The sequence below is a fragment of the Pelobates fuscus genome, chromosome 10 (genome assembly GCF_036172605.1).
Source record: "Pelobates fuscus isolate aPelFus1 chromosome 10, aPelFus1.pri, whole genome shotgun sequence".
NCBI lineage: Eukaryota > Metazoa > Chordata > Amphibia > Anura > Pelobatidae > Pelobates > Pelobates fuscus.
This window is the reverse complement of record NC_086326.1, coordinates 142,009,884-142,146,015: the sequence shown is the minus strand read 5'-3', so window position 1 is coordinate 142,146,015 and position 136,132 is coordinate 142,009,884. Positions and strand designations below refer to the sequence as shown.

At 44.0% G+C, this 136,132-nt stretch overlaps 5 protein-coding genes across 9 annotated transcripts; 4 read left to right on the top strand and 1 right to left on the bottom strand.

Moving 5' to 3' along the window:
* Positions 1-33,117: 33,117 nt before the first annotated feature.
* On the top strand, positions 33,118-40,723 carry LOC134574574 (zinc finger protein 1 homolog). Of its 2 annotated transcripts, XM_063433700.1 has the most exons (5): positions 33,118-33,137; positions 34,489-34,623; positions 38,375-38,563; positions 38,645-38,768; positions 38,904-40,723. In XM_063433700.1, exons 2-5 carry the CDS (start codon positions 34,567-34,569, stop codon positions 40,052-40,054), a joined length of 1,521 nt encoding a protein of 506 aa, XP_063289770.1. In that variant the 5' UTR covers positions 33,118-33,137; positions 34,489-34,566; the 3' UTR covers positions 40,055-40,723. The 2 variants fall into 2 exon arrangements, with proteins under 2 accessions (XP_063289770.1, XP_063289771.1); XM_063433701.1 differs by lacking the exons at positions 33,118-33,137; positions 34,489-34,623 and adding an exon at positions 34,911-35,391.
* A 2,676-nt stretch (positions 40,724-43,399) lies between these two features.
* LOC134574572 (zinc finger protein 1 homolog) lies at positions 43,400-51,005 on the top strand. 3 transcript variants are annotated; one of them, XM_063433697.1, is made up of 5 exons: positions 43,400-43,419; positions 44,771-44,905; positions 48,657-48,845; positions 48,927-49,050; positions 49,186-51,005. In XM_063433697.1, the coding sequence occupies exons 2-5, from the start codon at positions 44,849-44,851 to the stop codon at positions 50,334-50,336; spliced, it is 1,521 nt and encodes a 506-aa protein (XP_063289767.1). In that variant the 5' UTR covers positions 43,400-43,419; positions 44,771-44,848; the 3' UTR covers positions 50,337-51,005. The 3 variants fall into 3 exon arrangements, with proteins under 3 accessions (XP_063289767.1, XP_063289769.1, XP_063289768.1); XM_063433699.1 differs by lacking the exons at positions 43,400-43,419; positions 44,771-44,905 and adding exons at positions 45,193-45,398; positions 45,454-45,673; XM_063433698.1 differs by lacking the exons at positions 43,400-43,419; positions 44,771-44,905 and adding an exon at positions 45,193-45,673.
* A 17,107-nt stretch (positions 51,006-68,112) lies between these two features.
* Positions 68,113-91,797, bottom strand: LOC134574570 (oocyte zinc finger protein XlCOF7.1-like). 2 transcript variants are annotated; one of them, XM_063433694.1, is made up of 5 exons: positions 91,634-91,797; positions 72,118-72,289; positions 71,403-71,591; positions 71,235-71,298; positions 68,113-69,609 (listed from the first exon to the last, which is right to left on the bottom strand). In XM_063433694.1, exons 2-5 carry the CDS (start codon positions 72,196-72,198, stop codon positions 68,330-68,332), a joined length of 1,614 nt encoding a protein of 537 aa, XP_063289764.1. In that variant the 5' UTR covers positions 72,199-72,289; positions 91,634-91,797; the 3' UTR covers positions 68,113-68,329. The 2 variants fall into 2 exon arrangements, with proteins under 2 accessions (XP_063289764.1, XP_063289765.1); XM_063433695.1 differs by having other exon boundaries at positions 68,113-69,603.
* A 17,260-nt stretch (positions 91,798-109,057) lies between these two features.
* On the top strand, positions 109,058-120,330 carry LOC134574829 (gastrula zinc finger protein XlCGF66.1-like). The gene is made up of 6 exons (XM_063433891.1): positions 109,058-109,145; positions 114,844-115,027; positions 115,665-115,802; positions 115,923-115,998; positions 119,965-120,272; positions 120,325-120,330. Exons 2-6 carry the CDS (start codon positions 114,947-114,949, stop codon positions 120,328-120,330), a joined length of 609 nt encoding a protein of 202 aa, XP_063289961.1. The 5' UTR covers positions 109,058-109,145; positions 114,844-114,946.
* LOC134574586 (gastrula zinc finger protein XlCGF17.1-like) lies at positions 120,292-121,586 on the top strand. The gene has a single exon (XM_063433714.1). It carries the CDS (start codon positions 120,339-120,341, stop codon positions 121,263-121,265), a length of 927 nt encoding a protein of 308 aa, XP_063289784.1. The 5' UTR covers positions 120,292-120,338; the 3' UTR covers positions 121,266-121,586.
* Positions 121,587-136,132: the final 14,546 nt, after the last annotated feature.

The following is a 136,132-nucleotide window of genomic DNA, read 5'->3' as shown; positions in this document are numbered from 1 at the left end:
TAAGTAACTTATTTCACCATGGCATTTAGTGCACTTGCATATTTTTAAGGTGTAACAGACAGACAAAGTATGAGGCTGGTCAAACATAGACTATATAGCAGGGGGTCCAGTACAAGATAACAGTATGATTGGTCCTAGGAAGGATTAACAATATATGTGTACCATTAGTGTGGCTGACAGCATTTAGATCGTTCTCTAGACTGTGTAACTAACAGGATATATTTAACGCTGGAACTTGTATTGGTATGTCTGTGGTAACACATCTATTCTTTGTACATTGATGACAGTGCTAGTAATTCGTATGGCTATTGGTACATACGATTTAATTATAGCTTTGGTTAGTATGGTTGAACATGAAAGTAGATTATATGTTGAAGTTAGGTATGTTATGTCTCTGAGGGTATCACCCTGTTTAATCGATGCTTCCGGCGGCTCCACGGCAGGTAAGGGTCAACAGCGTGGTGGTCTCTCGTAAGGGTGCAGTCTGTTGGTTAGCCAGGAGACTAGGGTCCTCCGAGGTGTGGTGCAAGGTGGTGTCTGGGGAGGCTTGTTGCCTCTCTCCATTCTGGGTTCGTCTAGGTCTCCGCGATATCAGCCGGGTATGAGGCGAGTGTAAGGTCGGCTTCATTGCAGGGTTGCCCCGCTTGTCGGCAAGAGTGGTTGTTTCTGGAGGGAATAGTCTCCGTGTTGTGCTCCGTCCCCTCAGTGTAGCTTTTGTCGGTAGTGTGGATGGGGCACACCCCGCCCCCGGTTTGGTCAGCTGCAGGGACCGGTGTGGGTCGCCCCGCTCGTCTTCCTCGTGAGGATGGAGGGCTGTGGGTCCATCGGGCTTGAGCCCGGGAGCTGCATTGGGAGCTGTTGGTGTGGATAGAGAGCAAGATGCTCCTCTGTTTCTTGAGCACATGGCAGCTGCCATTTTAGTTGCTGTGCTCGGGCCACCGACCATTGTGGTGTTGTCGCCGTGCTCTGGTTGTGGCGCTGTGGTCGGGGCTGTCGGGTGAGGACCGGGATAACCCCCACCCGGTCCATGGGGGGGGGGGGGACTGGGTCCGGTCCACTCAAAGCTGGGCCTCAGGCTGGGCGCTGATGGTAGGATAGCGGGGCAGCGGCCGTCCGCCCCACTCACCACCGGAGAAGGCCCCGACTGCCACATTGATGGTTTCTCCTCCAGTGGACTGCAGCTCAGCGAGCCAGCCTCTCCCTGGATCCAGAGGGTCCCCTGCACTGAGGTTCGTCGCTGCTTATTTGCTTTTAGGCTGTGAATCACGTTTTAATGCCTTAATCTTAGAAATTTTGCTGGAGCCGATCTTGCTTGCGGCCATCCAGCTTGGCGGTCCGGACCCGCCCCCCATGTTACTTTTTATTGTTAATTCTAGTTATGTTTCACCATTACTCTTTAAATTTGTTAATGAAGTTTCTTTTCACCACATTTTACTGTTTAGTAAAAGACCCTGTTGGTGTAATTTTAACCATGATAAACCTGGGAAACCGGGTAGAGAAGGCAGCAATATCAGGAGGTAAGATCATTCAGCCCCTTGGGAAGGTGAAGCTGCTGTGAATCGGACATTATAAACAATACGTGGCGAAAAAATTGTTCAACCAAGAAATGTTTGGGATAATGGCCTTGTGGTGCAAAAATGCTACTTCTATCGTATTGAAATGTCATGAACCTCACCAGAATGAGCTTGTCCTATATAAGGAAAGGCCACTTATCTATCATTTCTTCATAGTTCCACTTTAATATTAGCCCCTGATTGCTATTCCCTGATCTGGACCGTATGCACTGCTTAGCCGCACAGGATGTTTGGTTATATACAGACTGGTTCAGGGTTTGCCACCTTAAAATGGTCTATAGAAGCGGTCAGCTGATTTTATATCAGGCCTGTTCCAAAAGGGCTACGAAAAATGGTTCAGTCTTTATAGTATCTACCACCATCAGCCTATCTTGAAACAAGATTAATTAAAGGGCAACTGTCACCTCTATTATTATATATTTTTTAATTCTAATTACATCAAGTTTTGAAAGAAGATTTTTTTTTTGTTTTTTTTAAATGAAGTATATGGGGGGAAAAAAAGAGAAAAACCCTTCGCTCCAATGAGTAGATGACCGGATCCTTCAGCCATATACATGCACTTTGGGTCAGTGTTTGAAACTCAGTCTCTATGGTCTTCTATGTTCCTGTGTAGGGAGTGAAGAACCAAAGAGACTACGTTTTCAAATTACTTTATATACAATAAAACAAAAATCGATTTCCTTTTAAAACTGGATGAAATGATTATTATATTTAAAAAATAGTGTGAGCTTACTGCTGTCTTTTATCTCTGGTCCAGTAATAACCAATATTGTCTGTGTACAATGTGGTACATTTTATGAAAATATTGAACTATTTAACATGACGCATATTCTGTCCTCTTATTTGTTTATTACGCGTCTATCGTGTTTTTTTATTTTTTTTTACTACAAATCACTCCAGGACGAGCCTTGTATAATGACCAGGAATTTGGTAAGTCTCGTGGTACAAAGTCAAACTGTTTCATAATAATAATCTACCACATCAGATTGTTTGTATGAATGCGATACAATATTCCTACTAGCCGTGTGTTGGTTTAATGGCACTCTGTAGGTAGCCTCTCTTAACTCTGCATATTATTGTTATTGGAGAGGTCTGGCTTCGATCATTTGACAAACCAGGAGCCATATCTCTTAGTAACTTGTTACCAGCTAACTTTTGAATATCACATATGAATACACGGTAAGCATATCTTCTTGACCTGTAAATATGTTTGTCATTTGTTAATATATGTATTAGACTTTAATTCCCTTTGATGTGAACTACAGCCTAGGATGTTTTCTAATAAGTGAGTTAGTCAGAATACCTAACCACAACTAAAGTGACTGAAAATTAGAAAAAACCCAATTGAAATGGAACCTTTATCAATGTTCACCTAAAACAGTATATTGACGAAAACAAAATCAAAACTATCCTAATTTTAAAAAAAAAGGTGAGGAATAACACATCATGGGAAGAATGTACTTGACCCTGGTGTTCCTAAACCCCTTAAGGACCAAACTTCTGGAATAAAATGGAATCATGACATGTCACACATGTCATGTGTCTATACGGGGTTAAATATAGTGATGAATTAGATAAAGCTATATTAGTTTATTAAGATAATGCCCCTTGATAGAGAGCATTAAGGGCTTTCACACGATGCGTGCATATCAAGGGTTAACCGTACAAATTTAAAGTGGTATGCTTCAGGGCAATCCAAGACCAATCCCAAAATTTCAGGGCCAAGTACATTCCTCACACAATGTAGGTTAATAACTAGGGTAGGGTGGTTTGGTTTTCGGCAATATGCTGTTTTAGGTGAAAATTTAAAAAAAGGTTACGTTTGAATTTGTTTTTTTTTTCCATTTTCAACCACTTTAGTCTTAGTGAGGTATTCTGACTAACTCTCTTATTAGAAAACAGCTTTGTACCTCAGGCTGTAGTTCATTTGAAAATTTAGAGGTGTCCCCCTCCCCCCCTCCTCCCCCCCTTTCTTTGGTGTTTTCATCCCAGAATATCTATAGCTCAATACGTCTTTTTTTGTTTTTGTATTTTTTAATGGTAACCATTTGGTCCCATTCAGGGGTAAGCGACAATAATCAATATTTCCAGTAATGACAATGGAATAATTATTTGGGGCAGGTAATGTCAGGTTGGGGGCAGCACAAAGCGTTTAATGCATTATCCCCCAACTTGATGCCATTCGGAAAAAATCTGCTCTCAATGGGGTAGGTTACAATGTCTTTAATGTTTGTAGGTAGCACAGTAACAACAGATCGCAGTCCCAAACCTACCAATGTGTGTGTGCCCCATGAACACGTTAGACCTGTAATATAAAAAACGTTATTTTGTAAAGTCTGTATAAAATTAAATATACATTTCTTCACAGATATTGTCTATCAAAATATGCAACATATATGACCAGAAACATGTTTCTTTTCAGCATTCATAAAAATATATAGTTTGCAATTTATAGATGTGCGATGATTCCTGTATTTGTGTATATGTTGTTTCTGCTACAAATTGTCCATATTTTGTGTTTAACACTATATTTTGAATAATACAATGCACTTACATAACCAGTCTTACTTAGCCTTACTGTTACTGCCATTAGCCCCCAGGTTCCTATTCAGAAAAGTCCATTCTGTATATTTTTAAATATGTTTATATATCGTTTTATATTTTGTTTGGGAATTATAATGGACCCCACGTAGTACTGTGCCTTGTAAGCTGGTATTCATTGAAGAATTAAAACATTTTAAAATTGTAAATGCATGGTTATTATTTGGAAAACATTGACACGTTCCACTGTGCCGTACATTACAGTATATTACAAACCGACCGTCTGCATACCTGTCCGGTGATACATTGGGACCCAAATCCATCAGCCTCTCTTCTATACGGTATCACAGAAATCTACAATGTTCAGTCATGCATTTTATACTACAGTAAATATGTATTGATATTATCTTGAATAAATTATTGGTTTTGTCCAATATTAGTTTTGTTTTTTTCCTCCAGTTTCATAATTAGTGTTACATTTTGTGCGATTGCTTGTGTTTTATTGGTTTTTTTTAATTCTTTATTTATTTGTGCTTGGTAGAGCATGGTAACAATGATAACATATGGAAACAGTATAGAAGATTAGTTTCAAGCCGATCAATAACTTTGCGTTAACATACATGTTATCAGATAATAAGCCCATTTTCATTTAGCATACAAGGTGGGTGACATACCCGGGGTTGACATTGTTGTAGCAGGCATGTTGAGGTGAGTTATGTTCCCCTGGGATACTCCAAGTGTGAAAGTGGTGAGTGTGTGTTACAGGCCAGGTCAGGTGTGTGGTTTTGGATGCCTATGTGTACACGCCAGTAATGCTTTTGTGGGTTCCAGGTGAGTTGTTGTAGCAAGTGTGTAGGGTGCTCTTGTTTGCAGTGTACTCTGTGTGGCATCTCCTGTGTCCCCTCTAACCCTGGGGATGGCGGTGGTGGGCGGAGTGGCGTTAAACTTTAGTAAGCGCCTGTTCTCTGGCACTTGAGGGGGGTTGTCTGGTAATTTCGTGAGTGTGTGGATCCCAACTTTGCATTTGCTTTTAAACGAAAAAAAAAAAAGAGAGAGAACTCGTCAAAAGATTTTATATATATATATATATATATATATATATATATATACACACAGTGTGATACGAACAAACGGGAAATCACAATAAGACTATTTTAGAGGGGAGAGTAGGCACGGACCCCTCCCATTATGGCTGTGGTGTTCAATATGGTAGTTACTACTGTGCCCAGAATTTCAGTCCTCGTGTAGGGTCAGGTGGGTAGCGCCGGTAAATCACCTGGTGGCTGTCCGTGAGTGGGGTTGTCCTCCAGCTCCCAGTCCTCCGGTTGGTTTGTGGTCGCGGAGGTGTGTTGTAGACCCAGTGCCCTCAAGAATGGGGGCGCTCCAGTTGGAGATGTGAGATGGTGTGCAGTCCCATTATGATGGACTAGCTGTGCGCCCGTGTTCCCCCATCTGTAGATTATGCCAGCCTTACACAGTGTTGTTGTCACAGGCTCAAAAGTCTTTCTCCATAGCAGGGTGGCTCTGGTAACATCCTGGAAAAAGGAGAGCGGGGCTCCCTCGAAGGTCAGTGGCGTTTTGCCTTTTATGGCATTACTTGTATTTGTCTGATATTGTCATTAGGCGCAGGATGACATCCCTGTGTGTGCTGGGCGGTATGCGTGCGGAGCTCGTTACTCGGTAGATCCCATCCAACGCAATTTTTTTTGGCAGCTGCCTGAGGTAACAGTGTTGTGAGCAGTCGCCGGATATAGTGCGGCAGCTCCTCGGTAGGGACTGTGGCTGGGATGCCCCGGATTTTAAAATGCGTCCGGCGTTGTTTGTCTTCCAGCGACATGATTTGGCCTGCTAGCACATGTTGCTCTTCCTGGAGGCGTTGTACCGAGTCTTTGAGGTTGGCCATTGTATCTTGTACATTGGTGATGTCTGCTTCCACAGTTCCTACCCTTTCTTTTACTGTTTGTATATCCGCTTTGACTGTGGCGACATCGGCGGCTAGCAGCTTTTGTATGTTGGTCCAGAGAACTTTTAGGTCCCCTTTAGTAGTGGGGGCTGTGTCGTCTTAGTGTTCAGCCAGCTGCGGATGTTCCGCCTGAGGAGTTATCGTAGCTGGTTCCTTGTGGTCAGGCTCGGCTGCCTGGCTGATGGGGGGTCGCTGCGTGGTGTGTGCTGTTTCAACTAGGGTAGGTGGGAGCCACGTCTCTCCTATGTCTCTGCCTTGTGTGCTGGAGCCAGCCGTGGGTTTGTGTGAGCGGCGGCCCATGGTGGTAGTGCCCGGGTCTGGGCTGGGTGCGTGTTGTTCGAGGAGGCTTCCACTGAGAAAAGCCTCCAGGCCTTGGATTGGCGTTGCGCGGTAGGCCGCAGGTTTACGCCTTTTCCGGAGCTGCTTAGGTGCCTGGAAAAAAGGCATCAATCGGTGCAATATGTGACACCGATCGTTGTTATGTGCCTGTCGCGGCTCGATGGCGCTTAGGTTGGGGGATTTGCAGCGGATTGTTCCCGGTTTCGCGGGAGCAAGGTTAGATGGCGCTTGTGTTTTATTTTTATTCAGATTTTCCTATATTAGTAAATGGACCCCAATGTTAGGAATATGTGTAGGCATAATCATTGATATATTTTATGCACTATTGGAGTATGCTTGTATGTATGACTGTATGAATCATTTTAAACTGCTGAGGACAAGCAATAAAATGATCAAGTCAGTAAAGTTAATAATAATCAAGTATTTAACCAGGAAAGGTACATTTAGATTGCTCTGGTTTCCAAGTACATCTTGGGGATGTTACCATTACCCAATTTAATAGTCTGCGTTAACCCTGCTGGGATTTGTACCTGCTAGCCCCAAGGTTGAACAGATTCTACTGATGGTACATTAGCCCACTAAGCTATCTCACCGGCCTATTCCCCATGCTACAGGCAAGGATCCAATGATAACATGGATAAAAGCCATTGTAGTACCCCCATAATGTCTGAGAAAGGGAATTCTCCCAACGGCAATCTGTTTATCCAGTCTGGTCGAAGCAATGTTGTAGATAGGGAGAATGTGTACGTACATAGGCCTAATGATCATTTTGTAGGGAACATGGCTTGCTTGGTCTAATATTAAAGGAACACTATAGTGTCAGGAATACAAACTTGTTCCTGGCACGATAGGTCTAAATGCACCATTTAGTCCTCAGCTTCCCCTTATCCCCAGTTAAAAAGATAATTTACTCTTTTTTTCCAGCATCGCGCAGATCTCCATGAGGCTGGCCTTGTCCTTGTCCCGCCATCTTGGCTGAGATCATCACATTTTACATCAAAGTTTACATTAAAAAACCTGCAGGGATAGGAAGTAGACACCAGAATCACTACATTAAACTGTGGCTGTTTTGGTGACCATAGTTTCCCTTTAAATAGAGCATTAAAGGACCACTATAGGCACCCAGATCACTTCAGCTCAATGAAGTGGTCTGGGTGCCAGGTCCATCTAGTTTTAACCCTGCAGCTGAAAACATAGCAGTTTCAGAGAATCTGCTATGTTTACACTGCAGGGTTAATCCAGCCTCTAGTGGCTGTCTCACTGACAGCCGCTTTAGGCGCTACCGCGATTCACACTGAAAATCACAGTGAGAACACGCTGACGTCCATAGGAAAGCATTGAGTAATACTTTCCTATGGGCGTTATTAATGCGCGCACGGCTCTTGCCGCGCATGCACATTCAGCTCCACTCAGGAGCCAATGTCGGAGGGGGAGGAGAAGTCACCAGCGCTGGATAAAGGTAAGTGGCTGAAGGGGTTTTAACCCCTTCAGCCCAGTGGAAGGGGGGCCATGAGGGTGGGGGGACCTAAGGACTACATAGTGCCAGGAAAAAGTTTGTTTTCCTGGCACTATAGTGGTCCTTTAATATAAATAAATAAATAAGATTCACTGCCTAATTTAACAGATGTTCATTTTAAATTGTTGAACAGGTGGTGTCTGACACCAAAGCTCCTGACAAAGATTATATCAGATATCCTCTGCTAAATGTTGGTGGTGTAACTGGGGGACCTGACGTTTAGTACGCATCTGGTAGTGGTGTCAAAAGATAAATAATTACTGGAAGGAAATAATAAAGTTAATGTATCAATTCACAAAAGTTAAACTGAGCCAGGAACAACCTAACCGAACTTTAATTGGCCCAAAATGTAAAATAAAACAATGTCTACCTTACAAATTATAAAAGCAGCCAAATTGTTCAGCGCACATGCAACTGGAAAACGGTTAAGATCTCAAATATCCAAGAGTAATGGGCGCAAGACACATGGGAAGCAAAAATGAAAAAAAATCTATATTATTATTATTATATTAACGACTACAACAATTAGAATTAGTGAGATCGAACACTGGGACAACTGGATCATCATATTAAAGACAATAAAAGAAAATGGTCCTAGATGGCTATTCATTCACCTATGTAAGCAGCACATAGTATGAAGGTACCAAGGATGGAGGGGTCGGGATGGATGCTTGATACTGGAGATCATTTTTTATTTTATTTTTTTTAATCATACACCCCTCACGAAACTAACATGTAACCAACAATAAATCATTTTCAAAATTGGAAAGAAGCCAAAAGGGTTAGAATTAAAAAGTGATGGGTGAGGGGGAAGAAAGGAGAGAAACTTTTTAATCTTTGGGTAAATGGGAAATAGCTCATATTTGATCACTAGAAATAACTGGCACAATATTGCATGCTGGACTGTGGGAGGAGAGGACAGTACCTGCTGTTGCTGGAGTGGAGATTACCCTTCTATGCCTTATCTTACAGCTTCACTGAGCCACCAGACCACCGGGGGATCAAGTACAGGGAAGAGGTAGAGAGGGGGGAATGAACACAAAAAAAACAAAAAAAGTTTACACCCACATTAAAACACACACTCCATGCACTATACATCCACTACACATACTTTACATGCACTACCCACACACTGCACACACTATATGCTTTACAAACACACTGCATACACTATACATACAATGCATTAATTACATGCACTATACACACAATACATTCACTACACACTGCATACAATACATGCACTACACAGACATAATCATTTATCAGGGTTAATCACTAAATTGTGAATTTCGAGGATGTGAACGGTCAATGTCAAATTTTAGGCCAAAATAGACATTCTCCAAGACGGCCAGGTAGGATAGGTTGATCTAAAATATGAAATACCCTAATGAAAGGGACTCTATAGACACCCTTCATCTCAGTGAAGTGGTTTGGGTGCCATGACACTAGTTCTAATCCAGCAAGCGAAAACATTACATTGCAGGGTTTACATGCGCTAAAGTCACATACGACAAAATATGCAAGTAAAACTCTGTAAAATGCTTTCCTATTGGGTTTTGGGTGACGTTGGATGTCTCATACATATACACACTGACATACAAATACACACACATACACACAAATACATATAGTCAGATACACACACTGGCAGATACACACACACTCAGATACGACACACACACACACACACACACACACTCCCTCTTGTCCTAACCTGCCATGCCACATGTGAGGTAGGCCAATAAACCAAACACCTGTAAAATAAAAAGATAATACTTACCATTAGATGTCTTCTTCAAGTTGAGTTGCAACTAATAAAATTAAAAAAAGGACCCATCTGCAGAAAAAATAAAAAAAACATGCTGGGGAAAAAAAAACTGCAGAAAAAATAATCCATCTTAACTCCGCAAGAGCTCCGTGCAGACTGAGTTTGCAGGGCAGAGAAAGCCTTATAAAGCTTCCCCATGCCATGTGGCTTAAGTCAACCAATCAAAGTGCTCTGACAAGTAAGTCTCAAGATTTGCCTGTCAGAGCACTCTGATTGGTTTATTGCTTAGGGCCCACACCCGACGGAAATGGTTTGAGGAGGGGGGTTAGGTCCATCCCCTTGTTATTTTGTTTTTTAGGGCCCCCACCGCTGGGGTGGACACAATGTTTTCCCCATTTATTTTAATAACCTCACTGTGGTGAAAAGGGCTGCAGCGGAGGAATAGGGTACTCTAGTTTAGGGGATAGGAGGCTATACACATATGCGGCCACACACAATGATATGGAAACACAATAACAATAACACACTGACACATACACACAGATGCAAACATATACATTCAGAAACACAAACATACCTACACACACAGATACACAGACCTACACATAGATACACACACTGACACACAGATACACACACATACCTGCACACACACACACACATGCATACTCACAGATACACACTTACACTCACAGATGCACACACTGACACACAAACATACTTACAGATACACACTGACACTCACAGATACCTACACATACACACTGACACTCACAGATACCTACACATACACACTGACACTCACAGATGCACACTGACACTCACAGATGCACATACATACTCACAGATACACACTGACTCACAGATACCTACACATGCACACACGCACATACACTCTGACACTCACAGATGCACACACATAAGCTCAGATACACACTGACACACTGCAATTGCCCCCCTCCACCCCCCACAGATCCGCTAATGAGGGGTATTTTCCTTCAGATACTCACTGTTTAGCAAATATACACACACACTGTACCACTCATACAACCTGCCCACACACACACAGACACACTGTACCCCTCACGCACAAACTGCCACACATACACACACACTGCATCCTTCACAAACACAATGCACCCCCATGCACTCGCTGCACCTCACACACTGCACCCTTCACATGCCCCTCACATGCACACACACACTCCACCACACACACATATTACACTCCTCAGACACACTACAGCCCCTATCCCGGCAGATCCCAAGTAAGTTGTCAACTACTTACTCTGGGATGGCACCATAACCACTACAAAGTGCTGTAGTGGTTATTATCCCTGGATTGTTTCTTTAAATAACAAGATTAGGTTCTGGATCTGCACGTGAACGGCAAGCATTTCTGCCGAACAGGGGCCCAGTATATGCCGCTGCGCTGTACATATATACAACCTAGGAAATTATTTTAACTTGGGGCGCCTTCAACCTAAAAAGTTTGGGAACCACTGTGATAACTAATGAATAAATGCACAAAATTCAATTTGGATGAAACTATTTTTTTTTTTCGTCTTAATGTTTTTAGATTAAACGAAAATTACAGTGGCACACAAATCTAGTCATTTCTAGATTGTAAGCTCACGGGCCAGGTCCTCTTTCCTTTTGTATCTATTTGTGTATGTGACGGACCCTCCGTCAATCGATGCTCCTAGTGCTCAGCGAGGACTCCAAGCACTCCACCAGACACCATCAGCACCGCAGTCCCCACATCCAGCGTTACAGCTTTGCTGGGAACTCGCCGTCCTCTACCTACCCTGGACCTACGACAAGGCTCCAGGTTCCAGTGGGTGAACCTCCCCTCTAAGAGAGACTAGCAGGAACAAGTTCTTAAACGAGCTTAGTGATTATAATCCCTGGGGAGTATAGTGATATAGCAATCCCCAGGGTAGATGCAGCCTTTTCCCTGACACATGAGACGAGGCTCTATGTTGAGGGTAAAACAGGAACTCGGCAGATCTGAGGGTTTATTGTCTTTTATACAGTTTTCCCCACAAGGTTACCACCCACGTTGTACTCCCAGATAATGTACACAAACCCTCCCCTCTGCTTGGGAGATAATTGAGTAAGATACTGTAATTAACTCCATTATCACCAAGCAGAGAAACCAAATTTTTCACAAAACACAACACCACATATTACTACATGATCCCTGGATAGCCCTGATCTGGGTGAACAACATATCCAAAAATCACCCAGATCAGAGCAGGGGTTCAGGAAATTCCTGGAAGTCACATTTGACCGACCGCAAGCACATTTTCATGCCCAAAACAGTTCCACAGAATTAGGCTGTGCGGCCGGTGTATTTCCAATACTAAGTTCCGTTCGAATGCACGAACAGGAGCAGTTCGTGCAAATAGTCAATGTTAAAGTGGCGTTCAAATTGTCGAACTCCCAGAGAAGGTAAAGTTCAGCGTTGTTCGTGCCGTCGCGTGTCCGATTTGAGTTCCATGAGCTCGACGGCAGAAGACCACTGAACACGTTTGTATAAACAAGATAGCCGCCGCAACATTTTCGACTATACGAATGGCGGCCACTTCGACTACTTAGTCACTTCAGCAGTTTCCGAAGTGCCATTTCGAAAGTGCAAATCCTTTCCAATAATAATTAAAGGGGCAGAAACAGTGCTTTAATCCCTTAAGGACACATGACATGTGTGACATGTCATGATTCCCTTTTATTCCAGAAGTTTGGTCCTTAAGGGGTTAAATCCAATATGCACAGAGTTTTTAAACGGCAATACACCCCAGGGGCCATAGTCACAGGGCAAGAGGCTGGCAAGCAGGCCTCTCCAAAACCCAGTGGCGAGGTTACTTTCGCCACAGTGTATACTGTCTGTATAAGTACCATGTTCATTTTTTTATATTTTGTAAAGCCCTGGATCAGAGTGCTAAATAAGAACTGTTAAATATATAAAACATGCTAAAATTCCACATGACTAATACCACTTTATTTCTAACGCACCAACATGTTCTTAAAAGTTCAAATTACAGTTTTTTAAAATTATTATTTATATTATAGTGATCAGCTAAATTACAAGAGAGTTCAGAGCAATTTAAACCCATCCTACAAGTTAACGCAATGTATCATTAGATATAATATTTCATGGATGCGGATACGAGTTCTATTAACCTATATAATTATTATTAGATACACAAACTAGATATTAGTATATGTGAAGATCGCTGTGAGGAGGGGGTATTTTCCCTCATACATTAATTGTTCGTTCTCAAGTTACCAAAACTCCCTGCTTAGCAAATATGTGATGTCATGGAGACTGTGTCATAATGGGATTGGAAAGAACCATTCATGCTATGATGTCACAGTGGATTTGTTGTGATGCAGCTAGATGTAAGAGGCCCATTCAATGGGAAAGCAGTACATTTGGTACTTTTGTGGTGGGGACAATCAGGAACACAATCTCCAAGCAAGAGGATTAGGAGGAGGGAAGGATATGGAAAACGTCTCGTTACTAGATTTTTATATCAAGAACATATAATGAAATCCCGCCAAGGTAGGAAGAGAACAAGGCCAGTGTGGCAGAAATATATTACATTACAAGATCTATTCACTAAACAGCAATTTGTGGTGCCTGGACAGACAAATAGTAAAAAATGGGCCAAAATAGCCAAGTTGGGGGAAAAAAATGGCAACTTTAATCCTGGGTTTATTTTCTTTTAACTTGGATTTTTTGGGGGGTCTAGATTGTGCACGTCTGCTGGCACCTCAGAGTATATAATCAATTAGACTTTATAATTTGTTTGCTTAAAACCTGTTTTATTTCAAAACATAGAAGGACACTCCAGTCTAGCAGTGACCACTATTATTATGCTTTATATGATTATTATATTAAAATAAACACTAATAAAAGTACACAGGGTTATCCATGAATTGTGGGTAATTAAAGGAACACTATAGTATTAGGAATTCATTTATGTACTGCTAACGCTATAGTTTTAATTTTACTGTATCAATGTTACCCCTGTGGTGTGAGCGTTGGAAGGGTACGTTTAAATTACCTTTCAGTCCTCGTTGCGTCAGTCTCTGTGGGGGGGAAGCTCCACCTCTTTGGTTGAGATTATTAATGATCTCAGCCAATCCAATGGTTTCCCATAGACATCTCTATTTCCCACTATGGGTATTTTCTTGTATTCGTCTTTAGTGGCTGTCAGAGTGACAAGAACACGGGGCAATTAATAAACCCTCCAATGTACACGCTGCTATTCCTGTAGAACGACAATGTTTTCGCTTGCGGGGCTAGAACTAGAGTGTCATGGCACCCAGACCACTTCACTGAGATGTAGGGTGTCTATAGAGTCCCTTTAATTAGGGTATTTCATATTTTAGATCAACATATCCTACCTGGGAAAAGCCGTCTTGGAGAATGTTTTCAAATAGTCTGTTTTGGCCTAAAATTTGAAAATGACTGTTTACATCCTGGAAACTGACAATTTAGTGATTAATCCTGATAAATGATTCACCTTCAACATGTTTCCTTCTTACAAGGTGTCCAGCATTTTCAGGGAGCTATCACTGCTCGGGTTGCTGTACAATAAGCCATTAGGAGTATGTCATACAGATATTGGGATGGGCAGAGGATAGGGTTAACACCTTGTTTTGGAAACATACACAGCCATGCTAATTTGCATAATTAGTGATAAACGCATGACATCACAGAACATAATGTCATCTGGTGCTATGTAACATCAGAGGGCGTGTCATAAGAGAAAAAAATAGGAAGGGGGAAATTTACTAAAATAACACAATTTACAATGTGTGTACTATGTCTGACTGCACCTGTAGCATTGTGTACATGTAGAAGTGTGTGTGTGTGTGCGCACATACTGTCTGAGTGTGTGTATAGCAGTGTCTCATTGTGTGTGTGCATATTCCTATCTGAGTGTGTCTATCATTGCGGGAACTTTGTCTAATTGTGCGTATAACTGTGTATTACTGTGTGTCGGTGTGTCTACTGTGTCTGTGTGTATCATTGTTTGTATACAGCAATGTGTGTACTGCCCTGTGCAATAGAAGTAGATATTATGGTTCTATTTCTCTTACCACTCCCAGATTTGGTCAGAGAAAAATACTGGTCATTACATTGCTAGTATTTATGCAATACTTCACCGGCCAGACAGCCTCAATACTGGCCACGTGGGAACCACAGCAGAGGAGGATGTATAGTTTCCACCCTTAAATGAATACACATTTTGTTGCGTTACAGTCTGAATGTAAAATACCGTACATTTGTTTGGGACATTTTCCATTTGATTTATACACCATACTTAAGGCTTTAAGGGCGCAATTAGAGATCACCTATTATATTATTCATCAAGTGCTGATACCGATTGGTACCAATTTTGGGCCAATAACCGATAACTGGTACCGATATTCTTCACATCTCCCTGCTTTTTACCTGTGGCCAGGGAGGGGAACATTATACTCCCTGGTGATCCAGTGGCTTTGTGCAGACTGCCAGAGGGCTTCACATTGAAGAGGGGCAGCTGGGCTAAAAGCTTTTTTCTTAAATTAGACTCAGCACCCTTAGTCAATAATCAGTAATAACATCTTTGACAGCAATTACAGCTGTAAGTGTTCTGTGTTTCTGTCAATTTTTCATATTTACAGTTTGTCCATTTATCTGCTAGAAATCTGTCAAGCTCTATCAGCTTGGATCAGTTTGTGGAAAGCGATTTTCAGGTCTTGCCAGAGATATTAATCTTACTGAACCCTGGGTTTTTTCTAGGCCATCCAAAAACATTCAGGTTCTGCTTTTTAACCCAATGCAGTCTAGCTTTGGCAGTATAGATAGGGTCAGTGTCCAGCTAGTATATGAACAGTTTCCTCTGGAATGACCCTACATAGGGCTCCATCCACTGTGCTTTCAAACATCACCACTTCCTTACAATGAAAAGCATCCACATAGCATTATGCTGCCGCCACCACTGTGAAGAAAGTGCTCACAAGGTGCTCAGCATTGTTTGGATTTTTTCACATGAAAAAAATGTTCTGATCTCGTCAGAGCTGATAACATTTTTCACTTTTCCAAAGGCTGTCCCATCATGCAGCAATCCATGGGAGTTTGATAGAAACTGGTTCAGCCATTGCTTTATTTTTACCACTCCGACCATCTTAGCTGCAGATCGGCGCATTAATCTCAGATTTAGCGGAGAGCTTCCATGCTGCTGCTCTGATTAATAGAAAAAAAAAGTCCAGGCATATATATTGAGAAAATTACTTTCAGTAAAACCAAAAACAATTCACTTTAACTCATTACTTGAAATACGTGGTAACAGGTGTCACAGTGGAAGTGATTAATGGGCTTCTTACCCGGTTACCGATTTTTGGTGGACGGCCTTCTCTACGCAGATTCTCAGTTGTGCCATACACTTTCCATTTTTTAATAATAGAATGAACGGTACTCCGGGGGATGTTCACAGTTCGGGATATTTTTTTATAACCCAACCCTGATTGATACTTCTCCACTACTAAATCCCGATCTTGTTTAGATAGCTCTTTGTTCTTCATGATGCTGTTGGTTTAGATATGCTCTCTAAAAATAAAATGAAAGATTGCACTAAAAACTTAGTCAATCCAAAATAGATAAAGTGAATCATATATTACATAATATTCAACCATTAGAAAATTCATAAAAATGTCTACTTTAAAGGAACACTATAGGGTCAGGAACACAAACATGTATTCCTGACCCTATAGTGCAAAACCCACCATTAAGGTGGCTTGCCCCCCAATTAACTCCCTTAAAAGCAATTAAAACTCCCCTTATTTCCAGCGCCACGCGGGTCTGCACTGGTCCCGCCCCCTTGATGACATCATCAGATTTTTAGCCAATCCAATGCTTTCCCCAGGGCCGAATGCCCCGTTTTGGCCAATCAGCACCTCCTCATAGAGATAGATTGAATCAATGTATCTCTATGAGGAAAATTCAGCGTCCCCATGCAGTGCGTGGATACGCTGAATGGCAGTGCTGCCTCCTGTGCAGCACTGCCCCTGGAAGCACCTCCAGTGGCCATTTGGAGGTGTCCCTAGGGGCAATGTAAACACGTTAAAATGCCTTAAGGAAATGATTATACTCACCAGAACAACTACAGTAAGCCCTTTAATAATACTTTATCAATATGGATTATTTTGTGTAGACGAGTTATAACAATTTCTATTTAAATGCGATTAAAATGTTTAAATATGGAAAGGCAAAAGGATTCCTATTTGTAAAGTCATTAGCAACGTTTTCAATTTTACATATTTGCTATCAAATAACTATAGGGAAGTGAAGGCTTCAAGGAAAAATGACAGTACTTTCTGCAGTATTACATATTCTTTATACTGAATGTTCTCGGATTGTTCTTACTACATACAAATGAGTCTGAATGAATAAGAAAAACAATATGTTAATAAGTAGCAATCAAAAGTATTCAAACACGTCTGAAAATCAGGTCTTTTGCCAAAATGTACTGTCTTTCATCTGTTTGCAATGAACACATAAAAAAAGCAATTGAAATAGCTCAACACAACGAATGCTTCAAGTTGTTTCCCGAAATTCAAATGAAAATGCAAATTATAATGACTTCTTAAACAGCTGGAAGTCTGTAAATGCTGACAATAAACCTGATTTTCAATGGGGATTGAATAATTTCAATTAAAATTGTATGCCATTTATATATCAGAGAATGTTATGTAGCTCCCAATCCTCCCCATGAAAAAAAAACCAATCATATTCAATAACTAGTAACACAAAGAAATACAGGAAAAGGGCTGCGCCGGGGGAGGAGCTCCCACCGAGCAGGCAGTTAACAGGGAAATACTAACCGATCTCATGCTTGAATTGATGCCGGGATGTGCTACCCATGCTGGGGGCACACTGGTGAAGCATCTGATACCAGACTCGAGTGTTTCCTGTAAGAGACAACCCAAGGTGGCAAGCTGCGGCCTGCGATGGACGGAGCAGGGGGGAGATGGCCGCTCTCCTCGCTCCTACGCCGGAGGTATGGAGCTGCCGACTACCCGCCCCCCCCCCCTTATGGCGGGGGTGATCGCGGTCCAACCTTTCCAGGCAGCAGGGCTACGAAACGAGCTGACAGCGGAGCATACAGGGCAACTCCAAGTTACACGGGCTCATAAAATGGCGGATACCGCGTGCGTTCCAAACTGCCACACTGTCAGACACAGCATCCTGGCTAAACTCGAAGCCATACTAGACACCTTCTGGGCACGAATGGCAAGCAAGGAGCGACACGCCAAAGCACCAGTGCGCAAACCTGAAACAAAACCCACACGTACACACCGCAACCGCAATGGCCCTTGCCCGACGGGACCTCAAAGATGGCGCCGAAAACACAGAGCCCACCTGCTTACACGTGAACAGGCAAGATCAAACCACCCAGCGATCCCAGCCAAAAACGGCACACAAGCTCACCTCAGATCCTGCATGAAGCGGAGATCCAAACAGCAACAAGCAAGCTTCCCACACAATCCCAATCCTACTTGACATCATGGAGAGTCACGGAGCACCAACAGGAGATTATACGTACCTGCAGCTTCAAATCAGGCTCCCACAGCGACGGGCAGACGAGACAGCAACTAGATCCCACGACTCTGCACCTTGTGGTGCCTCAGCAGGACCTTCAAACACCCCCAACACCCTTCAATGCGCTGGGTATCGGATGATAGAGAACGCACAAACCGGGACACATAGGGGTACAAGCCCAAAGCCTCTAATACAATGGACGCTGTCCATGCCACGCTGAAACACCCTGAACAGAGACTCTCCGATGACATAGAACTCTAAAGTAATATTCACTGTCTAATCTTGTAAATTGTTTAGCACTCACATAATACTCACCACACTTGCATAGCACAGCACACACCAGCCAAGCTCCCAAATAGCGCGTTCACCTATTAACGTTACGAGGACATACCTGCCTGCCTGGCAATCTGCATACTTAACTCTCACGTTTATTTCTTCCTCTCCTCTCATGTATGCATATTCTGTGCTACCCACAGCTTAATCACAATCTAACATTGCTCTCATAAACTGAATGTACCAGCTAAAGATAATATAAAAATGTGCCTTGTACTCGATTGTCCCGCATGTCTAGCGAGGAAAATGCATGAGGACTGCTCTCGGGGCACCTCACGCTTGCTTGTAACTTTTATGTGCACGACAAAAATAAAGAATAAAAAAAGGTCTGCGCCAATAGTTAAAAGGTACAATAGTTTGTCTGAATAGGTAGGGCAATATAACGTAGCTGGTCTCACTGATATGATGGGACTACAGTTCTGATGGAATAACTGAAGGTAAAGTCCGATAATACTGAGGTCTCACTCAGAAGTAAGCAACTTTATAAGGTGTCTGGTTTTGGGTATAGAGTCCTCAATGTCCCTAGTGGTCCAACCGTTTGGTTTACATGCAAGACAAAAACGAGGAGACCCAATGATACAGTATATAAAAGCCAATATGGGTAAAATAAACAAATATGTGCAATCAACTCACATTTAAAAGAGCTAACGATACTTACTTCTGAGTGAGACCTCAATATTATCGGACTTTACCTTCGGTTACTCCATCAGAACTTTAGTCCCATCATATCAGTGAGACCAACTACGTTATATTGCCCTACCTATTCAGACAAACTATTGTACCTTTTAACTATTGGCGCAGCCCTTTTCCTGTATTTCTTTGTGTTACATGTTCTCTCCTCAGGGGTTTGAGGGTTACCTTCTGTTGGGCCACTGCCTAACTTAGTTAAATTTTATTAGCGCTGACCCTTTTCTTATTTTTCTATAACAAAAAATAGTAACCCAACTGTGATTGTAGTCACCGTCACTTGGAATGGAAGACAGACACTATATGTGGGTCCCCAGATTCCTCTTGTATTTTGGTCACACATGTGCCCATTATTGGTGCAGGTTATGTTGAATGCATTGCTTGTATGTGCCTTTCCCCCTCCCCCTTTTTCCTGTCCTATTGTTTTCCCAGCAGGGCATTGTCCCAGGGACACTGTCAGAGCAGTTTAAACTGGCTGCTTTGTCACTCCTCAATCTCCCATCAGCCGTTGCTATTGTCTGACCCCACCCTTCCTTATACTCTGTGCACCCTATTGTATGTAAATGAGGCTGTTGGGGGCTTAAAATATGTGTGCTATGTCTAGTAAAGTCATTTGCTGTTTTAACCTTGACCATGTGTCGTCTGGTGTTTGGGGAAATCTGCTGATGGAAAGTGTGATTTCATATATATATATGTAGCCTGGTCCAGGGCTTGGGACACAGGATTCCAGGGGTTTGCTGTTGGGGTGTCACGGTGGGCCCCTGAGAGTGCGGTCATACGGGGATAGTTTTGAGTTTGGGAGGGGGCCATGGCAGATTTACTGGGAACTCACTTTCTCCACTTCCAGGTCCCCTCTTATGTCTAAGCCTCCCTGTGCATAGTAGGAGCACAGGGTGACCGGAAAAAGCCCAGTCTGGCCTGCCCAAACCAGACTTCCACAGACTGATCGGCTATGAGAGCTCCATGCACCTTACCAGGACAAACTATGTGGAACATTGTCGAGGAGGCTGCCAGGATGGATTGAATCTTTGGGACTTGCTACCGACTAACTCAGGCACAGACCAATTGGAGGTCTGGTACTTGGTTAGTCTACCTTGCGGGGGGGGATATGTGACGGTAGTCATTGTCACTGGTGACGGAAGATAGACACTATGTGTGGGTCCCCAGATTCCTTTTGTGTTTTGGTCACCCTGTGCCTATTATTGGTGCAGGGTATATTGAATGTATTGCTTGTCTGTGCCTCTCCCCCTCCCCCTTTTTCCTGTCCTATTGTTTCTCCAGCAGGGCGTTGTCCCAGGGACACTGCCAGACCATTTCAAACTTGCTGCTTCGCCCCTCCTCAATCTCCCATCAGCCCTTGCTATTGTCTGACCCCACCCTTCCTTATACTATAGCACTCTATGCACCATTGTATGTAAATTAGTGTGTTGGGGCTTAAAATATGTGTGCTATATCTAGTAAAATCAGTTGCTGTTTTAACCTTCACCATGTGTCATCTGGTGTTTGGGGAAATCTGCTGATGGAAAGTATGTCCAGGGCTATATACACAGTTACCTGGTCCAGGGTGGAAAAGGCCCTCAGTGATCCCAGTCAAGCCTCGGCGACTGGGTCTGAAGTGCTCCAGGGTCCCTGATAGCTACGAGGAAGCAGACTTGGCAGAAGTACTCAGTCAGAGTACTGGAGCTCCGTTACACCTACTTTTAACACAAATGACTGCGTCCACCTGCTTCTTGTTGTGCTGATCAGTATCTCATACTGCCCAAACAAATTAAAGCCCACACTTTTCCATGCAAAGCACGCTGAACATGGTGCCTATAGAGACTTACTGATTACGAACTTCTTGTTTCAGGTCTTGACACAACATCTCGGTGGTATTTGGTTTGGACATTGAATATTCTTTTCCAAAATTTCTTCTTTTTTCACATAGACTCACATCATTGTCTTTGTGTTTTTTTCTGATGGCTTCAATTTATGAACAGATGGCTGAAGTTCTCCTGTAAAAGTATCTGATACAAAGTAGAATTTGTGGTTCATTCAATAGGGACACACTGTCCTACAGCCGTCAAAATGCCCTAAAGGAAATGGATCACACCATGGTGCTTGTTTGCATGATGCATTTTTGATCAAACAGACATGTGATTGAAAAGGAACAGTTTTTACTCATCCATCCATAGAGCACTGTTCCATAATGCTTTAAGATTATCCAGGTGTTTTGTTTATTTGGCAAACTTGAGTTAAGTATTCACATTCTTATTACTAATCAGAATCCACTCTGCAATGAATCCCATGATTTTCCCAAGGACCTACTGATGGTGTAGCCATGAAAACCTGACACCTGCAGATCCATAGATGTTCTAGAGTTCTTGTAACTTACCAGATGAATTTGTGCCTTGCACTTATGTTGGCAGGTCTTCCCTTCCAAGTAGATTCACTACAGTCCAAAACGTTCTCAATCTGGACAATATGTGCAGCGCCAGAACCATTTAAATGGTCATGTAACCATTTCCAGACTGATATACACAAATAGTTTGTATTTGATAGTGACATTATATAGCAGTTTTTCCTCAATTCTGGACTGTTGGTGTGCTTTAAGGATTGGGTTGGGAACCCTTAACAGAACTTCAAAACTGTGCATAGTCAACAATTTAATGGTGTCTGCACTGCTGATTGCAAAACATGTTTTATCACATTAGAGATTTAGAGCAGTGTTTCCCAACCCAGTCCTCAAGGCACACCTACCAGTCCAGGATTTAGGGGTGACACAGTTGTGTCTAAGGTGTTTTTTCTTTTTTTTCTAAAAACACCTTAGACAAAACTGGGTAATCCTTAAATCCTGGACTGGTAGGTGTGCCTTGAGGACTGGGTTGGGAAACACTGATTTAGAGAAAATAATTAAATGGAAAAATGTCTAGTCCAAATCAGACCTAATTGCTGGAGTATTCAAGACATGGCACTAATCATTTTTTACTAGCGTGCGAGATAGCTCAGTGATTAAAGGACCACTATAGTGCCAGGAAAACATACTAGTTTTCCTGGCACTATAGTGCCCTGAGGGTGCCCCCACCCTCAGGGACCCCCTCCCGCCGGGCTGGATGGTGAGGAAGGGGTTAAACTTACCTTTATTCCAGCGCCGGGCGGGGAGCTCTCCTCTCCGCCTCCGATCCTCCCATTCGGCTGAATGCGCACGCGCGGCAACAGCTGCGCGCGCATTCAGCCGGTCTCATAGGAAAGCATTATCAATGCTTTCCTATGGACGCTTGCGTGCTCTCACTGTGATTTTCACAGTGAGAATCACGCAAGCGCCTCTAGCGGCTGTCAATGAGACAGCCCCTAGAGGATTTGGAGGCTGGATTAACCCATTTATAAACATAGCAGTTTCTCTGAAACTGCTATGTTTAGAAAAAAATGGGTTAACCCTAGCTGGACCTGGCACCCAGACCACTTCATTAAGCTGAAGTGGTCTGGGTGCCTATAGTGGTCCTTTAACCCCTTAAGGACACATGACATGTGTGACATGTCATGATTCCCTTTTATTCCAGAAGTTTGGTCCTTAAGGGGTTAAGCTCCAGTCAATGTTCTCTAGTACCTGTGTACATCTCAGATACCAGGGCTCTGTCTGGGGGTATAGAAAAAGCAAAATACATCCTCCTGCGTCACATTATTCAATTCTCAAATCTGATTTGCTCTGAAATACATTAAACAAGCACCACATACTGGTGGAATTTTTTTCTCAAAATCTCAATGTATCTACAATCCATAAAATGATCTGATCAATTTCAAAGTGAAAATATATGCCGAATATCAGACTCGTTTTTTTTCACGGATATCAAGGAAATATAACATTTTTTGACATGATTTTACAACAGGTTAGGTCCTTCTGGAAAGCAGGAAAGAATCACGTTATGACAATAGTGTGATTTATTATATTAACCCCTTAAGGACCGGACTGTTTTTGCGATGTTGTACATTTGCGACCAGGCATCTTTTTGACACTTTTGTGGTGTTTGTGTTTAGCTGTAATTTTCCGCTCTCTCATTTACTGTTCCCATACAAATTATATATTGTTTTTTTTCAGGACAAAAGGGGCTTTCTTTACATACCATTATTTATATAATCTCATGTAATTTAATTTTTAAAAAATGAAAAAATATGATGAAAAATTTAAAAAAATACATGTTTTTTGACTTTTATGTGAAAAATCTTTTACTCATCTACAAAAGCGAATGAAAAAAACTGCTTTTTTGCATGTTATAGGGCTATAAGTACAAGTAGGATATTGCGGTTTCAAAACATACATTTTTAAAATGTATCAATAGTGACAGTGTAACACTATTATCTGTCATAAATTGCTAAATAACACCCCACATGTACATATTTTTTTTAAAGTAGACAACCCAGGGTATTCAATATGGGGTATGTCCAGACTTTTTTAGTAGCCACTTAGTCGCAAACACTGGCCAAAGTTAGCGTTCATATTTGTTTGTGTGTGAAAAAAGTAAAAAACTAAATTGAACGCTAATTTTGGCCAGTGTTTGTGACTGGCTACTAAAAAAGACTGGACATACCCCATTTGCAATACCTTGGGTTGTCTTCTTTTGCAAATGGTATGCCATCATGGGGGTAATTCTCATTCCTGGGCTACCATACGCTCTCAAAGGCAACGTAACCAACCTGGCCATTTTCAATGTAAAAATATTTGACCCATTTATTTGACCCTGTAACTTTCAAAAACGCTATAAAACCTGTACATGGGGGGTCCTGTTCTACTCAGGAGACTTCGCTGAACACAAATATTAGTGTTTCAAAACTGGAAAATGTATCACAACAATATCATCAGTAAAAGTGCTGTTTGTGTGTGAAAAATGCAAAAAAAGTCACTTTCACTGACAATATCATCGCTGTGATATGTTTTACTGTTTTGAATCACTAATATTTGTGTTCAGCAAAGTCTCCCGAGTAAAACAGTACCCCCCATGTACAGGTTTTAGGGTGTCGTAGAACGTTACAGGGTAAAATACAGTGATAGCAAATTAAATTATCTGGAATTTTGGCCTGGGTTGGCAGGCAGGTCCCTTAAATTGCAATCAGTAAAATAACTTAATTATGTAAAAATATTACATAAATACGCACGTAGCATTTAAATATATATGCATATTTAGATATTTGAAGTCTACATGTATATTTATATAATTATTTATGTAATTTTGTATATGGACATATGAATAGTTCGTATTCTTTTTATTTATTTATATATACATAGATATATATACAATTTCATTCTAAGTGTATTTTGATATAAATATATATATTAATATCAAAATACAGTTAGAATAACATTTCGTATAGATATATAATTTTTTTTAATTTTTATTATTATTTTTACATGTTTAATTTAATTTAAATTACTTATTATTTGTATTTTATAATAATATATATATACAATAAATATAGTTATTATATATATTATATATATACGTGTGTAATTTAATTATAAGTGTATTTTTATATTAATATATGTACATATTAATATAAAAATACACTTAGCATGACATTATATATATGATATATAGACATATATTATATAGGTATAATATATGTCTATATATCATATATATACGTATACACATATATAATAATATTTTTTTTTTTATTAACATTAACTTTATTTATTTTTTCTGATTTTACACTTGCAGGGAGACTGCCTGTCAGCACAGACAGTCCCCCTGCAGGCAGACACATGGACACCTATTGTGACCATGTGGTCGCCCTGTTGGGCGATCACATGGCCACAGGGGTCCTAATCTGCCATGGGGAGACTGTCTGGGCTGCAGGCAGTCTCCCCACAACGGGAGCACCGCCGATCGCCGCCGGGGGAATGACGGCGATCGGGTAAGTACATTTTAAATTTAGGACGGTTCAGGACCGTCGTCGGTCGGCAAGGGAAAAATGCTGATGACGGTCCTGAACCGTCTAGCGTCCTCAAGGGGTTAAAGGACCACTATAGGCACCCAGACCACTTCAGCTTTATGAAGTGGTCTGGGTGCCAGGTCCAGCTAGGGTTAACCCATTTTTTTTTTATAAACATAGCAGTTTCAGAGAAACTGCTATGTTTATAAATGGGTTAATCCAGCCCTCAAATCGTCTAGTGGATGTCTCACTGACAGCCGCTAGAGGCGCTTGCGTGATTCTCATTGTGAAAATCACAGTGAGAGCACGCAAGCGTCCATAGGAAAGCATTGATAAAGCTTTCCTATGAGACCGTCTGAATGCGCGCGCAGCTCTTGCCGCGCGTGCGCATTCAGCCGAATGGGAGGAGAGGAGGAGGAGAGCTCCCCGACCGGCGCTGGAGAAAGGTAAGTTTTAATCCCTTTCCTCACCCCAGAGCCCGGCGGGAGGGGGTCCCTGAGGGTAGGGGCACCCTCAGGGCCCTATAGTGCCAGGAAAACGAGTATGTTTTCCTGGCACTATAGTGGTCCTTTAAGGCCATTTGGCCCATATCATATGCAGGGAGCTACTGAGGGTAGAGATCTCTTCTTTTTACTCTACATTGTTGCACTATAGAACATTGCTATTTAATGTAATTTGTGTAGCTCATATATGAATTGGCTACTTATTAGAGGTGTTAGGGCCAATGTGATTATAGAGGACAGATTTCAGAAAGGGTTAATTTGAAGTATATAGGAATGTGATTTGTCAGAAGGTTTACAACTCCTTTGCAGTTGTGACTCTAGAGCCCCTCGGCAAGGTGTGAAATGTTACCCATTAATTACATCTAAATCTCCTTCAATAAAAGCTAACTCTCTAATTTGCCATATATCTAGATTCTCTTTAAGATAGTGTGTTCTTTGATATGTTAAAGACCATTAGCATTCAAGAGAACCCTTGTGTCCCAGTGTTATGTCCAAAAGATACATTAATATTAACTCACAGATGAATAATCGTGCGTCATTTTCTGCATATTTAGAATGGAAGAAGCAAAGTCTACGAACAAGTCTAAACGTGGTTAACGCAGCTTTAGTAGTTTGGAAGGAATTGTGATGTCCATCATATTAGGTCCTAGTAGGGTATGTGACATATCTATGGAATGGAAAAATTACAACAGAGTCATAGATGCAATTTGTATTTCTGTGGCAAGCACAAAAGAGGAGATAAGATCAAAAGATTCTATTTGGATTGATGTTGGTCTGAAACACAAATGGGGGGGGGTCACCTATTGTTCCCATAGGTATGCCTTCCCTCCACCTCTGGGCCAAGCTTAGAAACCTGAGATGAATCCAGGGGTTATATATCCAAAGATGTGTAAATGTATAGTGTACTTGCTTAGGGCCTAGATCTTATTTTGAGTGAGTCACCATTTTTATTTGCCGGAGGGCAGAAGATACGGTTACTTTTAAAGTGAGCAAGTAATTAGAACTTCTGTTAATTTCTCCTTTTTATTTTTCATCTGTTGATTGGTGTAAATCAAGCATGTCAAACTCGCGGCCCATAATGAACATATTTGCGGCCCGGCGAGCACATGATTAGTGTTTAAGCAGAGTAGGCACCTGCTTTCTCCACATTCAGGTACCTACTCTGCTAAAATGTATCCAGACGGAACTCAGAGAGGTCGCTGGAGAAGCTCAGTCTTCCTGCTCCCTTGCGCACGCCGTCTGTAGTGATGCCGGGTGCCGGAATATGGCATCATATTCCGGCACCTGGCATCATTAAACTGCACGTGTGAGGAAGCAGTGAGGACCCCAGGGAGAGGACCCACACCAGCTCCCAAAGATAGGGTGCAAAAAATAAAATGTGAGTGTGTGCAAGAATGTGTAAATGTGTGTGTGTGTCTCTGTCTGTCTGTCAGTGTGTGTGTGTGTCAGTGAGTATGTGTATGTCTGTCTATCAGTAAGTGTGTGCATGTGTCTGTCAGTGTGTGTGTGTGTGTTGGTCAGTGTTGCGATGGCCGCGGTTGGACAGTGGAGGACCTGGAGGTGCACGGAGGCACGCAACGCCACGTCACATTCCAAAGTGACGTTGACGTGCTCCACCTTTACAGGGTTTCAAGAAGTAGCATGAGGATCCGCTTTGGCACAGGGTGTGGACAGAGCCATTTGGGGTATGCCAGAGGCCGGACTGGAGTCGCATAATGTCAGCGGCAATGTGAGTGGAGTCTGCTTGTTGGCTAGAGATGAGTGCTGGGATTTAGTAGAGGGGGGGGGAATGGGATTTAGTGTAGGGCGAGGACTGGGATTTAGTAGAGGAGGATGCTGTGGTTTAGTAGAGGGGGATGCTGTTTTTTTTTTTATACTGTACTTTACAAAAATTTGTATGAAAATATAAGTTGTTTTTTTTGCGGCCCACATAAACTTGAACCTTGTTTGTTTGGCCCGTGCTATACTTTGAGTTTGACATGCTTGGTGTAAATAATTTGTCATCTATTTTTTGTATGCACTGTGTATTTTTGTTCATAATAAATATTCCTTTATTAAGTTATCATATCTCTATCAAACTGATATAATGAATGTCCTTATAACTGTAAAGAACCAGCACCCCAAAAGAATTATAATCCGCTATCACAGACTTTATCCCTCCTACTATACCGCTCCTCTTCTTCCCCTCTATGTGTTTTCTAGCCAGCGCCCCTTGCCCATTGGCCATTTCAGGGAGCTAGGAATATCCTAAGACCTCCAACATGAGCTACCAATGTTGTCTCTGGAACTTCAGCTTGGCCATGTTCAGCCCCTCGACCCAGTCATCTTGTTCCCTGGGTCTCACCCCATCAGGGCCGGATTAACATAGGGGCTGATGGAGCTGCAGCTCCAGGCCCATCTAAATAATAAAATTAAAAAATTACACTTTTTTGCACACTTTTCTTAGGTTTGCTCCCTAACTGGCATTTTACCGGGACAGCTGGTATTTGAGGCTGCCTGGCTGGTGCCGGTATTGCAGTTAAACCGGCAATACAAATGCAGATATTTTTCTCAGTATAAACGGACATTACTAGGAGAGTGCTTTTTGGAGGGAAGATACAATTCAAGTCGGACAATTGCTATTTATGAGCCAGGGGGAGCCCCCCCCCCCCTGCCTCGAGCTGCTAAAGCTCCTGTTAAAAGACCAGAGTGCGACGCCCGCCGTATGGAAACATTTTTGGGTATAACTTTCTTAGCAGCCGGGCAAAAGCGCTCAGATCAAACCTATCCGGGCATATATAAGGATGGATGTTTTTGGGGGTATTCTGTGTTGCTCTCTCTGTATCTAGAAAGGGAATTAGTTTAAACGAGAGCTGACACATATATCTCCCAGACAGAGGCGCCTGGGCGAGCTTACTGCATGTTCAATAGAGACCCCATCAGGGCCGGATTAACATAGGGGCTGATGGAGCTGCAGCTCCAGGCCCATGGAAAAGGACCATCGAAAAAAATAATATTTTTTGCACACTATTCTTAGGTTTGCCCCTTAACTGGCATTTTAAAGGGACAGCTGGTATTTGAGGCTGCCTGGCCGATGCCAGTATTGCAGTTAAACCGGCAATACAAATGCAGATATTTTTCTCAGTATAAACGGAGATTACTCCTCAATACTAGCACCGGCCAGTAGGGGTCACTGTATGTGGAGAGAGGCAGGGATAGGAAGTTACAGCATATCCCTCTCTGCCTCTCTCTACTCACTGATCCGCGGGGGAGCAGCTACACAGCACAGAGAGTCCAGACAGCAGAGACAGCCTAAAGCTCAGGAAACTGAAGGATGGGGGCAAAGGCAGCAGGAAGACATGGGGACACTGAGACACTAGGGGACACTGAGACACTTGGGGACATTGTGAGACATAGGGATATTGTGAGACACATTGGGACACAGTGTCTCCATGGCTCCCAGTGTCCCCTAGTCTTCCAGTGTCACAGTGTCCCCATGTCTCCCAGTGTCCCCAAATGTCTGTGTCCCAATGTCTCAAAGCTAGTGTTTTAGTGTGTCCCCATGTCTCCCAGACAGTGTACCTAGTGTCTGTGTCCTCATATGTTTCAGTGTCCCCATGTCTATGTCCACAAGTGCCCCCATGTCTGTGTCCCCAAGTGTATCAGGGTCCCCATGCCTCCCAGCAAGTGTCTCAGTGTCCCCATGTATCCCAGTGTCCCCTAGTCTCCCAGTGTCCCCTAGTCTCCCAGTGTCTGTGTTCCTATGTCTCTGTGTCCCTAGTGTCTTAGTGTCCCCAAATGTCTCAGTGTCGCCATATTTCTGTATCCCTAGTGTCTTTGTCCCCATTTCTCCCAGTGTCCCCAAATGTCTCAGTGTCCCCATGTCTGTATCCACAAGTGCCCCCATGTATTCCAGATTCCCCAAGTCTCATTGTATCCCCATGTCTCTCAGTGTCCCCTGGTATCCTAGTGACACGGAACATACAAAGACATGGGGACACTGGGAGAAATGGGGACACTGGAAGACTAGAGGACTGGGCAACATGGGGACACTGATGCCAGGCTGGCCTTCCAATTCTTTGGACAGACATGCCCCCTTTTTGGGCATGTTCACCCCTTTTGGCAGTTCTGGTCACGTGATTCGCATCATTGGCCCACCCTTTTATCCCGCCCAGTGACTTCCTGCTTCACTGGACACTGCTGTTAGGGGGTATGGATTTACTTGAAAGATGAAAGCATAAATTAGAGAGAGCTTAGCATAGAGTATGTGTTTTCGTATAGCTGCATCCTTTGGGTTTCCCTCCAACACCATCTCCATCAGATACATGATGCTTGAGAGGTATGACTGTTTTAGTGTTTTTGCTCGATAAGATTCTGTAATTAGGCCCCATCATAATTGTCAGCACCAGGCCCACTGGGCTCTTAATCTGGCCCAGGACCCCATGCTGGGGGTCTGGGTATATAATCCTGTGCTAGTTTCAATAAAAAAAAAAGTTGTTTGGGTAAGAAAGAGCTATAATCACTATTCGCCTTGCGAGACTTGGGAGAGACTTCTAACCAAAGTACCACTCTGGGTAGGGGGGCTCCGCTGCAAAATCATACTAGTTTTGTCTCACTAGGCACATCAAGGCACAAATCTTATAATGCTTTACCTGATAAAATCGCTGTCTGCTACCGAGGATGGGCGACGCTGACTGGTCGTCATCTGCTACCGAGGATAGGAGACACTGACCGGTCACTGTCTGCTACCAAGGATGGGAGACACTGACCAGTCGTCGTCTGGTACTGAGGATGGGAGACGCTGACCGGTCGCCGTCTGGTACTAAGGATGGGAGGGGCTGACCGGTCACTGTCTGCTACCGAGAAAGGGGGACGCTGACCGGTCACTGTCTGTTACCGAGGATGGGAGACGCTGACCAGTCCCTGTCTGTTACCGAGGATGGGAGACGCTGACCGGTCCCTGTCTGTTACCAAGGATGGGAGACGCTGACCGGTCACTATCTGTTACCGAGGTTGGGAGGCGCTGACCGGTCGCTGTCTGTTACCGAGGATGGGAGACGCTGACCGGTCGCTGTCTGTTACCGAGGATGGGAGACGCTGACCGGTTGCCGAGGATGGGAGACGCTGACCGGTCGCTGTCGGTTGCCGAGGAAGGGAGACGCTGACCGGTCGCTGTCTGTTACCGAGGACGGGAGACGCTGACCGGTCGCTGTCTGTTACAAGGATGGGAGATGCTACCGGTTGCTACCGAGGATGGGAGACGCTGACCAGTTGCTGTCTGTTACCGAGGACAGGAGACGCTGACCGGTCGCTGTCTGTTACCGAGGACAGGAGACGCTGACCGGTCGCTGTCTGTTACCGAGGACAGGAGACGCTGACCGGTCGCTGTCTGTTACCGAGGACAGGAGACGCTGACCGGTCGCTGTCTGTTACCGAGGACAGGAGACGCTGACCGGTCGCTGTCTGTTACCGAGGACGGGAGACGCTGACCGGTCGCTGTCTGTTACCGAGAATGGGAGACGCTGACCGGTCGCTGTCTGTTACCGAGGACAGGAGACGCTGACCGGTCGCTGTCTGTTACCGAGGACGGGAGACGCTGACCGGTCGCTGTCTGTTACCGAGAATGGGAGACGCTGACCGGTCGCTGTCTGTTACCAAGGATGGGAGACGCTGACCGGTCACTATCTGTTACCGAGGTTGGGAGGCGCTGACCGGTCGCTGTCTGTTACCGAGGACAGGAGACGCTGACCGGTCGCTGTCTGTTACCGAGGACAGGAGACGCTGACCGGTCGCTGTCTGTTACCGAGGACAGGAGACGCTGACCGGTCGCTGTCTGTTACCGAGGACGGGAGACGCTGACCGGTCGCTGTCTGTTACCGAGAATGGGAGACGCTGACCGGTCGCTGTCTGTTACCGAGAATGGGAGACGCTGACCGGTCGCTGTCTGTTACCGAGAATGGGAGACGCTGACCGGTCGCTGTCTGTTACCGAGAATGGGAGATGCTGACCGGTCGCTGTCTGTTACCAAGGATGGGAGACGCTGACCGGTCACTATCTGTTACCGAGGTTGGGAGGCGCTGACCGGTCGCTGTCTGTTACCGAGGATGGGAGACGCTGACCGGTCGCTGTCTGTTACCGAGGATGGGAGACGCTGACCGGTTGCTGAGGATGGGAGACGCTGACCGTCGCTGTCGGTTGCCGAGGAAGGGAGACGCTGACCGGTCGCTGTCTGTTACCGAGGACGGGAGACGCTGACCGGTCGCTGTCTGTTACAAGGATGGGAGATGCTACCGGTTGCTACCGAGGATGGGAGACGCTGACCAGTCGCTGTCTGTTACCGAGGACAGGAGACGCTGACCGGTCGCTGTCTGTTACCGAGGACAGGAGACGCTGACCGGTCGCTGTCTGTTACCGAGGACAGGAGACGCTGACCGGTCGCTGTCTGTTACCGAGGACAGGAGACGCTGACCGGTCGCTGTCTGTTACCGAGGACGGGAGACGCTGACCGGTCGCTGTCTGTTACCGAGAATGGGAGATGCTGACCGGTCGCTGTCTGTTACCGAGGACAGGAGACGCTGACCGGTCGCTGTCTGTTACCGAGGACGGGAGACGCTGACCGGTCGCTGTCTGTTGCAGAGGATGGGAGACGGTGACCGGTCGCTGTCTGTTGCAGAGGATGGAAGACGCTGACCGGTCGCTGTCTGTTACCGAGGATGGTAGACGCTGACCGGTCGCTGTCTGTTACCGAGGACGGGAGATGCTGACCATCGCTGTCTGTTACGAGGATGGGAGATGCTACCGGTTGTTACCGAGGATGGGAGACGCTGACCGGTCACCGGTTGCTACAGAGGTAGAAGCGCAGTTTGTTAGCAGTCTAGTCTCCCATTGGCAGATGCTGTGTATGGGGGAGATACTGTCTGTCTATCATCCAGTAATAAATCAATAAACTCACAGATCTAGAATAACTAGTTACCTGAGCCCAGTCTCACATCACCGAATCCACTACACTCAGCCTGGCCGGCGCGGAGCATGACGGGACTTGTAGTTTTACTGTGGACGTACCGTGACAGCGCGCGCTCTATCAGAGATCTACACACTCGAGCGGACTGCTCCCAAAAATGACTCCAATCCTCGCCATGTTTCCGGAGACACAGATTCCGTCATATTAGAGTAACGGGGACGGCATGTGTCAATGGCCGATTCTAATTCCTATTTAACATTAAAACAAGCTGCTTTGTATCTGCCTGGCCATTGTGCTTTAATATGACGGACTCTTTGTCTCTGGAAACATGGCGAGGATTGGAGTCATGTTTGGGAGCAGTCCGCTCGAGTGTGTAGATCTCTGATAGAGCGCGCGCTGTCACGGTACGTCCACAGTAAAACTACAAGTCCCGTGATGCGCCGGCCAGGCTGAGTGTAGTGGATTCGGTGATGTGAGACTGGGCTCAGGTAACTAGTTATTCTAGATCCCGTCAGTTTATTGATTTATTACTGGATAATAGACAGTATCTCCCCCAGTAATATGACACTCCCCATACACACCCTCTGCCAATGGGAGACTAGACTGCTAACAAACCGCGCTTCTACCTCTGCAGCTTCATCAGCATCTCCCATCCTCGTAACAGACAGCGATGTTCAGCGTCTCCCATCCTCGGTAACAGACAGCGACCGGTCAGCGTCTCCCATCCTCGGTAACAGACAGCGACCGGTCAGCGGCTCCCGTCCTCGGTAACAGACAGCGACCGGTCAGCGTCTCCCATCCTCGGGAACAGACAGCGACCGGTCAGAGTCTCCCATCCTAGGTAACAGACAGCGACCGGTCAGCGTCTCCCATCCTCGGTAACAGACAGCGACCGGTCAGCGTCTTCCATCCTCGGGAACAGACAGCGACCGGTCAGCGTCTCCCGTCCTCGGTAACAGACAGCGACCGGTCAGCGTCTCCCATCCTCGGTAACAGACAGCGACCGGTCAGCGTCTCCCGTCCTCGGGAACAGACAGCGACCGGTCAGCGTCTCCCGTCCTCGGGAACAGACAGCGACCGGTCAGCGTCTCCCATCCTCGGGAACAGACAGCGACCGGTCAGCGTCTCCCGTCCTCGGTAACAGCGACCGGTCAGCGTCTCCCATCCTCGGTAACAGACAGCGACCGGTCAGCATCTCCCATCCTCGGTAACAGACAGCGATCGGTCAGCATCTCCCATCCTCGGTAACAGACAGTGACCGGTCTGCGTCTCCCGTCCTCGGGAACAGACAGCGACCGGTCAGCGTCTCCCATCCTCGGGAACAGACAGCGACCGGTCAGCGTCTCCCGTCCTCGGTAACAGCGACCGGTCAGCGTCTCCCATCCTCGGTAACAGACAGCGACCGGTCAGCATCTCCCATCCTCGGTAACAGACAGCGATCGGTCAGCATCTCCCATCCTCGGTAACAGACAGTGACCGGTCTGCGTCTCCCGTCCTCGGCAACAGACAGCGAATGGTCAGCGTCTCCTATCCTCGGTAACAGACAGCGACCGGTCAGCATTTCCCATCCTCTGTGAAAATGATATAAGTTGTCGACAGTCCCTCACTGCAGGGCTGATAGGACTTTCCCTACGTCCCTCACATCTGTTCCTCTCATTACAGGGTGACAGTGATACACATTTTCCACAGGCGCAAGCCAGACTGAGTGAAGCTGACGATTGTTGTTGCTCTAATTCTGATTAATCTTACTTTCTCTACTCAGTCATTTATCTCCATAAGATTGTGCACTGTAATGCACTGTGTATGTTTAAATTGCAGTACCGTAGAGGTCTGTCTCATCAACAAGGGCTATAGCCTGTGACGAACTCCGCAGTGAGGAACAAGGTCAGGAAACAGATGCCTGAGATGATTTTGGATCTCACCCTGGAGATCATCTACCTGCTGACTGGAGAGGTGAGGGATTCTGGGTAATGTCATTATGGAGATCATCTACCTGCTGACTGGAGAGGTGAGGGATTCTGGGTAATGTCATTATGGAGATCATCTACCTGCTGACTGGAGAGGTGAGGGATTCTGGGTAATGTCATTATGGAGATCATCTACCTGCTGACTGGAGAGGTGAGGGATTCTGGGTAATGTCATTATGGAGATCATCTACCTGCTGACTGGAGAGGTGAGGGATTCTGGGTAATGTTACCATGGAGATCATCTACCTGCTGACTGGAGAGTGAGGGATTCTGGGTAATGTCATTATGGAGATCATCTACCTGCTGGCTGGAGAGTGAGGGATTCTGGGTAATGTCACCATGGAGATCATCTACCTGCTGGCTGGAGAGGTGAGGGATTCTGGGTAATGTCAGTATGGAGATCATCTACCTGCTGACTGGAGAGCTGAGGGATTCTGGGTAATGTCAGTATGGAGATCATCTACCTGCTGGCTGGAGAGGTGAGGGATTCTGGGTAATGTCACCATGGAGATCATCTACCTGCTGGCTGGAGAGGTGAGGGATTCTGGGTAATGTCATTATGGAGATCATCTACCTGCTGACTGGAGAGGTGAGGGATTCTGGGTAATGTCACCATGGAGATCATCTACCTGCTGACTGGAGAGGTGAGGGATTCTGGGTAATGTCACCATGGAGATCATCTACCTGCTGACTGGAGAGGTGAGGGATTCTGGGTAATGTCACCATGGAGATCATCTACCTGCTGACTGGAGAGGTGAGGGATTCTGGGTAATGTCATTATGGAGATCATCTACCTGCTGACTGGAGAGGTGAGGGATTCTGGGTAATGTCACCATGGAGATCATTTACCTGCTGACTGGAGAGGTGAGGGATTCTGGGTAATGTCACCATGGAGATCATCTACCTGCTGGCTGGAGAGGTGAGGGATTCTGGGTAATGTCATTATGGAGATCATCTACCTGCTGCCTGGAGAGGTGAGGGATTCTGGGTAATGTCATTATGGAGATCATCTACCTGCTGGCTGGAGAGGTGAGGGATTCTGGGTAATGTCATTAGGGAGATCATCTACCTGCTGACTGGAGAGGTGAGGGATTCTGGGTAATGTCATTGTGGAGATCATCTACCTGCTGACTGGAGAGGTGAGGGATTCTGGGTAATGTCATTAGGGAGATCATCTACCTGCTGACTGGAGAGGTGAGGGATTCTGGGTAATGTCATTGTGGAGATCATCTACCTGCTGATTGGAGAGGTGAGGGATTCTGGGTAATGTCAGTATGGAGATCATCTACCTGCTGGCTGGAGAGGTGAGGGATTCTGGGTAATGTCAGTCTGGAGATCATCTACCTGCTGGCTGGAGAGGTGAGGGATTCTGGGTAATGTCACAATGGAGATCATCTACCTGCTGGCTGGAGAGGTGAGGGATTCTGGGTAATGTCATTATGGAGATCATCTACCTGCTGACTGGAGAGGTGAGGGATTCTGGGTAATGTCAGTCTGGAGATCATCTACCTGCTGGCTGGAGAGGTGAGGGATTCTGGGTAATGTCACAATGGAGATCATCTGCCTGCTGGCTGGAGAGGTGAGGGATTCTGGGTAATGTCATTATGGAGATCATCTACCTGCTGACTGGAGAGGTGAGGGATTCTGGGTAATGTCAGTATGGAGATCATCTACTTGCTAACTGGAGAGGTGAGGGAGTTGCAAAAGTCACAATGATTCTGCAGGGAAAACAGGATTTTTTGTTTTCTGGAAAAACTAGGATTGAATAAATAAAAAAATAAAAAAGATTCAGAACAGGGGTAGGCCAACTTTGGCATTTTGGGGGAGATGTAGTCTTCAACATCTGGAGTGTTAAAGGTTACCTATTCCTGGATTAGAACATTTACTTCCTGGTTTAATGTTCGCTTTATCAGGCATTACCTGTAAACTCCTCAGCACATAGGCGTGCGCAGCCTATTGCATTAGGGTGTGCACCCTAAAGCACAAACACACGCCGCGTGTGTATGTGTGTGTGTATATATATATATATATATATATATATATACACACACACATACATACACTTGTGTGAGGGTGCTGTGTGTGTAAGAGTGCTGTGTGTGAGGGTGCTGGTAGTGTGCTATGTAGGTGAGGGTGTTTGCGCGTGTGTGTTTGTGTGTGAGGGTGCTGGTAGTGTGCTGTGTGTGTTTGTTAGGGTCCTGTTTGTGAGTGTGAGGGTGCTGTGCGTTTGAGGGTGCTGTTTGTGTGCTGTGTGTGGGTGTTGTGTGTTTGTGAGGGTGCTGTGTGTGTGTTTGTGAGGGTGCTGTTAGTGTACTGTGTGTGTGCTGTATGTGTTTAGGTGCTGTGTGGGTGCGGTTTGTGTGCTGTGTGTGAGAGGGTGCTGTATGTGTGGGGGTGCTGTGTGTGTGTGTGAGGGTGCTGTATGTGTGGGGGTGCTGTATGTTTGGGTGATTGTGGAGGTGGGGGCAGATTAGTTAATATCCCCCCCTCCCTTCTTACCTTATGTAGGGAGGGGGAACCGTGCTGCTGCCAACCATAGTGGTCCAGTGGAGAGTAAACTCTAGCCACGGGGCTAGAGTTCACTCTTGCGAGATCTGAGCTGCTCAGATCTCGCGAGAGGAACCAGGCGGAGCTGCTGGCTAGAGCTCCCCAGGTCCTCTCCTGCCTTCATCCATGCTACTGTGGGCCTGTGAGGGATTTCTTTAATCTCCCAACCGGCCCATGGAGGCTTAGAGCAGAGCCGGCGCTCGGATAGCGCCGGCTCTGCATGAGCCAACAGGGGAGATCCTGCGATCTCCCCTGCCGGTCTCAATCCATAGGCGTGCCGCGGGGATAAGGGTGTGCCCAGGCACAAACCCGTGCGCCCGCCTATGCGCACATTGTTCATGCTCACACTCTAGCATATCACTTAGTAGGGACAGGGCTAGTCCTCTGTGGCATTACAGGTGTTCCAAATGTCATCTGTAATGTAACGTGTCAAGCAATGTAGCATTCATGCCGTATGTTCAGCATGGAAAGTAGGTTCCTGTGTGCAGGGTTGGAGCATGAAAGTGCTGAGGATTATGTGTAAGCATTCACATTACGAGTAACGCAAGGTGCTAAACGTTTGTTCAGTGAATAACTAGTTAAAGCAGCACTGTCAATTTAAAGGTATTTTATCCAAGGCGACATGTCTGCTTGCACTCTGGCACCCAGGAGGAGAATGGAGAGTTAAATATACTCCCTCCCAGTCGCTGACATTTATTCCTTTTCTTTCATATTTTTGTCACTTAATTTAAACCTTGCAGTGCTGTATGCACGTGTGGGCTATGAATGAGTTAGCGTACATTTTCTCATGCAGTATTTCTCTGCAGATACCCAAGCGAGCATACTTTTCCTTAATGGAGCTGTAGACTCGGCAGCATGTACACACACCTTCTAATTAGCAAGACTTCATGGAGCTACCAGTTAGAAATGACTGGGTCATGTATGGTGTGATCCACAGGATGATTATATCAACCTTGGCACCCATTGTATAATTATAGATAGAACTCAATAATAACCAAAACTTGGTGACCTCTGTAACTCACTAGACAGTTTTATTGTTGAGATAAATTGTATGATATTTGTTGTGCTGTTGGAGTTCTTTGATACTTATAGTGCAGCATATACAGTACAGGACAGTGATAGAATTAGTATACCAAGTCAGTTATTCTATATAATTAAATGTTAAGTAATGTTTTAAATTCAATATGTAGGATTATGTGGTTGTGAGGAAGTCTGGAGAGCATGTCACACACAGCAGCAGGCCGAATGTGTCAGATGGTTTTTCCAGGACCCAGAACCCCAGCACAGTGTTTCCACCTCACCCACTGATCCATGAGAAAAAGAATCATCAGAAGATCCTGGAACTGACCAATCAAATCATCCACCTGCTGACTGGAGAGGTGAGGCTGCTGGGAATGGGACATTATACAGTAAAACCAAGGGTTGTGTCTGGATAGTAACTGTATCATTGTGTGTGCCAGGTTCCTATAAGGTGTGAGGATATCGCTGTCTATTTCTCCATGGAGGAGTGGGAGTATCTAGAAGGACACAGGGATCTGTACAAGGATGTGATGATGGAAAGTCACCAGACCCTCAGCTCACTGGGTAAGATTACATTTAGTTACAAAATCCTTCATATGTAAGACCAAATAAAATGTGTCTAAAATGTCATGATCTGTGATGTTTGATGTACTGGTTCTTGAAGCCATTTATCAGCTATTGATGTGTATTTTCTTCCAGCAGATAAATCTATACCCATTGGATTTAATAACCCCATTTCCTTACCTGATGTTGGGACCAAAGATAAATCTGGATATAAGATCAATACCAGAGGAAAATCTCAAAAAATCAGCAGCACAGGACAGTCGGAATCTGTCAAATACCTGTCACAAGCATCTCCAGCATTTTCACAAGGAGGTTATATGGATATGGACATTTATATACCAACAAAACATACACAAACAGAATATCCATCTACGCAGATTAAGGGGGAATCAGCTTTGTATGAAGAAGGAAATCTCGCAGACATTAATACAAACACAGAACATATACAGACAGACTATCAATTTACTGCTATTAGGGAGGAATCAGAGTTGCATGTAAAGGGAAATCTTACAGATTTTGACATTTATAAACCCACAGAGAACACAATGACAGATTACACATCTACGTATATTTTAGATTACAATAATGAGAGCATGGATGCAGAGACTAATAACTTGTCAGAAATGAAGTGGACGACGGTATGTGATAAATCTGCATATACACCTCACAAAAGATCACGCCGTGCAAAAGGAATGTTTAACTGCTTGGAGTGTCAGAAAAGTTTTACCAGCAACTCTGCCCTTATCAAACATCAGACAGCTCACAATCGGAATACACTGATGTGCTCTGAATGTGGAGAACAATTTCACCTTAAAATGGATCTTGTAACACATCAGAGAATTCACGCAGGAGGGAAGTTATTTGTTTGTTCTGAATGTGGAAAACATTTTTTTTACAAATCAGATTTTCTCAAACATAAGAAATATCACATGAGAGAGAAACTATTTGCATGCACGGATTGTGGGAAGTCCTTTATCCAAAAAATTCACCTTGTCACACATCAGAAGATTCACACTGGTGAGAAACCATTTGTGTGCTCAGAGTGTGGAAAACGTTTCACCCAGAAGCCCCACCTTCTCAGACACCAGATGACTCACACGGGGGAGAAACCATTTTCTTGTTCAGAATGCGGAAAATATTTTAGCAATAATGCATACCTTATAATCCATCAGAGAGTCCACACAGGCGAGAAACCATTTCCTTGTTCTCAATGTGGGAAAAGTTTTACTAATACCTCGAATCTCTTTAGACATCAGAGGAAACATGAAGGAAGGAAGTCATTTTAACGTTAGCCATATTTCTTCTTCCAACACTTCACTCACATTAAAATAGCTCAGTGTTCATTAAATGACTTTGCACTATCATTATAGTATAGGCAGGGCCAGATTAAGCGGCAGTTGGGCCTGGTGTGGACAATCAAGATGGGCCTAATTACAGAAGCTTTTCAACAGAAAACACTAAACTAGTTATACCTCCCAAGCGTCATGTATCTGGTGGAGGTGGTGCTGGAGGGAAACTCAAAGGATATAGCTATCAGAACACACAAACGCTATGCTAATTTATCGCTTTCAGATAAATCCATACCCCGTAACAGCAGTGTCTGGTGAAGCAGGAATTCGGTGGTAAAAGGGTGGGCCACTTATGTGAATCATGTAGCCAGATCCGCCCAAAGAGACAAACATGTCCAAAAAGAGGGTGTGTCTGCACGATGAATTAGATGGTCAGGCTGCTTGCTAATCATGCAGGATAAACAAGGATATACTGTTCGAATAGCATCCTGAGCTTGTCATAAATGTGTCTAATGATGCACTAGCTCTACGCTTTCTAAGCACTTGCTGGTCCTCTCCTAACCTAAGCCCCCATGTTAATCAGGCCCTCGGTATAGGGACTGCTTCTATCTTGTTCTGAAATATATTTTTTTATTATCAAAGTTAAATAAAGCATATATGACTATTTCCTTATGGCACCAATGGCTCTTATATCACCAGGCATGTCTTATCATGATAAATTACTCTTCTTCGTACGGTGGAATTCTCAGAACTAAACAGGTCATCTTTCTGAATCTCAGGTTCTGATTGGCTACCGATATCACATGCGCTCAGCAAGCCAGTAACCAACCTCATGATTTGCATTAACAATGAAACAGCTGTCCATGATTTGTTGTATACAGCAAACACAGACTCAAAGGAATCCATGTTTAAAATGGAATGAGGCAAAAAGGTGAATCTTTGTTAAACTAATTTGCATATGCCCACCCAAAATCTTTTGCGGTAGTAACATCACTGCAAATTTGTGATTTCTGTGGGAAAGGCAAGTCTTATGGCTTGACTGTTGTGCATATTTTTGTTTACCCCTTAAGGACCGCAGATGTATCAGGTACGCACGACAAAAAAAGATCCTTAAGAACCGTGGACGTATCAGGTAGAGATAATCATGATCGCTTCCAGCTGCTCTATTCTTATTATTTTGTTCTAATTTGTATAAAGTAAGGTACGTATCGGCCAGGGTACAACATCTCAGTTTGTTTTTATGAATGCCCAGGTTAATCAAGTGCCCCCTTATTACAGCTTTGTATGCTACCCATCTAATGCTCGGATTCGCTTGCTTATTTTCCAAAAAATTAAAATCTGTCATCTGATTAATATGTTCTGTATTAATTGTGCTGTTCAGGAGGGCCTCGTTCAACCTCCATTGGCTTGAACCCCTCTTCTAAATATCTTCTATTTCCCATATGGCTGTTTTATGGTCTGACCAATAAATTGTCTTTATAAAGATTTTCTTAATACAATAACTAGTTTAATAATACCGACTAGCATATCGATTCTTGCATAGGAGCAATGTCTATAGGAAAAATGGATAGAATCATATTCTTGACACTTAGCAAACGTAAACCCTACACCCGACAGACCAGCCATGGGACCAGGGAACCCGGGACTGCAGCGGGGCACCCGCCGGGCCGCCAAATCTCCAGGAGAACTAGTAGCTGACTAAGGAAACAGAAATGCATCGGTCTGAAAAACCGCCTCACTCCGACCCGGCCACGAGAGGGATACTACCCCTCCCCACCTTACACCTCCCCCCCCCTCCTCTGCCCGTTACTTTACTCCCCTCACTTCTCCTTCCTTCCCTATCCCTCCTTTCCTGGCTACACCAGAGAGAGCAATTCTAAACATAGTACACAAGAACACACAAAATGATATGGATATGGCCCAACGGAGACCATATTCGAAAACACCAACTCTCCTGGGAACTGTTATTTGTTAATGGTTAATTCACTATGTTGAGATCATAGATTAATGAAAACCTGAAGTCGGCAGTACCCAAGCAACCTCCCACGGAGGCAGGGTAACCAACTAATGTAAAGCAGATCACGTTCATACCCATGTTATGGATGCATGTATTGCATAGTGTTATTACAGTATGTAAAATGTACCACAACGACTTACCAAAAATAAAGAATTACAATAATAAAAAAAAATCATATTCTTGAGGATGGAACAATCTCCAGACATCATATAGAGTTGCCTTTTTCAAGAGAGTAGAGAGGGCCCTTCCCCTCCGGAGCAGCACACCATCTGTTCATCTGTTGGAATCTTCATCCCTTTCAGTTTCTATTACACAATTATAGTCTCTCGCAGTTATCAATCTGCCCTTCGCTATTTGTTCTATTTTCTCAATGTCACTTGCCCGGTGTTAGGTGCTTACCGGTTGCTACCGAGGATGGGAGACGCTGACCAGTCGCTGTCTGTTACCGAGGACAGGAGACGCTGACCGGTCGCTGTCTGTTACCGAGGACAGGAGACGCTGACCGGTCGCTGTCTGTTACCGAGGACAGGAGACGCTGACCGGTCGCTGTCTGTTACCGAGGACAGGAGACGCTGACCGGTCGCTGTCTGTTACCGAGGACGGGAGACGCTGACCGGTCGCTGTCTGTTACCGAGAATGGGAGATGCTGACCGGTCGCTGTCTGTTACCGAGGACAGGAGACGCTGACCGGTCGCTGTCTGTTACCGAGGACGGGAGACGCTGACCGGTCGCTGTCTGTTGCAGAGGATGGGAGACGGTGACCGGTCGCTGTCTGTTGCAGAGGATGGAAGACGCTGACCGGTCGCTGTCTGTTACCGAGGATGGTAGACGCTGACCGGTCGCTGTCTGTTACCGAGGACGGGAGATGCTGACCATCGCTGTCTGTTACGAGGATGGGAGATGCTACCGGTTGTTACCGAGGATGGGAGACGCTGACCGGTCACCGGTTGCTACAGAGGTAGAAGCGCAGTTTGTTAGCAGTCTAGTCTCCCATTGGCAGATGCTGTGTATGGGGGAGATACTGTCTGTCTATCATCCAGTAATAAATCAATAAACTCACAGATCTAGAATAACTAGTTACCTGAGCCCAGTCTCACATCACCGAATCCACTACACTCAGCCTGGCCGGCGCGGAGCATGACGGGACTTGTAGTTTTACTGTGGACGTACCGTGCGCGCTGTCACGGACTCTTTGTCTCTGGAAACATGGCGAGGATTGGAGTCATGTTTGGGAGCAGTCCGCTCGAGTGTGTAGATCTCTGATAGAGCGCGCGCTGTCACGGTACGTCCACAGTAAAACTACAAGTCCCGTGATGCGCCGGCCAGGCTGAGTGTAGTGGATTCGGTGATGTGAGACTGGGCTCAGGTAACTAGTTATTCTAGATCCCGTCAGTTTATTGATTTATTACTGGATAATAGACAGTATCTCCCCCAGTAATATGACACTCCCCATACACACCCTCTGCCAATGGGAGACTAGACTGCTAACAAACCGCGCTTCTACCTCTGCAGCTTCATCAGCATCTCCCATCCTCGTAACAGACAGCGATGTTCAGCGTCTCCCATCCTCGGTAACAGACAGCGACCGGTCAGCGTCTCCCATCCTCGGTAACAGACAGCGACCGGTCAGCGGCTCCCGTCCTCGGTAACAGACAGCGACCGGTCAGCGTCTCCCATCCTCGGGAACAGACAGCGACCGGTCAGAGTCTCCCATCCTAGGTAACAGACAGCGACCGGTCAGCGTCTCCCATCCTCGGTAACAGACAGCGACCGGTCAGCGTCTTCCATCCTCGGGAACAGACAGCGACCGGTCAGCGTCTCCCGTCCTCGGTAACAGACAGCGACCGGTCAGCGTCTCCCATCCTCGGTAACAGACAGCGACCGGTCAGCGTCTCCCGTCCTCGGGAACAGACAGCGACCGGTCAGCGTCTCCCGTCCTCGGGAACAGACAGCGACCGGTCAGCGTCTCCCATCCTCGGGAACAGACAGCGACCGGTCAGCGTCTCCCGTCCTCGGTAACAGCGACCGGTCAGCGTCTCCCATCCTCGGTAACAGACAGCGACCGGTCAGCATCTCCCATCCTCGGTAACAGACAGCGATCGGTCAGCATCTCCCATCCTCGGTAACAGACAGTGACCGGTCTGCGTCTCCCGTCCTCGGGAACAGACAGCGACCGGTCAGCGTCTCCCATCCTCGGGAACAGACAGCGACCGGTCAGCGTCTCCCGTCCTCGGTAACAGCGACCGGTCAGCGTCTCCCATCCTCGGTAACAGACAGCGACCGGTCAGCATCTCCCATCCTCGGTAACAGACAGCGATCGGTCAGCATCTCCCATCCTCGGTAACAGACAGTGACCGGTCTGCGTCTCCCGTCCTCGGCAACAGACAGCGAATGGTCAGCGTCTCCTATCCTCGGTAACAGACAGCGACCGGTCAGCATTTCCCATCCTCTGTGAAAATGATATAAGTTGTCGACAGTCCCTCACTGCAGGGCTGATAGGACTTTCCCTACGTCCCTCACATCTGTTCCTCTCATTACAGGGTGACAGTGATACACATTTTCCACAGGCGCAAGCCAGACTGAGTGAAGCTGACGATTGTTGTTGCTCTAATTCTGATTAATCTTACTTTCTCTACTCAGTCATTTATCTCCATAAGATTGTGCACTGTAATGCACTGTGTATGTTTAAATTGCAGTACCGTAGAGGTCTGTCTCATCAACAAGGGCTATAGCCTGTGACGAACTCCGCAGTGAGGAACAAGGTCAGGAAACAGATGCCTGAGATGATTTTGGATCTCACCCTGGAGATCATCTACCTGCTGACTGGAGAGGTGAGGGATTCTGGGTAATGTCATTATGGAGATCATCTACCTGCTGACTGGAGAGGTGAGGGATTCTGGGTAATGTCATTATGGAGATCATCTACCTGCTGACTGGAGAGGTGAGGGATTCTGGGTAATGTCATTATGGAGATCATCTACCTGCTGACTGGAGAGGTGAGGGATTCTGGGTAATGTCATTATGGAGATCATCTACCTGCTGACTGGAGAGGTGAGGGATTCTGGGTAATGTTACCATGGAGATCATCTACCTGCTGACTGGAGAGTGAGGGATTCTGGGTAATGTCATTATGGAGATCATCTACCTGCTGGCTGGAGAGTGAGGGATTCTGGGTAATGTCACCATGGAGATCATCTACCTGCTGGCTGGAGAGGTGAGGGATTCTGGGTAATGTCAGTATGGAGATCATCTACCTGCTGACTGGAGAGCTGAGGGATTCTGGGTAATGTCAGTATGGAGATCATCTACCTGCTGGCTGGAGAGGTGAGGGATTCTGGGTAATGTCACCATGGAGATCATCTACCTGCTGGCTGGAGAGGTGAGGGATTCTGGGTAATGTCATTATGGAGATCATCTACCTGCTGACTGGAGAGGTGAGGGATTCTGGGTAATGTCACCATGGAGATCATCTACCTGCTGACTGGAGAGGTGAGGGATTCTGGGTAATGTCACCATGGAGATCATCTACCTGCTGACTGGAGAGGTGAGGGATTCTGGGTAATGTCACCATGGAGATCATCTACCTGCTGACTGGAGAGGTGAGGGATTCTGGGTAATGTCATTATGGAGATCATCTACCTGCTGACTGGAGAGGTGAGGGATTCTGGGTAATGTCACCATGGAGATCATTTACCTGCTGACTGGAGAGGTGAGGGATTCTGGGTAATGTCACCATGGAGATCATCTACCTGCTGGCTGGAGAGGTGAGGGATTCTGGGTAATGTCATTATGGAGATCATCTACCTGCTGCCTGGAGAGGTGAGGGATTCTGGGTAATGTCATTATGGAGATCATCTACCTGCTGGCTGGAGAGGTGAGGGATTCTGGGTAATGTCATTAGGGAGATCATCTACCTGCTGACTGGAGAGGTGAGGGATTCTGGGTAATGTCATTGTGGAGATCATCTACCTGCTGACTGGAGAGGTGAGGGATTCTGGGTAATGTCATTAGGGAGATCATCTACCTGCTGACTGGAGAGGTGAGGGATTCTGGGTAATGTCATTGTGGAGATCATCTACCTGCTGATTGGAGAGGTGAGGGATTCTGGGTAATGTCAGTATGGAGATCATCTACCTGCTGGCTGGAGAGGTGAGGGATTCTGGGTAATGTCAGTCTGGAGATCATCTACCTGCTGGCTGGAGAGGTGAGGGATTCTGGGTAATGTCACAATGGAGATCATCTACCTGCTGGCTGGAGAGGTGAGGGATTCTGGGTAATGTCATTATGGAGATCATCTACCTGCTGACTGGAGAGGTGAGGGATTCTGGGTAATGTCAGTCTGGAGATCATCTACCTGCTGGCTGGAGAGGTGAGGGATTCTGGGTAATGTCACAATGGAGATCATCTGCCTGCTGGCTGGAGAGGTGAGGGATTCTGGGTAATGTCATTATGGAGATCATCTACCTGCTGACTGGAGAGGTGAGGGATTCTGGGTAATGTCAGTATGGAGATCATCTACTTGCTAACTGGAGAGGTGAGGGAGTTGCAAAAGTCACAATGATTCTGCAGGGAAAACAGGATTTTTTGTTTTCTGGAAAAACTAGGATTGAATAAATAAAAAAATAAAAAAGATTCAGAACAGGGGTAGGCCAACTTTGGCATTTTGGGGGAGATGTAGTCTTCAACATCTGGAGTGTTAAAGGTTACCTATTCCTGGATTAGAACATTTACTTCCTGGTTTAATGTTCGCTTTATCAGGCATTACCTGTAAACTCCTCAGCACATAGGCGTGCGCAGCCTATTGCATTAGGGTGTGCACCCTAAAGCACAAACACACGCCGCGTGTGTATGTGTGTGTGTATATATATATATATATATATATATATACACACACACACATACATACACTTGTGTGAGGGTGCTGTGTGTGTAAGAGTGCTGTGTGTGAGGGTGCTGGTAGTGTGCTATGTAGGTGAGGGTGTTTGCGCGTGTGTGTTTGTGTGTGAGGGTGCTGGTAGTGTGCTGTGTGTGTTTGTTAGGGTCCTGTTTGTGAGTGTGAGGGTGCTGTGCGTTTGAGGGTGCTGTTTGTGTGCTGTGTGTGGGTGTTGTGTGTTTGTGAGGGTGCTGTGTGTGTGTTTGTGAGGGTGCTGTTAGTGTACTGTGTGTGTGCTGTATGTGTTTAGGTGCTGTGTGGGTGCGGTTTGTGTGCTGTGTGTGAGAGGGTGCTGTATGTGTGGGGGTGCTGTGTGTGTGTGTGAGGGTGCTGTATGTGTGGGGGTGCTGTATGTTTGGGTGATTGTGGAGGTGGGGGCAGATTAGTTAATATCCCCCCCTCCCTTCTTACCTTATGTAGGGAGGGGGAACCGTGCTGCTGCCAACCATAGTGGTCCAGTGGAGAGTAAACTCTAGCCACGGGGCTAGAGTTCACTCTTGCGAGATCTGAGCTGCTCAGATCTCGCGAGAGGAACCAGGCGGAGCTGCTGGCTAGAGCTCCCCAGGTCCTCTCCTGCCTTCATCCATGCTACTGTGGGCCTGTGAGGGATTTCTTTAATCTCCCAACCGGCCCATGGAGGCTTAGAGCAGAGCCGGCGCTCGGATAGCGCCGGCTCTGCATGAGCCAACAGGGGAGATCCTGCGATCTCCCCTGCCGGTCTCAATCCATAGGCGTGCCGCGGGGATAAGGGTGTGCCCAGGCACAAACCCGTGCGCCCGCCTATGCGCACATTGTTCATGCTCACACTCTAGCATATCACTTAGTAGGGACAGGGCTAGTCCTCTGTGGCATTACAGGTGTTCCAAATGTCATCTGTAATGTAACGTGTCAAGCAATGTAGCATTCATGCCGTATGTTCAGCATGGAAAGTAGGTTCCTGTGTGCAGGGTTGGAGCATGAAAGTGCTGAGGATTATGTGTAAGCATTCACATTACGAGTAACGCAAGGTGCTAAACGTTTGTTCAGTGAATAACTAGTTAAAGCAGCACTGTCAATTTAAAGGTATTTTATCCAAGGCGACATGTCTGCTTGCACTCTGGCACCCAGGAGGAGAATGGAGAGTTAAATATACTCCCTCCCAGTCGCTGACATTTATTCCTTTTCTTTCATATTTTTGTCACTTAATTTAAACCTTGCAGTGCTGTATGCACGTGTGGGCTATGAATGAGTTAGCGTACATTTTCTCATGCAGTATTTCTCTGCAGATACCCAAGCGAGCATACTTTTCCTTAATGGAGCTGTAGACTCGGCAGCATGTACACACACCTTCTAATTAGCAAGACTTCATGGAGCTACCAGTTAGAAATGACTGGGTCATGTATGGTGTGATCCACAGGATGATTATATCAACCTTGGCACCCATTGTATAATTATAGATAGAACTCAATAATAACCAAAACTTGGTGACCTCTGTAACTCACTAGACAGTTTTATTGTTGAGATAAATTGTATGATATTTGTTGTGCTGTTGGAGTTCTTTGATACTTATAGTGCAGCATATACAGTACAGGACAGTGATAGAATTAGTATACCAAGTCAGTTATTCTATATAATTAAATGTTAAGTAATGTTTTAAATTCAATATGTAGGATTATGTGGTTGTGAGGAAGTCTGGAGAGCATGTCACACACAGCAGCAGGCCGAATGTGTCAGATGGTTTTTCCAGGACCCAGAACCCCAGCACAGTGTTTCCACCTCACCCACTGATCCATGAGAAAAAGAATCATCAGAAGATCCTGGAACTGACCAATCAAATCATCCACCTGCTGACTGGAGAGGTGAGGCTGCTGGGAATGGGACATTATACAGTAAAACCAAGGGTTGTGTCTGGATAGTAACTGTATCATTGTGTGTGCCAGGTTCCTATAAGGTGTGAGGATATCGCTGTCTATTTCTCCATGGAGGAGTGGGAGTATCTAGAAGGACACAGGGATCTGTACAAGGATGTGATGATGGAAAGTCACCAGACCCTCAGCTCACTGGGTAAGATTACATTTAGTTACAAAATCCTTCATATGTAAGACCAAATAAAATGTGTCTAAAATGTCATGATCTGTGATGTTTGATGTACTGGTTCTTGAAGCCATTTATCAGCTATTGATGTGTATTTTCTTCCAGCAGATAAATCTATACCCATTGGATTTAATAACCCCATTTCCTTACCTGATGTTGGGACCAAAGATAAATCTGGATATAAGATCAATACCAGAGGAAAATCTCAAAAAATCAGCAGCACAGGACAGTCGGAATCTGTCAAATACCTGTCACAAGCATCTCCAGCATTTTCACAAGGAGGTTATATGGATATGGACATTTATATACCAACAAAACATACACAAACAGAATATCCATCTACGCAGATTAAGGGGGAATCAGCTTTGTATGAAGAAGGAAATCTCGCAGACATTAATACAAACACAGAACATATACAGACAGACTATCAATTTACTGCTATTAGGGAGGAATCAGAGTTGCATGTAAAGGGAAATCTTACAGATTTTGACATTTATAAACCCACAGAGAACACAATGACAGATTACACATCTACGTATATTTTAGATTACAATAATGAGAGCATGGATGCAGAGACTAATAACTTGTCAGAAATGAAGTGGACGACGGTATGTGATAAATCTGCATATACACCTCACAAAAGATCACGCCGTGCAAAAGGAATGTTTAACTGCTTGGAGTGTCAGAAAAGTTTTACCAGCAACTCTGCCCTTATCAAACATCAGACAGCTCACAATCGGAATACACTGATGTGCTCTGAATGTGGAGAACAATTTCACCTTAAAATGGATCTTGTAACACATCAGAGAATTCACGCAGGAGGGAAGTTATTTGTTTGTTCTGAATGTGGAAAACATTTTTTTTACAAATCAGATTTTCTCAAACATAAGAAATATCACATGAGAGAGAAACTATTTGCATGCACGGATTGTGGGAAGTCCTTTATCCAAAAAATTCACCTTGTCACACATCAGAAGATTCACACTGGTGAGAAACCATTTGTGTGCTCAGAGTGTGGAAAACGTTTCACCCAGAAGCCCCACCTTCTCAGACACCAGATGACTCACACGGGGGAGAAACCATTTTCTTGTTCAGAATGCGGAAAATATTTTAGCAATAATGCATACCTTATAATCCATCAGAGAGTCCACACAGGCGAGAAACCATTTCCTTGTTCTCAATGTGGGAAAAGTTTTACTAATACCTCGAATCTCTTTAGACATCAGAGGAAACATGAAGGAAGGAAGTCATTTTAACGTTAGCCATATTTCTTCTTCCAACACTTCACTCACATTAAAATAGCTCAGTGTTCATTAAATGACTTTGCACTATCATTATAGTATAGGCAGGGCCAGATTAAGCGGCAGTTGGGCCTGGTGTGGACAATCAAGATGGGCCTAATTACAGAAGCTTTTCAACAGAAAACACTAAACTAGTTATACCTCCCAAGCGTCATGTATCTGGTGGAGGTGGTGCTGGAGGGAAACTCAAAGGATATAGCTATCAGAACACACAAACGCTATGCTAATTTATCGCTTTCAGATAAATCCATACCCCGTAACAGCAGTGTCTGGTGAAGCAGGAATTCGGTGGTAAAAGGGTGGGCCACTTATGTGAATCATGTAGCCAGATCCGCCCAAAGAGACAAACATGTCCAAAAAGAGGGTGTGTCTGCACGATGAATTAGATGGTCAGGCTGCTTGCTAATCATGCAGGATAAACAAGGATATACTGTTCGAATAGCATCCTGAGCTTGTCATAAATGTGTCTAATGATGCACTAGCTCTACGCTTTCTAAGCACTTGCTGGTCCTCTCCTAACCTAAGCCCCCATGTTAATCAGGCCCTCGGTATAGGGACTGCTTCTATCTTGTTCTGAAATATATTTTTTTATTATCAAAGTTAAATAAAGCATATATGACTATTTCCTTATGGCACCAATGGCTCTTATATCACCAGGCATGTCTTATCATGATAAATTACTCTTCTTCGTACGGTGGAATTCTCAGAACTAAACAGGTCATCTTTCTGAATCTCAGGTTCTGATTGGCTACCGATATCACATGCGCTCAGCAAGCCAGTAACCAACCTCATGATTTGCATTAACAATGAAACAGCTGTCCATGATTTGTTGTATACAGCAAACACAGACTCAAAGGAATCCATGTTTAAAATGGAATGAGGCAAAAAGGTGAATCTTTGTTAAACTAATTTGCATATGCCCACCCAAAATCTTTTGCGGTAGTAACATCACTGCAAATTTGTGATTTCTGTGGGAAAGGCAAGTCTTATGGCTTGACTGTTGTGCATATTTTTGTTTACCCCTTAAGGACCGCAGATGTATCAGGTACGCACGACAAAAAAAGATCCTTAAGAACCGTGGACGTATCAGGTAGAGATAATCATGATCGCTTCCAGCTGCTCTATTCTTATTATTTTGTTCTAATTTGTATAAAGTAAGGTACGTATCGGCCAGGGTACAACATCTCAGTTTGTTTTTATGAATGCCCAGGTTAATCAAGTGCCCCCTTATTACAGCTTTGTATGCTACCCATCTAATGCTCGGATTCGCTTGCTTATTTTCCAAAAAATTAAAATCTGTCATCTGATTAATATGTTCTGTATTAATTGTGCTGTTCAGGAGGGCCTCGTTCAACCTCCATTGGCTTGAACCCCTCTTCTAAATATCTTCTATTTCCCATATGGCTGTTTTATGGTCTGACCAATAAATTGTCTTTATAAAGATTTTCTTAATACAATAACTAGTTTAATAATACCGACTAGCATATCGATTCTTGCATAGGAGCAATGTCTATAGGAAAAATGGATAGAATCATATTCTTGACACTTAGCAAACGTAAACCCTACACCCGACAGACCAGCCATGGGACCAGGGAACCCGGGACTGCAGCGGGGCACCCGCCGGGCCGCCAAATCTCCAGGAGAACTAGTAGCTGACTAAGGAAACAGAAATGCATCGGTCTGAAAAACCGCCTCACTCCGACCCGGCCACGAGAGGGATACTACCCCTCCCCACCTTACACCTCCCCCCCCCTCCTCTGCCCGTTACTTTACTCCCCTCACTTCTCCTTCCTTCCCTATCCCTCCTTTCCTGGCTACACCAGAGAGAGCAATTCTAAACATAGTACACAAGAACACACAAAATGATATGGATATGGCCCAACGGAGACCATATTCGAAAACACCAACTCTCCTGGGAACTGTTATTTGTTAATGGTTAATTCACTATGTTGAGATCATAGATTAATGAAAACCTGAAGTCGGCAGTACCCAAGCAACCTCCCACGGAGGCAGGGTAACCAACTAATGTAAAGCAGATCACGTTCATACCCATGTTATGGATGCATGTATTGCATAGTGTTATTACAGTATGTAAAATGTACCACAACGACTTACCAAAAATAAAGAATTACAATAATAAAAAAAAATCATATTCTTGAGGATGGAACAATCTCCAGACATCATATAGAGTTGCCTTTTTCAAGAGAGTAGAGAGGGCCCTTCCCCTCCGGAGCAGCACACCATCTGTTCATCTGTTGGAATCTTCATCCCTTTCAGTTTCTATTACACAATTATAGTCTCTCGCAGTTATCAATCTGCCCTTCGCTATTTGTTCTATTTTCTCAATGTCACTTGCCCGGTGTTAGGTGCTTATTTATTGACTTGAGTGTAAAGCTCATTGTCGAGTTTACATATTAATATAATAAATCTAGCCTGCGGGTCACATTCCTGGTATATACCCTCATAAGGGATTCCTCTCGCTATCCATATGGCAACCCCCCCCTTTTTTTTCCTCCTATCGAAGTCCTAATCAAATCTGCCTTTTGCTTGCCTAGATAAAATTGTCTATCTGACTTCACCCAATGGGTCTCTTGTAAAAAGCATACCTGTATTTGTTCTTCTTTAATCAGTTCTAAGAGAGCTGTTCTTTTAAAAGGACTAATGAGATCTTGGGTGTTAATAGTAAGCATTTTAACCATCTTTTAAAAAGTACGAATCTAAATCAATCCCGGTGACTGGCTTAAACAATACATAACATACAAAATAAAACCACGTAGGCCGCAACGAAAACAAATTAATAGCTAGAATAGCCTTAGCCACCCGCAGAGCAATAGCGGAAACATGGTCCACCCAACACGTACCTACCCACATCCAAATACTCCATAAAATAACGGACAGCATAGACATGGACAAACTAACAGCACAAATACATGATACCCCGAAATCCTTCCACAAAATCTGGGACCCATGGCTCGAGAACCCCGCCACCCCACCATGGTAAAAACCATTACAATTCACACTCTCTCCACTGATCAGCAAACACCGTTAAGATAACCAACACGAACCCCACCACCCACCCAAATCACCCAACCGGGACCCGGGGGAGACCCTGGGAGGACAGCAAGAACCCCCCCCCCCCCCGAAAACCTCATCCCCCAATCCACCACACCCACTATAAACAAGTAACAGCACCAAACCACCTCATACCCCCCCCACTGGCACACAAAACCCGCCAACTATGCCACGACCATAAACTAACAAACTAGCCAAGCCGTCCGCATACCTAACATGGGGCACAACACCCCAACCTGACCCACCCACCTGGAGGAAGGCTCAAGCTACCACGCACACAACACCTAACAGAGCCACAAGACCTCCACCAAATACGGCCCGCAAACAGAAGGCATTACCAAAAGAAACAACCCCATTCGCTATGATGCCACAACCCAACCTAACCAAACTGTTACACTACCACTATGTTATTACCCTCCCACTAACCCAATTGTTTTTTCTTCCTTCTGTACAACTGTTTTCTTGTACCTTGAAAATGAAAAATAAAGAATCTTTAAAAAAAAAAAAAAAAAACACGTAGGGTCAGCAAAGAACCCATACCCAAACCCCACTATCCATGATCCCAAACATGGATACCCAGTATACAAACCCTGTATACACAAGAACAAGAACTACAACCCACAGCAACTCTATACTAGGAGGCGCTATAAGGGTTCCAACAAAGGTGGCGGCTCGTGCCATGTTATGTTGAAAAGAAGTAGAAAGAGAAAAAAAAGGAGATATTCTATGATATCACAGGGATTTCTAAGTTATCTGTATATATATATAATCATTTAATAGCAAGACACAGATCTAATAAGTAATGTATTCTTCCCTCTTCCACTACCCCATTATTATCTTATTCTCCCCTACCTTTCCCTGATATTTCTATCTCTTGATTTCCGTTCCACCATAACCGTACGATATTATAATGTGTAGTGTTATTACATACCATCCAAATTTAAACATTTGATTCCTATCCTTTGTGTATATTAAGTAAATATACGCCAATCAGTTTCTGTGGTGCAATTCTATTTTCCACTAAGGATTGTTTTGAGTGATCGTGTAACGTGAAATTTCTACAGTAGTGCAAAAAAAAATAAGAAAGGAGGGTGGAAGCTCTGCTAAACAGCATATCAATATATCATTAATCCCCCCTACCTATTACCATCTCTTACATTTCCCTTTATTTATGTCCTTACCGTGCTTCTAGTGATATAGGTTTCTCAGAAGCTTAATATTACTAGTCGAAATCTCAAAATTTACATTATTCATATTATCCAGTTAAACCTCCAACAACCTATATAATACATTTCTATTCTCCACTTGTGAACCCCAATCCTAGCCATATATCATCTATTTAACTCTTCACCTGAAACTTTATTAGTATAGATATTACTCAATTAAAGGGGTGAAATTGTGATTTATTTCTGATAAATATACTTTCTACTAGATTGTTTCCAATTGGTCATTATATCAGGGCGACTTCTGTATTAGTGCGATTCTTGTAGTCATTTTTCCTTTCCCTTCTCTCTCCATCTCGTCAATACACCTGCTAGCCATTTCTTAATTACCCATGTGTACGGTTATTGCAAGGATTTCTTTTGAAGCCACAAAGATGCCTTTTGGGGGTCGGAAACCATTTCTATACATTGTAGTACTATTAATTTAGTCGGGTATCCCGTTTATACTTTATCCGATTATTTCTGAGAATATTTGTTACTGTCCCAAAGGATCTTCTTCCTTTTCTTGTATAACAGAACAGATCTTGATACATATAATTTGCCTCTGTCTCCTGTTTAGATCTGTGTTTAAGCATAACCTGTTCTTTAAACCAGTAATGATGGAAGCATATGATGACGTCTCTAGAGGCCGATGTTGGTATTCCCATTGGTCTGGTCAGGCGATGGAGTCTGTCCGTTATTTTTTTGATTGATTCAAAAGCCATGCCTATGTCACGGAAGAAATTAAGCAGATATTCCTGTTGATTTTCTCCAGTGACTTGTTCGTTGATCCCTCTGATACAAATATTATACCACGACTGCGGTCTTCTAAATCATTTTTTGTTCGATCTCACCATATTTGGTTAAAGATTGGTCATATTGTGTTTGCATCTTCCCTTGTTGGAAATCCAGTGTCTCAAGCCTTTCTTCTATATTTATCAGTTTTTGGTGGGTTACAGCAACATCTTTTTTTTTATCCCTTTAACATTAATTTGTAACTCTAAGGAGATTTTTTTCAAGTAATAGCTGTTGACATTTCCCCAAAATATCAGAGAACATTAACTGCATCTCATTCATGAAAGTCAGGCTTTTTAGCAGCTTTTAGTGCAGAGCGATGCACAGTTGCGTCTGCTCGGCTCGCAGTCAAGCTCCGGCCCCAGGTGAGGTGTTTTTAAAGGGACTCTCCAGTGCCAGGAAAGCAGGTCCCCTCTCCCTCCCACCTCCCATTCCAGATTGCTGAGGGGGTTAAAACCTGTATACAGCGCCGATGTCCCTCGGCGCTAGGTCAGGTTCCGCCAACTCTCCTCCCCTGCCAACGTCAACCACCCCATACACCATTACACCACCCCATAGTTGCTATGGGTTATTCAATGCTTTCCCATGGGGATTCCAGTGATGCTGGAAGTCCTCATGCATTGCATGGATGTCCAGCATGTCTTAAAACACTAAAGGTGTTTTAAGGACCCGGAAGCTCCTCTAGTGGCTGTCTGATAGCCACTAGAGGAGGACTTAACCCTGTTAGGCCAGCGGTTCCCAAAGTGTGGGTCGCGACCCACTGGTGGGTCGCAGAGCGATTCCCAGTGGGTCGCGCTGACCCACACATCCGGGGCCGCCGGGCAGTCAGGCAGACTGACACCAGGAGGGAGCCGGGCGGTTTGCCCTGTATGCCGCCGGGCTCCCTCCAGTCAGTCTGCCCAGCAGCTCCGGTCTGCCGCTCCGCCGGGTGCAGAGCTGCAGACTGTGTGATAGAAGTCTCGCGAGCTCCCAGAGCGTTACCATGGCAACACTCAGGGAGCTCGCAAGACTTTTAGTACACTGTCTGCAGCTCTGCACCCGGCGGAGCTCAGACCGGAGAGGTAGCCCACCGGACCACCAGGGAGACACTGGACCACCAGGGAATTAAATGAAGGTAGGACACAGCCCCCAGATCCTGCCCCCTAATGTAAATCATTTTCTCCCTACCCCCCACCCCCAAACTGTAACCACTTCACTCCCTGCCCCCTCCCCACCCTGTAACCCCTTCACTCCCTGCCCCCTCCCCACCCTGTAACTCCTTCACTCCCTGCCCCCTCCCCACCCTGTAACCCCTTCACTCCCTGCCCCCTCCCCACCCTGTAACCCCTTCACTCCCTGCCCCCTCCCCACCCTGTAACCCCTTCACTCCCTGCCCCCTCCCCACCCTGTAACCCCTTCACTCCCTGCCCCCTCCCCACCCTGTAACCCCTTCACTCCCTGCCCCCTCCCCACCCTGTAACTCCTTCACTCCCTGCCCCCTCCCCACCCTGTAACCCCTTCACTCCCTTCCCCCTCCCCACCCTGTAACTCCTTCACTCCCTGCCCCCTCCCCACCCTGTAACCCCTTCACTCCCTGCCCCCTCCCCACCCTGTAACTCCTTCACTCCCTGCCCCCTCCCCACCCTGTAACCCCTTCACTCCCTGCCCCCTCCCCACCCTGTAACTCCTTCACTCCCTGCCCCCTCCCCACCCTGTAACTCCTTCACTCCCTGCCCCCTCCCCACCCTGTAACCCCTTCACTCCCTGCCCCCACCCCACCCTGTAACTCCTTCACTCCCTGCCCCCTCCCCACCCTGTAACCCCTTTACTCCCTGCCCCCTCCCCACCCTGTAACTCCTTCACTCCCTGCCCCCTCCCCACCCTGTAACCCCTTCACTCCCTGCCCCCACCCCACCCTGTAACTCCTTCACTCCCTGCCCCCTCCCCACCCTGTAACCCCTTCACTCCCTGCCCCCTCCCCACCCTGTAACTCCTTCACTCCCTGCCCCCTCCCCACCCTGTAACCCCTTCACTCCCTGCCCCCTCCCCACCCTGTAACCCCTTCACTCCCTGCCCCCTCCCCACCCTGTAACCCCTTCACTCCCTGCCCCCTCCCCACCCTGTAACCCCTTCACTCCCTGCCCCCTCCCCACCCTGTAACCCCTTTACTCCCTGCCCCCTCCCCACCCTGTAACCCCTTTACTCCCTGCCCCCTCCCCACCCTGTAACCCCTTCACTCTCTGCCCCCTCCCCCTCCCTGTAACCCCTTCACTCCCTGCCCCCTCCCCACCCTGTAACCTCTTCACTCCCTGCCCCCTCCCCACCCTGTAACCCCTTCACTCCCTGTCCCCTCCCCACCCTGTAACCCCTTCACTCCCTGTCCCCTCCCCTCCCCACCCTGTAACCCCTTCACTCCCTGCCCCCTCCCCACCCTGTAACCCCTTCACTCCCTGCCCCCTCCCCCTCCCCACCCTGTAGCCCCTATCGCTGTGTCAGTATGTGTATGTGTGTGTCTCTGTATGTGTGTATTTGTGTGTCTCTGTATGTGTATACACTGCACACATACTCCATGCAAAAAACATGCTTACATCCAAACACACATTGTGTATATGTATATTTTATATACACAATATACACACACTGCATCCACTACACACGCACTGCAATCAAACGCAAACATTACATACAAACACACCCATGTATTAAAACACTAAAATGATATACAAAAACCCCTTCATTCAAACACTGACACTACACACAAAAAGCACACCTGCATTTAAAGTCCAGCACTACATTCAAACACCCCTGCGTTCAGACGCAAACATTACAAACAAGTACACCACTACATTCCAATGGCAACAGTACATACAAACACTCCCATACATGCACACACATACTTAAAGGACCACTTCAGCTTAATGAAGTGGTCTGGGTGCCAGGTCCATCTAGGATTAACCCTGCCTGCTGTAAACATAGCAGTTTCAGATAAATTGCTATGTTTACAAATGGGTTAATCCAGCCTCTAGTGGCTGACTCATTGACAGCTGCTAGAGGCGCTTCAGCGCTTCTTACTGTGATTTTCACAGTGAGAAGACGCCAGCGTCCATAGGAAAGCATTGAGAATGCTTTCCTATGGACTGGCTATATGCGCGCACGGCTCTTGCCGCGCATGCGCATTCAGCCGATGACGGCCAAAGGAGGAGAGTCCCCAGCGCCGAGGGAGCCTGGCGCTGGAGAAAGGTGCGTTTTTAACCCCCTTTCTCTCCCTTCAGCCTGGCGGGAATGGGACCCTGAGGGTGGGGGCACCCTCGGGGCACTTTAGTGCCAGGAAAACGAGTTTGTTTTCCTGGCACTATAGTGGTCCTTTTAATACACAAACATGCTTACATTTAAACGCTCAAACACTGCTCACAAATATAACCCTGCAACGATGGGCAAATGGTAGATTCCCAGCAGGCATAGCATTGTTGAAGTTCTCCGACAGATGGAGATCTACCTTTTGGCCACACTTGCACTAGAGGGGGCCCCAGAAAGCATACTTGCACCAGGGCTCTCTCTACATTAGTTCCACCACTGGGATAATCAATGTGAGGGGCCTGGATGAGCAGGACACAACGTCTGATTCTGACTGAGTCTGTGAGTAAGCAGTTGTATGCCTCTAAAACGGATTGACATGATATGCAAGGTTTCTGCCTCTAAAACTCCATAATATCTAAATTATGCATCTAAAACTGCCATGATATGCCAAATTATGCCTCTAAAACTGCCATGATATGCCAATTTTATGCATCTAAAGCTGATTGCCATGGTGTGCCAATTGTATGCTTTTAAAGCTGATTGCCATGGAGTGCCAATTTAATGCATCTGACTGTTTGCCAATTGTATGCCTCTGAAGCTGATTGCCATGATGTGCCAAGTTTGTGCATCTAAAAGTGATTGCCATGATATGCCAAGTTTATGCATCTAAAGCTGATTGCCATGGTGTGCCAAGTTTATGCATCTAAAGCTGATTGCCATGGTGTGCCAAGTTTATGCATCTAAAGCTGATTGCCATGGTGTGCCAAGTTTATGTATTTAAAGCTGCCCTGATGTTCCAATTGTATGCCTCTAAACCTGGATGCCACAGTGTGCCATTTGTAAGCCTCTAAAACTGATTGCACTGGTGTGCCAATTTTATGAACCTAAAGTTGCCATGATGTGCCAAGTTTATACATGTAAAACTGATTGCCATAATGTACCAATTTTATGCATCTAAAGCTGCCATAATGTTCCAATTGTATGCCTGTAAAGCTGATTGCCGTGGTATGCCCAACTGTATGCCTCTAAAACTGATTGCCATAATGTACCAATTTTATGCATCTAAAGCTGATTGCCACGGTATGCCTATTTTATGCATCTAAAGCTGCCATAATGTTCCAATTGTATGCCTGTAAAGCTGATTGCCATGGTGTGCCAATTGTAAGCCTCTAAAGCTGATTGCCATGGTATGCCAACTGTATGCCTCTAAAGCGGATTGCTATAGTGTGCCAATTGTATGCCTCTTAAGCTGTTTGCTATGGTGTGCCAGATTTATGCCTCTAAAAGCAATTGCCATGGTGTACATCTAAAGCGGATTGCTATGGTGTGCCAATTGTATGCCTCTAAAGCGGATTGTCATGGTGTTCACTTTTTAAAATATGCATTAAAAAAAGCAAGTGGGTCTCGAAAAATTACCATTCTGAAAAGTGGGTCTCGGGCCATAAAAGTTTGGGAAGCCCTGTGTTAGGCAATTAGTGCAGTTTTTCACTTGCAGGGTTAAGGGTAGTGGGAGTTGGCACCCAGACCACACCAATGGGCAGGAGGGGTCTGGGTGCCTGGAGTGTCCCTTTAAATAAAACTATTACAATCTGTGAGACTTGAAATCACTGTCTAGTGAATGAGCGAGTGCGCTGGATTCTGTATTTTGTATAAATTGGCCCCAGCAGCACCCTATAATATATTTTTAAGTATTAAAGTTTATTTGGCTTACACCTATTTTATAGTGCAAGACCATTCATTATACTTTTTATTGTTCCTGGCACATTTAAAAAAAAAAAACTCCTGAAGTATCTATTCTACTCTACATCCAATCCCTGGCAAAGATTGCCCTCAGTAGAATCTACTCCGCATTATATCCTTGGTGGGGATCTTACCACCCAAGCGCTATATCTTGCACGGTGTTACAGGCTCTACTAAATGTGAGTAAATTATCTTTTTTTTTTTTAACCCGTTTTTGGTTTTACACAGTAAGCACTATTGTTTTTTTTTTTTTTATGTTTTACTATTTTATATACATCTGGATGCTGTGTGAGACTTACCTCTAAGGAGCGACAAATCCATCAGTGGGGATTGTACCACTTTATGCGCTTTTACAAAGAGCTGGTCTATAGCTCTAGCAAATGTGAGCCTGATCCCACATAAACTTGTTGTGTGTCCTACACTAAGTATTTGGCGAACTGCACTATTAATGGTTATTTTCAGTTTTATTACATATCCTCATTACCAACTTAAGCCTGGACGAACCCATGCCAGGATCTTCTAAAGATTTGGACTGAATATACACAGTATTCAGTGCAACCTGTTTTTTGTGTTGTTTTGCTTCTTTTCAGTAAGGGTATTCCTTACGTTCGGTGTTTGCAGCTTAATACACTGTTTATATGAATCGATTCCTTAGCTGTTATCTTACCTTTCGTAATTCCTACAGGAGATCATGGTGTTCCTGGCTTTATTACAAACTTCCTCATCACATGGGTTTTCCTTGGTCCGTGCCATGAAAGTGCCTCTAGTGGCGGTCATCCACCAGAGGTGGATGCAGCATCTAAAGCTGGACTGGGTGACCATGGTGCCATCAAATCAGATAAAAGACAAAACGCGCACACTTGTGGCTCATGATGGACGTGTGACAAAAATAAACCTTCCTAAAGACACCAATAGCAGGGGTGAGAGTAACACACAATGCAATCCATCTTATTTATTAAAACATCATAACCCAATATCTATTGACTGTTGTTTGCTATTTTCTTTGCGGTCAAATTGCAGGACCGAGCCTGACTTGACACGCAAGATTTAATCAAAGGGATGCAGACACATGATCTAACTTTCTGTGAATGTTTGGCCCAATTTATTCAAACTGACTGACATTTTATCACTTGCTTTTGCACCCTAACCATCATTTTCAAATAGGTTTTCCTTGGTAAAGCTGGTGTTCTTCTGAAATGGAAATTTTGGCACAAACTAGCGGAATTCACTATGAAGAAAATAGTTACTTTTTAGATCACTTTAATAAATACAATCAAAACAGTGAGGGAATTGGACCACTGATGTAATATCCCCCCCCCCCCCCCAATATATCCAGATCTTTACTTCAACATTTGGTGACAAACTACCACTCTTTGTTGCTTATGACAAAAGACTGCCAAGTGTCGAGTTGCCAAAGTGACGGGAGCGGATGTCATATCCTGAAGACCAGGAAGTGTCGTGCCGAAATCAGCAGGTGCAGTTGTTGTAATTTGTTCATTGAAACAATCAGAACAAAGACTCCGTTATCAGTTCAATTCACACAAAGGTTAAAAGGAGTTTTAGGATCTTGGGCACGGCAGAATGTACAATCCCATCCCCGATATCAAGACACCAATCAACATTTGAGACCACTTTATGGTCAGGTACTATATCCCTCTAAAGAAGATCTTTCACCTATGTGTCACTATTCCACGTAGTTATATAGAGGTCATAGAATATCAGCCATAGATGGTTCAATAACAGGTATCCAGCATCTTGACAGCTGATATACTTTTGCTACGTTGTATCACTAAGTGTTATTGAACTACATGGACTATAATGCTCTTAGTTTGTTTTTGCTGTACCAGTTTCGTTTTCTATCGTATCTTTCGCTGTGTACTATTTTATAAACTTTTTATTAGAACGATTTGTCACTGTTTAGTTAACAGCGGCTCCTGCATTCCTATTAAGGGGCAGCACTTTTCCTGCACAAGTCATTTATTTTATTTATTGTTATTACTAGTTTTCCAATTCTCACAACATATTTCTGGTATGTTTTTAGGGTGCAGTTTCCTTGTGATTCATTGTATTTCTTCAACTTGATATTAGAATTTGGTTAGATTTACTATATTTAAAGAACACTACAAGTACCATAACCACTAAAGACTGCCGTAGCAGTTATGGTGACAGAAGTGTCGATTAAGTTTATATAAAAACACATGTCTGGAGACTTATTAGCTTAACTTTGATTAAATTAATGTATTAAGAATAAATCAACCAAAGGAAATAAGTATATGTAGCAGAATGACGCAAGATTGTATCTGATTTTATTACTGATACATAGTGAAATATTCATGCTGAAACAAAACTGAAAATATATCTAACTACACACTAATACATACTATAAATCTGCATTAACTACCTGTAAAAAAAAAAAGTTATTCAATCAACTGACATACACAACATACAGTAAACGTTATGTTAAATGCATTTAAATGCTCACTACATTGACTAGTCATAAAATCGACATCCTTCTGGCCACATTTAAGAAATCTGGTAGAACATGCTTTGCATCCCAGTTATGCAAATACCTGTGTATCTTTGGGACACTTTATAGAAATAGACTTGGCTTCTTTTATAGTAGCAATCGTGTACATAGTATCCTTTAATCAATAAACTATATCATTCTTACCCGCGTCACTTACGTACTTCAGACTTGCTATAAATCAACTTGGGGACGGCTATAACCTGGATAACTCCTGAAACTTAAACCTATGTAACAACTACATATCCTAGCCTCAACCATCACTATCTTGGACTTCGAAGTAATAAGATTTCAAAATGATTCAGTATCGTAAGAAAAGATATGCAAAATGTATCTACAAAACGTCCCATAGAGTTTAAAGGGACACTATAGTCACCAGAACAACTATAGAAGGGGGGAATGACTGGAAGAATCTAGAAATCTTTGCACACAGTAATGAGTCGATGCTCATGAAATGCAGAAACGGGTAACAAGCAAATTAAATGTAACTTAAAAAAGATGCATGGCTATGTACATTGGAAAGTAAAGGGATGGTAATGTTACACTATTTGTGGATATGGGAGATTTTCCTAACACGTTAAAGCACATCTCCTGTAATTCCTGACCAGCTTGCACAGACTTATGGCAATTGTATGTACAGAAAATGGAAACATGCGCACATACAGAATGTTTGAATTTCTCTGACAAATCTGGAAAATAGCTGGTGAATATATATTCAGGTACATTAAAAAAAGAGATTAACTAGTCATTTTTGTACCCCCAATTTTTTTCTTGCATTATACAACGCTTTGGAAGTAATATTGGCAAAAATATAAAATGAGAAGAATATTTAAATAAATAAATGACCTAAGGAGCCCCTTAGGGAACAACTTGGCAGACCTATCCCAAACAAGAGACAATGAGACTCTACTATTAGGAGTGTGTCCTCCTGGTATATGGGGCAGATCTAATTCCATAATTATTATTATTATTATGTTATTATTTATATAGCGCCAACAAATTCCGCAGCGTTTTACAATGTGTGGACAAACAGACATGTATTTGTAACCAGACAAGTTGGACACACAGGAACAGAGGGGTTGAGGGCCCTGCTCAATTTATCAGCCTGCACAGAATTATGAGAGAGGTGTAGTGCATCTCTAAAGAGCAGTTCCAACCATAATGCAGGATGATTGGAACTGCTCTTTAGATTGACAGCAGCTTATACACAACCCAGCTCACGGATTTGATGAACTGAGCTTTGTTTTAGTGTTGGCGGAGACCGTCCCTAATTTTCTTTAGGGACCAAAATTAATACTGTAGATTTGACTGTTCTGGTAGGTAATCTTATAGCAGTAGCATTTTATTTTTTATTTCTTTACAAATCATTGCCCCTGCAGACCACTCAGAAATTAAAATCTGGTGAGAGTGCTCGATTGCTTTTAGTATTTAGACTCTTTAGCGTATTAGTGCAAACAATATGTAGTGAATCACTACATATATAAAACTAAACACTACGCACCAGGAGGATACAGTTAAAAGCCAAACATATTAAAAATACATCATATGGGGTGGAGCTATTGTGTAGTGATTTTTTTGCTAAAACGCAAACATGTTTTTTTATATGATGTATTTTGTCTTTGATTGGCCAAATAACCTTTACCAAACAAATAAGACAATCAAATGAAAACAGAATACACAAAACCTGGAGACCCGGTTTTAAAAAGAAAGGATATTTATAGAGGGAAGTTAGAATGGACACTCGTTACCCACAAAACATTATTTCTTTAACTTCTGCTGAATAATCAAAAACGTACAACTAATTACAACCTACAACTAATTACCTATACACAAGAAATGTCTCTGTTACTTCATTAACAGAAATTATACACCGTTATTTTAGGGACATTAAAATGTTTATTAAAAATGTAGCAAATTATGGTTTTATTTCCTCTTTTTAAAAATTTACCTGACTGGCTAAAAATGACAGGTCTAATGACTACTGCCCAGGGCCGGCGCGTCCATAAGGCGGCACAGGCGGCCGCCTTAAGGCGCACCTACTCCGGGGGTGCAAGATTTCAGTGACCGGCAGGAGGGAAGCGCTCCCTCATGCCAAGTCACCTTCTGGACCCCCGGCGGTCGGCAGTGTTCTAATGAGAGGCGGCGAGGGAGCTCTAACCTGTCTGCTCTGCTCCCTCGCGCGCTGTCTGCTGATGCCGCGGGAGCCGGAATATGTCATATTCCGGCTCCCGGCATCAGTAGAGAGCCCGCGAGGGAGCAGAGCAGACAGGTTAGAGCTCCCTCGCCGCCTCTCATTAGAACACTGCCGCCTGACGCACTGAAGCCCCACTGGACCCCAGGGACAGATCCACGCCAGCTCTCCAGGTAGGGAGGCTGGGTGGATATTATTAATAATTTGTGTGTGTCTGTGTATGTGTTTGTCTGTGAGTGAGTGAGTGTGTGTGTAGGTGTGAGTGAGTGTGTCTGTGTAGGTGTGAGTGAGTGTGTCTGTGTAGGTGTGAGTGAGTGTGTCTGTGTAGGTGTGAGTGAGTGTGTCTGTGTAGGTGTGAGTGAGTGTGTCTGTGTAGGTGTGAGTGAGTGTGTCTGTGTAGGTGTGAGTGAGTGTGTCTGTGTAGGTGTGAGTGAGTGTGTCTGTGTAGGTGTGAGTGAGTGTGTCTGTGTAGGTGTGAGTGAGTGTGTCTGTGTAGGTGTGAGTGAGTGTGTCGGTGTGAGTGTGTCTGTGTAGGTGTGAGTGTGTCTGTGTAGGTGTGAGTGTGTCTGTGTAGGTGTGAGTGTGTCTGTGTAGGTGTGAGTGTGTCTGTGTAGGTGTGAGTGTGTCTGTGTAGGTGTGAGTGTGTCTGTGTAGGTGTGAGTGTGTCTGTGTAGGTGTGAGTGTGTCTGTGTAGGTGTGAGTGTGTCTGTGTAGGTGTGAGTGTGTCTGTGTAGGTGTGAGTGTGTCTGTGTAGGTGTGAGTGTGTCTGTGTAGGTGTGAGTGTTTGTCTGTGAGTGTGTGTCTGTATGTGTGTCTGAGTGTGTTTATGCATTTGTGAGTGAGTGTGTGTCTGTGAATGATTGTATGAATGTGTGTGTCTGTCAGTGTATGAGTGTGTTTTGTCAGTGTGAGTGTGTCTATCAGTGTGTTTGTGAGTGTCTGTCAAATCAGTGAGAGTATGTTTGTGATTGAGTGTGTGTCAGATCAGTGAGTGTGTCTGTCAGTGACGTCTGTGTGTTTGTCATTGAGTGTGTGTGGCTGTTAGTGTGTATACACCACTGAGTGTAGCGTGGCGGAGCGGAGCGCGGTACAGGAGCTTCTGTTTCCTGTACCCGGCCAGACTGACAGGAAGTGCTCAGTGAGAGAGCACTTCCTGTCAGTCCAGCCAGGTACGGAAAACTGAAGCTCCTGTAGAGGATCTGCTCCGCAACGCTACAAGACAGGTAGGAGGCACACCAGGAAGGGGAGTGTGACCGCTAAGAGTGTGGGGGGTGCACCAAGGGACAGAGAGGGGAGAGAAACACCAAGGGACAGGGAAAAGAGGGGGGAGGGGAGAGGAACACTAGGGGGAGGGGGGGGGGGGGGAGGCGGAAAAATGCATCTTCGCCTATGTACCCAAAAATCCTTGCACCGGCCCTGCTACTGCCCAGGGACAGCTGAGGGTAGATAAAGGATATACATACATAATGTAGAATAATTAACATTCATTAAATAGAGGGGATCAGTAAATATTACATTAAAAATCCAAAGTGATGCTTCCCCTTTTATTTAAAGTCTGTTACCATTTTAACGGTGAGTGACTTGTGGCACACAAGTGTTTGTAGTATCTGTGGAATGGTGTGTACATACTTCAGTCTCCCTCTCTATTTCCATGCTTTACACAGTGAAGAAGGAAAACCATGACAAGAGCATGGTTTACAGACATGGTCTCAATCAGGTGATCACTTCTGTGCGTATGATCCATCGTAGCACGGATCACATATACAGAAATTTCAGCCACTGTGACTGATCGGATAGGAATAATGCTGTGTATGAAACGCATTCAGCTACCCAGTTCCACTTTGTCAGTCTGAGATGCATTTTGATTTTGAAATTAAAGGTACACTCAAGGCACTATAAACATTTCATCTCATTGAAGTGGTTATAGTGCCCGAGTCCTCGGGCACGGTCTATCCAATCAGTGATAAACCATTTTCAAGCAGTTTAACACTGGATGAGGAAATATGGATTCCCATAGACAAGCCCCCACTGGAGGTGTGGATAAGGCAGAGGCTAAACATTTCCTTTTTGCCATACCGATTTATACCTGCATGAGCACTGTCATAAAAGCAGTCAGCTGAAACTCTCAGCCAATCACAGCCGCCTATTGCTGCTCAGGCTAATGCTTCATTAGCACATGTAGAGGAGGGATGAGCTGAAAAAAAACAAAAACTCACTTCTACACTTCAGGCACTGGGGCCCACTTTTTCCCTGCAGCCAGTTCCTTCTCCTTGCGGGACGGAAGACCATGAAAGAGGGACGCATCGCCATTATATGCATGTTGTCGACAGATGGGAAATGTGTACAGAATTCCGCCTGTAACTCTTGTTCCGGGCTGGGCTGGCTAATGACACCCAAACGACTGTCAGAGGTGGAGTTTAATAGCAAAACACTTCACATACAACCTGGCTACTTCAAATCAGTGAAGCAAACTCCCTTAGGGTTACTTCAGTGAGTTTGAGTGGTCATGGTGCCTGCGTTTCACTACCACCCCTCTGTAAGTCCCCACTGCAGCATCATTGGGGTGTCTTCGGTTCCAGGCTGGCTAGTTTCAATAGATTGAGTATGACTATGGTGAGAATGTCTTGAGTGGAGAGAGCCGTGGAACCCTGGTATGCACCATTTCTTGGGCTGGTGGGAAGCTCATACTAAACTACTGGTTTATTATTTGTTTCTGTGTTAAGTTTAAGTAAACTGTGCTATCAGAACAAAATGTGCTTTTCTTTTTAAAGCTGCCATAGTTTTAACTCCTATTCAAATTCCAGCAGAACATGCGCTTTATTCTTGACTAAGAAAAATAATCAAAACACTAAACTGACCCAATGTTTCCATTTTGGATTTCTATTATCTAAATTTCTACTAAGAAGAAAACAATACAAATAAACGGTGTGCCTTCCCCACTACCACTGAGAAATCTATAGCATATGATATCTGTAGTACGATTGCTGCCATAAAAGAAGTTAGATTTCAATATCACTTACATGTGTTATTCAAACACAAGGATCTGAAAGATTCCTGATGGAAGATACAGTTGTACAACAGAAGGAAAGTTTAGGATTAATAAAGGTATGTCACTACCTGTGACATGCAATTCAAAAGCAAAAGTGTGTTATTGAAATGAAATTCCATTCTCCCCTGCATGAGTTTTCAAATGCTTATTCATGTTGCTTTTGTCCCCGAATGATCTCCCACATACAGAACAGGAGTATGGTTTCTCCCCTGTGTGAATCCTCTGATGGATAACCAGATGGGACGCCCGACGGAAACTTTTCCCGCAATCAGAGCAAGAATACATTTTTTCACCAGTGTGAATCCGTTGGTGAATATTTAGATTATTTTTGTGTGAAAAACATTTCCCGCAATCAGTGCACTCAAAAGGTCTGTCTTTGATATGAATCCTCAGATGTCTGTTAAGATTACGCTTCTGCCCAAAACATTTCCCACAAGCATAACAAGAGAACTGCTTGTTGATGTGAATTTTTTGATGCACAAGAAGGTGAGGTATTTGGTTAAAGCATTTCCCACATTCAGGACATACGTATAGCTTATCTCCAGCATCAAATGCCTGTTGCATAGTAAGCTGTGAGTTACATAATTCTTCATTACATGGAGGACAAAGTGGCTGCAATCCTTCGTGACCAAAATCAATACTGGAATAGAAGTTTTTATGGCACTCGGAACATATATACGTCCTTAACATTGATTGTTGACTTTGGGATGCTGAACAGGTGGATTTACTGTTGAGGTTTGTTCTCACGGGAAAAAGTCCAAATGATTTACTGAATCCCCTTCTAACAGGAATATTTTCACTCTGTGTACACATATCAGCTGTGAGATTTTCCTCCTCAAACAAAGTTGATTCTTCTTTGATACGAGGAGACGTATAATCAGTTTCTGTGTAACTGTCATCGTCCGTGAGTTCGTCGTCGTCATCATCATCACATGATATTGGTTCCTCCTTAATATGAGTAGTTGTATATTTTTCAGGTCCATCAATCTCTATAAGACTGTCTTCATCACAAGAGACGGGATCCTTTTTTCCATTCCTGGAAGGAAACTCTGTCTTTATTTGCGGTGTTTGTAAATATACATTTGTATCTGCATGATTACTTTCTTCGTACGAGCCAGGATTTTCTTTCATTCGAGATTTATATTCGGGCCGAGTTTGTGGAGTGATTCTACGGGCGCCAATATCTTCTTCACCTGATAATTCGTCATCGGTCACTATTGTAACAGTTTCACTTGCTTTTGTGTTTGATTTATACAAGCTCAGGCATATCTCGCTCTGATTATCTGTGATTACCCATTTGTCTTCAATTATACAATGAGGCGAAGAAGTAGGGATTCCCGATGCTGCAGTAGTATTTCTGGACACTGGTACATCTGTTTCTGAGAAAATTAATAATAAATATTTATACATATGGTGCTGGTAGTGAATGTTGCATCAATATAGCAGAAAATAGACCGAGGAGAGAATATAAACATTTATATTACATAATGACGTAAATAAATTGGACTATAAAATAATGAAATTAGAATGACACTCCGTGCTGGAGTGGATCCATTTTATTTTTGTCAATTGGGGTTTATAAAAAAAATATACAAAAAGGCTGAATGTAAAATGGTAAACCGCATCAGTAGAGGATATAAAGTAGAGATGCATTAAATATATACAAAGACAATACATTAAAATAATGAAATACCAAAGCAATAAATGCCCAGTATAACTACCAGCAATAATCTACATATTGCTGGTGGCTCTAGATATCTATGCACGAGTGGACACAACTGCTTGAAGCAGTGAGCATAACAATATAGTGACTGTGCAATGATCCAACAACCCTATACGAGCTACACAGTACAGTTCACGGTCAAATGGTGTGGAAGACATTTTCCAGATGCTTTTATCCTGCAACGAACTTTGCTTCTAGAGACTGAATTTAAATGGTTTCCACTTCTCAAGGTAATTCGGAGTAATTTTGTACCCACTAAGTTGTGGTTTACTTTCCATGAAAAAACTAAATAGGAATCTGCACTCTAATCTGGTCCTGGTGCATCCAAACCTGTGGCTAGCTAACCCCACTTCAAAGGTAAAACAATAAATGTCATCCACTCAGGATCACTTATGAAGCAGTTTTATTGGAAAATCAGGAAAAACACTCATTGTTTCGATCTCAACTGAGATCTTTTTTAAAGCTTAAAAAACAAAATTAAAAATGTTTTCAACTTTTGGGATATTCCTTATCCTATCCAGATTATTCCACTCCCGAACATAAAACTTAACCTTATTTAACTTTGTTCAGCAGCAAGTCCTCTCTCGCTGCAGCTAGGAGACCGTCAGTGACGGCAGTCTCACTTCCACTGTGTCCAAAACTGTTGCGGGTGCCGAACATTTGCCAATCAAATTAATCGCTCAACAGAATGCTAATATCAATTCATAAACGCACAGATTTATTTTAAATAATAGTCAGTTTTATGGATTGGGACAAGAGGGACCTCCTGATAACACCTAACGCACGTAAACAAGCTGAATTGCTATAGAGATCTGGGATGTTCCTTCAACCAAGTATTAAGCAGTAAGACAAGAAAGGACATTCAAAATGATTTATTTATTATCGTTAAAGTAAAGATTACACTCTGGGCACTAGCAAACAACTGTTTTAGCCCACAACCACAAATTCTAGGAACAAAACCTTTTATATCAATCTCATCCTCCTTTAATGCAATACCCAAACAAATGATCATGCTTTACGTGGCTACATGACGCATTGTGTGGCTGGAGATTATTTTAGGAGTGGCACTGGTGATGGAACAAAGCCGCAGCATTGAGGCAGCCACAGCTAAAGGATCAGCTAGTTGTTGCTTACAGCTCTAACAAAATTGTGTCATCCATTAAAAGCGGACACAAGCTATGACGGGATCTGAAAGTAGGTCAACAACATACACTATGTCCCTGGGTACATTTTAGCATTAAAGCATGACATACACAAATAAATAGGGCATTGCCCTCTTACCCAACGGTCTGTGGTGCTGCTGCTTTTCGTTCATGTCATTGGGTCCCTGAATATACTCCCATTCCTAGGTAAAGAAACAGATCGTAAGGTCCTCAAAGGAACTTGACATGATCGTAATTATCCAGACACATCCCTTGCCTTTACTGGAAAATGCCCACAAAAGCTCACCCCTCCAGTCAGCAGGTGGATGATCTTGTTGGTCAGTTCCAGGATCATCTTGTCATTTTTTTTCTCATATAGAAGGGCATTTGCTGGAGGAGCCATGCTTGGACTTGGGACCCTGGAGAAACCTTCTGACACACTCGGAGAGCCACTTTGTGTTGCACGGTCACAAGACTTCTTCACAACAACATAATCCTGCATATTGGTAGACAAATGCACACACATATAACCATACAGTGATTGATGTGCTGAATAGCAGTAGCTTTCATGAAACATTTCAATTCCTATCAATGTTCTAACCTTTTACATAGAGAAGAAATACTGCAATCAGAGGTCTTAGCCAAGGCTAAACATTCCCACTCAACACTAATCATTGACAAGTTAACATTTAGCCAAAGTGAGTAGAAATTCCCTGTTGGTGAGTGCACTCTCTAAGCTTGCAGTGGTAGTATTTTGTAACATATGATTCGGAATTTTAAGCCCTGTCTTCGCAATCAGTAAGAAGTGTGTTTCCAATACACACAGCTAACAAACTACTGGATGGTACGTCACCGTTTTGAGAGATAACCGAGTCTTTTATTTGTGTATTCTGAATCCAACATACACTTTTCCTGTGAACTACATCTCATCTTATATTTAAAAGGGATTTCCAAGTATGGAAGTCATCATTCTTACTCTACGGAGTAAAACACAGTTGAGCCCATTTTCCAGAACTCCTCACCTCTCCAGTCAGCAGATATATGATCTCCAGAGTGAAATGCAAGATCTTTTCACTCATCTGACTCCTGTCTTTACTCATCATCTCGGAGTCAATCGGAGAACGTTCTATGAACCTTGTAGAAGATGAAGTCCTTGGATAACACCAACGATTTGTCAGATATATGTGTTTGTCACTACAATAAACACAAAAACAGTAAAGAGGAAAACAAAGTAAGGATTTAACATTAATAAATTATCTTGAAATAGGCATTGAAAGTCATGTTTCAGTGTTTGTAGATGACAATTCTGTAAAGTGATACAAAGTGAGCAGGATATTACTTTGCTGCAGAGGATTTAGAAGATTGATGGACTGGGCACTCAAATGGCAGATTAAATTTAATGTAGAAAAATGCAAAGTTGTGCACTTAGGGGTAAAGAATGCACAAACAAGTTACACCCTAAATGGTAGTGAATTAGGGATAACCGCACACAAGAAGGATTTGGGAACTGTTATGGACAACAAATTAGGGAGCATATTACTATATTACAGATATTATACAGTTATATGATACAATACAGAGAGCATTATGCCGTATTACAGTTATATGATATAATATAGAGAGGCAGTATACTGTATTACAGTTATATGATGTAATATTACAGTCCATAATGAATGCGGCAGCGAGGCTCATCTTCCTGTCCGCCCGCACCTCCCATGCCTCACCCTTCTGTCAGTCCCTACATTGGCTTCCTATAAAATATAGAGCTCAATTTAAAATTCTGGTTCTTGCTTTCAAATCGCTACATAATTTTGCTCCCAACTATCTATCCTCCCTTATACACAAGTATATCCCATATAGGCCCCTACGCTCTGCCGTAGACCTGCGTCTACCCTCTGTCCATACTCCCACCTCTGATGCTCGCCTTCAAGATTTCTTGAGGGCTGCACCGTTCCTGTGGAACTCGCTTCCCTCCTCCGTTAGATACTCACCCAGTCTCCACTCTTTCAAAAAGTGGATACCACTATTGCCTCTCTATTTTATACAATACGGTATATACTGCCTCTCGATAATATATAATATAGATAGGCAATATACCTTATTACATATAATATGTGGCGAAACCAGCCTCACCACTGTCCACTGGAGGAGCCTGGTTGCTCGCCTGCTCCCTTTAGACTATGGCCTGGCATTTAAAACCTTTTATTTTCCCTGCAGAAAGGCTTATTCGTGCCTCTCTGTCGGGGTGTTCGGTAGATTCAATCTATCGAACAAAGTACCGAACGATCGACCACCTGGGAACTGGAGTGTGCCGTCAATTGACCGCCCAGAAGCTGCTTAATTGACAAACGCTGGGTGGCCTTTGTTCGTTTGCCGAACACGTGGCAGCGGCCATTTTAACTCCTGAACGGCCAGTGGTGTTCAGCGCCCAATTTATGGAACTGGAAACGGACACTTAATTGCGCGAACACCGCTGAGCCGCCAGCCTCCTTACCTCTGCATTCGGTAGTGTAACCGAATGCCTGTTCATTCGGTAGTTTAACCGTATGAACAGCATCACCCCAGATAGCCATGCCATGGAGCCTATTTGTGTAACGAAAGACTATGGAAAAGGCTCAGATCTAAGCTATCTGGGGATAGGTAGAATGTATATGTTTTGTGTAGTAAGTGTAACATTGGATATTTTAATGTCTTTTGTCTGCCATGTGGTTAAGGAGTTTTGCCTCTGTCCTTGGAGATAATTGGATTACTTCCCAATTATCTCCAGGACAGAGAGGAGGGATTGTGATGCATTGTAAGCATGTCCAATATGTTTCCCAGTCTTCCATCTGGTCCCCTAGGGGAGTGTCCACTAGGTGGAAGACCTGCATAAAAGCCGGGCAGGTAGCCCCAGTAAATGAGATTCTGCCTGATCCTCAAAACGAAGTGTTGTCTCGTTATTGGGGGAATTGGATTGTATGCTGATTGCCATGAGTGTAAGCGGATTGTATGCTTTTCCTGTTCGGCTGTTTCCAGTGTTCGTGTGTTTTCTGTTCGGGAGTTGGAGGATTCGTGTAGTTTGCTGTTCGGGAGATTTGTGCTTGCATTAGCTGCCTGTGCATCTGAAAGGGGAATATCGCCTAAACAGTTTTTAACCTCTTGCGTGCAAAACGGTCCGTTACAATTGGTGGCAAGCAGCGGGATCATTCCCACAGCCCAGAAGGATAGCTACTAGGCAACACCATTTACTGGATTGACAAATTGAGGTCAACGCTAGTACCCGCACAGCGCCCCTACCTACAAAAGAACCAACTTCAGCAGCGCAAGCATAGCGCCCAGCTACACTCAGGAGGAGTTCGACGCTATGCTGAAAGAGCTACTGGCTTTCTTTGGACCCAATCCAGAGGAGAAATATGTACAGAACACGAGGAAAGAAGTGGCAGAGTACATGCAGTATAAAGCAGATCTGGCCAAAAAGGAGCCCCAGGGAGCTGAAGGTGCCATCCTTCCTCCCCAGCGGCAGAGTGTGTCCTTAGGAGAGGAGACAGTTGGTCCCACTCCCCAGCGGTCCAGGGAGCCGAAGGTGCCGTCCTTCCTCCCCAGCGGCAGTGTGTGTCCTTAGGAGAGGAGACAGTTGGTCCCTCTCCCCAGCGGTCAAGTGAGTCCCAGGGAGCCGAAGGTGCCGTCCTTCCTCCCCAGCAGCAGTATGTATCACAGGGAGGTGAAGGTGCCGTCCTTCCTCCCCAGGCAGTGTGTGTTACAGGGAGCTGAAGGTGCCGTCCTTCCTCCCCAGGCAGTGTGTGTTACAGGGAGCTGAAGGTGCCGTCCTTCCTCCCCAGGCAGAGTGTCCTGCAGGGAGCAGAGACAGTCGGTCTCGCTCCCCAGCAGCAGGACAATATATTGAAAGGGGAGACAGTCAGTCCCCCTCTCCACCAGCAGAGAGGGTGTCAGGGAGAGGAGCTTGTCACCCCCTCTCCCCAGCGACAGAAAGTGTGTAAGGGAGAGGAGCTTGTTACTCAGTATATTGGATTTTACACTCTTATTCAAACATTAATTATCTTACAAAATATAAAATACTTAATTTATCATATGCAAAAACAATGTTGGTTACTAACCATTAAGATACTATTGATTTAGACATTTTTATTTTCATGGTAAAACAACATTGTTTTTAAAGATTGTATAAATAGTTGTCACTTTGGGGCATGTCACAATATTTTTTTTGCACTGTTGATTTTACATAGACGCATGGCTCTGATTTTTTTTTTCACTACACACTATTCTTTATGATGTTTCACACTGTATCTGCTCCACTAGAATTTGAACGCTTTAAATAGCGTCCTACATATGTTTTATACAATGATTACTCATACTATGCTACTTAGTTCACACAGAACTACTCTAACCCAGCTATCACCGATTGCATTGGTTTCCTAGCAACCACATATACACTATCACGCACGTCTTACGTCATCACGCAAATCACATGATGATCGGTGGTCACTTCCGGGTTTCGATTGAGGGGAGGAGGGCGATTGTCACAATTGGTGAGTACTTTCCACTTTTCCTATATATAGATTATTGTTATGGGTATATACTGACCTTGAGGAAGACCCGAATGGGTCGAAACGTCGGTCATCTAATTGTATACCTTATGATGGATTAAATACGTTTTCTACTATTTCAAAGACACAAGAGTGCATCCTTTTTTCTACACACACACACATATATACATATATATATATATATATATATATATATATATATATATAAATACATACATACACACACAATATGTAATACGGTATACTGCCTCTTTATATTATTGTTTTTTGTATAGCGCCATCAAATTCCACAGCGCTTTACAATGGGTAATACAATATACTGCCTCTCTATATATTACATGTAATATGGTATAGTGCCTCTCTATATATTATATGTAATACGGTATAGTGCCCCTCTATATTTTATATGTAATACGGTATAGTGCCTCTCTATATATTATATTATATGTAATACGGTATAGTGCCTCTCTATATATTATATTATATGTAATACGGTATAGTGCCCCTCTATATATTATATTACATGTAATATGGTATAGTGCCTCTCTATATATTATATGTAATACGGTATAGTGCCCCTCTATATATTATATTACATGTAATATGGTATAGTGCCTCTCTATATATTATATGTAATATGGTATAGTGCCTCTCTATATATTATATTACATGTAATATGGTATAGTGCCTCTCTATATATTATATGTAATACGGTATAGTGCCTCTATATATTACATGTAATATGGTATAGTGCCTCTCTATATATTATATGTAATACGGTATAGTGCCCCTCTATATATTATATTACATGTAATACGGTATAGTGCCTCTCTATATATTATATGTAATACGGTATAGTGCCTCTCTATATATTATATTATATGTAATACGGTATAGTGCCTCTCTATATATTATATTATATGTAATACGGTATAGTGCCTCTCTATATATTATATTATATGTAATACGGTATAGTGCCTCTCTATATATTATATTATATGTAATACGGTATAGTGCCTCTCTATATATTATATTATATGTAATACGGTATAGTGCCTCTCTATATATTATATTATATGTAATACGGTATAGTGCCTCTCTATATATTATATTATATGTAATACGGTATAGTGTCTCTATATATTATATTATATGTAATACGGTATAGTGCCTCTCTATATGTTATATTATATGTAATACGGTATAGTGTCTCTATATATTATATTATATGTAATACAGTATAGTGCCTCTCTCTATATTATATTATATGTAATACGGTATAGTGCCTCTCTATATATTATATTATATGTAATACGGTATAGTGCCTCTATATATTATATTATATGTAATACGGTATAGTGCCTCTCTATATATTATATTATATGTAATACGGTATAGTGCCTCTGTATATATTATATTATATGTAATACGGTATAGTGCCTCTGTATATATTATATTATATGTAATACGGTATAGTGCCTCTGTATATATTATATTATATGTAATACGGTAGAGTGCCTCTGTATATATTATATTATATGTAATACGGTATAGTGCCTCTCTATATATTATATTATATTATATGTAATACGGTATAGTGCCTCTCTATATATTATATTATATGTAATACGGTATAGTGTCTCTATATATTATATTATATGTAATACGGTATAGTGTCTCTATATATTATATTATATGTAATACGGTATAGTGCCTCTCTATATATTATATTATATGTAATACGGTATAGTGCCTCTATATATTATATTATATGTAATACGGTATAGTGCCTCTCTCTATATATTATATTATATGTAATACGGTATAGTGCCTCTCTATATATTATATTATATGTAATACGGTATAGTGCCTCTATATATTATATTATATGGAATACGGTATAGTGCCTCTCTATATATTATATTATATGTAATACGGTATAGTGCATCTATATATATTATATTATATGTAATACGGTATAGTGCCTCTCTCTATTATATTATATGTAATACGGTATAGTGCCTCTCTATATATTATATGTAATACGGTATAGTGCCTCTCTATATATTATATGTAATACGGTATAGTGCCTCTCTATATATTATATTATATGTAATACGGTATAGTGCCTCTCTATATATTATATGTAATACGGTATAGTGCCTCTATATATTATATGTAATACGGTATAGTGCCTCTCTATATATTATATTATATGTAATACGGTATAGTGCCTCTCTATATATTATATGTAATACGGTATAGTGCCTCTCTCTATACATTATATTATATGTAATACGGTATAGTGCCTCTCTATATATTATATGTAATACGGTATAGTGCCTCTCTCTATATATTATATTATATGTAATACGGTATAGTGCCTCTCTATATATTATATTATATGTAATACGGTATAGTGCCTCTCTATATATTATATTATATGTAATACGGTATAGTGCCTCTGTATATATTATATTATATGTAATACGGTATAGTGCCTCTCTATTATATTATATGTAATACGGTATAGTGCCTCTCTATATATTATATTATATGTAATACGGTATAGTGCCTCTCTATATATTATATTATATGTAATACGGTATAGTGCCTCTCTATATTATATTATATGTAATACGGTATAGTGCCTCTCTATATATTATATTATATGTAATACGGTATAGTGCCTCTATATATTATATTATATGTAATACGGTATAGTGCCTCTCTATATTATATTATATGTAATACGGTATAGTGCCTGTTACGGAACGCAGTATATTAGTCCACGATATCCGTTGGTATCCTCAGGAAATCCACAGTCACGACAGAAAGCACGGCAATATTCCCCATCCTCCCAATAACCGGACGAAACATAGTTTGGGAGTCAACTAACTCTGTTTATTCACAGGCAGTATATTTATACAGTTCCCCATGCAAGGGGTTTCCAGACAGTAATTCCAGGGGATTTCTCCCACCATGCACCGTGACTTTCCCAACAGGCCTTGCTGCACGAGGGAGATACTCCCACTAAAATGGACGACTAAGTGGATTATCTCCTCGTGCAGCGAAACCGACAATTGACATTAAAATACAGAAATTACACAATATTCGGTACTTTGCAATAGTTGAACGTTCGGTAGATAGCTGGGGTCGGAGCGCGCACTTTGGGAGAATACCGCTCCGATCCCAGCTGAATTGACCGAACGCCGCACATAATACAATAAAACATTAAAGTGAGTTTAAAAGTACCGACTAAGTACGGGACATACAATGGACCGAACGCGGGGCTCCTGAATGCGCTGGAAGTCCAGCGGCGTTCAGATCATCGAGTAGCCGTTTTCAGTTCCAGGCTCTCGACGACCGAACACCGCTGCAGGGACAAAGGATCCAAGATGGCCGACCGCCGCATGGTCGGTAGTGGCTCGACGGCCACCTCGGAGAGCCTTTAATCACCGATTGCAACAATGTTGCAATCGGTGAATTGGTACCACACGACTTGGGAATGTGTGGTCGACCTGGGGAGCCCGTATTCGTACGGCGAACGGCCAGGATAGCCGTGTTTCGCCGTATGAATGCTTGGTGCGCTGGCCGCATACGGCGGCCAGCCTGCGAACGGCCACACTACGATACATACACAGGTTAAAAGACACAGTACATATTCAGCCTACGGACAACCTTTAATAACTACAGTCCAGAAGTGGCTAGTTTTGCCACAATGCTCCCCCAGAACCAAGCCGGCATACACAGTCTGATCCCAACGGATCGGCTTGGGGATGTCCGGGAGAGTACTCACAGATCACTTCTCGAGTTCAGTCTGTCTAGATAACCCGTCAGCGTTACCGTTTTGTTTTCCTGGCCGGTAATGGATAGTAAAGTCAAAGGGCTGCAGCGCCAAGCTCCAGCGCAGCAGCCTGGCATTGTCTCCAGACACACGGTTTAGCCACACTAACGGGTTGTGATCTGTGAGTAAAGAAAAGGGTTGTCCGTACAAATAGGGCTGTAACTTTTTAAGGGCCCACACCACGGCCAGGCATTCTTTCTCGATGGCGGCGTAGCTTACTTCGCGGGGTAACAACTTGCGGCTTAAGTAGGCTACGGGATGTTCTCCGCCATCGGCTCCCACTTGGCTCAGCACTGCCCCCAATCCAAACATTGAAGCGTCTGTGTGGACAAGAAATCTTTTAGTTGGATCAGGAGCCATTAACACAGGAGCATTAGTTAGTGCAGTCTTGAGCTGTTGGAATGCCTGCTCACACTCTGGGGCCCAGACAACCGGGGGAAGGTTCTTTTTGGTCAGGTCCGTCAGGGGTTTGGCCAGGGTACTGTAGTCGGGTACAAATTTCCTATAATACCCTGCAGTCCCTAAGAACGCTAGCACCTGGGTTTTGGTCCTGGGGGTAGGCCACTTGGCCACGGCCTCAATTTTGGCTGGCTCGGGTCTCGGGTCTTTGCTGCCCACACCCTACTCGGTGTCCTAGATACTGCACCTCGGCCATCCCTATGTGGCACTTACTCGGTTTCAGCGTTAACCCCGCTCCCCCAATACGATCTAGGATCGCCCCTATATGTTGGAGGTGATCTTCCCAAGTCTGGCTGAAGATGGCTATGTCGTCCAGGTAGGCACAGGCATAGTCTTGGAAGCCGTCCAGTAGTCGATCTACCATCCGCTGAAAAGTAGCCGGAGCGTTTTTCATCCCGAAGGGCATGACCTTGAACTGGTACAGGCCAAACGGGGTGACAAACGCCGACTTGGGGATGGCATCATCGGCTAAAGGAATCTGCCAGTATCCCTTACATAAGTCAATTGTAGTGAGATACTGGCCCCGGGCCATTTTATCTAGCAGTTCGTCTATACGGGGCATCGGGTAGGCGTCAGACACGGTCTTGTCATTCAGCCTCCGGTAGTCAACGCAGAATCGGGTGGTGCCGTCCTTTTTAGGCACCAGGACTACCGGTGATGCCCAGGGGCTATCTGAGGGTTCGATAACCCCTAACTGCAGCATTTCATCCAGCTCGGCCTTCATATGAGTCCGGACTGATTCCGGGACCCTATACGGGGCCTGCCGCATAGGTAGCTGTCCCGGGGTTTCAACTCGGTGGGTGGCCAGCGGAGTGTACCCAGGTAAATTAGAGAACGTAGCCCCTTTAGCTACGATCAGCGCCTGTATCTGGGCACGCTCGCGAGGGCTTAGCCGCTCCCCCAGTTGAACCCCCCGGGAGGGCTCTACCGGCTCTTCCTGTTCTAGCAGATCAGGTAGTGGTAAGTTCTCCTGATCTTCCAGGGCTGAGGCACAGATTGCCGTCACATCCTCTATCCGCTCGTGGTAGGGTTTGAGCAGGTTGACGTGAAGCATGCGTCTCTTCCCTACCCCGGAGCAGGGGCCAATCACATAGGTAGTGTCGCATCGCTGCTCCACTACCTGGTATGGGCCTTGCCAGATGGCCTGCAGCTTATCTGTGCGGACAGGTTTTAAAATTAAAACCTTCTGCCCCACTTGAAAGCTGCGGTCCCTGGCTCCCCTATCGTACCATCGCCGCTGACGTTGTTGGGCCGCCTGGAGGTTGGTGTGTACGGCCTGGGTTAGCGCCTCCAGTCGGTCTCGGAACTCCAGTACGTACGATACTATAGGGGTTTCGCTAGCGATACTCTCCCCCTCCCAGTGCTCCCTAATTAAGTTTAAAGGTCCCCGTACTCTTCTCCCGAACAGTAGTTCGAATGGGGAGAACCCGGTCGATTCTTGGGGAACCTCTCTATACGCAAAGAGCAGGTGAGGTAGAAATCTCTCCCAGTCTTTGTGGGTTTCCCCGAACGTCCGAAGCATCTGCTTCAGCGTCCCATTAAAGCGTTCACATAGTCCATTGGACTGGGGGTGGTAGGCTGAATTGACTATGGGCTTAATGCCACACACTTTCCACATTTGTTGGGTAACCTCAGCAGTAAATTGGGTGCCCCGGTCAGATATTATCTCCTGGGGGAACCCTACTCGGGAAAATACTTTTATCAGAGCTTCCGCCACGGTTTCAGCGTGAATGTTAGAGAGGGCTACTGCTTCGGGATATCGGGTGGCGTAGTCCACCACAGTTAAAATGTATTTCTTCCCAGAAGGACTGGGTTTTGGCAGGGGCCCTACTATATCTACGGCGACCCTGCTGAAGGGTTCGGCGATAATGGGAAGGGGGCATAACTTGGCCTTGTGGCGATCCCCTCGTTTTCCTACCCTCTGGCAGACGTCGCAGGACGTGCAATATTGTCGCACATCCTGTGAGATTCCGGGCCAGAAAACCGCGTGTGTTAGGCGGTACCGGGTACGGGTCATCCCTAGGTGTCCTGATAAGGGGATATCGTGAGCAATTCTGAGCAGCTCCTGCCTATACTTCCGGGGTACCACTAGTTGTTTGTTCGTCAAAGTGACGGACCCCCCCACGTCCTTGGCCGTGATACGGTACAGTAACTCTTTTTCCCACGTGTAATGCTCCCCCTCTAGCCCGGTCTGGACAGCTTGTGCCCGGTCCCTATAGACTTGTAGAGTGGGATCGGTCTGTACTTCGGTGATAAAGGTAGTCGGGGTATCCCAGGATATGGAAGTCGGGTGAGGGTCGTGGTCTCTTACCTGAGCCTCAGAGTGTATCGGTGTAGCCGTGGTGCGTGCCTGTTGCCGTGTGGTTACTGGATGGGCTTCCTGGTAGGGTGCCTGCGGAACAAAGGCAGAGGTCATCTGACCCAAATCATTCCCTAACACAACATCTGCTGGTAAGTTCTGCATTAGTCCCACTTCTACTGTCCCCTCTCCCGCACCCCAGTTCAAATGTACTTTCGCCGTGGGTAGTCGGTATACAGCTCCCCCGGCTACCCGAACGGCCACAGATCCGCCGGTATGCGTGCCCTCCGAAACCAAATGGGGGGCTACCAGGGTTAAGGTGGCTCCCGAATCTCGCAGACCCTGCACTTCGGTTCCCTCAAGAGTTACCAGTTGTCGGTGATGCTGCCGGTTATCAGTGGCTCGGACCGACATGACTTCGTGCAAAATGCCCAGAGGTTCCTCCGCCTGCACACTCCATAAATCCTGAGTGGCGGGGTCCCTCTGGTAATGGTGAGCAGCCGCCCTGGGTGCGGGGTTTGGACGGCCCTGATTCCAGGTGGGCCTGCTGCGATTCTGGGTGCATTCTCGGGCCATATGCCCCCATTGTTTGCAGGAATGGCATTGGATGTTGGCCCGCCCGTTGTATCTGGACGGTGGCGGTATCTGTCCTTGTGAGGGACGGAACGGGGCAGCGGTGGGCGCTAGGGGTGTTGTGGCGCTATGTAGTCCTGGGGGTCGGGAGTAGCTTTTGGCTGCGGGTCCCTGGGGTCTCCGGTCATCAAAATGTTGATCGGCCAATCTAGCCGCTTCCGTTAGGGTCAGGGGTTTCCTATCCCGTACCCATTCTTGTGTCTCCGGGGATAATCCATTAAAAAATTGTTCCAGCAACATCAGCTGGCGCAATTCCTCCATGGTGGTGGCGTTGCTGGCCTGGATCCACCCTTGGGAGGCTTGATCCAATTTGTGTGCCCATTCTGCGTGCGAATCTCGCTCTGGTTTGCGTAAGTGTCGGAACTTGCGCCGGTATGCCTCTGGGGTAATGGCATACCTCTCCAAGATTGCACGCTTTACTTTGGCATAATCTTTGCTGTCCTCACTGGGTACAGCACGGTACGCTTCGGCTGCCCGACCTGCTAGTTTGCTTGCTAGCAGTTGCACCCATACGGACCGTTCTAGCTCATGCAGATCACACAGTCTTTCAAAGTCCTGCAAGTACCCGTCTATCTCGTCCTTTTCCTCGCAAAAAGCCCTGAAGGCCTGGTACGGGATCTTGGGCTTTACTGGATTGTAGAGGGACCCTGGGTTTGACTCGGTTCGAGCCAGGGTGTGTTGCGGGCTGTGTGCCATAACATATTCCTGCACATTTGCCATTACCATATTTAACATGGCATCTGATATCGGTTGCGGCAAAAACGCTAGCCTGGTCCTCATTTCTCTTTCATAGAGCGTTTCCTCCATGACTACCGGGGGGGTAGCGCTGCGGGCTTGGTCTCCCTCCATCAGCTCGGCAATGATTGTCGCCTTGTTTTTGCTGCTGGCTACTTTCCCTCTGGCTTCCAGTAGTTCCTTTAACGTCTGTCGCTTCAGTATGGTATAGTCAATCTCCATACGAATTGCCTTTGCTTTCCTCGTTCGGTAGTTCCAGTTACACGAACTCCGTTTTTCGGCTGTAAGGTTCGGATCCCGTCGCTTGCCACCAATTGTTACGGAACGCAGTATATTAGTCCACGATATCCGTTGGTATCCTCAGGAAATCCACAGTCACGACAGAAAGCACGGCAATATTCCCCATCCTCCCAATAACCGGACGAAACACAGTTTGGGAGTCAACTAACTCTGTTTATTCACAGGCAGTATATTTATACAGTTCCCCATGCAAGGGGTTTCCAGACAGTAATTCCAGGGGATTTCTCCCACCATGCACCGTGACTTTCCCAACAGGCCTTGCTGCACGAGGGAGATACTCCCACTAAAATGGACGACTAAGTGGATTATCTCCTCGTGCAGCGAAACCGACAATTGACATTAAAATACAGAAATTACACAATATTCGGTACTTTGCAATAGTTGAACGTTCGGTAGATAGCTGGGGTCGGAGCGCGCACTTTGGGAGAATACCGCTCCGATCCCAGCTGAATTGACCGAACGCCGCACATAATACAATAAAACATTAAAGTGAGTTTAAAAGTACCGACTAAGTACGGGACATACAATGGACCGAACGCGGGGCTCCTGAACGCGCTGGAAGTCCAGCGGCGTTCAGATCATCGAGTAGCCGTTTTCAGTTCCAGGCTCTCGACGACCGAACACCGCTGCAGGGACAAAGGATCCAAGATGGCCGACCGCCGCATGGTCGGTAGTGGCTCGACGGCCACCTCGGAGAGCCTTTAATCACCGATTGCAACAATGTTGCAATCGGTGAATTGGTACCACACGACTTGGGAATGTGTGGTCGACCTGGGGAGCCCGTATTCGTACGGCGAACGGCCAGGATAGCCGTGTTTCGCCGTATGAATGCTTGGTGCGCTGGCCGCATACGGCGGCCAGCCTGCGAACGGCCACACTACGATACATACACAGGTTAAAAGACACAGTACATATTCAGCCTACGGACAACCTTTAATAACTACAGTCCAGAAGTGGCTAGTTTTGCCACAGTGCCTCTATATATTATATTATATGTAATACGGTATAGTGCCTCTCTATATATTATATTATATGTAATACGGTATAGTGCCTCTCTATATATTATATTATATGTAATACGGTATAGTGCCTCTCTATATATTATATTATATGTAATACGGTATAGTGCCTCTCTATATTATATTATATGTAATACGGTATAGTGCCTCTCTATATATTATATTATATGTAATACGGTATAGTGCCTCTCTATATATTATATTGTATGTAATACGGTATAGTGCCTCTCTATATATTATATTATATGTAATACGGTATAGTGCCTCTCTATATATTATATTATATGTAATACGGTATAGTGCCTCTCTATATATTATATTATATGTAATACGGTATAGTGCCTCTCTATATATTATATTATATGTAATACGGTATAGTGCCTCTCTATATATTATATTATATGTAATACGGTATAGTGCCTCTCTATATATTATATTATATGTAATACGGTATAGTGCCTCTCTATATGTTATATTATATGTAATACGGTATAGTGCCTCTCTATATATTATATTATATGTAATACGGTATAGTGCCTCTATATATTATATTATATGTAATACGGTATAGTGCCTCTCTCTATTATATTATATGTAATACGGTATAGTGCCTCTCTATATATTATATTATATGTAATACGGTATAGTGCCTCTCTATATATTATATGTAATACGGTATAGTGCCTCTCTATATTATATTATATGTAATACGGTATAGTGCCTCTCTATATATTATATTATATGTAATACGGTATAGTGCCTCTCTATATATTATATTATATGTAATACGGTATAGTGCCTCTCTATATTATATTATATGTAATACGGTATAGTGCCTCTCTATATATTATATTATATGTAATACGGTATAGTGCCTCTCTATATATTATATTATATGTAATACGGTATAGTGCCTCTCTATATATTATATGTAATACGGTATAGTACCTCTCTATATATTATATTATATGTAATACGGTATAGTGCTTCTCTATATATTATATTATATGTAATACGGTATAGTGCCTCTCTATATATTATATTATATGTAATACGGTATAGTGCCTCTCTATATATTATATTATATGTAATACGGTATAGTGCCTCTCTATATATTATATTATATGTAATACGGTATAGTGCCTCTCTCTATATATTATATTATATGTAATACGGTATAGTGCCTCTCTATATATTATATTATATGTAATACGGTATAGTACCTCTCTATATATTATATTATATGTAATACGGTATAGTGCCTCTCTATATATTATATTATATTATATGTAATACGGTATAGTGCCTCTATATATTATATTATATGTAATACGGTATAGTGCCTCTCTATATATTATATTATATGTAATACGGTATAGTACCTCTCTATATATTATATTATATGTAATACGGTATAGTGCCTCTCTATATATTATATTATATGTAATACGGTATAGTGCCTCTCTATATATTATATTATATGTAATACGGTATAGTGCCTCTCTATATTATATTATATGTAATACGGTATAGTGCCTCTCTATATATTATATTATATGTAATACGGTATAGTGCCTCTCTATATTATATTATATGTAATACGGTATAGTGCCTCTATATATTATATTATATGTAATACGGTATAGTGCCTCTCTATATATTATATTATATGTAATACGGTATAGTGCCTCTCTATATATTATATTATATGTAATACGGTATAGTGCCTCTCTATATATTATATTATATGTAATACGGTATAGTGCCTCTCTATATATTATATTATATGTAATACGGTATAGTGCCTCTCTATATATTATATGTAATACGGTATAGTGCCTCTATATATTATATTATATGTAATACGGTATAGTGCCTCTCTATATATTATATTATATGTAATACGGTATAGTGCCTCTCTATATATTATATTATATGTAATACGGTATAGTGCCTCTCTATATATTATATTATATGTAATACGGTATAGTGCCTCTATATATTATATTATATGTAATACGGTATAGTGCCTCTATATATTATATTATATGTAATACGGTATAGTACCTCTCTATATATTATATTATATGTAATACGGTATAGTGCCTCTATATATTATATTATATGTAATACGGTATAGTGCCTCTCTATATATTATATTATATGTAATACGGTATAGTGCCTCTATATATTATATTATATGTAATACGGTATAGTGCCTCTCTATATATTATATTATATGTAATACGGTATAGTGCCTCTCTATATATTATATTATATGTAATACGGTATAGTGCCTCTCTATATATTATATTATATGTAATACGGTATAGTGCCTCTCTATATATTATATTATATGTAATACGGTATAGTGCCTCTATATATTATATTATATGTAATACGGTATAGTGCCTCTCTATATTATATTATATGTAATACGGTATAGTACCTCTCTATATATTATATTATATGTAATACGGTATAGTGCCTCTCTATATATTATATTATATGTAATACGGTATAGTGCCTCTCTATATATTATATTATATGTAATACGGTATAGTGCCTCTCTCTATATATTATATTATATGTAATACGGTATAGTGCCTCTCTATATATTATATTATATGTAATACGGTATAGTACCTCTCTATATATTATATTATATGTAATACGGTATAGTGCCTCTCTCTATATATTATATTATATGTAATACGGTATAGTGCCTCTCTATATATTATATTATATGTAATACGGTATAGTGCCTCTCTATATATTATATTATATGTAATACGGTATAGTGCCTCTCTATATATTATATTATATGTAATATGGTATAGTGCCTCTCTATATATTATATTATATGTAATACGGTATAGTACCTCTCTATATATTATATTATATGTAATACGGTATAGTGCCTCTCTATATATTATATTATATGTAATACGGTATAGTGCCTCTCTATATATTATATTATATGTAATACGGTATAGTGCCTCTCTATATATTATATTATATGTAATACGGTATAGTGCCTCTCTATATATTATATTATATTATATGTAATACGGTATAGTGCCTCTCTATATATTATATTATATGTAATACGGTATAGTGCCTCTCTATATATTATATTATATGTAATACGGTATAGTGCCTCTCTATATATTATATTATATGTAATACGGTATAGTGCCTCTCTATATATTATATTATATGTAATACGGTATAGTGCCTCTCCATATATTATATGTAATACGGTATAGTGCCTCTATATTATATTATATGTAATACGGTATAGTGCCTCTCTATATATTATATTATATGTAATACGGTATAGTGCCTCTCTATATATTATATTATATGTAATACGGTATAGTGCCTCTCTATATATTATATTATATGTAATACGGTATAGTGCCTCTATATATTATATTATATGTAATACGGTATAGTGCCTCTCTATATATTATATGTAATACGGTATAGTGCCTCTCTATATATTATATGTAATACGGTATAGTGCCTCTCTCTATATATTATATTATATGTAATACGGTATAGTGCCTCTCTATATATATTATATTATATTATATGTAATACGGTATAGTGCCTCTCTATATATTATATTATATGTAATACGGTATAGTGCCTCTCTATATATTATATTATATGTAATACGGTATAGTGCCTCTCTATATATTATATTATATGTAATACGGTATAGTGCCTCTCTATATATTATATTATATGTAATACGGTATAGTGCCTCTCTATATATTATATTATATGTAATACGGTATAGTACCTCTCTATATATTATATTATATGTAATACGGTATAGTGCCTCTCTATATATTATATTATATGTAATACGGTATAGTGCCTCTCTATATATTATATTATATGTAATACGGTATAGTGCCTCTCTATATATTATATTATATGTAATACGGTATAGTGCCTCTCTATATATTATATTATATGTAATACGGTATAGTGCCTCTATATTATATTATATGTAATACGGTATAGTGCCTCTCTATATATTATATTATATGTAATACGGTATAGTGCCTCTCTATATATTATATTATATGTAATACGGTATAGTGCCTCTATATTATATTATATGTAATACGGTATAGTGCCTCTCTATATATTATATTATATGTAATACGGTATAGTGCCTCTCTATATATTATATTATATGTAATACGGTATAGTGCCTCTCTATATATTATATTATATGTAATACGGTATAGTGCCTCTATATATTATATTATATGTAATACGGTATAGTGCCTCTCTATATATTATATGTAATACGGTATAGTGCCTCTCTATATATTATATTATATGTAATACGGTATAGTGCCTCTCTCTATATATTATATTATATGTAATACGGTATAGTGCCTCTCTATATATATTATATTATATGTAATACGGTATAGTGCCTCTCTATATATTATATTATATGTAATACGGTATAGTACCTCTCTATATATTATATTATATGTAATACGGTATAGTGCCTCTCTATATATTATATTATATGTAATACGGTATAGTGCCTCTCTATATATATTATATTATATGTAATACGGTATAGTGCCTCTCTATATATATTATATTATATGTAATACGGTATAGTGCCTCTCTATATATTATATTATATGTAATACGGTATAGTGCCTCTATATATTATATTATATGTAATACGGTATAGTACCTCTCTATATATTATATTATATGTAATACGGTATAGTGCCTCTCTATATATATTATATTATATGTAATACGGTATAGTGCCTCTCTATATATATTATATTATATGTAATACGGTATAGTGCCTCTCTATATATTATATTATATGTAATACGGTATAGTACCTCTCTATATATTATATTATATGTAATACGGTATAGTGCCTCTCTATATATATTATATTATATGTAATACGGTATAGTGCCTCTATATATTATATTATATGTAATACGGTATAGTGCCTCTCTATATATTATATTATATGTAATACGGTATAGTGCCTCTCTATATATTATATTATATGTAATACGGTATAGTGCCTCTCTCTATATATTATATTATATGTAATACGGTATAGTGCCTCTGTATATATTATATTATATGTAATACGGTATAGTGCCTCTCTATATATTATATTATATGTAATACGGTATAGTGCCTCTCTATATATTATATTATATGTAATACGGTATAGTGCCTCTCTATATATTATATTATATGTAATACGGTATAGTGCCTCTCTATATATTATATTATATGTAATACGGTATAGTGCCTCTCTATATATATTATATTATATGTAATACGGTATAGTGCCTCTGTATATATTATATTATATGTAATACGGTATAGTGCCTCTGTATATATTATATTATATGTAATACGGTATAGTGCCTCTCTATATATTATATTATATGTAATACGGTATAGTGCCTCTCTATATATTATATTATATGTAATACGGTATAGTGCCTCTCTATATATTATATTATATGTAATACGGTATAGTGCCTCTCTATATATTATATTATATGTAATACGGTATAGTGCCTCTCTCTATATATTATATTATATGTAATACGGTATAGTGCCTCTCTATATATTATATTATATGTAATACGGTATAGTGCCTCTCTATATATTATATTATATGTAATACGGTATAGTGCCTCTCTATATATTATATTATATGTAATACGGTATAGTGCCTCTCTATATATTATATTATATGTAATACGGTATAGTGCCTCTCTATATATTATATTATATGTAATACGGTATAGTGCCTCTCTATATATTATATTATATGTAATACGGTATAGTGCCTCTCTATATATTATATTATATGTAATACGGTATAGTGCCTCTCTATATATTATATTATATGTAATACGGTATAGTGCCTCTCTATATATTATATTATATGTAATACGGTATAGTGCCTCTCTATATATTATATTATATGTAATACGGTATAGTGCCTCTCTATATATTATATTATATGTAATACGGTATAGTGCCTCTCTATATATTATATTATATGTAATACGGTATAGTGCCTCTCTATATATTATATTATATGTAATACGGTATAGCGCCTCTCTATATATTATATTATATGTAATACGGTATAGTGCCTCTCTCTATATATTATATGTAATACGGTATAGTGCCTCTCTATATATTATATGTAATACGGTATAGTGCCTCTCTATATATTATATTATATGTAATACGGTATAGTGCCTCTCTATATATTATATTATATGTAATACGGTATAGTGCCTCTCTATATATTATATTATATGTAATACGGTATAGTGCCTCTCTATATATTATATTATATGTAATACGGTATAGTGCCTCTCTATATATTATATTATATGTAATACGGTATAGTGCCTCTCTATATATTATATTATATGTAATACGGTATAGTGCCTCTCTATATATTATATTATATGTAATACGGTATAGTGCCTCTCTATATATTATATTATATGTAATACGGTATAGTGCCTCTCTATATATTATATTATATGTAATACGGTATAGTGCCTCTCTATATATTATATTATATGTAATACGGTATTGCATCCTCCCGGTACACATTATAAACACGGTAATGGCGATGCCCCCCGTACACACCTGCCTGTGTCTGGTTCCAAAGGCCGACCACTGTCTCCACTACTCCCCTCAGCTGCCTCGCATGCCTGCCCGTTGCGGCCAGTAACCGCGGAGTGCGCGCGCAGTGCCTCACGGGAGATGTAGTCGGTCAGTTAGATGGGCAGCCGGGGTGCGCATGCGCAGTATCAGCCCGTCGGCCAGTGAGTGCGTAAGGCGCATGTGCTCTGTGACGTCACATCCGATAGTGCCAGCACGCCCCTCCTTAATGACATCCGGGTTATTGTGGGGCACATGCGCGATCTGTACAGCGAGAGGAACCGTCCGCGCATGCGCAATAATTGATTGCATGACCTGAAATAGTTTCCTATAGTAACATTGTATTCATTCTCTGCATTAATGTAAACAATGGGCTTTTACAGCTGTCTTATAATTATATATATATATTAGCAGGGAGGCTGAAACATTACACAACGTTGTCCAATTAAACAAACTAATATAAAGTCAGCTTTTATTTCTGTCATTACAGCATCACTGTCACTCTATTGATTAGGTTCTCCTGAATAAATAATCAGACACTCTGTACTGAAAATGTCTTATTTATAGCACCATCAATACGTACACAGCTTGTAATAAAACATCCCTTCTCTGGGAATTACACTAATGGATAAAGCATGACAATTTATGGATAATTTGTGTTTAGCATGTGAAATAACCCATTTGTACATCATACAAATTAGGAAGAGAACTAGAAACAATAAAAATGCGCACTATATAATTATTGTAGAGTTGCCACCAGGCCAGTATGTCCCCAGCATGGCCAGCATTTGACCATTGGCATTATTGATAACATACCGGCAATGCAAAGACACGGTATTGAGCCTCTGTTATATATGACAGGTACACACACTGACAACAACACAGACATACAGACACACACTGCCACACTCCCAGTTTACACACACTTGCAGAACAGTTTGCACACACTGAGGCAATGACGCACTGCTGTACACACACTCATGTAGACAGTATTCACTACTACACGTACACAATGCTACACACGCAGTCAGACATAGTACACATATTGTAAGTAGTTTATTAGTGATTTATGGAGTTATCCCCTTCCAAATGTTTATTTTTTTACATACTCCCTGAGATGTTACATATTATCAGGTGACATTGTGTCCTGTAATGTCATGCTTATATAATAAAATATGCAAATTAGCCTTGCCGGTATTTCCCCCCCAAAAAGGTGGCAACTCTACGATGAGGGCGATTGTGCATCATTCGGGTTTTTTGTTTTGCTTCTTTGAAGTACACTGATCAAGCGCAATTGTTGTGCACGTTGCACTCTGTTCCTGTGATGTGCATTTATTTGAATTTCTGTTTTCTTTGCTAAGTGCAGGGGACAGAAAGGCTGAGAGGGAGCTAATATGGAGGCACCCAGCCGAACTTGCCAATATCTGAAATGTATACAAAGGTGATACTTTTTGAATAAACTTGGAGTCAGTATGATTTGCTCAGCCTCTGTGTCTGTGTAATTCATTTTCTCTCCCAAAATAACCAAAATGAAAGCAAGGCTGACATTGTTGTCTTCAATTTGGCTATTGTCTAAAATGTGAAATTCAGTTTGAATTCTTTACACTTTGTACGTTTGTGGGTAACTGTTTTGGTAATTCTTTGGCTGTTTTACTTTGTGTTTTACTGCGGTACGTTTGTGGGTAACTGTTTTGGTAATTCTTTGGTTGTTTTGCCTTTGTTTTACTGCATTACGCAGCAATTTCACAGAATAGCAATGTAACAAACTGTGATGTTTATAGCAAAGGCTGAAAAAATCCCAGGAGATACCGGTAAGTAGAAGATGTGGATTATACGTTTTGAGGCTCAGTACAGATATAACATCTCTCATACCTCAGCTCTTTATTCCAGATCATTTTAGGCCCTTTTTCCGCTTGAACATTTGATATCTTAGTCTACATTTTATGATTTAACATTGGGCAGGAAACACCAATAAAGGCTGAAGAAATGAAAAAGGAGAATCACATCCCTCCTCTTCTGCTCATCTCATCCTGTGCAGCCTTGGAATCCTTCACATTTCATGTCTTTGTCATTTTCATTCCTCTCATGTCATAATGTTTGCAGTAAGTATTTGGTTTCATGATATCATCTTCTGTGTCTGAGAATGTGGAGAGAAAGAAGCAGTATATGAAATTAAGGGCACAGGTCTACTAGCTGCTCATACTTGACCATCAGAAGAAGTGGTCTCATTCCTACCACTTGTGGCCTTGCTCTGGGAGTGAAGGTTACAGGAGGCGAGGCAGTTGGATTGAGTATAATAATACTAGAGTAGAGGTTTGACAAGGTGCAGGATTAAAATTGTGGAGAGCTGGAGTGATAATACTGCTCTCCGAGTATTATTATTATTGCAATTTATATAGCGCCAACAGGTTCCGTAGCGCTTTACAATATTATGAGAGGGGATTTAACTATAAATAGGACAATTACAAATAAACTTACAGGAACAATAGGTTGAAGAGGACCCTGCTCAATCGAGCTTACATTCTATAGGAGGTGGGGTGTAAAACACATTAGGACAGGAATTTGTAATCAAATAAGGTGGGCTGCCCCTTTAGGAGAGGGCAAGAGACAGGTATGTGAGGTAGGGGTTAGTCTTGGAGACCATAAGCTTTCCTAAAGAGATGGGTTTTAAGGCCCTTCTTAAAAGATGCAAGACTAGGGGAGAGTCTGATGGCGGTAGGCAGGCTACTCCATAGGAAGGGAGCCGCCCGCGAGAAGTCCTGTAAGCGCGAGTTGGCCGTACGGGTGCGGACAACGGACAGGAGGTGGTCACGGGCAGAGCGGAGAGACCGAGAAGGGACATACCTATGGATCTGTGAGGAGATATAAGAGGGGCTAGAGTTGTTCAGTGCTTTATTGGTGTGCGTTAGTACCTTGAATTGACTCCTATAGCATATAGGAAGCCAATGTAAGGACTGGCAGAGGGGTGAGGTGTGAGAGAAACGACTAGAGAGGAAAATCAGTCTAGCAGCAGCGTTCATTACGGACTGTAGGGGTGCAGTACGGCTTTTGGGAAGACTAATCAGGAGAGGGTTACAATAATCCATGCGGGAAATTACTAGAGCATGGACAAGCTCCTGTAACGAGTATATACCCCTACACGCAGGATCCAGCCAAACAGAAGACAGCACAGAGGAAAGATACGTCTACCGGACCTTAGAGTGGCCGGACTCGACGTAATAGGAGAAGTACAGAGTCAGGAACGATCCGAGGTCAAGGGCACAAAGAGACAGCGTAAACGAGAACTAGCCGGGGTCTGGTACACAGGAATCAGCAAGCCGGCAAACAGTACAGACAAGGATAAAGCGAAAACGAAGTCAGAATACAAAGCCAAGGTCAAATACGGAGAAAACACAACTGAACACAACAAGCTCTAAAGGGAACTGTAGCAGAAACCACGATAGGGCAAGGAACTAAGGGAAAAGGGTGAGTATAAGTAGCCTTCAAACTAATGTGATTGGCTCCTGTCACTTCCACACCCCCAACAGGTAAGTGTATGGGGTGATTGGCATGACAGGAACCAATGGGAGCCTTTTTGCAATTTAGGCTCCCACTGTCTCTTTAAGAGCGCGCCCGAGACTCGCGGCGCGCTCTTAGCTGCAGGCAGGACACGTGACCGCATCTCGCGGTCACTGCCCGTCTTCCTGTTAGGAGAGTCGGATGAGCCTCGCGCGGCTCATGCAGCCGCAGGACCGCGCGCGGCTTGAAGAGAGGACCGCGGCCGGCCCCCGGATAAGGTAAGTAACGCTACAGTACCCCCCCCTGAGGACACGCCCTCCGGGCGGGCAGGACCAGGCCTGGCAGGAAAACGCGAATGGAAAGAACGTACAAGGCGGGGAGCATGAACAGCATCCGCAGAAATCCAACTGCGCTCCTCAGGCCCATAACCCTTCCAATGTACCAAGTACTGAAGCCGACCCCTAAGGAAACGAGAGTCAATAACAGCAGACACTTCGAACTCCTCATGACCCTCCACAGAGACAGGAGGAGGAGGGGGAGTATGCCGGGTATAGCGGTTGCGTACGTAAGGCTTCAACAACGAGGTGTGAAATACATTAGGTATACGCAGATTCTTAGGCAGACCCAAGGCATAAGAAACGGGATTAACCTTATGTATAATGCGATAAGGACCAATGAAGCGGGGAGCCAATTTCATAGAAGGCACTCGGAGGCGAATATTCCGTGTGGAAAGCAAAACCCTGTCCCCCACAACATAGGAAGGAGCCGCTCTGCGATGCTTGTCAGCCTGAGCCTTCTGGCGGGCAGCAGAGTCCACCAAAGAACGCTGAACCTGCTCCCAAGTATTACGCAAACCAGCCAAATGCTCATCCAGAACTGGCATGCCCTGTGAGGAGAATGCAGCCGGAAGAACCACGGGATGCTGGCCATAGACAACGTAAAAAGGGCTTTTGCCGGAAGAATCATGAGTGGCGTTATTCCGAGCAAATTCAGCCCAAGGAAGCAGGTCAGACCAATTGTCCTGATGGTGAGACACAAAACAACGGAGGTACTGCTCCAGAGACTGGTTGGCACGTTCAGCAGCTCCATTAGACTGGGGATGGTAAGCGGAAGAAAACGAGAGAGAAATACCCATCTCCGAACAAAAGGCTTTCCAGAACCTGGAAATAAATTGGCTACCCCTATCGGATACAATAGATAAGGGAATACCATGTAATCGAAACACTTCTCTAGCGAAGATAAGAGCCCGTTCCTTGGAAGTGGGCAACTTGCGAAGAGACACAAAGTGAGCCATTTTGGAAAACCGATCTACTATCATTAGGATGACTGTGTTACCATTCGAAGGGGGTAATTCAACAATAAAATCCATTGATAGATTAAACCAAGGTCTCTCGGGAACGGGTAACGGATGCAACAGCCCACAAGGAACTCTACGAGAGGATTTCATACATGCACAAGTAGTACAAGCACTTATATAGTCAGTAACATCCTTACGTAAGGTATCCCACCAGAAATACCGAGAAACGGCTGACACCGTTTTGGAAATACCAGGATGTCCAGCAGTCTTAGTATCATGATACAGTGACAGAATATCCCGTCTCTCGGGAACGTCAACGAACAATTTATCATTAGGCCTCTCGCTAGGTGCCATGCTTTGTTTCGCTTGTATGGCCTGCAAGAGGGACGAGGAAATAGACAATATAGTAGTTGCTATTATCCTGTCTGGGGGAATGACAGGAGTGACATCAATCTCCTGTTTGTCAATAGTCTCGAACTGTCTGGACAGAGCGTCCGCTTTAGTGTTCCTATCACCTGGCCTATAATCACGTCCGCTTTAGTGTTCCGATCACCTGATTATATAATTAAAATGAGACAAGAACAGTGACCACCTAGCCTGCCTTGAAGACAATCTTTTAGCTTCGCTAAGGTAGGATAGGTTCTTATGATCCGTAAATATGAGGATAGGATCCTTAGTGCCCTCTAACAAATGTCTCCATTCTTTGAGTGCTAAAATGATAGCAAGGAGTTCGCGATTACCCACATCATAATTCCTTTCTGCTTTGGACATTTGTTTAGAAAAGAAGCCACAAGGATGCAATGGCTTGTCAGGAGACTCTCTTTGGGATAAGACAGCACCTACCCCTATATCGGAAGCATCAACCTCAAGTATATATGGCAATGAGGGGACAGGATGCTGTAAAATAGGTGCAGAGGCGAACGTAGTCTTAAGAAAGTCAAAAGCCTGAAGTGCCTCGGTAGACCAGGCACGTGTATTGCCTTCCTTTTTAGTCATACGAGTAATAGGTGCTACGATAGACGAAAAACCTTTGATAAAACGTCTATAATAATTAGAGAAACCCAGAAAACGCTGGATGGCTTTCAGACCTTGCGGCAGAGGCCATTCTATGACCGCAGCGAGCTTCTGGGGATCCATCCGAAAACCCTTAGCGGAAATCAAATACCCTAAAAACTGGACCTCGGATTGGTCGAATAGACATTTTTCTAGTTTGCAATAAAGACCATTAGCAAGAAGGGTCTTAAGAACTGTCGTAACATGTCTGTGATGAGTGTGTAAGTCTGTAGAATATATTAAAATGTCATCCAAGTACACAATAACAAATGAGTTAACAAAGTCCCTTAAGACATCATTAATAAATTCTTGGAATACTGCTGGGGCATTGCAAAGCCCAAATGGCATGACGGTGTCACGTTTAAACATTTCATATGAAGGAACACAACTGCAGATTTCTTATAGTTCGAATATTTATTAGAAGTAATTGGTATTGACTTTAATTCCAATATACAGGTACTGTAGCATTAAGTAATAAATGATAAATGAAGTCCACAGTTACATGCACTGTAGCTTTAAGGAGTAAACGGAACTGAAGCAGCAAGAGTCCTTTAGTAGTATTAGTTAATTAGATGATAAGAAGTTACAATAGTTGTTCCATAGACTTTAACTGAAGAAAGATAGATGCAGCTAACTGAGACAAGTATGTGTTGAAGTTAGCTGTAACGGTTGGCTTTAACGAAGGACTTTGGAGACAGGAAATAACAGCTTTAGATGCAACGTTTATCAGAGAAGTTTTACTTAGCTTCCGGCTTATAGAACACTGGTTCCCGAGATTCCTCAGAGGCAGATTATCCTGCATGGATAGAGTTCAGCTTTAGCCGTGGATGAGGAGAGGCGAAGGGAACTTGAAGTCTTCTATTCCGGTCCGGTAACAGCAGGATTTCACAACTAAGTTGCAGCCGGTTCGTGAGTACAGAACGTAGTTCATTAATCCAGCCTCGATCAGCTGGTGCGGTCAGATTAAATAGGGAGACCGGGTCATGAAGGGGTGTGGCTAAGCTCCGTGGAACCAGGAAGTAAGGGGATATTATAGTTAAGGCATGACAGACGGTATACTCATAATGACCTGACCTAGTGTTAAAGGCTGTCTTCCATCCGTGGTCCTTTTTTATACGTATCAGATTGTATGCTCCTCTAAGATCTAATTTGGTGAATACCGTAGCATGTTTGAGCCTGTCAAACAATTCTGTTATTAATGGTATAGGGTAAGCATTTTTGATGGTGATTTTATTAAGACCTCTATAATCAATGCAAGGTCTTAAATCACCTTCTTTCTTTGATACAAAGAAGAACCCCGCTCCAGCCGGAGAAGAGGATCTCCTAATAAATCCCTTGTCTAATGATTCTTTAATGTACTCCTCCATGACACGGTTTTCTTGAACCGATAGAGGGTACACCCTGCCCTTGGGAGGTATAGTGCCAGGCAACAAGTCAATAGCACAATCGTAGGGTCTGTGAGGCGGTAATTTGTCAGCCTCTCTTTTATCAAAGACAGTCTTTAAAGATAAATACTGAGAGGGTATAGCCGTAGACAAAGGAGGAATGGTAGGAACATTAATAGAATTCACAGGCGTGACTTCAATAGTACATGACTCATGGCAGGCTTCACTCCATGATTTTATCTGCCCTGTCTCCCAGTCAAAAATGGGATTGTGGGCACGTAACCATGGATACCCTAACACCAACTGTGAAGAGGGAGAGGTGATGACCTGGAACCGAATGGTTTCATAGTGTAGAACCCCTGTGTACATGTGTAGCGGTGCAGTCTTGTGAGTAACAACTGGAGATATCAATGGTCTACCATCTATGGCCTCAACGGCCAAGGGTATCTCCTTCTCCCTGATGGGAATATTGTTTTTCTTTACAAAACCAGAGTCTATAAAATTCTCAGCTGCCCCAGAGTCAACCAGGGCGTATATATTTTCAACTATACAACTCTCTCCCATATGTAAAGAAACAGGGAGAAGCAGTCGGTTAGGAGGCAATGTAGGAGATTTAGAAATCACACCCAAGGCCAGTCCCCTATAAGGTCTTAGGTGCGAGAGTTTTCCGGGAGCAAAGGACACTCCTTTACCATATGGTCTCTCTTACCACAATATAGGCAGAGTCCCTCCCTTCTCCTATGTAATTTTTCATTATCAGAGAGTTTGGCAACCCCTAATTGCATGGGTTCATCTTCAGATACTTTTACACTCTCCGGTGTATAAACTCTGGGGTGAATAGGTGTAACAAAACGTCTATTCCTGTTCTTGGTATAGAGCCTGTCACGAATCCTATTATCTATATCGATTAGGTAGTCAATAAGGTCCTCTAAGGCAGTGCTCCCCAACCTTTTTATCGCCGCGGACCGGTAAACGTTTGATAATTTTTCCGTGGCCCGCTTGTTTTGATTTAATAAGACAAAAAAAAAACCAAACAGTCACATATATTAAAAAAAACACGCAGACACATACATAGTCAGAAAATCACAAACACAGTCACATAAAGACATAGACTCAAAATTGTGTGTATGTGTGTGTGAGCGGTGCAGTGTGTGTGAGAGTTGCAGTGTGTGTGTGGGGGGCAGTGTTTGTGGGGTAGTGTGTGTATGGGGGCAATGTTTGTGGGGCAGTGTGTGCAGTGTGTGTATGGGGGCAATGTTTGTGGGGCAGTGTGTGTATGGGGGCAGTGTTTGTGGGGCAGTGTGTGTAGTGTGTGTATGGGGCAGTGTGTGTAGTGTGTGTATGGGGCAATGTGTGTAGTGTGTTTATGGGGCAGTGTGTGCAGTCTGTGTATGGGGCAGTGTGTGCAGTCTGTGTATGGGGCAGTGTTTGTGGGGCAGTGTTTGTAGTGTGTGTATGGGGCAATGTGTGTAGTGTGTGTATGGGGCAGTGTGTGTATGGGGACAGTGTTTGTGGGGCAGTGTGTGTATGGGGCAATGTTTGTGGGGCAGTGTGTGTAGTGTGTGCATGGGGGCAGTGTTTGTGGGGCAGTGTGTGTAGTGTGTGTATGGGGGCAATGTGTGTAGTGTGTATGGGGCAGTGTTTGTGGGGCAATGTGTGTAGTGTGTGTATGGGGCAGTGTGTGTAGTGTGTGCATGGGGGCAGTGTTTGTGGGGCAGTGTGTGCATGGGGGCAGTGTTTGTGGGGCAGTGTGTGCATGGGGGCAGTGTTTGTGGGGCAATGTGTGTAGTGTGTGTATGGGGCAGTGTGTAGTGTGTGTATGGGGCAGTGTGTAGTGTGTGCATGGGGCAGTGTTTGTAGTGTGTGTGGGGGCAGTGTGTGTATGGGGGGTAAGGAGGCTTTTTTAAAATTTATTTAATTAAAATTAATATATTGATGTCCCCCCTCCCTTCTTACCTTTACTGGGAGGAGGGGGGACATTTCTTAGTCCCTGGTGGTCCGGTGGGGATTCCCTGGTGGTCCGGTGGTGGTGAGGTGAACTCTAGCCCAGTTACAGGGCTAGAGTTCACTCTCGCGAGATTTGGAGTGTTGCCGTGGTTACCGCGGCAACGCTCCAAATCTCGCGAGAGGAGGACCCGGAGGAGCTGCAGGTAAGAGCTCCTGGGTCCTCTCTCTCTCCCCTGCCGGCTGCCAGCAATGTGCCTGCAGACCGGGGAGGGAGATCTCTGATCTCCCCTCCGGTCCGCAGGCACATTGCAGGGCTGGCACTTGGGCAATGCCAGCCCTGCATTAGCCGGCAGGCTCGCACACCCCACACCCCTGGGCGGCCCGGTACCGTTTGATCCACGGACCGGTACCGGTCCGCGGCCCGGGGGTTGGGGAACACTGCTCTAAGGCAACAGGAAGCTCCTTAGCTGCTACCTCATCCAATATAGAGTCTGCTAAGCCTTCCATGAAGGCAGTAGTTAACCCATTGTTGGTCCAATCTACCTGTGAGGCAAGGGTACGAAACTGAATAGCGTAATCAGCCACAGACCTAGAACCCTGTTTAACCCTCATTAATGCTCTTGCGGCATTCTTAGACCTTTTCATAGTGTCAAAAGTTCTGCGAAAAGCTGTAAGGAAACTGTGAAAGTCATGCACCATAGGTCCATTAGCCTCCCAAATAGGGTTTGCCCATTCAAGTGCTTTGTCGGTAAGTTGGTGCATAAAGAACCCAACTTTAGACCTCTCTGTGGGAAATGAACGTGGATACATCTCAAAATGAAACTCTATTTGGTTAATGAACCCTCTGCATGTCTTAGAATCCCCTCCATACCTAGGAGGAGGCGTTAAATGGGCCGTAGCATTAGGCACAGTCGATACTTCAGGAAGCAGAGGTGTAGGAGGGTTAGGTGCGGTTGCTGGAATGGTTCTAGCTAAGAGCGTCTGGAGAGCCTGAGCTATCTGATCCATACGGTGATCCTGCTCTACAAATCTAGCCTCATGGAACGCCATCTGTTGAGCTAAATCTGCAGGGTCCATGGCCCTATCGTAATGTAACGAGTATATACCCCTACACGCAGGATCCAGCCAAACAGAAGACAGCACAGAGGAAAGATACGTCTACCGGACCTTAGAGTGGCCGGACTCGACGTAATAGGAGAAGTACAGAGTCAGGAACGATCCGAGGTCAAGGGCACAAAGAGACAGCGTAAACGAGAACTAGCCGGGGTCTGGTACACAGGAATCAGCAAGCCGGCAAACAGTACAGACAAGGATAAAGCGAAAACGAAGTCAGAATACAAAGCCAAGGTCAAATACGGAGAAAACACAACTGAACACAACAAGCTCTAAAGGGAACTGTAGCAGAAACCACGATAGGGCAAGGAACTAAGGGAAAAGGGTGAGTATAAGTAGCCTTCAAACTAATGTGATTGGCTCCTGTCACTTCCACACCCCCAACAGGTAAGTGTATGGGGTGATTGGCATGACAGGAGCCAATGGGAGCCTTTTTGCAATTTAGGCTCCCACTGTCTCTTTAAGAGCGCGCCCGAGACTCGCAGCGCGCTCTTAGCTGCAGGCGGGACACGTGACCGCATCTCGCGGTCACTGCCCGTCTTCCTGTTAGGAGAGTCGGATGAGCCGCGTGCGGCTCGTGCAGCCGCAGGACCGCGCGCGGCTTGAAGAGAGGACCGCGGCCGGCCCCCGGATAAGGTAAGTAACGCTACAGCTCTTTGGTAGTATCTGGTGCAAGAAAGGGGCGGATGCGGGCTATGTTTTTAAGATGGAATCTACAGGATTTGGCAACATGCTGGATGTGAGGCTCAAAGGTGAGACCAGAGTCAAGTTTGACGCCAAGACAGCGCGCTTGCAAGGATGGACTGATGTTGGTACCACAAACTTGAAGGGAGAGCGAAAGAGGAGGATCAGTATTAGGAGGAGGAAAGACAAGGAGCTCAGTTTTTGAGAGATTGAGTTTCAGAAAGCGGGAGGACATCCAGTCAGAGATGGAAGAAAGGCAAGCAGTGACACGTTGCAGGACGGCAGGAGAGAGGTCCGGGGAGGAGAGATATAGCTGGGTGTCATCAGCGTAGAGGTGGTAGTGGAATACAAAAGAGGTAATAAGTTTGCCAAGAGAGGCAGTATAAAGAGAAAATAGAAGGGGACCAAGGACAGAGTCTTGGGGAACTCCAACCGAGACAGGAAAAGGGGAGGAGGTATCATTAGGAAAAGAGACACTGAATGAGCGTTGGGAGAGATAAGAGAAAAACCATGAGAGGACAGAGTCACAGAGACCAAGCGATTGAAGAGTTTAAAGAAGGAAAGCATGATCAACGGTGTCAAAGGCCGCTGAGAGGTCAAGAAGAATAAGTATGGAGTAGTGGCCTTTGGATTTAGCTGCGATTAGGTCGTTAGTAACTTTGATAAGAGCAGTCTCTGTAGAGTGGAGAGGGCGGAAGCCAGATTGAAGGGGAGTAGTGGTGATAGCAGGCCTCCCAACAGTCCCACTTTCAACAGAACACTCACTATAGTAGAGGATCTATCCCTCCCTCCGCAGGATGTGCAGGGAGCTGGTGTGGGCATACTTCACATGGAGTGGGGGTTACAGAATGTGCTGGGAGCTGGTGTGGGCACACTTCACATAAAGTGGGGATTACAGGATGTGCAGGGAGCTGGTGTGGGCATACTTCACATAGAGTTGGGGTTACAGGATGTGCAGGGAGCTGGTGTGGGCATACTTCACATGGAGTGGGGGTTACAGGATGTGCAGGGAGCTGGTGTGGGCATACTTCACATGGAGTGGGGGCTACAGGATGTGCAGGGAGCTGGTGTGGGCATACTTTACATAGAGTGGGGGTTACAGGATGTGCAGGGAGCTGGTGTGGGCATACTTCACGTGGAGTGGGGGTTGCAGGATGTGCAGGGAGCTGGTGTGGGCATAGTTCACATAGAGTGGGGGTTACAGGATGTGCGGGGAGCTGGTGTGGGCATACTACGCATGGAGTGGGGGTTACAGGATGTGCGGGGAGCTGGTGTGGGCATACTTCACATGGAGTGGGGGTTACAGGACATTTGGGGAGCTGGTTTGGGCACACTTCATATGGAGTAGGGGTTACAGGATGTGCAGGGAGCTGGTGTGGGCATAGTTCACATAGAGTGGGGATTACAGGATGTGCAGGGAGCTGGTGTGGGCATACTTCACATAGAGTGGGGGTTACAGGATGTGCAGGGAGCTGGTGTTGGCATACTTCACATGGAGTGGGGGTTACAGGATGTGCAGGGAGCTGGTGTGGGCATAGTTCACATAGAGTGGGGATTACAGGATGTGCAGGGAGCTGGTGTGGGCATACTTCACATAGAGTGGGGGTTACAGGATGTGCAGGGAGCTGGTGTTGGCATGCTTCACATGGAGTGGGGGTTACAGGATGTGCAGGGAGCTGGTGTGGGCATAGTTCACATAGAGTGGGGGTTACAGGATGTGCAGGGAGCTGGTGTGGGCATAGTTCACATAGAGTGGGGGTTACAGGATGTGCAGGGAGCTGGTGTGGGCATAGTTCACATAGAGTGGGGGTTGCAGGATGTGCAGGGAGCTGGTGTGGGCATAGTTCACATAGAGTGGGGATTACAGGATGTGCAGGGAGCTGGTGTTGGCATACTTCACATGGAGTGGGGGTTACAGGATGTGCAGGGAGCTGGTGTGGGCATAGTTCACATAGAGTGGGGGTTACAGGATGTGCAGGGAGCTGGTGTGGGCATAGTTCACATGGAGTGGGGGGTTACAGGATGTGCAGGGAGCTTTTCACATTAAAAATGGTAGAATGGAAGGATGGAGCCAGGGAACACTATAATCACCTTAGTAGGTAATGTATTTGTATGAAAGGTAACATAATAATGTTGCAGGGTCTGAACCGTCTAGACTATCCGCTCCCCCAGGCCACCATCGTTAGGGAGGGAGCTCTTGGAAGTCCTTTTATGCCCAATTGTTGATTTGTCCTTTCACATTGCCCCCAGTGGTACTGTCAACTGTATTACTGAATTTTATTTCAGACTTATTCTCCATGGTTAATAGAGCGCATGGTTACCCTCCGCACTATTTTGGCAGCTGGGAGCAGGTGTTTTATCAAATTTCCCTACCAAATCCACTACCCTCGTCACTTCCGGTGAGGGGAATCAGCTGGAGCCTGTGGATTACATTAGCACTCCAGCTGGGGTAGGGAAAAAAGTGTGGTAACTCACCCAAGATACCCCCCCCCCCCAAAAAAAAATAATTAATTGATTATACACTCATTTGCATATATAAATGCGTGCATACATACACACTCACAGACACACACATACACTCACAGACACACACTCACAGACACACACATACACTCAGACACTCACAGACACACATATATATACTCACAGACACAGACACACATACTCAGACACTCACACATACACTCACAGACTCTCACATACACTCACACACAGAGACACACACACATACTCAGACACTCACACACACATACACTCACAGACACACTCAAATTATTTATATTTGTAACATTTACAAATGTCCACCCAGCCTCCCTACCTAGAGAGCTGGCGTGGACCTGTCCCTGGAGTCCAGTGGGACGAGCGGCTGTCTACTGGTCAGACGCAGCGAGCTATGTTCTCCCAGCTCTGCTCCCTCGTGCCGCGCGGGCTTTCTACTGATGCCGGGAGCCGGAATATGACATCCCGGCATCAGCAAACGGCGCGCAAGGGAGCAGAGCTGGGAGAACATAGCTTCCTCGCCGCATCTGACCATCAGGTGGCTCTCCCATGACAGGGGGGACACGGGGGGCATTTCGGGGTAGCATTTTTTGCCGCCCTCTGGTTAGTGCCTGCAGGGGGAACGGCTTTCCTGCTGTGAAAAAAGTGTAGGAATGCCGTTCCCACGCGTTCCTGCAGGACTCAAGCCCTGTAAGTAACACAGCAAGGCCCTGGAAGGTAAGTAACACAGCAAGGCCCTGGAAGGTAACTTCTCCACAGCAAGGTCCTAGAAAGTTAGTAACACAGCCAGAACCTGGAAGGTAAGTAAAGCTAGTTTTACACTTTTTTTATAGTTAGTGCATTGTCAGGATTACTGTAGATGCCCAACACGCAGAACTTAAGTAAAAAAATAAGAAAATACCCAAGACGTATTACCGGATTTAAAGTATAATGGCAAAGAAACACTAGACAGGGTAAAGATAAGATGTAGAAATAATGTAAATGATGAACAAGCCACGGGTCCAGGAATGGAGAAATCAGAATAAGAGATTGGATAGTCAAAAAGGAAAGCCATGGTCAAATAAACAAGAATCAATACAAGGAACGCGCTCTCAGATAACCAATATGGAAACCACGACTGGGTACAGAGAAATGGACAAAACAGGCTTATATAGTCCAACGTGCGCCCTGATTGGCTGCAGGGAAGCATGTGATCATGGGTGTGTATGTGAAACTCCTTCATGATTAATACTGATCTGGCCCTTTAAGGGTAAAACAGGGAAACCATTATATTCTTCAAGGCTGCAGCGGCCGGCATCTCTAATGTTTACAGAGCCGGCCGCTGTGAGAGGAGGAGGAGCCCCCACAAGGAGTGAGTGATGGGTGGCACTCCCACAACCACGTGGTAATGCCGCCGGACCTAGACGTGCCCGCCGGTTATGAGCGGACTCGATGGGCGGAGACCTGACCGGTAGGAGATCAGCGGCATTCCCCTTAGTGTGTGGTAATGACGGCGGGTGGCGTGTCATGCATTCACTAAGCTTAGGACATGGGACATTTAGGGTTAATGTTAGGGTTCAAATTAGGGTTAGATTTAGGAGGTTAGTTTTTGTAACATTAGGGGAATATCTGTAAATTGTGATTTATATCACACTTTAATTTAACCCTTACCCCAAGGGTTAGAATAAAGTGTGAAAGACGTTAAAATAACTTACCTAACCCTAATTTGAATCCCCACTTAATCTGAATGCCCCGTGTTCCTAAGCTTAGCGAATGCACTAACTATAATGAAAATTTAAACTTTACTTACCTTCCAGTGCCTGGCTGTGTTACTTATCTTCCAGTGCCTGGCTGTGTTACTTGCCTTCCAGGACCTCGCTGTGTTACTTACCTTCCAGGGCCTGGCTGTGTTACTTACCTTCCAGGGCCTCACTGTGTTACTTACCTTCCAGGACCTGTCTGTGTTACCTTCCTGGACCTGGTTGTGTTACTTACCTTCCAGGGCCTGGCTGTGTTACTTGCCTTCCAGGGCCTAGCTGTGTTACTTACCTTCTAGGACCTGGCTGTGTTACTTACCTTCCAGAGCCTCGCTGTGTTACTTACCTTCCAGGACCTCGCTGCGTTAATTGCCTTCCAGGGCCTAGCTGTGTTACTTACCTTCCAGGACCTGGCTGTGTTACTTACCTTCCAGGGCCTGGCTGTGTTACTTACCTTCCAGAGCCTCGCTGTGTTACTTACCTAGCAAATGCACTAACTATAATGAAAATTTAAACTTTACTTACCTTCCAGTGCCTGGCTGTGTTACTTACCTTCCAGAGCCTCGCTGTGTTACTTACCTTCCAGGACCCGGCTGTGTTACCTTCCAGGACCTGGCTGTGTTACTTTCCTTCCAGGGCCTGGCTGTGTTACTTACCTTCCAGAACCTGGCTGTGTTATGTACCTTCCAGGACCTGGCTGTGTTATGTACCTTCCAGGGCCTGGCTGTGTTACTTACCTTCCAGGACCTGTCTGTGTTACCTTCCAGCACCTGACTGTGTTACCTTCCAGGACCTGGCTGTGTTACTTACCTTCCAGGACCTGGCTGTGTTACTTACCTTCCAGCACCTGGCTGTGTTACCTTCCAGGACCTGGCTGTGTTACTTTCCTTCCAGGACCTGGCTGTGTTACCTTCCAGGACCTGGCTGTGTTACTTACCTTCCAGGACCCGGCTGTGTTACCTTCCAGGACCTGGCAGTGTTATTTACCTTCCAGGACCCGGCTGTGTTACCTTCCAGGACCTGGCTGTATTACCTTCCAGGACCTGGCTGTGTTACTTACCTTCCAGGACCCGGCTGTGTTACCTTCCAGGGCCTGGCTGTGTTACTTACCTTCCAGGGCCTGGCTGTGTTACTTACCTTCCAGGGCCTGGCTGTGTTATTTACCTTCCAGGGCCTGGCTGTGTTACCTACCTTCCAGGACCTAACTGTGTTACTTACCTTCCATGACCTGGTTGTGTTACTTTCCTTCCGGGGCCTGGCTGTGTTACTAACCTTCCATGACCTGGCTATGTTACTTACCTTCCAGGACCTGGCTGTGTTACTTACCTTCCAGGACCCGGCTGTGTTACCTTCCAGGGCCTGGCTGTGTTACTTACCTTCCAGGACCTGGCTGTGTTAGTTACCTTCCAGGGCCTGGCTGTGTTACTTACCTTCCAGGACCTTGCTGTGTTACTTACCTTCCAGGGCCTGGCTGTGTTACTTACCTTCCAGAACCTGGCTGTGTTATGTACCTTCCAGGACCTGGCTGTGTTATGTACCTTCCAGGGCCTGGCTGTGTTACTTACCTTCCAGGACCTGTCTGTGTTACCTTCCAGCACCTGGATGTGTTACCTTCCAGGACTTGGCTGTGTTACTTACCTTCCAGGACCTGGCTGTGTTACTTACCTTCCAGGACCCGGCTGTGTTACCTTCCAGGGCCTGGCTGTGTTACTTACCTTCCAGGGCCTGGCTGTGTTACTTACCTTCCAGGGCCTGGCTGTGTTACCTACCTTCCAGGACCTAACTGTGTTACTTACCTTCCATGACCTGGCTGTGTTACTTTCCTTCCAGGGCCTGGCTGTGTTACTAACCTTCCATGACCTGGCTATGTTACTTTCCTTCCAGGACCTGGCTGTGTTACTTACCTTCCAGGACCTGGCTGTGTTACTTACCTTCCAGGACCCGCCTGTGTTACCTTCCAGGACCTGGCTGTGTTACTTACCTCTTGGACATTTGATGGAACACTGAGCTCACGCTGCTAAAATGAAGCGTCGCAGAGGCTCACGGTAGATGTAGTTATCTATGTTGGACACGCCCCCTCGTTCAGTGACTGTGATAGAAGGTAAGTGCGATAGTATCGAGCCCGTTTTGTGGTCTCCATGGTAACGGTCAGTGCGCATGCCTGGTTACTGAGCACGCGCATTGTCCATGTAAACTGCAGGCCCGGCTGGTGACGTCACAATACGGCTGTTAATGTATCTGGTGAAGGAGTAGTGGAGACAGTGCCATTGATCTCGGTACTGCAGGTCTGTATAGCTTTACAATACTCAGTGACCTCCCCCCCCAATGTGTGACTGTATCTCACTGTCTACCCTGCCCCAGTGAATGTAACCCCCTCTAATAACCTCACTGTGCATCCCCCTCTAATAACCTCACTGTGCATCCCCCCTCTAATAACCTCACTGTGCATCCCCCCTCTAATAACCTCACTGTGCATCCCCCCTCTAATAACCTCACTGTGCACCCCCCCTCTAATAACCTCACTGTGCATCCCCCTCTAATAACCTCACTGTGCATCCCCCTCTAATAACCTCACTGTGCATCCCCCCTCTAATAACCTCACTGTGCATCCCCCTCTAATAACCTCACTGTGCATCCCCCCTCTAATAACCTCACTGTGCATCCCCCCTCTAATAACCTCACTGTGCACCCCCCCTCTAATAACCTCACTGTGCATCCCCCTCTAATAACCTCACTGTGCATCCCCCCTCTAATAACCTCACTGTGCATCCCCCCCTCTAATAACCTCACTGTGCATTCCCCTCTAATAACCTCACTGTGCATCCCCCCTCTAATAACCTCACTGTGCATCCCCCCTCTAATAACCTCACTGTGCATCCCCCTCTAATAACCTCACTGTGCATCCCCCCCTCTAATAACCTCACTGTGCATCCCCCCCTCTAATAACCTCACTGTGCATCCCCCCTCTAATAACCTCACTGTGCATCCCCCCCTCTAATAACCTCACTGTGCATCCCCCCCTCTAATAACCTCACTGTGCACCCCCCCTCTAATAACCTCACTGTGCATCCCCCCCCTCCAATAACCTCACTGTGCATCCCCCCTCTAATAACCTCACTGTGCATCACCCCCTCTAATAACCTCACTGTGCACCCCCCTCTAATAACCTCACTGTGCATTCCCCCTCTAATAACCTCACTGTGCATCCCCCCTCTAATAACCTCACTGTGCATCCCCCCTCTAATAACCTCACTGTGCATCCCCCCTCTAATAACCTCACTGTGCATCCCCCCCTCTAATAACCTCACTGTGCATCCCCCCCTCTAATAACCTCACTGTGCATCCCCCTCTAATAACCTCACTGTGCATCCCCCTCTAATAACCTCACTGTGCATCCCCCTCTAATAACCTCACTGTGCATCACCCCCTCTAATAACCTAACTGTGCATCACCCCCTCTAATAACCTCACTGTGCATCACCCCCTCTAATAACCTCACTGTGCATCACCCCCTCTAATAACCTCACTGTGCATCACCCCCTCTAATAACCTCACTGTGCATCACCCCCTCTAATAACCTCACTGTGCATCCCCCCTCTAATAACCTCACTGTGCATCCCCCCCTCTAATAACCTCACTGTGCATCCCCCCTCTAATAACTTCACTGTGCATCCCCCCTCTAATAACCTCACTGTGCATCCCCCTCTAATAACCTCACTGTGCATCCCCCTCTAATAACCTCACTGTGCATCCCCCTCTAATAACCTCACTGTGCATCCCCCCTCTAATAACCTCACTGTGCATCCCCCTCTAATAACCTCACTGTGCATCCCCCCTCTAATAACCTCACTGTGCATCCCCCCTCTAATAACCTCACTGTGCATCCCCCCTCTAATAACCTCACTGTGCATCCCCCCTCTAATAACCTCACTGTGCATCCCCCCTCTAATAACCTCACTGTGCATCCCCCCTCTAATAACCTCACTGTGCATCCCCCCTCTAATAACCTCACTGTGCATCCCCCCTCTAATAACCTCACTGTGCATCCCCCCTCTAATAACCTCACTGTGCATCCCCCCTCTAATAACCTCACTGTGCATCCCCCCTCTAATAACCTCACTGTGCATCCCCCCTCTAATAACCTCACTGTGCATCCCCCCTCTAATAACCTCACTGTGCATCCCCCCTCTAATAACCTCACTGTGCATCCCCCCTCTAATAACCTCACTGTGCATCCCCCCTCTAATAACCTCACTGTGCATCCCCCCTCTAATAACCTCACTGTGCATCCCCCCTCTAATAACCTCACTGTGCATCCCCCCTCTAATAACCTCACTGTGCATCCCCCCTCTAATAACCTCACTGTGCATCCCCCCTCTAATAACCTCACTGTGCATCCCCCCTCTAATAACCTCACTGTGCATCCCCCCTCTAATAACCTCACTGTGCATCCCCCCTCTAATAACCTCACTGTGCATCCCCCCTCTAATAACCTCACTGTGCATCCCCCCTCTAATAACCTCACTGTGCATCCCCCCTCTAATAACCTCACTGTGCATCCCCCCTCTAATAACCTCACTGTGCATCCCCCCTCTAATAACCTCACTGTGCACCCCCTCTAATAACCTCACTGTGCACCCCCCTCTAATAACCTCACTGTGCACCCCTCTCTAATAACCTTACTGTGTATCACTCCCTCTAATAATCTCACTGTGCATCTCCCCACCCCAACCTCACCCCTCACCGTGTGTCACCCCCTCTAAATACCCCCTGTGCATCACCCCCTCTAAATACCCCCTGTGCATCACCCCCTCTAAATACCCCCTGTGCATCACCCCCTCTAAATACCCCGTGTGCATCACCCCCCTCTAAATACCCCGTGTGCATCACCCCCCTCTAAATACCCCGTGTGCATCACCCCCTCTAAATACCCCCTGTGCATCACCTCCCCTCTAAATACCCCCTGTGCATCACCTCCCCTCTAAATACCCCCTGTGCATCACCTCCCCTCTAAATACCCCCTGTGCGTCACCTCCCCTCTAAATACCCCCTGTGCGTCACCTCCCCTCTAAATACCCCCTGTGCGTCACCTCCCCTCTAAATACCCCCTGTGCGTCACCTCCCCTCTAAATACCCCCTGTGCGTCACCTCCCCTCTAAATACCCCCTGTGCGTCACCTCCCCTCTAAATACCCCCTGTGCGTCACCTCCCCTCTAAATACCCCCTGTGCGTCACCTCCCCTCTAAATACCCCCTGTGCGTCACCTCCCCTCTAAATACCCCCTGTGCGTCACCTCCCCTCTAAATACCCCCTGTGCGTCACCTCCCCTCTAAATACCCCCTGTGCGTCACCTCCCCTCTAAATACCCCCTGTGCGTCACCTCCCCTCTAAATACCCCCTGTGCGTCACCTCCCCTCTAAATACCCCCTGTGCGTCACCTCCCCTCTAAATACCCCCTGTGCGTCACCTCCCCTCTAAATACCCCCTGTGCGTCGCCTTCAGCCACTTAGCTTAATTCAGCACCAGGCTCCCTCAGCGCTGGTGACTTCTCCTTCCCCACGCGCCAAATGCGCGGCCAGAGGCGCATACGCAAATTCAATTTGCAATTCAATTACTCATTGCTTTCCTATGGGGATCTTATTTGACCTGAGGATGCGCCTCTAGTGGCTGTCAGGGAGACAGCCCCAAGAGGCTGGATTAACCCTGCAGTGTAAACATAGCAGTGTCTCTGAAATTGCTATGTTTTCAGCTGCAGGGTTAAAACTAGGGGGACATGGCACCCAGACCACTTCATTGAGCTCAAAAAATGAAGCAGTTTTTTTGTAGAGATCATGCGCCTGCAGTCTCACTGCTCAATTATCTGCCATTTAGGAGTTAAATCACTTTGTTTATACAGCCCTAGTCACACCTTCCTGTATGTGACATGCACAGCCTTGCTAAACTCTTCCTGTAAAGGATCATCTAATGTTTATACTTGCTTTGTTACAAATTCTATTTGATTTATAATATCTTATCTCCTGCTCTGTTAAAGAGATACTATAGTGCCAGGAATACAAAGCTCTAAAGCTGCCGTCCCAGCGCCGATGTTCCTCGACGTTGGGTTGGGTTGCCACTCCGCCTCCTCTGACGTCCCTTGATGAGCAGGCTCTAATGCGCAGAGCGTGAGGACGTTCAGTGTCCGTGAATAGACCAAAAGTCCGTTAGGATCCAGGAAGCTCCTCCAGTGCCACTACAGGCTGTCTTAGTGCTGCAATGTAAACATAGCACGAAGTGCAATAGGGACAGTGCACTCAGACCGCTTCAATTTGCTGAAGTGGTCTGGGTGCCTATAGTCTATCTTTCTAGACCCTGCAGGAGCCTCCTGTATGTAATTAAAGTTCAATTTACAGAGCAAGTAAACCTGATTGAAAATGAGACCATTTTGATTTCTTGCAGGGCTTGCCAGGGGAGGTGTGGCTAGGGCTGCATAAACCGAAACAAAGTGATTAAACTCCTAAATGGCAGAGAATTGAGCAGTGAAACTGCAGGGGAATGATCTATACACCAAAACTGCTTCATTAAGCTAAAGTTGTTTTGGTGACTAGAGTGTCCCTTTAATTTCTCATGATCAAAAATTGTTTAATAAAATTACACTAGCAGGTAGACATGTTTTTAGCTTCCATTTGGTTAAACGACTGTTCCGTCATTGGAGGAGGTCCTGCATAACGTCAAGAATAATCACTAGTTGGAGAAACTGAACCCTAATGTAAGAAATACCTCCACATCATTCCCAAACTCTGGGTTACAGTCGGAGGACTATATTGATGAATTGGTCACCCGATCCTTCTTTGATTGGTTCAGGTGGCCTAAAACTTCTATCCATGTTTTTGTTTTGATTTCATTCCTGTGTCAGGTTCCTTCCCCTTTTGCTTTTTCTTCTCTCCTGCCTACACTTTCATCCTTCAGCTTCTTCCGTTTATTTTTCTGTCTTTTGTGCCCATCTTTATTTTCTGGACATTAAAGGATGACTATAGGGTCAGAAACACAACACATGTATTCCTGACCCTATAGTGCTAAACCCACCATTTAGGTGGCTTGCCCCCCTATAAAAGTTTAAAACTCTTATTTCCAGCGCCACACGGGTCTGCCGGCGCTGGCTCTGCCTCCCTTTGTGACATCATCAAAATGGCCGATTTTTTTTAGGCAATTCAGTGCTTTCCTATAGGGGCCAAATGCCGTTTTGGCCAATCAGGACCTCCTCATAGAGATGCATTGAATCAATGCATCTCTATGAGGAAAATTCAGCTTCCCCATGCAGAGCGTGGGGATGCTGAACGGCAGGGCTGCTTACCATCTGAGGAGTGGCCACTTGGAGGTGTCCCTAGGGGCAATGTAAACACTGCCTTTTCACTGAAAAGGCAGCGTTTGCATTAAAATGCCTGAAGGGAGCTATTACACTCACCAAAACAACAACATTAAGCTGCAGTTGTTCTGGTGGATATAGTGTCTTTTCAAGCCCTACTACTTTATTCATTTTTTAAATGCACAGTTATGGATACATGACTGGTATTGTCTATTAAAATAAAGAATAAAAAAAATAAATCTAACATTTTCTTTCCTTAATCCACAACAAATCTGTATTTTGCTTATAATGATCTGCTTCTTCTCCTCTCTACCCATCCATTAGCAATTTCCTTTGCATGCATTGTTCTCCTATATTTCTTATCCTTAGAATAGCTTCTTGCTACTCTATGTTTGTACCACATGTTAAAAGACACTACAAGCACCATAACCACTACAGTTTAGTGCACCAGCGCTGCCCCAAAGTAAGCAGTCATTTTAGTACTGTTTGACAATTTACGCGGGTCCTTTCTGTTGCTCGTGCCAGCTGTCCCTGCTTCCAATATTCTCCTTTAGCTCACCTTAGTAGGACCACACTGGACCCACCCTCATTAGTGAATAATCCCGCTAATTATATTTTTCGCTGAATTCCATTGTGTTTTAGGTTAAAATTACTGTGAACACAAAGACACATTGGCTTAAGATTTACTCCACACCCTACCCCACAGACCCAGTTACATTCATCTAATATCTGACGTGACTCAATAATGATGAACAAAGACAAGAATCAGATGGCTGAGAAGATTTTGGATCTAACACTGGAGATCATCTATTTACTGACTGGAGAGGTGAGCGACTCACAGTGTCTAATTGGGTCAACTTGATTACATTTCACCAGCTATAACTACAGTGTTCTAATAGAACCTGGTAGTCTCCCGTTTGTCTCCTTGGCCTGAGTTCTGTTACTAAATACATGTTGGGTGCAGGTTATACCAATTTAGTGGAAAAGTATGGTTAAAAGCATGAGTGCTAATTCCAAGGCGTAGGATTGTTTGAGTGCCTAGAGATGATGTCAAGAATCCAACAAAGTTCCATGATGGGAATATCTCACTTTAGGTGAGGGCAGAGAAAGTTAGTCCACACTTTTAACATTCATCTGGTGTTTGTGGATAAAACGTATGGGGTAGTCATAACTCAGAGAGAGGGATTTGTTTGCCTCTTGGAATTTGGTATATATAAAGCTGGAGTGGTTTGATATTGAGATCTAAAACCTCATCCAAAGACTTATGGTCTTTCAAAAAACTGTTTGTAAAATAATTTGTGCTTGTAATTCTGAGGAAACGCACATGCTGTCCCATGTACCTATGTTCAAGTATATAGGGGGAAGGGGTCCTGTCAGTAGAAGACCTGTTGTTCTCTGTCTTGCTCTCTCTCTTTTTCGTCTGTCCTCAGTAATCTTTTGTTGAAATATTTCTCAACATATAGGATTACGTCATTGTGAAAAAGCATGATGAACCTATGACATGTAGCAGCACTAGACCTTACTCTCTGACATATGAGAGAAAAATGGACAAGAAGATCCTGCAACTGACCAGCAAGATCATCCACCTGCTGACTGGAGAGGTGAGGCTGGTGGGAATGGGACATCATACAGTATAACCAAGGGATGTGTCTGGATGGTGACAGTATCATTGTGTGTCAGGTTCCTATAAGGTGTCTGTTTTTTGTTTTTTTTATATATAGGAGTGGGACTATATAGAAGAAACTGATGATTACAAGGACGTGATGATGGGGAATAACCAGCCACTTAGTACACTGGGTAAGAGAAGTTTTAATCATCATCTTGAAGGGAAGCAGGTTAGAATTTAAAAATCATTGTTTTCTTGTGGGAACTATATAATACCTGCTGTACTTCTATTATCTACAGTTTAAAGATTTATTTTACCGTATATACTCGAGTATAAGCAGAGTTTTTCAGCACATTTTTTGTGCTGAAAAACCGGAACTCGGCTTATACTCGAGTCAATAGTCTGTATTATGGCAATTTGCATTGCCATAATACAGACTGGGGGGAGAGGGGGCTGTCAGAGCTGTAACTTACCTTTCCTGCAGCTCCTGTCAGCTCTCTCCTCCTCCGCGCCGTCCGTTCAGCACCTCGGTCAGCTCCCAGTGTAAATCTCGCGAGAGCTTACAGTGTGAGCTGACAGAGGGAGCTGCACGGACGGCGCGGAGGAGGAGAGAGCTGACAGGAGCTGCAGGACAGGTAAGTTACAGCTCTGACAGCCCCCTCTCCCCCCCACTGAACTGCCAATGCCACTAGACCACCAGGGAAGGAGCCCCCCTCCCTGGCCAGCTAGCAAGCAGGGAGGGGGGACGAAAATAATAATACAGATATTAATAATAATAATACAAATTTAATAAAAGTATTAATAATAATAATAATAATGAAAACATATTAAATAATAATAAAAAAAAAATAATATAACAAAAAAAAACAATTGGTATTAAAATAATAAAAAAAATAATAAAAATGCCCACCCCCACCAAGGCTCTGCATCACACACTCAAACACTGCATTCATACACACTGCACTAATACACACACACACCCATACTGCATTCACACACCCATACTGCATTCATACACACACACTGCATTCATACACACACACTGCACTCATATACACACACTGCATTCATACACACTGCACTCATATATATACACACTGCATTCATACACACACTGCAAATAAATATTCAATTAATATAATTTTTTTAGGATCTAATTTTATTTAGAGATTTACCAGTAGCTGCTGCATTTCCCACCCTAGTCTTATACTCGAGTCAATAAGTTTTCCCAGTTTTTTGGGGTAAAATTAGGGGCCTCGGCTTATATTCGGGTCGGCTTATACTCGCGTATATACGGTATTTTATCCTGCTAAGAGGATAAACAGGAAAAGCAAATCTAGTCGGATATTCTGAAAAAAAAACAGGGAACTAAGTACGAAATTAACTGGTACAAAAATATAATAAGTGAGCAAATGTGAATAAAAGCATATTGTAAATAATACATTTAACTGGGATATTATATTCAGCGTTTTTTATATATAAAAGATATTACCGTATGTCTTACCACTATAGTAAGAAAAAAAAAAAAAGAAGGTTCTGAGTTGCATGGACACTCGCATGTTTCTAAGTCCTTGGTCAGCTAAGCTCTATTATGGGATATCTCATTTGATATTTCCTGGGGGCTGCAGAACATAGTAGAAAATTAATTTTGTGAGATATTAATGTTTCAGTGTTTGACTATTAATGTAAATAAGGTTTGCCAGTGAATGTACTGGTTCTTGAAGAAAAATGTAAATTATCATTATGGAAACTGATGGCTTACATATAATATACCGTATATACTCGAGTATAAGCCGAGTTTTTCAGCCCATTTTTTGGAGAGAGCTGACCGGAGCTGCAGGACAGGTAAGTTACAGCTCTGCCAGCCCCCCTCTCCCCCCCACTGAACTGCCACTGGACCACCAGGGAAGGAGAGCCCCCCTCCCTGCCATATATCAAGCAGGGAGGGGGGACGAAAAAAAAAATATATAAATAAAATAAGAAATAATAAAAGAAAAATAATAAGAATAAAAAAAAAATTAATAATAACAAAAAAAGGGGTATAAGGACCACTATGGGAGGGGGGGGGGGGGTATAAGGACCACTATGGGAGGGTGGGGGTGGGTTAAGGACCACTATGGGAGGGAGGGGGGTATAAGGACCGCTATGGGAGGGAGGGGGGTATAAGGACCACTATGGGAGGGAGGGGGGGGGGGGAGATAAGGACCACTATGGGAGGGAGGGAGGGGGGGGATAAGTACCACTATGGGAGGGAGGGGGGGGATAAGGACCACTATGGGAGGGAGGGGGGGTAAAAGGACCACTATGGGAGGGAGGGGGGGTAAAAGGACCACCATGGGAGGGAGGGGGGGTATAAGGACCACCATGGGAGGGAGGGGGGTATAAGGACCACTATGGGAGGGAGGGGGGGATAAGGACCACTATGGGAGGGAGGGGGGGGATAAGGACCACTATGGGAGGGAGGGGGGGGGGTATATGGACCACTATGGGAGGGAGGGGGGGGATAAGGACCACTATGGGAGGGAGGGGGGGGATAAGGACCACTATGGGAGGGAGGGGGGGATAAGGACCACTATGGGAGGGAGGGGGGGGGGATAAGGACCACTATGGGAGGGAGGGGGGGGGGATAAGGACCACTATGGGAGGGAGGGGGGGGGGATAAGGACCACTATGGGAGGGAGGGGGGGGGGATAAGGACCACTATGGGAGGGAGGGGGGGGGGGATAAGGACCACTATGGGAGGGAGGGGGGGGGGATAAGGACCACTATGGGAGGGAGGGGGGGGGGATAAGGACCACTATGGGAGGGAGGGGGGGGATAAGGACCACTATGGGAGGGAGGGGGGGGATAAGGACCACTATGGGAGGGAGGGGGGGATAAGGACCACTATGGGAGGGAGGGGGGGGGATAAGGACCACTATGGGAGGGAGGGGGGATAAGGACCACTATGGGAGGGAGGGGGGGGGGATAAGGACCACTATGGGAGGGAGGGGGGGGATAAGGACCACTATGGGAGGGAGGGGGGTATAAGGACCACTATTGGAGGGAGGGGGGTATAAGGACCACTATTGGAGGGAGGGGGGTATAAGGACCACTATGGGAGGGAGGGGGTGGGATAAGGACCACTATGGGAGGGAGGGGGGGGTATAAGGACCACTATGGGAGGGAGGGGGGGGGGGTATATGGACCACTATGGGAGGGATGGGGGGGGGATAAGGAACACTATGGGAGGGAGAAGGGGGATAAGGACCACTATGAGAGGGAGGGGGTGGGATAAGGACCACTATGGGAGGGGAGGGGGAAGTAAGGACCACTAGGGGAGGAGGAGGGGAAGTCAGGACATATGGGGGGGGGGGAGGGGGCGGCAAAATTTTTTTTGCCTACGGCGGCAAATATCCTTGCACCGGCCCTGCACACACTGCATTCACACACTGCATTCATACACACTGCATTCACACACTGCATTCATACACACTGCATTCATACACACTGCATTCACACACTGCATTCACACACTGCATTCATACACACACACACACTGCATTCACACACTGCATTCATGCACACACACACTGCACTCATACACACACTGCACTCATACACACACTGCACTCATACACACACGCTGCACTCATACACACACGCTGCACTCATACACACACGCTGCACTCATACACACACACTGCATTCATTATACACACACTGCATTCATTATACACACACTGTAAATAAATATTCAATTAATATATTTTTTTTAGGATCTAATTTTATTTAGAAATTTACCAGTAGCTGCTGCATTTCCCACCCTAGTCTTATACTCGAGTCAATAAGTTTTCCCAGTTTTTTGGGATAAAATTAGGGGCCTCGGCTTATATTTGGGTCGGCTTATACTCGAGTATATACGGTAGCTTCTTTTTATACCATGGTATATTCCATAAATATACATTATGACCTCTATTCAGTGCATCTTCTTGCTTATAGGACCACTATAGTGTCAGGAAAAACAAACTTGTTTTCCTGGCACTATATAGTCCTTAGGTCCCCCCCACCCCCAACCCCCACCCTCAGGGCCCCCTCCCACTGGGCTGAAGCGGTTAAAACCCCTTCAGCCACTTAACTTAATCCAGTGCTCATCCATACTCCTTTTTCATCACCAGGTGTAAATGAAGATCAGCATGGCATAAAAAACGAGCAAAAAGTATTTCAACGGTTACACAAAACAGAGAAGAGACACTACAAGCCAATGGCCAAAAAGAAGGGAGATACTAGCTCTTGTGACGAAGGAAATCTCACAGACGGAGATGCGTCTTCACCCACAAGACATACATTAAATAATAAGGTGGAATTTGGCTCAAGAAGAGAGACACAGTCTGAAGAACTTTCTATACCCACAAAAGATGGCTCTACAGCTCTTAAAAATGAAACGGTTTCCTCTGAATTAGAGAATATTTTGGATACCGAGATAGCAAGGAGAATGGATACTAAGGAGAATGGCAAGGACAGCGGTAGACCACAAGCAATAAATGAGGATATGTCATCAATGCAGAGCAGAGATCGCAGTGTTACTTGTAATCTGAAATGTGCTATGACAAGCAGCACTGTGAGGCTCTATAACTGTACAGAGTGTGAAAAATGCTTTACTATGAACTCAGACCTGGTTAAACATCGAAGAGTCCACAAAGTCAAAAACTTGGCTTGCAATGAGTGCGGCAAACACTTCTCTTACAGATCACACCTTCTTAAACACCAGAGGATCCACACGGGAGAAAAGCCATTTTCTTGCGAAGAATGTGGAAAAAGTTTTACCAGTAAAATAAATCTTATAACGCATCAGAGAACTCACACGGGGGAAAAACCGTTTGCTTGTACTGTATGTGGAAAATGTTTTACAATTAAAACAAATCTTTTTAGACATCAAACCATTCACACAGGAGAGAAACCTTTTGCCTGCTCAGAATGTGGGAAATGTTTCACTAGCAGTTCACGATTTCTCGCACATCAAACCATTCACACAGGCGAGAAACCATTTTCTTGTACAGAATGTGGCAAACGTTTTTCCGATAACTCCTATCTTGTCAGACATCAAAGGATTCACACAGGAGAGAAGCCATTTGTATGTTCTGATTGTGGGAAATGTTTTATTACCAGTTCAAATCTAATTTCCCATCAGAGAACACACACAGGAGAGAAGCCTTTCTCCTGTAATGTGTGCAAAAAAAGTTTTAACACCAGCTCACATCTGACCAAGCACAAGCGGATCCACACAAGGCAAACACCGTATTCCTGTTCTGAATGTGGAAATTGTTTTACTAGAAGCTCTCATCTTGTCTCACATTTAAGTATTCACTCAGGAGAAAAACCATTTGCTTGCCCTGAGTGCGGGAAATGTTTTGGATGCAAGAGCTACCTTAATAGACATATGAAAATCCATACAGAGCGAGAGAATACCTTTCAATAAAGTATATGTTTAGGTTTAGCTTTCTCCCCTTACAGATTAAACTGCTGCTAATTCAGTCTGCTATGGTAGCTTACCGAGATCTTGATATTATGCTTTAAAGGAACATTGAAGTCATGTTTTTGTTAAAAGATTACATGAAAAAATAGCAATCAGAATGAAACCACAACCCTTGCTACTGAGGGATTTCAAACAGAGCAGCAGGTTTCTCCTCTGTAAGTCCACAGCCTTCTTCACTTCTTGTGTGTTGGTATTATTTTATTTGTCATTTTGTTGTTAAATATTTTCATGCTACAATTGTAAAGCATTGTGGAAACTGTTGGCACTGTACTAAGTCTTAAATTCTCAGTGGCTCTCCACCCGATCAAGGTAGACCTTACATTATGTGATATGCTGTGTATGTTCCGTGTTCTATATGTTGGACTCTCCTCTTATTCCACATTCTGCCATTGGTTGACCTCTCCTTGTACACCTTCTCCTATTGGCTTCTTGCTATTGGCTCATCACAGCTGACCTGTTTTTGGCTGCTTTCCTCTAATCTGATGATGATGATGATGATGATGATGATGATGATGATGTTGTTGTTGTTATTTATTTATAAAGCGTCAACAAGTTCTGCAACACTACAATAGGACAATTAACTAACACAACAAGACAAGTTGGATGTACAAAATAGAAGGTGCTCAAACAAGCTTCCATTTAAGAGAAGTGGGTTAAAAAGAAGGGCTGCTGGCAATGTATGCAATCTACCACTGAACAGTGCATTTCATTTGACGTGTAATACAGAACTCATTTATAGCAAAGCACCGTTAATGCATGTGCTTCGGACGCATGGATGGTGGCCTCTTCCACGGCTTTATGACTCCTCTTTGGAGAAGGAAGGACTTGAAGGTTGAGGCACTCAGTGAAGACTTATATAAAAACAATTTTAAGAAACAAATAAGATAAATGTATTCGTCTCCCCTCCCCCCCAGCCATGTGGCTTCCAATATGGCGCTTCCTTTCTAAAGGCAGTGCATCATGGGGCTTCTGGGGGTGTCCCTAGCCTGCCTCATCATAAAGGTAGGCTAGGGTCATCCAATCAGAACTTGCCCCTATAATAATATTTATTATTACTATGATCCCCATTTGTCTGGTCAGGTCAATATTAGTAAATATTGACGCTGATCAGTGTGGATCTCCCTCCCTCTCTTTACTTGTGTTTTAGTGAGAGAGAGAGATCTGTGTTTAGGTAGAGAGGTTTAGACCCAAAGGCTTTTTTTCAGAGCTATTAACCCCTATTCTACCAGTAATCACTGTATAGATCACTGCCTCTTGCACAGCAGCACATAGTTTGCGGTCTGTGCATTTTTTTTTGTGACAGATCACTAAATAAAGTGATTGTGGTCATGTCACAGAGGTTGTATAGCGCTGAGCAGGCATATGCCATCCTTGCGCTAGTCTGACGCGTTTGACTCTGACCCTGATTTGGACCCTGCCAGGTACTCGGATACATCACTAGATACAGTTTCTGCTGCTAGTGATGTATCTGTGGCTGCTAGGCCCCTGCCAGATGGAGACGTGCTGCTCCAGCTGGCAGTGCTGCTGAGGAGTGGGTAGCGCTTCATCGACAGAAGCCAGATATCTCACCCTTCACTACAATTCTTGGCATCAAAGTGGATGTCGCAGTATTTAGCCCCCAACAGTTTATGATGGTGTTTCTGGGCGATTATGTATTGGGGAACATTATCACCCAAACTAATTTATATGCCCATCAGTTCTATGTTTCAAAGCCTGACTCTTTTTTGGCAAAGCAGCAATGGGCCTCCATCGATGTGCCAGAGTTTAAAAGATTCTGGGCATTGACTATGCTGATGGGCATCATAAAGAAGCCCTCCATCCGCTCCTACTGGAGCAGTAGCCCCATCTACTCTACCCCCTTTTATTCTTGGTGTATGTCGAGGAAGAGGTATGAAATGATTCTACATTTCATGCAATTCAGCTACCACAACCTGTGCTCCTAGGGAGCATCCCCAGTTTGACAGGCTGTATAAAATCTGCCTCCTGATTACCCACTTCGCTGCCAGGTTTGCAGAGGCTTATTCACCTGGAAGGAATATATGTGTGGATGAATCCCTGATGAAGTATAAGTGAGAGCTGGGATTCAAGCAGTATGTTCCTTCCAAGCGCTCCAGGTATGGTGTAAAGGTGTGTAAGCTCTGTGATAGCGAGACTGGGTATACTCAGGCCGGCCGGGTGTACGAGGGCAAGGATACCCACCTTGACCCTCCTGGTTGCCCAGAACATATGGGAACCAGTGGCAAGATTGTCTGGGACCCGATATTCCCCCTGATGAACAAAGGTTACCACTTGTATACAGACAAGTTTTATACAAGTGTCTCTGTTCAAGATACTGTACTGTTTTGATACAGTAGCTTGCGGCACAATTAAAAAAGCACATTCCCAGGACAACTTGCACGCACCCGGCTACGAAGGGGGGAGACCTCAGCTCTGTGCCAAGAGGAGCTGCTGGCAGTTAAGTAAAGAGACAAGAAGGATGTGTACCTTCTTTTATTTTTTTCAGTTCTTTATTTTTGGTCAAGAAATAGCATAACAATGTGATACAGATTGTATGAATTACCTGTTCAAATGGGACAAGGAGAAGGTAACGGTACATGACATCTTGTGCTGCGTCCCATCCAAAGTCAGAGACTTAACATTATGTCTTTAATCCATGTCATGAGCATTTTCACCCACTCTGTTAACTGGACATTTAATAAATACAACCATTTTGTGTTAGTTTTTTTTGTTTTTTGAAATTTAGTTGAAAACAGTAGGAAAAGATAAGCCAGAAAGTACCCTTGGCTCTGATAAATTCGATTTCCGTGCCCTGGGGAGATTGCCTAAAAAATGCTCAAAACCAAAAAAAAGAGTGCAACGCTTCTTAACCTCAAATGTTTACATATTGTTATTCCAAATTCTGTCAAATGTAAATGTTCTCATCTGTACTTCTCATTGCACTCGACAAAATAAAGAATTAAAAAAAAAAAAATGCTCAAAACCCAGATAATATGCATACACCTCATCTTTGAGTAGCTTTTTAGCTAAGCCTAATGATAAGTCCCTAGGTCTAGCCAGGGACAGAAAATCACAGGAAAGGCCTGATAGTGAGCCGATGCGAGGAAAGTCAAGAATAAGAGGAAAGGCTAGTAAGTAGTGGTCGCCTGCTAGGGAGATGGAAAGGGGGGGCGTGGGGGGCAGGCAGGGGCCGTACTTGTCGGCATTTCGGCTTTGCTCCCCACAGTTCCCCACCAGCTTTCTACTTCAGTCTATAAAGTCAGTTGACAAAATAAAACTAAACGTGGAGCGATGTTTAGGTGACAAGCCCCACACCAAGTGTATATAAAATGAGAACAATTAGTAAAATACCGTACTTATACTCCCCGTATTTTAGTATTCACAAAGCCAGGGCAGTATGGTACATATAAAATAGAAAAATAGAAAATAATAGTGCAGATCTGGATGAGTAATTTGTGGAATTTACATAAATTGTACCATAAACACATGCATTTTACTCATATTTAGCATGGATGAAAAAAGTAACAATTTTGTTTTCACACAAATAATAAAAAAGTCCCTCGGACAGGATACAATCTTAAAAATTATTATCAAGGAAAAAAGCAACCAAAGATGCTGCTTACAAGAAATGATGGTGAGTATAACGGTATGTATGCCCGTTTACTCACTGACTCGCTTTTCCACACTGGGGATCTCCAAGGTGCAGTATGCTGGAGTTCCAAAGCTCAGCTGTCTGGCCGCCGCTCATATTTCCCGGCCGTGTATGGCTCCGCCCACCTTGATACGTGATGACGTCTACGCGTTTCGCCGTACACAGACGGCTTTGTCAGGATGTTGATAGAGATTTTATTTAGCGCTCCGATATATTTCAAAATCTTTTATATAAAGTCACTTGAGTTCCAGAGTTCCCATATTTTCTCAAACTTGTGCACTGTGTTTCTCACCTGCGCTGTCCGTTTATCCATCAGAAAATTTTCCATAACGTTATCAAGGACTTGAGAGGACTTACCTATTCAGTAGGCACAACCATGGGGTTGGGTCCGCCATCTGTTAAAAAGTTTTTCTAAAACGTCTCCTACTGTGGACCAAAGTGGTCTTATCTGGAGGCAGTCCCACCACATATGTAGGTATGTGCGTTTCAGGCCGCAACCCCTCCAGCATAAGTCAGTTGGAGTCTGTTTCATGCGATAGAGTTTCACCGGAGTAGTATACTGTGACAAAGTGCCCTTCGCCACTTGTGCCTGGAGGGGACTACAGGCTAGCCTCCTGCCTTCTGACTATGGCCCCTGTGCTGATAGCTGTATTTTCCCCTGCAGAAAGGTTTATTTGTGTATTTCTGCCGGGGCGTTCGGGACTTTCAGTATGTGAGTAGTGCTACCTCAGATAGCTATGCCATTGAGCCTATTCGTGTAACAAAAGACTATGGAAAAGACTTTGACTCCATGGCGATTGAACTGTATGTAGGTGATCTGAGTGCCATTCGGTAATAATGTAATAATGTGCACTCAGATCTAAGCTATCTGGGGATATGTTGCATGTATATGTTTTATGTAGTAATTGTAACATTGTGTAATTTTATGTCTTTTTGTAACCATGTGGTTAATGGAGTCTTGCCTCTGTCCTGGGAGATAATTTGATTACTTCCCAATTATCTCCAGGATAGAGAGGAGGGATTGTGATGTCACTGTGGGAGTGTTTTGTTTGTATTGTCTGTGATTGGCTAATATCCAATATGTGTCCAATTGTTCCATCAGGTCACCTAGGGGAGTGTCCTAGGTGTGGCAGGTAGCCCTCAATAAACCAGACCTACTTGCACCTTTCTTGAAGCCTTGGCTCATGCTTGGGGGAAGGGATACCTACACTCTGGGGATTGCTATAGTCACTTACTCCCCAGAGTAAGCTCTTGCAAGAGCTTGATTTGTTCCTGCTACGCTCTCTGGATTTAGGAGAGGTTCACCCACTGGGAGCTGGATCCTGGTCATGGATCCAGGGTGGGTGCGAGATGGCGAGACCCCGGCGCAGCTGCATCGCTGGAAGTGGGGTCCGCAGTGCGGATGGTGTCCATTGGAGTGCTCGGAGTCTTCGGCAAGCGCTAGGAGCATCGATTGGTGGAGGTACTTAGTCGGAGTGCCAGCGGTCCATCACATATACCATTAAATCATAGCCTTAAAACATTGCTCTTGCAACGATATGCACATGGAGGAAGAAGCAGCCGCTTCCTTGATATCTTGCCAGTCGATGCCCTCCAGCACCTTCCCCAAGTTCGCCTCACACCGTGAAATGTAACTCAGCTGTTGCTATACTGTACTTGATATACAATATATATATATATATATATATATATATATAGAATATACAAAAGGAAGGCTTGCACTCACAGTCTGTATAATGAAATATCTTCTTTATTCCAAAATTTTTAAAACATGATATAAGTCATCGACGTTTCAGCCATCTATTGTGGCTTTTATCAGGATCAGTTTAGCACAAAATACATATGTTAATCATGGCGTTTATATAACCAAACAAACTGATCATTAAATCATTGAAAACACTCATCACCTGAAGCATTCCACACCTGGTGTCTCACTAACTCAAATACACATGTGTGGATATACCAAAACCGGAAGTAGCGATCTCGCGTCACCATCCGTTGCCAGGGTTACCCGAAATGATTACAAGCTCCCCAGCAACGAGGTGACGCTCCTGAGCGCCCGGGTGAATGCCAGATGATCAAACAAATTAAAACATGATAAAACAACCTCATAGTATGTGTCCTCAGTCCACAAAAGTAACAGCATGTCCATAGTAAGGATCTTAATACCATATTCACAGTACTGTCATACAATCAAAAATATCTATTATTAGAGAAAATTTATTGATACTTTCCGTAATTTTCTTTTCCTGGCTATTATTCATGGCAGCATTTAACATATGGGTTTAGCTCCTCCCTCTAACCCTCAGGACAGGAAACACAAACAATCAAACAATTAAGCCTACCTTCCCCCAGTATATAAGGTACCCCAGTATCCTCCACACCTCAGTCCAGTAACAAGACAAATAAATCAAGATAGGGTGGGAGACCAAATGCTGCCATGAATAATAGCCAGGAAAAGAAAATTACGGTAAGTATCAATAAATTTTCTCTATTCCTGGCTAATCATGGCAGCATTTAACATATGGGATTCCCAAAGCAATAACCACTCAGGGAGGGTAAGTCATGCTACAAAAATTGTTTAATATCCACTTAAGGCTTAAAAGAGTTCAAGACCGACAGGCCAAACTCTGAATCCAAATGAGAAGAGACATCCACTCTGTAGTGACGTACAAAGGTCCTCGATGATGACCAATTGGCAGCTTTACAGATGCTCTCTGCAGGAACTCCTGACTCTGCAGCCCATGAAGTAGCAATGGACCTTGTGGAATGTGCCTTGATGTCCTTGGGAACTGGAACCTGTTTCGCTCTGTAAGCTCTAGAAATAGCCTGAACCGTCCAGGAACGAAGGGTAGCTACAGAGGCTGCTTCACCTTTACGAGAACCTCAAGGTATCACAAACAATTGGGGAGACTTCCTCCAATTAGCTGAGCGACCAATATATGTGGAAAGACATCTCCTCAGGTCTAGCGTATGGCATCTTTCTTCTTCAGGAGAAGATGGCTCCTGAAAATACCCCGGCAGGACAATCTCCTGATTCAGGTGGAAGGATGTAACAACCTTAGGAAGGAACTCCGGTCTAGGCCGTAGCACAACTCTATCATCAAAGAAGGTAGTGAACGGTTCCTCAGATGACAGTGCTCTAATATCTGACATTCTCCTAGCAGATACCAAGGCCAGCAACAACAGGGTCTTCAGAGAAAGAACCTGCATAGGGACTTCATCAATAGGTTCGAAGGGATGTTCCGTCAAGGCCTGCAGAACCAGAGGCAGATTCCAAGGAGCCGAGAATCCCTTGATAGGAGGTTTAATCCTAATGACTGCTTTGAAGAATCGAATCACCATAGGATTTAATGCCCAACGAACACCAGAAAGAGCTGAAAGAGCCGAGCAGTGCACTTTAAGCGTGTTAAGTTGAAGGCCTCTCTCCAGGCCTGCTTGTAGGAAACCCAAAACCTGAGATACGGAAGGGGAACTTAAATCTTGAACCGTGGAATTACCCCATCGTGCAAAGGCTTCCCATACTTTATGGTACGTAGAAGAAGTAGAAGGATTCCTGGAACGTAACAGGGTTGAGATAACCTGGTCTGAAAGGCCATGTTCAACTAGAGACTTCCTCTCAATAGCCATGCATGGAGCCTGAATTTGTGAGGCTCCGGATGAAACACTGGTCCCTGAAACAGCAGGTCTTCTGAGACTGGAAGTTCCCAAGGCAGGTCCATCGATAACCTCTGTAACAGGGGAAACCAAGGGCGACGAGGCCAGAAGGGAAGGACCGCTATCACCTTGCAATGTTCCTTGGAGATCTTTCTCAGAACAGCGTGTATGAGGGGAATCGGAGGAAAGACATAAGCCAGATTGAACCCCCAATTGATGGATAGAGCATCTTGAGCAACCGCCTTCGGATGGTATCTCCTCGACACAAAGCATGGTACCTGCACATTCCGAATGGTCGCCATGAGGTCCACTTGGGGAAGACCCCACTTCTGGACCAACTGGGTGAAGATCCTCGTGGAAAGTTGCCATTCTGAAGCTTCTATCAGGTGTCTGCTGAGGAAATCCGCTAATACATTCTCCTTCCCTGGAAGATAGGTGGCACACAGGCCCTCCACATGATTCTGAGCCCAGGTCATAATGGGAACGATTTCTCTCATCAGGGCTACACTCCTTGTTCCGCCTTGATGGTTTATGTAGGCAGCAGCTGCTTTGTTGTCCACTCTCAACTTGACCCAGCAATGCCTGATGACATGTTGAAAATGAAGAAGGGCCAGGAAAGTAGCTCTTAGTTCTCTGATGTTGGAAGGTAAGCATTGAGTTTTCGGAGGCCATTTTGCTTGAAAAAATCGATTGCCTAAATGCGCCCCCCAACCTGTCAGACTGGCATCCGTCGTAATGACCACCCAATCTATTTCCCGCAGGGGGAACCCTCGGGAGATATTTTCCCACGACATCCACCAAAGGAGCTTCTGTTTCAGAACCAAAGGAATGCGAATCAGCATCTCCCAATCCCTTGAGCTGGTCCTGAAATTTTCCAGAAAAAATTGCTGAAGAGGGCGAAGGTTCCACTGAGCCCACCTGACAAGCTCTATTGTGGAGGAAAGAGTCCCCAGGAGCCTCATAAACTCTCTTGCCGAGGCTGAAGTCTTCAGTCTGAAGTCCCTTATCCGATCTTGCAGCACGATCTTTCTGTCGTGTGCGAGGGATACAATCGCCGTGTCTGTATTGAAATTTGCTCCCAGGAATATCAGTTCTCTTGAAGGATGCAAGTGACTCTTCTCGTAATTGATGAGCCAGCCGAAATGAGAGAGAGTGTCGAGGACTAGTCGTCTGTGTTGAAATATTAATCCTCGGTCCGGGGCCACAACCAGGATGTCGTCCAGGTAGTGGAACACCGCTACACCTTCTTTTCTGAGCAAGGCAATGATGGTGACCAGAACCTTCGAGAAGGTCCTTGGGGCCGTACTTATACCAAACGGAAGGGCCTGAAATTGAAAGTGTTCTTTCCGGACACAAAATCTGAGAAACCTTTGATGGGCGATCGTGATCGGGACATGAAAATAGGCATCCCTGAGATCTATAGATATCATCCAATCTTGGTGATGAACAACAGGAATGATGGAGCGAATGGATTCCATGCGAAATCTTCTGACTCTTAGATAAAGGTTGAGCTGGTGGAGGTCTAGAATAGGTCTCCATTTTCCTTCCGGCTTCTTGACCAAAAACAGGGGAGAATAATAACCCTGGAATCTTTCTCTTATGGGTACAGGCACGATGGCTTTTTCCATAAGCAGATTGTAGACATAAAGATTCAGAATCTCTCTTTTTTGGATGTTGGCAGGAAGCCTTGTGCAAATAAACCTTGGTGGAGGCGGATATTCTTCGAATTCCAGATGATAACCTCCGCTGATAATGGATCTCACCCAAGCATCTGGAATGATTTCCCAGGCCCTCTGAAAGAATGAAAGACGTGCTCCCACTCGAGGAGCCTGGAGTAAGCCACCTTCAGAACTGCTTGTTGGGGCGAAAGGAAGAAGTCTGCGTCTTGCCCCTAGAGGATTTTACATTCTGGCCGCTCTTCCAATTGGAATGTCTCGAGAATTCTCTGCCCGGTCTTTAGGTCTTACTTTCCCTAAAGTAGCCTTGATCCCTGAAAGGTCTGCGGTCCAAATGAGGTCTCTTAGGACGTCTATCTTGTGGCAGCATAACCTGTTTAACCTCGGCCGCTTTTTTAATAGCTTCATCCAGCGGTTTTCCAAAAAGCACTTCCCCCATAAAGGGAAGTGAGCATAAATTATTCTTAGAGGAAAGGTCTGCCCCCCAGGAACTCAGCCAAAACGCCCTTCTAGCGGTGACTGAATGAGCCATAACCTTAGAAAGAATTCTAATGAGGTCAGTGGAGGATTCCATAAGCCAGTCACTGGCGAGTTTGATATCTCTTAAGGATTCAGCCAACTGACGTCTACTAACACCTTTATCGATGTCATCCTCCAAGTCAAGCAACCAGGAACGCATGGCTCTAGACAAAGCAGAAATGGATACAGCCGGATGGCAACCTAAACCTGCTGTCATAAAAGCTTTAGATAAATCAGCGTCAATCCTTTTATCCATGGGCTCCTTAAGGGAAGCATTGCTATCAATCGGGAGCGTAGATCTTTTAGCAACCTTAATGATAGGAGCATCAACTTTAGGAACCGTAGTCCACATTCTGGAATCCTCCTCTTTGATCGGATATAACTTCGAAAGCCTTCCTTGACTAGTAATCCTCTTGCTGGGAATTTTCCACTCGTTCTTCATCAGTTCTTTAATAGAGCTGTGAACTGGGAAGGAAGGTCTTTTCTTATGCAAATCACCAAAGTATCTGTCAGAAGCTGAACATTCTTTGGCCTCTTCCGGCAAATCCAATGTTCTTCTAACAGCCATAATCAAATGCTCCATAGTTTTGGAGTCCAAGGAGCAAGGTTGTTCCATATACTCCTCTTCACTGGAAGAGATTTGCTCTAAATCCAGGTAAGCAGAAGGCTGTCTGTATTCATCTTCAGACTGATCTGAATCAATGACGAAGGTCTCACCTCTTGATCTCTTATTCTTGTGAGATTCAGCAATTCCCTCCACCACCGCTTGTTTAATCCAGTAAGCCATATCTTTGGCTGAGGAGGTAGAGGCTTGCGGTGACTTCTGGCGATCAGATTCTCCTGCGACCATGGCTAAGCATCTTCTGCAGAGCCTGCAGTTATCCATAGGCCTTGCTCCACATCCAGGGCAGGCTGCCGGTTTTTCCCTTCTCCTCGATGGGGATCTGGGACAGGACCGGTCACGAGGGCTGTAAGACACAGAAGTCATGAGACTGTACCCTCTATGCACTCTTTTTAGTAACGTGAAGAAAAAATAAAAATGTTGCTCACCTATGACCTATTGCAGATCTCGTTGATTTTGCAGAAGGGGATGATGGATCCATACTGACTGTAGGGCTAAGAACATTAAAAAAAAAATAATGTATTCACAGCCCATAATTCACTTACCTGCAGAGCTTTAATAACAGCCTACTAGAGCACTGTATCTTTGAAGGGAAAGAAAACGAGCGTTTTTTTAGTCTAAATACCGCCATTTCAAATTTCCCGCTCTGCCCCTTTAAAGGATCGCACATGCTCACTTGGTCGCGAGATCGCGAAACCGCCATTTTGGATATGGGCAAAATTCACTCTGAGTCCGGTCGGACGCATTGCGCATGCGCGAGCGTCTTACCTTCATGCTGATCGTCTGATCGAGGTCTGCATCACACACAGGACGCCAGAGGATTCCCACAGCCTGTGGAACTAACCACCCAGGCTCCCAGGGGTTCCCAACTCCGTGGAGAATGGGCTACATGTGCCTGGGCTTCCTGAGGAGGGAGGCTGACCTCCACAGGGACAAGACCATATCAAACATGGTCAGGTGAGCAAAAAAAAAAAATTATCCAGATAAAACTGGAAAAAAAATAAAATAAAAAACTGTCCTAGGGCTAGGAGGACAGGAAAAGACTGAGGTGTGGAGGATACTGGGGTACCTTATATACTGGGGGAAGGTAGGCTTAATTGTTTGATTGTTTGTGTTTCCTGTCCTGAGGGTTAGAGGGAGGAGCTAAACCCATATGTTAAATGCTGCCATGATTAGCCAGGAAAAACAGCTATATACCATACTGCTATATATCTAAAGTATTAGAATGTGAATAAGAATATATCCTAACATACATATATATAAATCCTGCAGGGGGCAACATTGATACAAAATGCTTCTTAAAGATACAGTACAGTATACTCCCATAATGAGTAAAAAAGTGCCATACAGTGCAGAAAATCAATTCCCTGCTGTGAAGTGCGTATATATATATAAGCACTAAATGCTAAAATGCAACTAATATATGAAAAAATATGAAAAAATAATAATTAGTATTTATATAATATAAGTGTAACCATTTAGTGAAACTAATTGTTGTTATATACAATAAAGTGATACGTGCTATAATGTACAATAAAGTGTATACAGATCAACATACACTATATGAGCCTGTGAAGGATATTAATATCTATATATATACATTAAAGTATTTTCAGCAATTCATACAGTGATACTAATTACCATTATGTGCAAAAAAGTGATATACGTCTTTATCCTGATGTGTCCATCCGATTATATGTTTACAAAGTGATTAAAGTGCTGTTATGTACACTAAAGTGACCAATTGCACTGCACCATATCTAATCAAATATATATTATCGGGATTAAAAATTGTGCTGCTCTGACATCCCCTTACACCTGTTAGATTAGATTATTCTTAATAATGCGTTTTGTTTTTAAAGAAACCTACCAGGGCCTTACACCCCTTTGTGTTTCAATTTGCTTGATCTAAGGATATAAATGTACGGGAATACTCAAATAAAACTAATACCCCCATACACATGTTTATAAAAAAGGTAGATCTATTGCTTCATCCTGTTACTTAAAGACATCCACACAGTTAAAAGATAACGATACTCAAAAAGACTACAAATGCTTAGACTCTAACTCATATAAAGGGTGAATATGTTAGCTTTTCATTCAGTCCCCATGGTGCCACTATATCCAGTTCATGAATCCATCATGTTTAGCTCTGTAACAATATATTTCCTCTGTCACCACCTCTGCGTGTCGACGGACAGGAACAATCCGTGTAGGTCCATGTAAATCCAGGTCTATTCGCTTCCTCTGTAGCTTTAAGAGTTGGAAATATACATCTTTATTTGTTACGCTGCATGGCAACTCTGTACTGGATTGCACCCAGAGTATAGCTTGTGTTTCATCTTGAGTAAAGTAGAGGGTTTCTGCTTGCTCTGCATAGCCCTCTGCATATAACATAAAATCATCTGTTTGATCCATGGTGAAACAAAATTTTCACTGATTACAATCAGCCTCTTTGCTCTGCTCTCCAAACAGCAGGCGAACAATAAACAATCTGTAGGTGCATGGGCTAGAAGTTTGGCTAAAAGTCAGCTTCTAATTACATTGAATCCATTGGTGCCCTGCACACACACTTTCAAGTATATTTATTGATATAATGCCGGGTGCATCAAAGCCATAGCCAAAGATAATAATAGAATATACAAAAGGAAGGCTTGCACTCACAGTCTGTATAATGAAATATCTTCTTTATTCCAACATTTTTAAAACATGATATAAGTCATCGACGTTTCAGCCATCTATTGTGGCTTTCATCAGGATCAGTTTAGCACAAAATACATATGTTAATCATGGCGTTTATATAACCAAACAAACTGATCATTAAATCATTGATACTTTAGATATATAGCAGTATGGTATATAGCTGTTTATAATAGATATTTTTGATTGTATGACAGTACTGTGAATATGGTATTAAGATCCTTACTATGGACATGCTGTTACTTTTGTGGACTGAGGACACATACTATGAGGTTGTTTTATCATGTTTTAATTTGTTTGATCATCTGGCATTCACCCGGGCGCTCAGGAGCGTCACCTCGTTGCTGGGGAGCTTGTAATCATTTCGGGTAACCCTGGCAACGGATGGTGACGCGAGATCGCTACTTCCGGTTTTGGTATATCCACACATGTGTATTTGAGTTAGTGAGACACTAGGTGTGGAATGCTTCAGGTGATGAGTGTTTTCAATGATTTAATGATCAGTTTGTTTGGTTATATAAACGCCATGATTAACATATGTATTTTGTGCTAAACTGATCCTGATGAAAGCCACAATAGATGGCTGAAACGTCGATGACTTATATCATGTTTTAAAAATTTTGGAATAAAGAAGATATTTCATTATACAGACTGTGAGTGCAAGCCTTCCTTTTGTATATTCTATTATTATTTTTGGCTATGGCTTTGATGCACCGGCATTATATCAATAAATATACTTGAAAGTGTGTGTGCAGGGCACCAATGGATTCTATATATATATATATATATATTAACGTTCAAAGATACAATCTGTAATGTCATTGTAGTTGATAAATCAGAAAGCTAATCTCTGCTTCTAATGGAGGATTAAAAAATGTTTGGGCTCCCAAATTTGCCACAGTCCCCTGGCATATGGCGAAAGAGCTGTGCCCTCGTGAACGTTGGGGCCTGCCCGCGCCCTCTGCACCACCGCTTCATTTGTTGGGAAATGAAGGAACCTCACTATGACATCCCTTTAGGGCGTTCTGCTCCTGGCTCCGAGCAATTAGTGAGCCCTCTCCACATGTCAGATATCCTGCGAGATTGCAGGGAGTAATGGCTGCAAGATGCTCACCATAAGATCCACCAAGGGCCCTTCCCCAGCCAGTTGCTTTAGGGGGGGCGTGGTCTGACCGAGGAGCGAGCTGGATGTGCTTGCTTGAGGCTCAGCTCCAATATCACCTCCATAAGCTACAAAAGCATTATTTCTTTGCCAACTAAGTACTCATTTTCCCCCAGGAATCGATAAACGTCCCACCAAGAAGCACCATAAGAAAAACCCGGACAATGGGGTGACGGTAGCAGACCTATTTGCGGCCTCGAGAGGACGGCTAGAGTGGAGCAACGTCTGGAGGTCACAACGCGGCTATCACCTGGCTGAACCGGCTAAATTACCTGACGGCCAGGATTCAGACTGCTGACTTGGCACTGGATGATATGGGCAACTGCTCCAGGTGCAACAATGTGCACATCCGAAGCCTACTGGAACGGGCCGGGGAAGGGCTCTTGGCAGATCTCATGATGTGTACCTTCTTACCACCATCCACACTGAGAGGACTGTGGAGGTCTCTGTACGTGGCAGAGCTGAGAGCACAAGGAAGCCAGTGTGCATCAAGGCCTATATCCGGCATATGGGTGGGGTTGATCTGGTAGATCAGCTGCTGCAGCCCTACCTGATTATATGGAAGACAAGGGCCTGGTACAAAAAAGTTGCAATTTATTTAATGCAGATTGCAGCCCACAATGCTTTTTTGTTGTTCAAAAATGCAAACCCCAGGGGGGCGGAGCCTGACAGGCAAGCGAGCAAGACGTGCTCTGTTGGAGCTCCCGCCGATCGGTACACTCACGGCCCAAAATCGGAGGGTGACATGCAACAGGACCCACAGACTACATCTCAGCAGCCTGGGGAAACCAGCACGTACCTGCAGATACCCGATATGCCACTCAC

Coding starts and splice junctions, on each gene's coding strand:
- LOC134574574 (XM_063433700.1), top strand. CDS start 34,567: ATGCCTGAGATGATTTTGGATCTCACCCTGGAGATCATCTACCTGCTG. Junction 38,564..38,644: donor TCCACCTGCTGACTGGAGAG/GTGAGGCTGCTG, acceptor TGTGTGTGCCAG/GTTCCTATAAGGTGTGAGGA. Junction 38,769..38,903: donor CCAGACCCTCAGCTCACTGG/GTAAGATTACAT, acceptor ATTTTCTTCCAG/CAGATAAATCTATACCCATT.
- LOC134574570 (XM_063433694.1), bottom strand. CDS start 72,198: ATGATGAGTAAAGACAGGAGTCAGATGAGTGAAAAGATCTTGCATTTC. Junction 71,592..72,117: donor TATATCTGCTGACTGGAGAG/GTGAGGAGTTCT, acceptor ACCAATATGCAG/GATTATGTTGTTGTGAAGAA. Junction 69,610..71,234: donor GCAGCACCACAGACCGTTGG/GTAAGAGGGCAA, acceptor TAATTTTCTCAG/AAACAGATGTACCAGTGTCC.
- LOC134574829 (XM_063433891.1), top strand. CDS start 114,947: ATGATGAACAAAGACAAGAATCAGATGGCTGAGAAGATTTTGGATCTA. Junction 115,803..115,922: donor TCCACCTGCTGACTGGAGAG/GTGAGGCTGGTG, acceptor TTTTATATATAG/GAGTGGGACTATATAGAAGA. Junction 115,999..119,964: donor CCAGCCACTTAGTACACTGG/GTAAGAGAAGTT, acceptor TTTCATCACCAG/GTGTAAATGAAGATCAGCAT.
- LOC134574586 (XM_063433714.1), top strand. CDS start 120,339: ATGTCATCAATGCAGAGCAGAGATCGCAGTGTTACTTGTAATCTGAAA.
- LOC134574572 (XM_063433697.1), top strand. CDS start 44,849: ATGCCTGAGATGATTTTGGATCTCACCCTGGAGATCATCTACCTGCTG. Junction 44,906..48,656: donor TCTACCTGCTGACTGGAGAG/GTGAGGGATTCT, acceptor TTCAATATGTAG/GATTATGTGGTTGTGAGGAA. Junction 49,051..49,185: donor CCAGACCCTCAGCTCACTGG/GTAAGATTACAT, acceptor ATTTTCTTCCAG/CAGATAAATCTATACCCATT.